At 43.8% G+C, this 144,179-nt stretch overlaps 1 protein-coding gene across 2 annotated transcripts; it reads right to left on the bottom strand.

Annotated features, from left to right (window-relative positions):
- Positions 1-39,436: 39,436 nt before the first annotated feature.
- ELOVL5 (ELOVL fatty acid elongase 5) lies at positions 39,437-120,575 on the bottom strand. 2 transcript variants are annotated; one of them, XM_079780854.1, is made up of 8 exons: positions 120,327-120,575; positions 65,570-65,635; positions 62,144-62,331; positions 47,504-47,581; positions 46,473-46,644; positions 44,601-44,725; positions 42,153-42,287; positions 39,437-41,305 (listed from the first exon to the last, which is right to left on the bottom strand). In XM_079780854.1, exons 2-8 carry the CDS (start codon positions 65,625-65,627, stop codon positions 41,162-41,164), a joined length of 900 nt encoding a protein of 299 aa, XP_079636980.1. In that variant the 5' UTR covers positions 65,628-65,635; positions 120,327-120,575; the 3' UTR covers positions 39,437-41,161. The 2 variants fall into 2 exon arrangements, with proteins under 2 accessions (XP_079636980.1, XP_079636981.1); XM_079780855.1 differs by lacking the exon at positions 120,327-120,575 and adding an exon at positions 119,448-119,503.
- Between the last annotated feature and the right edge of the window lie 23,604 nt (positions 120,576-144,179).

Raw genomic sequence — 144,179 nt, 5'->3', positions numbered from 1 at the left:
GGAGGGGAGGGGAAGGGAAGAAAAGGAAAAGGAAAAGGAAAGGAAAGGAAAAGGAAGGGAAGGCAGATGGGAGAATGTCAGGGGCACCATTTCCTAAGTGTGTTAAACAAGTTGACTCCCGTAGGAATTATTTGAAGGAAAATCAATTGCCTAATGGCCAGATATGACCTTCCATTTCCAAGGACCAGCGACACCTTCTGGAAAAGATGAGGACTAATTAAAATACACATGAGAACTGAAGTGGACAATAGAAAGCCGATGTCTTTCACTTAGAACACAAAATGTATTCATAGGGTGCAAGTACTTATAGGGTGCGGCCTGAGAGTCCTACACTGTGGTCAAAACGCCTTGGAAGTCACATAATAGGTAGAATGATCATTTTTTGATCCACTGAAATAATCCACCCTTTGCAGGGACCAGAAGTTTTCATACAATAGCAAGTGTTAAATTAATTAAACAAGGCCATTAGAGTGAGGTGGCTTCAATGCCTTAGTAGGCTTTGTAAACAAACCAGAACCTAAGTCTTAAGGTTAAGAAATTGAAACCCGAGGACAACCAATCAGAAACAGCCAACTCGTAGGTTTTCCAAATTTTTTATTTCAAATTATTTCCTTTCTCTTTCCCCAGCGTGGATAGCTCCTAACTACTTCCAGTTTGGGGCTATTAGTACCCATTTTTGCTCAAACAAACTCTTAACATTTTTATTGTGCACCAGCTTATCTGTTATAACTGAAGTCTCTCCCAAAGAAATGTGATTAGAGTGGAATCTGAAAGTTACTTGTAAGTGTAAATATCAGAACATGGAGTTAGAACAAGTACTTATTAAAAACCTACTAGGTGTCAGGCACTGTGGACACTGGTATGTAATGGCAAAAGAAGAACAAGGTCAAGAGCTTGCAATCTAATGGGAGACCCAATAAAAAACCCCACACAGAATGTGGTATTGTGTGTGTGTGTGTGTCTGGGGGGGGGGGGGGTCGTCTGTTGCTTCTTTTCATTGTGTGATCAGGGAAGGCCTCTTTAAGGAGGTGACATTTAAGACCTTGAATGATGAAGAGGACCCAGGGGAAGGTCTATGGGAGAGCAATCAAGGTACTGGGCAATGTTAATGCAAAACAGACTAAAGTGGGCCTTTTAGAGGAATGAGGTGAAGTCCTGTGGGGTTGGGAGTAAGAATGAAAAAGAGCCGAAACCGGTTTGGCTCAGTGGATAGAACGTAGGCCTGCGGACTGAAAGGTCCCAGGTTTGATTCCGGTCAAGGGCATGTACCTGCAACTTTATTAAATTTGTTTATTAGTTCTAGCTCATTTCTTTTTAGTGGTCATTATATTCCATTGTCTAAATGTATCACAGTTTATTCATCATTCACATACTGAATGACATCTTGGTTACTTCCAAGTTTTGGCAACTATGAATAAAGCTGCTATAAACATCTGTGAGCAGATTTTTTTTGTGTGGATGTGTTTTCAATTTATATAGGTAAATATCAAGGAATACAATTGCTAGAACATATGGTAAGATTGTATATTTAATTTTATAAGAAACTGCCAAACTCTTCAAAAATGGCTGTACCATTTTGCATTCCCACCAACACTGAGAGTTCCTGTTGCTTCATATCCTCACTGTTGTCAGTGTTCTGTATTTTAATAGGTGTGTAGTAATATGTCATTGTTGTTTTAATATGTATTTCCCTGATGACATATGATGTAGAACATCTTTTTTAAAAAATATATATGTTTTGATTTATTTCAGAGAGACAAAGGAAGAGGGAGAGATAGAAACATCAATGATGAAAGAGAAGCATTGATCAACTGCCTCCTGCATGCTCCCTACTGGGGATCAAGCCTAAATCCTGGGCATGTTCCCTGAGTGGGAATCAAACTGGGGACCTCCTGGTGCATGGAATGATGCCCAACCAATTGAGCCACACTGGCTGGGCTAGAGCATCTGTTTATATTCTTTTATATAGGGACTGGGTCAGGGTTGCACCAGCCAGCTGGCGTAGCTGCCTGAACAACAGGATGTCCTCAGAAGATAGAAGGATATCTGGTGGGTGCACAGGCGGAGCGGAGCACCTGGGTCAGTTGGGGAGTGTATCTTATCTTCTTCAGGGGCAGGCCATTTGCTTCAAGCTTTGGGAAAAAAACTTCTAACAATATATTCAGAAAACATGTCCGAACAGGAGAGGCCAAGGGTAGTGCATCCTAACAGTTAGAGCGTTGTCCTGTGCACTGAAGGTCACAGGTTCAGTCCCCAGTTGGGGCACCTCTAGGAGGCAATGGATTGATGTTTCTCTCTCGTATCAATGACTCATTCTCTTGTCTCTGTCTCTCTCCCTTTCCCCTTCCTCTCTCTCGAAAATCAATACATATATCTTTAGACAAGGATTAAAAAAAAAAAAAAAAGAATAGAGTGAACCAACCATAAACCTTTCCAGGGAAGTTTTATGAACATGAAGATGGAAAGGTCACTTGCACCTGCATTAACAAACATTATCACAACCTTTCTTATCTCCTGTTCTTCTAGAAACATATTTGAATGATCCGTCTGATCAAATGACGGCTTACTTCTCGAGGCTCTTTGAAACAGTCATCTCCAATTCTCTCCTTGCTGTGTCCACCACTTCTAAAATATATCATGATCTTCATGCAACTCTAATCAAGCCTCTGCAATGCAAGACCCACCTTCCACCCAACTCCCAGACCTCATCCATACCCCAGCGTCGTCACCCTCGGAGCTCCAGGACTCGGTCATCATAGTACACACTCCTCTTCCCTTATTGTGGTAAAAATACACTCAGCTTTGTCTTATTACTAGGGTGTTTCTCTCATATTCTCTGAAAGCCACTGTTTGATAGGGGAAAAAAAATGTGCTTTTAAAGGTAACTGTCAGGTAGGCCTCCTTAGAAACATGGTATTTAACAAAGACTCAAAGAAAGGAGTTTCACTCCTGGGATTTGTTGGGGGGAGGGTGTTCCAGGCAGAGAGAACAGGGCCAGAGCAAAGGCCCCAATGGGTGGCAGCCCTGCCCTGTCTCCAGCAGAGTGAGCAAGGGGAGGGGTGAGAGACAGGGTCAGAGATACGGTGTGCTTGAGTAAGGGGTGTATGCGCGTGCGTGCATGTGTGCATGCGAGTGTGTGTGTGTGTGTGTGTGTGTGTGTGAGAGAGAGAGAGAGAGAGAGAGAGAGAGAGAGAGAGAGGTTATGGAGTGAGGCCAGTCCCGTGAGTCTTGTGGTCAAGTATATGTTTATTTGTGTTATCCTAAAATTATGCCTGAAAATAGTTTTCCCTTTTCCGGAGATTATTTAGACTCAGGGCTCTTTGTGTTTGCATTTCTCCCAGTATTTTGTCCGATTTCCCCCAGGCTGCAGCTCCCTCAGAATCCCCACTCCTCCCTCCCCCACCCCCTCACCAATCCCTTATTCTCTTTCTACATTTTCTCAGTCCTGTCCCCAAGGTCATAGCAGTTCTGTCACTTGGAAAGTACTTAGTAGTTTGGTTAAGAACTGGGAGGGGATGAACTCACAGAAGATGAGAAGTAACTTTAATATGAAGAAAATGGTCAGAGTGAGGTCCACGATGCAGGGCTGTGGAAGGGATGCGACCTAGTGTCCTTGGTTATAGATGACAGGAACTAACTAACAAGCTACACTTCTCTGAACCAGGACAATTTCATTAACTTCAGAGGAATGAAGGCCGATGGAGCAACAGATGGAAAGTAGAGAGCTAGCTCATATGGAATTAAATGTTTTTGAAAAACCTCACAGAGAAAATAAATCTGAAATGAAAGGAGGATGGGCAGCAGTTGAAAAGGACAGCAAGGCGAAACATTTTTTTGAGAAGGTGATTTAATCATGTCTAAGGCAGAATAAAAAGAGGCAGATGATCAACAGCTTGGAAAATTAGAATGAAAGGATCTAGTCTTAGGTGATGATTAAAAGCTCATTTTTGACTGATAGATTCATTATGGTTCAGTGAAATCCTAAGAGGGTCACTGTCATTTCTAAATATGCTGACCTGGAGCATCTCCAATTTGGGTAACACAAGGCTCAGCCCAGAAAGTCCAAAGGGGAGAAGCCTAAAAAAATGATACAAATTAACTAACTGTCAACAAGATCCACAAAGGTCTCCAGGTAGAAAATCTAATCCTATATCATCAAAGGCTAATATGCAAATTGTCCCCTCGTCTAGGAGTTCCACTGGGAGTTTGACCAGGGGGTGGGACCAACCCACCCACTGTCCATGCCCCCCCCCCCCATCCAGCCCCGCCCATGATCGGCCCCCCACCCCGATCAGGGGTGGGGCCGGCTGGCCAACCTCCTACATCCCCTCCTCCCAGCCAGCCTGGCCTGATCTGCCCTGATTGGGGCGGGCTGGCCAGACCCCACGAGTGCACAAATTTGTGCACCAGGCCTCTAGTTATATAGATAAAAAGGCAACACTGTCCAGAAGAAAAGATTCTTAACATTATCATCTACATATATCATATCACATGTATCAACATATTTGGAAATACAGCTAAAGCCTTTGGCACATTAAAACCCAGTAGATTCCTCTTGCTTTATTTAAAAAAAATATATATATATATATATATATATATATATATATATATATATATATATTCATTTCAGAGAGGAAAGGAGAGGGAGAGAGAGAGAGAGAGAAACATCAGTGATAAAAGAGAATCATTGATTGGCTGCCTCCTGCATGCCCCACACTGGGGAATCGAACCCACAACCTGAGCATTTGCCCTGACCACGAATTGAACCATGACCTCCTGGTTCATAGGTCAATGCTCAATCACTGAGCCACACCAGCTGGGACCTCTTGCTTTAAAAGAACAGAAAAAAGATCGGTAGTTCATAAATACTATAAAACACAAGAACAGTGTGAAGAATGGAATGCATCTAAGAGGGACCATACACAATATGGTCTCCTGTGGAAGCATCCCTGTGTGCCTTGCTAGACAAATGGCCTTTTCTGTGTTCCTCTGTCAGGAACACAGACATGCCTCTCCCACAGCATGATCCACATTATACTGACTGGCCTATTCACATGCTTGTTTCCCTAATCAGAGTGTAAAGTCAAGGTCAATAGCTGTCTTATGTTGTATTTACCAGTGCCTGATACACAGTAGTCACCCATATAACAGGATGAACTGAAGTGAGCAATATTGAAAGAGGTAGGAGAATGCTTCTCCTCTTGAGTCTTGTCTTGAACCAACATGATTATTGCCCTACAGATTAGAAGCATTTATGTAAAAATAAACTTCCATCCATTATGTTTATCTTTTAGCTCTCCTTGGAGTTAATTGATTCTAATGCAGGAAACCTAAAAATCTGGAGGCATTCTAATGTCTGTTAAGCATAAAAATACAATCCAGACATAATGAGCTGAATGAGCCACTGAACTTTGGATAGCAAAATAATTAACAATCAGCAAGGCATTCTACAAATATTTATTGAGGTTCTACTATGTGCTGTTCTCAGTACTAGGGACACTGTGACAAGATAAATCAACTTCATGAACTAACGTCCTAGTAAACAAGAGAATTGCAGATTATATAAGCTACGAAGAGAAAAACAGGATAAAATGTGACTTGAAGTTAGAGGCTACTTTACTCGTGTGTCATAGGTTTCTTGACAAACTGACATTTGGCTGAGACCCAAGTAAAGAGTTAGCAGCGGCATGAGGATTGTGAAAAGAGCATTCCAAGGAGAAGGCTCAACAATTAGAAAGCCCCTGGAGAGTCTGAGGGATCACAGGAGCCCAGTATGGCTGGAGAATAGTAGGTGAGCACAAAATAGGGTTCCTACTTCCTTGGTGATTTGGAAAAAGAAGGCCGAGTCAAACCATAGGTCATGCCAAGGATTTGTATATTATGAACACATACTCAGAAAACCATTGGAGGGGTAGTGGTTGATTTACCAAATATTTAGAAAACATCCCTCAGATTGCCATTGGAGGGAGGGGCTGTCAGGAGGGCAAGAATAGAAGCAGGAAGAGAGGACACCGGAGAGGAAGTTCACTGAAGCCTAGAGAAGAAAGAGTTTGCAGAGGAGGGGGTGTCCAGTCTTGCCAAGTGTTGTTGACTGGCCCAGTAAGATAAGGACAAAGAATAGACCACTGGCTTTGGCAAGAATTAGGTCACTGGTGACCTCAATAAGAGCCATTTAGCAGAGGAGTGGGTAAGGAAAGCTGACTGGAGTGGATTGAACGAAAAAGGGAACAAGGATGTGAATAAAGCAACTACCGTCAACTCTTTTGAGTTGAGTGGAGTCCAGTGAAGTGCCTAGATTAAATTTAAGATTCATAACGAAGAACTTACTTTTATCACGCTTTGATGGGAGTCCATTACCTCAAACCATATTGAAAAAGATAGCTACTTTACAATGTTATCTAATTCTGAGATTGCCAATAACTGGCTCTGTTATACTGGCAGTCAGCACTTGGACAAGGAGATCAAGCTACCGAGAGAGTCATCCTCAGTTTCTCTGTCTCCTTCAAGGAGGCATCAGGACCAGAGAAGAAAAGACCAAGTTCTGAGAGTAGGTTTGGGGAAGACACTCCCCTGCCCGCAGACCTCTTACCAAAGCGTCAGGGCAGGCTTGGAGAGTGACAGAAATGGCTTGGCCCTGAAGCGGTGGCAAGGGGGTGATCTTAATGATACTGGGTGAAACCCTCCTATGTAGAGAGTAAAGAAGGCAACACCATGTCTTTTTGACCAGAAATGCCCAAGAGAGCTAGAAAGGGACATTGAAAAATGAAAATATTTTTTTTGTTAGGATTATGGGCTTATGTGTACGTTGAGAAATTTCAATTAATAACCAGTATAGTGGTTCACAAAAATCAGGGTTTCAGACATAGGCTGAAATTATAAGGTGGTATTTTTTTTTTTTTGGAAAAGCACTTTTAGTTATAGGCAGGGCCAGCTTCATGGGTCTGCAGGATTTGCTGTTGCATAGGGCTAACCCCTTGTTTTGATGCTTTGCTTTTGATTTCTTTAAATTCTTAACTTTTTAACAAGGTGCTCTGCATTTTCATTTTGCAGTGAGCTCCATAAATTATTGCTTAGAGCAGTAGTCAGCAAACTGCGGCTCGCAAGCCACATGAGGCTCTTTGGCCCCTTGAGTGTGGCTCTTCCACAAAATACCACGTACCCTAATTGAGTTAGTAACAATGTACCTACCTATATAGTTTAAGTTTAAAAATTTGGCTCTCAAAAGAAATTTCAATCGTTGTACTATTGATATTTGGCTCTGTTGACTAATGAGTTTGCTGACCACTGGCCTAGAGGATAGGTTGGCAGTCATCTTTAAGGCAAGCATTTTGCTTCCAACTACAAATCTATTCTGACACATTTTAGTGTCTTTGAATGAGTTAAAGAAGGCAATAGCAATGGTTTGGTGGTTAGTTACCTACAAGGGAGTGCCCATATGACTGTCAGCTGATTTCTCAATAGAAACTTTGCAGGAGTGGTGAGAAATATTCAAAGTGATAAATAGTAGGGACCTACAACCAAGATTACTCTACCCAGCAAAGCTCTCATTTAGAATTGAGGGTCAGATAAGAAGCTCCAAAAAACAAGAAAAAGCTAAAGGAGTTCATCATCACCAAAGCAGTATTACATGAAATATTAAAGGGTATTTTAGAAGAAGAAGGAGAAGAAGGAGAAGGAGAAGGAGAAGGAGGAGGAGGAGGAGGAGGAGGAGGAGGAGGAGGAGGAGGAGAACAAGAACAAGAACAAGAAGAACAAGAACAAGAACAAGAAGAAAAAAATTATGAATAAAATGGTAACAACCTCTTGGAAGACCTATTCTTGGAAGACCTCTTGCCCCACCCCTTGGTCTGTTGCTTGAGGCTAATCAAGACTTAGTGTCTACTAGACTGCAGGCAGAGGTGGATCTCTGGAGGCTTTGAGTCTTTGCCTGATCTCCTTCTGGGCCCGGGGCTAGGAAAAGCAAACCCTGGTGCACATCTTGCTCCTTTTCAAAGGCACCTAGCCCCAGCAGAAGGAGTCACAAGCTGTGGATTGCTGATAGCTTCAAACAGGGTACTCAGGGCCAGTAAAAAACAAGATCTGACATTGTCCTGCACTAAAGATTGGGAGTCATAGCAGATCTACCTAATACGTAGATACAAACCCAAACAGAGAGCCAAAAGGGGGAGACAAAAAAAAAAACAACCAACCCCCCAAATGGAAGAACAAGAGAATTTCCAAAAGAAGAGCTAAACAAAATGGAGATAAGAAATTTATCAGACATAGAGTTCATAATAATGATGGCAAGGATGCTCATCAGCATATGAAAAAATATATAGTAACTATGAAAAAAGAACAGTCAGAAATATAGAATGACATAGCACTAATAAAGAACACATTGGGCTGAAACCGGTTTGGCTCAGTGGATAGAGCGTCGGCCTGCGGACTCAAGGGTCCCGGGTTCGATTGTGGCAAGGGCATGTGCCTTGGTTGTGGGCACATCCCCGGTGGGGGGGGGGTGCAGGAGGCGGCTGATCGATGTTTCTCTCTCATCGATGTTTCTCTCTCATCGATGTTTCTAGCTCTCTATCCCTCTCCCTTCCTCTCTGTAAAAAATCAATAAAATATATTAAAAAAAAAAAAAGAACACATTGGAAGAAATACACAGCAGATTAGAGGAAGCTGAAGATCAGATTAGTAAATCAGACAATTAGAAAAAAAGCACTCAATCAGAGAACCAAAAAACTACTAGATTTAATAAATAAATTTGGCAATGTAGCAGGATACAAAATTAACACCCAGAAATCGATGGCTTTTTTATATACCAATAATGAATCCTCATTTGAAAGACAAACTAAACAAACAATCCCATTTACCATTGCAACAAAAAAACTAAGATACTTAGAAATAAACTTAACCAACGAGGAAAAAGACTCGTACTTGGAAAACTATAGAACGTTGAAAAAAGAAATAGAGGAATATATAAAAAGTGGAAGAATATACCATGTTCATGGATTGGTAGAATTAACATAATTAAACCAAGGCAATCTACAGATTCAATGCAATCCCTATTCAAATATTTCACAGATCTAGAACAAATACTTTATAGATCTAGAAAAAATACTCCAAAAATTTATATGGAACCAGAGTAAGACCCCAAATATCTGCAGCAATCTTTTTTTAAAGTTTAAATTATTTATTGTTTAAAGTATTACATGTCTTCTTCCTCCCGCCCCCATTAACCTCTCCCTGGCCGCTCCCTCCACCCATCTGCAGCAATCTTGAAAAAGAAGAACAAAGTTGGAGGAATCACAATACCAGATATCAAGTTATACTACAAAGCCAACATAATAAAAACAGCCTCATACTGGCACAAGAACAGGCATATAGATCAATGGAACAGAACAGAGATCCCAAAAATAGACCCAATTATGCTCAATTAATATTTGACAAAGGAGGCAAGAGCATACAATGGAGTCAAGACAGTCTCTTCAATAAATGGTGTTGGGAAAATTGGACAGATACACGCAAAAAAAAAAAAAAAAAGAAAGAAACTAAATCACCAACTTAAACCATACACAAGAATTAACTCAAAATGGATAAAAGACTTGCATGTAAGTTGGGAAACCATAAAAATCCTAGAAGAAACCATAGGCAGAAAAATCTCAGACACATCTCATAGCAATATGTTTATGGATACATCTCCTAAGGCAAAGGAAACGAAGGAGAAAATAAACAAATGGGACTACATCAAAATAAAAAATTTCTGCACAGCAAAAGAAACCATCAACAAAATGGAAAGGGAGCCCACTGTATGGGAGAACCTATTAGGTAATGTACATATGATAAAGGGTTAATATCCAAAATACATAAGGAACTCATAAGGAACTTAACAAAAGAAAGGCAAACAATCCAATTTAAAAATGGACAAAGGACCTAAATAGATACTTCTCCAAAGTGGAACTAAATAGACACTTCACCAAGAGACAGGAAAAAATGCTCAAAGTCACTGTTCAGCAGAGAGATGCAAATTAAAACAACAATGAGGTATCACCTCACACCTGTCAGAATGGCTACCATTAACAAATCAATAAATGACAAGTGCTGGTGAGGATGTGGAGAAAGGAGGACCCTAGTACACTGCTGGTGGGAATGCAGACTGGTGCAGCCATTATGGAAAACATTATGGACTTTCCTCAAAAATTTAAATATGGAACTGCCATTTGAGTCAGTGATCCCACTTCTAGGAATATATCCTAATAAACCCCAAAACCAATCAGGAAGAATGTATGCATCCCTATGTTCATAGCAATGCAATTTACAATAGCTAAGATCTGGAAACACCCCAAGTGCCCATCAGCAGATGAGTGAATAAAAAAACCGTGGTGCATTTACAACATGGAATGTTATGCAGCAGTAAAAAAAAGAAGGATCTCTTACGTCTTGAGACAGCATGGAGGGACCTGGAGAGTATTATGCTAGGGAAGATAAGCCAGTCAGAGAAAGACAAGTACCACATGATCTCACTCATATGTGGAATCTAAAGAATAAAATAAGCTGATGAACAAAATAGATCCAGAGACATAGAAGCATGGAACAGACTGTGGAATCTCAGAGGGAATGAGGGGGGTGGTGGGTGGGTGGGAAGAGATCAACCGAAGAACTTGTATGCATATATGCATAACCCATGGACACAGACAATAGGGTGGTGAAGACCTGGGGTGGGGGGTGGGGATGAGCTAGAAGAGATTAATGTGGGAGGAAAGGGGACCTATGTAATACTTTCAACAATAAAGATTAAAAAAATAAAATAAAATATGGATAGATAGATAGATAGATAAATACTCCTGAAAATGCATATACAGAAGTGCTTAGGTGGAACCTAGCATATGTTTTCTTACATGTTGGAAGAGATCGGGAAGTATGAGATTTCTAGGTGGTTAATGAGAGGTTTAGTGTCACAAAAGACAGATTTCAAAGGCTCAGCACACTAGTTCATCTTTTTGCCTCCAAAGAACTACATTATATGAACTACATTATGTTGTTCTGAATTTACGTAAGTGTATTTTTTTGTTATCTTGATAACATTTTATCCTGTTCTCTAAATAAACATTCTTCAAGAGCCTGCGGTGCACGAGGCTCTGCCCTAGGCAGTGGGCACACAGATTCACCTCATATCTGCCCTCACTGGCCCTAAGGCTCCTGTGAGGGAGACAGCTCATCACATAACTAACTTGTGATAAATGTCATGAAGCCGAAATTCAAGAGGCAGGAAGAAACTACAGGGATTTGAGACTTAAACTGGAGGTCTGGGAAGGCCTCCAGTGTGTAGATTAAAGATGGCTTCAAATTCTTTGCCCTTCCCTTCATGGAGAGGTGGGGGTCTATCCTCCCTCTGAATCTTGCCTGGTCCCGTGTCTTGTTCTGACCAATCGAATGCAGTGGAAGTGAGGCCATGTAACTGCTGAGGCTGGGCCCTAAGAGATCTGCAGCTTCTACTTTTGTTGCTTGGAATGTTTTCCCCTGGAAGCCAGCTGTCATATAAGAAGTCTTACTGCCTGAAGACCACCATGTTGTGAGGAAGCTCAAGTTAACATGTGGCCAGAGCAAGGCCACATGGAGGAGCACCCAGACACCAGCTATGTGAGCAAAGCCTTCTTGGACCTTCCAGTCCAGCCATCAGGGGAATGAGGCTGAATTGTTGACCCAAGCTAACCCCAAGCTGAGCTGCACCTGATTTCCTGTCTCATAGAATCACAAGCAAACAAAATCAATGCTGTTTTGAGCCACTATAATTTGGGAGTTTGTTATATTGCTATAGCTAACCAAAACATTGAGGAAGTGATCTTTGAAACAGAAGTGATGTTTGAGCTTTAGCATATGAACAAGAATCCCAACACTGCACCATGTTAGTGGTTTTCCAACTGTGCTTTAGAGAACCATTTTTGGACACCCCTAGGAAAAGTGGGGAGAGGGGAAGGGGCCTGACAGTTTGAAGTAGGAGGGGGTTGAGAGGCAGTGAATGAAGTAAAATTTACTCACACAATGGAGACTTGCTTTCTCTGAGATTCATGAGTGTAGTCATGATAGGATGAATCTGAAATCAAAAGGATTTGAGAGTTGCTCAGAAGGGAATAAATAAATACTCCAAAGCTTTCTCTGGTTTTGTGTCACCAGCTTATCTATAAACTTGAAAGCTACTCATACCTTTTATGATGTCTCCTGATCTCTGGCATTCATCTCTTCAACTCATATTCCCCGGTGCTGCTACCTGGCCACCCCAGAAGCCCGACTGCAGGGGACACGCTGTTATACACACAGGGAAGAATTTCCTGGAAGGCCCGAACCTCTGCTTCTATTGCATCACCAGCCACAACACCTGCAGGGCTCGAATCCCTCCAGAAAGAAGGGCCTCGCAGGTGTTGTGGCTTGCGAAACCACTTACTAGCCAGACCTTCTCTCTCCATCTTTCTCAGGAAGGGGACTTATGATGAGAGGAGAGGAAGGACAGTCTCTGTACGAGTAGTAACCACTTCCACATCTTGCACTTGCTGTGTCCCAGTATCCCATTTTAAATATCACAACCACCCCATGAAAAAAGGAGGTATTATCCCTGTATCGTAGATATGAAACCTGAGGCTCAGAAAATGTAAGAGCCTTGTCCACATTGCCACTGCTAGTATGTGTGTGAAGGGAGGGGGAGGGGGCCCTTTGAAGAGGGAGGGGACCTCCCACTTGTGCTCCAAGTCACTGGGCAAGAGAGGCCTGAGTTCTTGGGCAGCCTCTCTAGTGGTGGACACACATATTCTTTCGAATAAGGTCTTTGTTTAGGGAGTGGGAGGAAGATAAGCTAGTACTTGAAATTCTGCTGTCTTGGCACAAATAGCCTTTTCTGAAATGATAAATCTATTTATTGATGGAAGTTGTCCATTTATAAATAGCACATGTTTTGCATGCGGCGATGAGCACAGAAGTCTTCATTATGAGTCAGGAGGCATAGTTCTACTTCCTATATGAGCTGGAACTCTGACAAATTGCTGTACTAGTCACAATTTTCAGACCTCAATTTCTGTCTCCTTCACTGGACTGAGAATAATAATTCAAGGGCAGGGAATGTTCTGGTCTTTCTCATATATTTAGCATCTAGGTCAGGGCCCCAAAATGCTTGAGGGCGGAAAGAAACAGGAAGGAGAAGAAGTAAAGGAAGAGATATATCCCGTAACACCAGTCATGGGGTCAGCGATATGAATGAAAACAATTGACAGGATTTGTTAAGAAGGGGGATCAGTCTGGGTGGCCAGCTTTTGAGGAGGAAGTGGGAGCTGTATCAAGGGCCTCTTTTGCCTAAAGGGCACAGAAAGTGAAATTGACGGGTATGGACAATCCACTGTCTTGGCAACTTTCCCCTGCCCTTGTTCCTCCCAAAGCAACTGATACAGAAAGAGGACAATGAGCTGGAATGACAGGGTGGTTACCAGTGACAACACGACCTGGCAGCTCCCTTCTCAGTACCTTGGTGCAGAGCAGCAAGAGTGGAGAGAGATCAGGGAGCCCCTCACACCAATGTGAAATTGCAACTTGTTTTGTGCCACCAGATATAAGTTCTTTGGTGTCCTCCATGCTTTTGACCTTGGCAGAACGAACTGCCATTTTAGGACTGAAACTGGCATGGTCAACGGCAGAGGGCGCAGGAGTCAGCTAATAAGCTCTCCAATTCCGCTTCTTGCAGACTGCTTCAGTTTTGAAGGAGAAGGCATTATTTTTAGAATTCCTCCTTCCTTTCACCCTGTACCCGGAATGATGAACTCCTAGTGTCTCCCTTCACGTTAACCCGTGTTTCCTCTCCAGCTGCTCCTGAGAAGCAAGTGCTTTCAACCCAGAGAGGGCTCAGAAGTCTGCCTCCTCCTCCCTTCCCTCTCCATCTTCTCCTCCCATCCAACCCTGCCACTGCAATCATCTTTATTATGTTTTAAAATATAATTTTTATTGATTTCAGAGAGGGAGAGAGATAGAAACATCAATGATCAGAGAGAATCATTGATTGGCTGCCTCCTGTACACCACCCACTCGGGACCAAGCCAGCAACCCAGGCATGTGCCCTGAGCGGGAATTGAACCTCTCCTGGTTCATAGGTCAACGGTCAACCACTGTGCCACACCAGCCGGGCTAAAATCATCTTTATTTGATCTCCAGGACCATGGCTTGTTTGGGAGACAGTAACCTTGTGAAATAAACCTTTAATACTGTTTCAAGCTTAGTTTAACTCTTCTGGTGTCTCAAAAGGCAACTTCTTTGGATCTTCAAAGAGATGATAGCATTTCTCAACTTATGTCATTAAAATATGGCATCTGAGAAAGGGTTAAGGAAAGCACACAGCTTGGCATTTAGGGAGTCTATTTAGAGCTTCCACAGCCTTCCATAGAGTAGGCCAATGAAGTCACTGTTTATTTACAAACTAGACGCCCGGTGCACAAAATTCATGCACCGAGGAGAGGGGTTTCCCCTCAGCCAGCCTGCACCCTCTGGCAACCCAGGGCCCCTCAGAGGATGTCCAACTGCCATCCAGGACTGCTGGCTCCTAACCACTCACCTGCCTGCCTGCCTGATCACCCCTAACCACTACTCTGCCTGCCCCTAACCACTCTGCCTGCCTGCCTAATCGCCCCTAACTGCTCGCCTGCCTGCCTGCCTGATCATCCCTAACAACTCTGCCTGCCTGCCTCATCACCCTTAACCACTTGCCTGCTTGCCTGATCACCCCTAACTGCTCGCCTGCCTGCCTGATCGCCCCTACCACTCTGCCTGATTGTCCCTAACTGCTTGCCTGCCTGCCTGATTGCCCCTAACCACCTCTGCCTCAGCCCCCACCATGGTGGCTTTGTCTGGAAGTACATCCGGAAGGTGGTTCAGCTGTCTGGTCTAATTAGCATATTATGCTTTTATTATTGTAGATCTACAAAATACTTTTAAAATGTAGCTACATTCTATGTTGTTTTTGCTAAATTATCCTTTACTAACCTTCAAACAAATTCAGACAAAAAATTATAATTTTTTCCATTAAGTTAAAATCTATGAGCCTCTTTCAGATAAATTTCTTTAAGAAATTTGTAAATATTCACAGCTACTTGCATTTGGGGCTATTTGTGCCTAAAACAAAAGGATATGCTCTGTGTGGGTAGTACATAGTTCCTAATATTGACTTATCTGATTAAATGTATTATTTGTGTGTTTTTAAAAAAATATGTTGCTATGGTGACTAGTAAAGGAGCCAAAATAAAGTGTTTGAGATGACATGCACAATCTTAAGTGAATGTGAACTTGCAGGGAAGAACTCATGCACTGGGTGACCTGCCAAAATTGGGGGAAGTGCTTTTCAAGTTGTGCTGAGCCTGGCTATGGTGGCTCTTGAGATGTAATGATTAAATTTTTAAATAAACATAACTTGTCCTTTAATTCTCTAGAGCAGGTTTTAAACAAAGCCTGAATGTGACAGGTAATCTTACTACTCCTTCTTTACAAAGTTCCAAGTGGTCAAATCACAAAAAGAATTTCTCGGTTTCTTAGGTATGGCTCAAGCAAATGACAATTGGTATCAGAGATCTAAAGAACATGGTGTCCGACTCTGAAATAGAAATGGTTCAGGCAGAGGCACATCTGGGTGGGGGGAGGGGAGGCAAGGGAGAGATTTCTCTCCTCGGAGCACAGTGTCCCCCCAAAGTACCTTTTGTACAGTTTTTAAGGTCACATGTTGATACTACGGCTGTTAAGACTTTGATGAAAAAAAGGTTGAGGAAGCCAGTCTGAAATACAGCGAGAAACTCTCGCAGTGAAGTCTTGGGACATATAAAGGAGGTCATCGAAGCTCGGTGTCTCTTTTCTTTGCTCCCTCTCACGAAAAAAAAATGTCTGTGCTCTTGTGTTAAAGATGAAGGAAATACTTGTTGAGAATACATTCATCCCAGTGTACTGTGTGAATGAAGAGGATGTTGCAACAGTGTGTGACAGAATGTACTAGTTCCTTTGATCTCAAATGCCTCATATTGTCCTTTACTAAGTAAGCTTAAAACTTGTCTAACCTGCCCTCGCTGGTTTGGCTCAGTGGATAGAGCATCGGCCTGTGGACTGAAGGGTCCTGGGTTCGATTCCAGTCAAGGGCACATGCCTGGGTTGCGGGCTCGATCCCCAGGAGGAGGCGTGCAGGAGGCAGCCAATCAATGATTCTCATCATTGATGTTTCTCTCTTTCTCTCTCTCTCCCTCTTCCTTCCTCTCTGAAGTCAATAAAAAAAATTAAAAACAAACAAACAAAAAACTTGTCTAACCAAGATATCTCTCTCTCTCTCTCTCTCTCTCTCTCTCTCTCTCTCTCTCTCTCTCTCTCACACACACACACACACACACACACACACACACACACACCAACCTATCCAAGCCTCCAGTAAACACCCAATAAACCTGATCTGCTTAAAATGGTTCTTTCAGTTGCTCCCACTGCGCTCAGCGTTTAGTCTGACAGCCCCGCATGAGCTGGCCCCTGGCCCCTCTGCACCCATCCACCTCCTCCCTCCCTGCCTCCCTCCTGACACCTCCATCATACCGGCTTGGAGGTCCTTGAACCTGCCTTGTCCCTCTTTGCCAAGCCATTGCTTTTCCTGCTCTCTTTACCTCCATCTCTGCCTAACCCTGACCCATCCTTCCACATTCAGCTCAGATGTCTCCTCCTCCTCAGAACTTTCCAGACAATCTCTTTGCTCAAATCAGGATTGGTCCCTCCCCGGTGCATTTCCACCCTGCTGTCCAGGTCACCATCATGGCATTACACCGAATTAAAACCCTTTGTCTTTTTCTATTTACTATTTCTTTTATCATAGCTCATAACATGGTCCATAAAAGTGTCCACTGTACATTTGATTAATAAATCATTTAATCAGAGTTTGTTTCTAATCTTGTTTCAGCCCACATTCACTTGCTCACTTGTGTGCCTACTGGGTCAGGACAAATAAATCTTAGTTTGCTTAACTACTAAGAATGTTTTCCTGAGAGTGGTTTGGCAGCCTGAAAATTAGTGAAGGATGGAACAATAGTTACTGAACAGACTGCCTTAGATTATATTCTGTGAATCATTTATTTAACCTATGAATGCTTTCAATTATTTTGGGGGAGATAATAATGGCTAAAAATGATGAAGACCACATTTATTATGGATATCTGTTAAAACACTTCTTTTTTTGTTCCAACTGCTATAATTGTAACTCCAAAATTTATCTTCATCCACCCTGTTCCCCCAACTCTCTCTCTCTCCCTCTCCCCCCCCCCCCCCCCGCTCCTAGAGCCACCTTAGCAGGTTTTATCTATACTCCATTCCCTTAAGACCAATGTCACCCCATTTCCAAAGTCACAATAGGTCTTGTAAAGGAAAGCTATGGCCAATGATGGTAAGGAGACGCACTCAGTTGCTATATGAGGTCCCCCTTTGACCTCTTCATTCAAACTAAGAAGCCAAGTGCAAAAGTCATCTAAGAAGCAACATTTGGAATGTTCTTCCAACACCATTAAGCCCATCGCACCCAGTGACAGGGATCTGTGTCAAGCACAACGTCAGCTCTGCGAGTCAGCTGGCAGAGAGAAGAGTTATATTAGAAAGATCATCGAGGGAAGCTCGTTTATACTCTCTCTGAAATAATGAGCCCAGTGAACTCCTGAACTGGAGACTTCAAGTGCCTGATTTTTGCTGTCACTTGGAAAAGAATTACTCTTGATAATTTTCCATGTAATTTATTGAACAGCAACAAAATTATTTGCTGTACTTTTGACCTGTTTTGGTAAACACCAGATAAAATGTCTTAAGGGTGGAGCTTGAAAGTCTAATTAGTCACATTAAAAATGCATATCTTGCCTAGCCGGTTTGGCTCAGTGGATAGAGCGTCGACCTGCAGACTCAAGGGTCCCAGGTTCGATTCCGGTCAAGGGCACATGCCCAGGTTGCAGGCTCAGTCCCCAGTGGGGAGCGTGCGGAGGCAGCCGATCAATGGTTCTCTCTCATCATTGATGTTTCTGTCTCTCTTTGCCTCTTCCTTCCTCCCTGAAATTAATAAAACTATATTTTAAAAAAATGCATGTCTCAATATCAGGTGTAGTTTGTACTTCCAAATGGACATGAAACCCAGCAATTTTTTTTTAGGACATTTTCCCAGCAATTTTGTGTTTCAAAAATAAGGTTATAGATCTGGCATGAAATCTTCTTCCACAGGTGTCAGGAAAAAGAGCACTGAAGCAAGAGACAAGATTCAGTTTCAGTTTAAATTTTGCCTCTATTTCAAATTTCGTCACTTCAACATGAACTTGGCGTTCCACAGCTACCAAATAAAGGAGTTGAACTTTTTGTTGTTGTTATTAATCCTCACCCGAGGATAATTTTCCATTGACTTTGAGAGAGAGTGGAAGGGAGAGGGAGAGACAGAGAGAGAAACATCAATGTGAGAGAGACACATCGATTGGTTGCCTCCAACACGTGCCCTGACCAGGACCAGGGACCTATTCTGCAACTGAGGTATGTGCCCTTAACTGGAATGAAACCCAGGACCCTTCAGTCTACAGACTGACGCTCTATCCACTGAGCAAAACTGGCCAGGACAGGAGTTAAACTTTTGGTCCCCTTACATTTTTGATTATCTGGGTTGGATGATTCCATACCCAGATAAAGGTGGCCAAATGTTTTTGGTGACACCAACTGCCATTTAAGCAAATAGCCCTTTCTTGCCTTACTGGGGGAGGGGGTTATATACACGTCCTGCTTCCTTCCATTCCAGAGAATACAGATGAATTCCAGTCAGCAGCCACCAGCCAGCCCGTGTCCAGTCTGCTCTAGGGCCACAGGCGAGAGGCTTTTGGAGGCAGTTGGGTTACCAGTGGTCGGCAAACCGCAGCTCGCGAGCCACATGAGGCTCTTTGGCCCCTTGAGTGTGGCTCTTCCACAAAATATCACGTGCAGGTGCGCACGTACAGTGCGATTGAAACTTCGTGGCCCATGCACAGAAGTCAGTTTTCGGCCTGGGCGAGTCTATTTTGAAGAAGTGGCGTTAGAACACTCAAGGGGCCAAAGAGCCGCCCGTGGCTCCCGAGCCGCGGTTTGCCGACCACTGGGTTATGCCACCTCGACCCAAACTGGCAAAGTGGGAGAGCGGTCAGGTGTGCCAATACTTACGTAACCCATCCTGGGCCAGGAGAATGGGACAAGGGCACACGGTTCTAGGGAAAGCCTCAGTCAGGTGGGCCGTGACCCACCTGCCCCTGCCTCTTTCTTCTGCTTTTCCCCACTCCCCTGGGGGTCTTTCTCCCTTCTCACTAGTGCAGCTGCCTTCTTGCCGGCTCCTGTAGAAGTTAATGCACCTACGTTATTCAGCACCACCCCAACCCTTCTCCTGCACAGACCTTGTTGCAGGACCTTGATTTTGTCGAAGAGTGCCCCCAGCCTCGAGGAGAAACCTGCCTGGTGCGAGCCAGTCACTGGCTCTCATGCTCCCTCCGCCCTCTCCGGTGACTGGTTTAGAAATGGGCATGTGCCGCAGTGGCGGCCAATGGCAGGAAGCCAACGGAAAGCTTTCCGGGGAAACACACGTTGTGTGCGTGCAGTGCCTCAGCTGCCTTTGAAAAGGAGAAGGAGAAGCAGGAGGCTGCGTGAGCCTGGCTGGGAGGGGACATGGAGAGACGCCCCTGGGTCCTTGGTGGGACAGCCGCGGCGCCTGATAAACCCTGGAACCCGATTCTCTAGCTCTTGAAAATTTGTGACGCGCGATAACAAATTTTTTCCTACCGTTTGAGTCACAAGTCCACAGCATCTGAATACGGCGCCTGCTGGCACACGGGAGAGGCGATGAGGAAACCCCTGGGCCTTAGCATCACAGGGACCTGGTTGCAAATCCCAGGCCTCCACCTGTGAGTTGTTGCTGAGGAACAGCTTCCTCTGGAAGTTAGTGACTGAAACCCAGCCAACACGACCATGTACCACCTCTCAGTTTCCATGGGCTGCACGCTTGGGATGGCTCAGACGGGCGGCGCGGGCTTGGATTCTCTCCCCCCCGCCTCCCCCCCCCCCCCCGCCTCCCCCCCCCCCCCCCCCCCCCCCGCGAGCTGGTGCCCGGGTGTGGGCTGGGCTGCAGTCGCGGGAAGGCTTGGCGCGGCTGGCGGGTCTGCCTCGCAGGTGCTCCTTCCCACGGCTGGTGGGAGGCCCCGCTCCCCTCCACCTGGGCTTCTCCACAGGCTGCTGAGCGTCCTCTGTTCTAAACAAAGGTTTTATTATGATTTAGGTAAGACAAGGCCCACGGATCAGGAGAGGACCACCAATGAAAAGACAGTTTGTTCTACTCACAGATCCCAAGGGCACGCTCCGCCGTGGGGGCCACACGGGGAAGCATCGGGGTGGTCAGGGGGCAGAGGGAGTGGGGGACAAGGTGGGTAAGAGCCTCTGCTGTTTCTTCCTCAAGGAGGGGCAGGGGGCAGGGGGCAGGGTGAGCAGGCGTAGGGTTGGGTAGTTGAATAATGTCCATGGGCTCTGCAGCCCAGGGCCTGGCCCTGGTTGTCTGGTTCCTGGCCATGGGCTGCTCCCGGCAAGGTGGCTGGTGGGTTCTGAAAGGGAGAGTGGATGGTAAGGAGCTCTGTCTCAGCATTCACGTGCTCGACTCCGAGGGTCCCATGCGGTGCGTTCAGGTGCTAAACCCACCACACCACAGGTGCAGGGCCCAGAGGGACATGGAAGGGCCCTCCGCAATAGCATTTCTGCTGCCTGCTAATGGGTGTCACACGCCAAGGGCAAGCTCTGGGCTAGGACCCGTGTCCTTCTGCAGGGCTTCTGAGGAGCTTATCCTGCGTAGGTGCGCCATGACGTTCCCGGGCAGGGGCAGCCGTGCTGCCTGCCAAGCTTACTTCACTGCGGAGCTTTCGAAACCTTTCCTGGAGTATCTCCCCAGACTCAGTTCCATGGGACTTCTTTCCCCCCACAAATGAATAAAGACGTTCTATTTTGAATCATCAATGTTATCTTATTTATTTCAATTTTTAAAATTTTCAATTACAGTTTACATTCAATATTATTCTGTAGGAGTAGCTCCATGAGACTTTTGCCAGGAAACCATGGTCTGTACGGTATCAACGATCAGTATGGTTTCTGAGCCCCATATGTGGAAAATGCAAGCACGCTCTTTGCGAGTCAATGGGCTGGTCTTGTTATTTTTTGAGGAAGGAAGTGAGCATAGGAGCAGCTGGTGAGTCAGGACATGGGGCGTGGTGCCCACCTGCTGTTGGGTAACAGCGTGAACTTGACAAGCCCTCGCCCTCTCTGGAGTTTCCCATTCTTGTTTGCAAAATGAGGCCTGTAGGCCACCAGGCTGCATCCCGACAGAATAAATGCCTGCAACTTCTCAGCTCCTAGAAGCAACAAGAAGGGATGTCTGGGTAAATCTTTGCTAATGGAAAGCAAAACAAAGGAAATAAAGAAGGATGTTTACGATTTTTTTAAAAAGCTTTTACAAGTCAAGAATAGTCTTAAGGGGAAAAATATCTTAATGAGTATGGAGGATGGGAAATATGGGATTGTATTAATTTCCTCTGGCTGCCTTAACAAAATACCACAAACATGGTGGCTTTAAAAAAAACGTAGTATCTTAAGTTGTGGAGGTCAGAGGTCCAACATGGGTCTCATCGGGCTCAACCAAGGCATCGGCAAGCCAAATTCATTCTGGAGGCTCCAGGGGAGAATCCACTTTCTTGCCTTTGCCAATTTCTTTTCTTCAAAAAAAATTGTTATTGATTGATTTTAGCAAGAAAGAAAGGGAGAGAGTGAGTGTTTGAGAGAGGAAATTCAGTTTGTTGTTCTGCTTATTCATGCGTTCACTGGCTGCTTCTTGTATGTGCCCTGACCAGGGATTGAACCCAGAACCTTAGTGTATCAGGGAGAGGATCTAACCAACTGAGCGACCCAGCCAAGAATGCCTTTCCCAATTTCTAATGGCTACACACATTCCCTGGCGCACAGCCCCCTTCCTCCGCTTTAGAAACCAGTAACATTGCATCTCACTGACTTTCCTTCCCTGTCATGTCTACCTCTCTGACCACAGCTGGGAAAGGTCCTCCCCCACTTAAAAAAAAAAATTCTCACCAAGGATATTTTTTCCTTTGATTTTTTTTTTAGAGACAGTGGAAAGGAGAGAAGAACAAAGAGAGAGAGAAAAAAGTATCGATGTGAGAGAGACACATCAATTGGTTGCCTCCTGCAAGGGGCTTAAGTCTGCAATCCAGGTACGTGCCCTTGACCCAGGAATCGAACCCATGACCCTTCAGTGCACAGGTTGATGCTCTAACCATTGAGCACACTGCCACGGTAGTCCTCCCTTTTCAAAAAAACTTTATTGTTGGAAGTATTACATATGTCCCATTTTTTTTTTCACCCATTGACCCCTTCTAACCCGCCCCAGGCCTTCAGCATCCTATTGTCTGTCCATTTGTGTGCATATATGCATACAAATTCTTTGGTTGATCTCTTCCCACCCACCTACTTCCCCTGCCTTCCCCCTGAGGTTCCACAGTCTGTTCCATGCTTCTGTCTCTGGATCTATTTTGTTTATCAGTTTATTTTGTTCATTAGATTCTACATATGAGTGAGGTCATGTGATACTTGTCTTTCTCTGACTGGCTTATTTCGCTTAGCATAATACTCTCCAGGTCCATCCATGCTGTTGCGAATGGTAAGAGTTTTCTTTCCTTTTTTACAGCTGCATAGTATTCCATTGTGGAAAGGTACCACAGCTTTTTTATCCACTCAACCTGCTGATGGGCACTTGGTCTGTTTCCAAATCTTAGCTATTGTAAATTGCACTGCTAGGTCCTCCCTTTTTAAGGAAGCATGTGATGAGGTTGGGGCCACCCAAATAATCCAGGATTACTCCCCCTCTCAAGGGCCTTAATTTCACCACATCTGCAGGGTCCCCTTTGCCATGTGAAGCAGCATATTTAAAAATATGGGGATAACAGTGGGAGTGGGGGCATCATCCTGCTACCATATGATGAACGCTGTTGTTAAAAGAAGTGCAGGTGTGGAGAAACGAAAGGATGTGATGAAAAATTGAAATTAGCCTTAACAACTCATGAGGAACAAGGAGGTAGAGAGGGTGGATATGAAAAAAAAAAATCTAAGAAGGGAGATAAGTTACAACAAAAATAGCACAACACTAGTTAACAGTGCTAGAAGCACATTGATCCTTTGCAAAGAGCAGAGGCTTACTAGGGTGTTTGTTGTTGGTTTGTTTTTCAGACCTTCTCAAAACCAAACTAAAAACTTAACACACACCATTTAAAAAGCAAGATTGTATTAGCATTGACTAAGTTGGTCCTGTAGGGCCTCGCTCGACGTTTGGGGGTGGAAGGTGGTGGTGGGAGCCTGATTCCTTGCAGAACCCCAGAAGATGTTGCAGGAATCGGCAGGAACCTGGTGAGGGGAGGGCAGCCTTCCCTTTGTTTGGTGGCTCCTGGTTGAAGAGCAAAAAGGAACGGGGGCAGCCCTAACCGGTTTGGCTCAGTGGATAGAGCATCTGCCTGTGGACTGAAGGGTCCCAGGTTCAATTCCGGTCAAGGGCATGTACCTTGGTTGCGGGCACATCCCCTGTAGGGAGTGTACAAGAGGCAGCTGATCGATGTTCCTCTCTCATCGATGTTTCTGACTCTCTGTCCCTCTCCCTCTCTCTTCCTCTCTGTGAATAAATCAATAAAATATATTAAATAAATAAAGAAAAGGAACGGGGCATTTGCATCCTTGCCGAGAGTGGGCTTGGGTCCAGAGGAGGCCGGAGCATCTGTCCCAGGGCCAGTAACGCAGAAGAAGCTGACCCAGGTACAGGGGTCCCAGCGAAGGTGCACACTGAGCTGTCGCAGCCTCAGCACTCTCTCGGCATTCTGGACCAGATCATGCTTTGCTGTGGGGAACTGTCCCATGCATTGTAGACAGGTTAGCAGCATCCCTGCCCTCTACCCACCTGATGCCAGTAGCATCCCTTCCCCATGTTGTGACAGGCAAAATGTCCCGAGGCATTGGCAAATGTCCCTTGAGGTGAGGGGCAAAATCGTCCCGGTTGAAAACCGCTGGTATAGACTGAGAACAGGTGAGGGGGAAGCCCTGAGCCAGCAGGTGGAGCCCAGGAGCCTGCAGCGAGTCTCAGCTGCCAGGTCATGGCAGGAGGGACCCTTTTATGGGGCCTTTCGCTGGAGCTCTGGGCTGGCAGGGAGCCAGCAGGATGGGCGGGCCCGTTTGCATATTGGCCTCTAGCTTGGCTGTGGCGGCCTCCAGGTCAGCAGAACTCAGGCACAGTTTGTTCAGGGCTTGCACCCTGTCTATTGTCCATTTGTTATGCAAGGCTTTGGAAGGCAGCTCACCTGGGTAGGTGATATGCTTGTTTGCAGGATAAACAGCTTGGGTCCTATATCTTGTTCCACTTCATCTAGGTTAACTGCGAGTGCTGAACACTGATTTGTAGAGGAGGGAGGAAAGACATGCCTCCACAAGCCTGTACAGGCCGGTGTATGCAAATTAGACAAAGGGCACTCCTGGTGGATGAATTAGAAAAGGTGTCCCTGCGGGTGGGGTTCAGGGGGGTGTGGTCAGGTGCGGGGCTAGGAGAGCAGAGGGCACTCACCTGCAGCCCTGGCCCCGCTCAGCTGGGTGCTGTGAGCACCTGTCGAGCTCCTGGGGGCGGTCACACTGCATCTTGCACGTCACAGGAGACAGAGGTTTCCACCTGCAAACCTTGGGGGTCAGAGGTGCCACTGGAGAGCCCCTAGCTGGGAGAGGTCCTCAAGTTTCCATTTCAATACAACACGTGGTCAGAAACAAAGGCAACAGGTTCTGTAGGAATGAGCAGAAGGTGGTTTAGCGTATTCCAAGGGAGGAAGAGGCAAAATGCACAGCTAGGAGAGGCCGTGCCGAGTTGCCTCTGTGTGACTGGCTGGAGGAGCCTGTATATGCATTTATGACTTGAGGATCTAGGTGGTGAGGGGGATGCAGAGATAAACAAGAGAGCTGTACTCCGGGGAGGGAGGGTGGACCTCATAGCGCTCCCGTTTCCAGCACCGATGGCCCCAGCCGGGCCTCCAATTTAGGGCATGCTGCTCCCCAAGGCAAATCCTGATTTGCTGCGTGCATTCCCGCGGACTTCCTCCGGTGACCCGGGAACACCAGCAATGCTGACCCTCTTCCCAGGTGGCCTGGATGTCATCCTGCCAAGGGACAGAGAATGAGATTCCAAATCAAGAAAACTCCCCTTAGGCTCTGGCCCCAGCTCAGTTGGTTAGTGTTGGCCTGATGCGCCAAGGTTACGGTTCGATCTCCCGTCAGGGCACATACAAGAATCAACCAATGAATGCACAAATAAGTGGAACAACAAGTCAATCTCCCTCAAATCAATAAAACAAACAAACAAACAAAAACTCTCATCAAGTGCAGGTGTTCCCTGTTACAGAGGGAGACCCTGAAGCGCGGCCCGCCCCTGACATTTGCAGGCCTGGGCAAGAGAATGAATGGAGGCCACATGTCTGATGTCCAATAGCCAAATACAATTCCTTCATCCTTGTACTCGGGTAAATATATCTTCATAGCAACAAAGCTGGGGGAAGCTATGGCTTTATATAACTGAAAGCTGGCAAAAAATTTTAAATAACTATTATTGTATGTTTGTGGGTATTCTGTTAACTGGCTGACATGTTTAAATAAGCCTGAAATAAGTATATACACAATTCATGTATAATTATATACTTATCCATAAAATTAATGTTCCTTGCTTTAATTTCAGCAAAATCACCACTTAAGTTGTTATATTTTCACATACATTGGGTCCTACTGATGTTAAGGCCAAACAAGATTACCTTTCTTAAATCTTAGTTTTATTTTTTAAATTTTAGTTTGGAGAAATATTGTCCTGTAGAGGCAGCAGTAGTTGAAATTATCAATAAAATTTTTAAAAAATATATTTTTATTGATTTCAGAGAGGAAGGAAGAGGAAGAGAGAGATTGAAACATCAGTGATGAGAGAGAACCATGGATTGGCTGCTTCCTGCACGTTGAACAGAGCCTGCAAGCCAGGCATGTGCCCTTGACCGGAACCCTTTGGTCCACAGGCCGGCCCTCCCTCCACTGAGCCAAACCGGCTAGGGCTCAATAAAATTCTTAAAGTAAAACTTTATTTGGGGAAATGGACCATGAATTTTATATATCAAACATTGTAATTGGATCTCATAGGATATATTGTCATCACAGACACTGTTACAAATATTTTAATTTCATCCTAAATCACTATCATGTATATCATGATCTTCAAAATCTCTTCAAACTATATTTAAAAAAAAAATCTAGATCCACATAGTATTGTAATGAGGTGATGTCATGTTTCATGCATATTATGTGTGTACCTCCACATACAGACATTTAAGAGACCATGAGCCCTGGCCAGTGTAGCTCAGTTGGTTGGACATCATCTTGTGCACTGAAAGGTTGCTGGTTCGATTCCTAGTCAGGGCACATCTCTGGGTTTTGAGCTTGATCCCTGGTGGGGTGGGGTAGGGGAGCATGCAGGAGGCAGCCAATCCATGTTTTGCTCTTACATAGGATTTTCTCTCTCTCTCTCTCTCTCTCTCTCTCTCTCTCTCTCTCTCTCTCTCTCTCTCCCCCTCTCCCTCCCTCTCTCTCAAAAATTCAATTAAAAAAATTAAAAAATCTGACAAAAAAGAGAGAGAGAGAGAGAGAGAGAGAGAGAGAGAGAGAGAGAGAAACATGAACTGTTGTGAATACTGTGCTAATTCATGAGTAATTCCAGAAAAACACATTGGAACTTGAAGAGAAACCAGAATCTATTGCCTGCAGGCCGAGGAGAGGGGGTTTTGGAGCATTAATTCTCTTTCCTCCCTCCCAGAAGCTTCAGCTGCCACAGCCTCCTCCCTCTCCAAGGAGGTGTCTGTACCTCACGTCAGCTCTAGCACACCTTTGTTGGCACCTTTGTTACCTTTTGTTTAGAGAACACAGGGCAAAAGGCAGAGGAGGCCTTGGGACCCGAAAGATGTTAGTCACTGCAGATGGACAGATACTGGGGGCTGCAAGCTGCATGTGCCCGAGGGCCTTCTAAAGTGGGCCCAGGACCCCTGTCCCGTCTGCAGCTAGTTCTGCACTGTTGGTCAAATAAACATGTAAATAGTGAGTAGTTTGTGGGTGAATGGTGCCCCCCCCCCGCCCCCCCCCCCCCCCCCCCCCGCCCAACAGATATGCCCAGCTCCTAATCCCCAGAACCTGTGAATGTGACCTTGTTTGGAAAAGGGATCTTTGCAATTGTGTTAAATTAGGAATCTTGAGTAAAGGTCATTCTGGATTATTCGGGTGGGCCCTGAATACAATGACAAGTGTCCTTATAAGAGATAGAGGAGAGACAAAGCGACAAGTGGAGAAGGCCGTGGGAAGGTGGAGGCAGAGAGTGGAGTTCTACAGCCACAAGCAAAGGAATGCCAGCAGCCTCGGAAGCTGGAAGAGGCAAGAAAGGAGCCTTCAGAGGGAGCATTGCCCGCCAACACCTTGATTTCAGACTTCTGGTCCCCAGAACTGTGACAGAATCCATTTCTGTTGCTTTAAGCCACCAAATTTGGGGTAATTTGTTATGGCAGCCTTGGGAAACCAGGGCTAATTACAATAATTACTAATAATGTTAAGCCCTTATTGAACGCGACTATGTGCCAGGCACTCTGCTAAGCCCTTTTGATAAGTAGTATCTCATTTAAACCTCACAACAGCCTCATGAGATAGGTGCTGTTCTTATCCCCATTTTACAGATGAGCAAAGTGTGGTTCAAAACAAGCCAAGTCGCTTACCCAAGGCCATGGCTAGGGAGCTGGGATTTGAACCCAGGTCTGCCTGACTCGAAGATCTCCTTTAAGCACCAGAAGCCTCCTGCCCAGTCATACACCCAGCTCCACAGAGACCAGCCCCATGTGGGTGGTTTCTAGCTGACTGCTACATGTTCTTTGTCCCCTTACTTAAAAAGAGGCCCAATTCTTTCAGCAGCTCTCTCCTGGTCCTCAGCAGTTTCCCACCATCTCTGAAGTGAGATATGTTACAATCAGCCATTCCTGTGACTGACTCAGTAGGTCCGGGGAACACGTTTCTGTCAGAAGGAACATTTTAGACACACGCAATCACACATACTGCTTCGTGTCTGCTCGGCCTCTGGGTCATTGGGTTTTATTTGCAGATGTTGTCAAGATGAGTCAGAAATCTGGAGAAACTGTGTCCTTGGGGAAGGCCAGCGGTCAGGATGGGGTTTCGTTTCTGCGGATTTTGAATTTGTTGTGAAGACTAGCTTACTGTCCTGGGAGAAAGAGTTAGAAGGAAAAGTTTGTTCTCTCAAGACTTAAAACCCGTTCTCTGAGCTCACTATGTTATCAGAACATTAACTGGATGCTGGAGATGGCCCTATCTCTTGGAGATTAGAAGGGTTTGATCTATCTATCTATCTATCTATTTATTTATTTATTTATTTATTTATTTATTTATAGTTACTTTATTTATATATTTTTAAAATTGATTTCAGAGAAGAAGGGAGAGGGAGAGAGAACTAGAAACATCAATGACGAGAGAGAATCATTGATCAGCTGCCTCTTGCATGCTCCACACTGGGGATCAAGCAAGGAACCCGGGCATGTGCCCTGACTGGAACCTCCAGGTTCATACATAGGTCAACACTCAACCACTGAGCCATGCCAGCTGGACTATTTATTTATAATTTTACCCCCAATTACAGTTGACATTCAATATTATAATAGTTTCAGGTGTATAGTATAGTGGTTAGACATTATATAACTTAGAAGTGATCTCCCCATAAGTCTAGTGCCCACCTGGCACCGTACATAGTTATTACAATATTATTGACAGTATTCCCCATGTTGTACTTTACATGCTGTGACTATTCTGTAACTTCTTCATCTGGAAGGGCTTGTTCTTATCTGCTGATAAGCCCAAAAACTGTGTGTGGGCTGGATGTATTGGTTACTTTCATTTTTCTAGCCTTTGTTTCTTTTCTTTCAAACAAAATCTACTCCATTTTACAGGTGGAAACATTGAGCCTTGGTGAATCGGAAGGATTTTCTTCAGGAGAACTCACCGGACAGACTTATTATTATTACGAATGCCGTGCCTGCCACTCAAAGCACCAGTCCATTGAGTGGAAACCAGGGCTGTTACACAATGAGTTTGGAGGCTAATTTTAAAGCAAGTCACGTGTCCCTCCTGTTGCTCTGACCCAAATATGACACAGGAATTCAAAGTTGCTCGCAAAGAAGTCCAGAATCAGTCAGGACAATTCGGTTGATTACGGGACTGCAAGCCTCGTTTTGTCAGCCACGGCGAGGCCGCTTCACTCGGGACTCCTTTGCTGTTCCAGTTGGGGCACTGCCCACGAGACCTGAGGCCAGCGCCAGGCCTGGGACTGACCTGGGGGCAGTGTTCTCTCTGTCCCCAGGTCTCCAGAGCAGCAGAGAGATGCGGATCTAACCTCGCGCACAAAGAGGGCTGTGTACTGTGCTGACCAATGACAGCTAGCAAGGTTGGAAACCAGGACCAAAAGCATCCTCTTTTCTCTTCAGGGGCTGATGGTGAAGGTGCAGGACAGTGGGGCTGCTGCCAATCCCCAAGGCGGCCCCGGGCTGAGCAGGGTTAGTGCAGGCAGAAGGCGCTGGCCTCGTAAAGTGGAAGTTTGCCCCGATTTCGCTGCTTCCTGTCCAAGGCTCCTGCCCACAGTCCAGGGGCCCTGGGAGCTCCCCCTCATTTCTCTAGACCAAAACCTGCTCCTGGGATCTTTCACTCACATCAAGGAGAACGGGCAAACTTCTCTCCCTGGAAGCCTTTGCATCTTGAAGACTTAAAGGAGAAGTAATGGGTCTCTGTGCATGTTCAGATGCCAGCGAAGTTAGGTGAGAGGGGTGGGACCCGCTCTGGGGGGCAAGGATGACAGGGGGTGGGCAGGCAAGTCCGGGAGAAAGCAGGCTGGGCATTTCAGAAAGAGGCAGAGTCATAGAAAGAGGCCTAGTGGCGGATGAGGGAGGCACTGGGAGTTAAGGAGGCAGCAAGCAGAAAACCCCGAACTGAAAACTCATGTTGGAAGTTATCTGCCTTTCCTCAAGTAAAAGATTCAAGAAAAGGAAGTATGTATGTAAAACACATTTATACTTCCAGCCATCCAGCCATCATCCATCCATCCATCCACCCAAATGAAATTTTAATGATCATATTCCTGGTACCAGAGAGATAGCCAGGAACAGGATTCTAACGTTTCTCTGTGCATAGAACCATGGAACTTTCTATTTGACTAGTGAGTGAGGCTAACAAGAAATATATACCTTCATGTGCCTCTTAGTTTTCTGGAAAAAAAAAAGAAAGAAAAACAGGGTAAGGAGATAAGAGAGTAGAGTGATGAAAGCGAAAGGCCGTTGGGGTGGGGAGAGTGTCTGGATGAGGTGATTAGGAAAGACTTCCCAGGCAGGGCTAACAGATTTAGCAAATAAAAATACGGGACCCAGGTAAATTTGAGTTCCAGATAAACGACGAATGCGTTTTCAGTATACGTGTGTCCCAGGCAATATTTGGGACCTATATGTACTAAAAACTGTCACTTATCTGAAATTCAAATATAACTGGGTGTTCTGATCTGATCTTGTGACTCCTGTGGGGCTCCCCCGCCTCCAGGGAACGAGAGGCAGTGTTCCAGGAGAGGAAGCAGGACGTGCCAAGCTTCCCAGGCAGAAACGAGCTTGGCTCGTTCAGGAAGAGCCCCGTGCGGCTGGACGAGAGGGAGGGGGGATGGCAGAGATATGACCCCACAGAGGTGGGTAATGGCTAGATCACGTGAGGCCCAGGCCAGTGTTGAGAGTTTGCGTTTTATTCTGCCCCGTGGAAATTATGGCACACCTTCTGCACTACAATCACTCATTTCCATGAATATTCCAGTTTAGTATGGGTTCCCCCAAAGCAGGTACCATTAACGTTGCTTTCAGACCAGACTAGGATGGGCGAGTAGGTGCCCCTGCCCTGGGGGGATGTGGACAGTGTTTCCTCTAAATTCACCTGACCTTCCTCACCTCCTTCCATCCGATTCACTGTTATCTTCAGTTTTCCTAGCACTGGATAGAGCCATTTTCATTGTACCGAAAGAAATGAGCTTACAATGCTACTGGGAGAGGAGACTTCGGGATTCAAATTCTTACTAGTGTGTAAATGACTACCAGGCAGTATTTTCAAAGTGAGGAAGAAGAGAGCATGTGGGTCAAGGAAAGATGGGACAATAAAAAAGGGAAATTTGGGGTGCTGATGTCAAGTGCTGGCAACTTGAGCAGTTTGCCTAGCTGTGACCCTAAAGCTGAATGTTGGCTCAACAGAAAACCGGTTCTCCCCCATTTCTGTGTTGAGATGGCCAGGAATCTCTCGTGGAAGAGAGATTCAGAACCAGGCTGGCTGCAAACTGATACTGCCAGATGGCAGAGCAGTCAAAATATTTAGCTGCAAAGCCCACGCTGTGTTTGGGAAAAGGCTGAACTTGCATTCCCGCTGCAGACCTCAGTGGGCTCCTGTCTGATAATGTTTCCTGGCTCCTCTGCCATCGCCTCCGTGACTCAGAGTGACTCACCGCTCGTCTCCAGCAGTTTGCTCCTTGCAAGGATTCCTCTATCAGAACCAGCCTGCCCTCAGCTTTCTAGTAAAAGATTCCCTATGTCGAAAAGAGTCTTGACTGTATTTCTGAGAGAACGCCCTACCTTACTTTCCATGCAATGTGGGCTTCTTTGGACCCAATACTAATCCGGTGAGGTGAAGAGAAAAGCAGCTATGCCCTCTGTTATAGGTGGGGGAACTGACTGTGAGGGGGCTGTCTTGCCCAGGTTCCAAGGGGCAGAGCATGAACTTGGACCTTTGACTTGTTAATTCATTTCAAAATTATTTGCCCGGCCGGCGTGGCTCAGTGGTTGAATGTCGGCCTATGAACCAGGAGGTCATGGTTTGATTCCCAGTCAGGGCACATGCCTGGGTTTTGGGCTCGATCCCCAGTGTGGGGCATGCAAGTGGCAGCCGATCAACGATTCTCTCTCATCATTGATGTTTCTATCTCTCTCTCCCTCTCCCTTTGAGTGTGAAATCAATAAAAATAGATTTAAAAAATTATTTAATGACTTGTGCAAGATCACATGGCTACTTGCTTCCCTCTAAAATAAAAACATTTCCTAGAAAAGCATGGTTTAGAAACCAGGAGCAGCACTATCTACAAGGGGAAAAAGGTTCCTCCCATTTTTTGAAAAGCACTCATGTCAGAGAGATTGAATCACTGGGTAATTTTGATCCTTTCAAAAAAGTTAACAACCCCCTCTCCCCCATTATACAAATAATGTTTATTGCAGAAACTTTGGAAAAGTTAGAATAACACAAAAGGGAAAATAGAAATCACCTGTAATTCTCCCGCTCATATATAATTGCTGTTGACATTTTGATGTTTCCTTCCTGTCTTTTTTCAGACATATATGAACATGTTTTAACAGACTGGAAAAAAATGTGGTATGGATTGATAACTTGCTTTTCCATGTCACGGTGTTTTCATGACCATTTTCTCACATCAGTAAAAGTTTTCATGGCATGTTTGACCCACAGCGGACTGTTAACCTAAATGTAAGAGGCCAAAGGGGGAGGCCACACACATCTGAGGCGTTTCTGGAAGCACTGACTCAAGCAGAAGGCCAAGTCCTGTCCCAATGAGGAGACAAGGCCAGGGTGCTGATGGGAAAGGGAAGGTGAATAAGCACATTAGTAGAAGGAAGGCATGTCTATAGTTGCAGATAAGCCAACACAGTGACGCTAATTCTAAAGAATGTTTTACATTTTCCTGCCCAGTAGTCATCAGTCCAGTAGTCAAAATATCTGCTTTCATGTTATGCTTGCAAACCCCTTCCAAAGGTTATTTTGCCGTTTTTAACATTCCAACATTTTCAGGCCTAAGACGTGCAAGGCGGTTCCTCGGTCTGGCAGCTCGGGCTCCGTTATCAAGTGGCTCCGTGTATATTATTGTTCACATATCCTATGAATGATGTGCCCAATGTACTTCACCCACTGGGACTTTCCAGTGGTTACCAATGTTTAAATGGTAAACAGCACCACACCGGGCGTGCTTTGTGATGCTTCTACTAAGTGAGTTGTCTGGGCCTTGGTTTGAGGAAAATTAAAAGTAGGGGAAGGAACAGAGAAAGCGCGTGGGCATTGGTTTGACTATTGTCTGTGGAAGGGAGAGAGGTGAGGCTGCGATTTCAAGTGTCTCCTCTGCAAAGGTCACTTCCTCCCACTGTGCTCTCATTCTGTTCCTCTCCCTGGGCTTCATTGCGAAGCCATTCTTAGAATCCTGCAACAAGTCAGACATTTTCTTCTAAATCTGAATGGCACAGAGCGGCAGCATTTATACATTGCTCATCAGAGAACAGACAGCTCGTTAATCCGTAACATCGGCGGGATGTCACTGCTCACCATCATACCCTCCGTTCCGAAATATAGCTGGGTCCGCTTTGCTGAGACGACTAAGATGCCTTATTGATACAGTCGGGGCTATTGAAAAACAGTGCCCTTCTTGTGTGTGACCACGTTACAGCCTCCCGCTCCATGGGGAACACCATCCGGGAGGAGCAGCAGGACAGAGGCCCCTAGACGGGAAGGGCCCCAGGAGAGGTCCAGCAGAGGCGAGGGCGGCTGAATGCACTGAGCGAGTGAGGGACAGGGAGGCAGACCTAAGGGGGTCTGGGGCCAGCTGTGGGAGGGCGATAGGTCATGGAAAGATGTAGGACATTATTTGCGGTGAAGCAATTATCTAGAGGTGACCCCAAGGCAGAGGGAAGCTAGTGGCCCCAAGGGGTCCATGCCCTTTCCCAAGTACCCCTCATGACAAGCTGGAAGTATTTAGGGCTTCTGGGGTGAGTCTCTGGGTCCTGTAAAATGGTCACACAGCTGCAGGCCCCCCCTCTTGGAGGTTTTACAATTCGGATGAGCCGTTCTGGCTTCCTAGGTCTACTAGGATGAGACTTTTAATGGCAGCTGACTTTATCCCTGCCATACACCACCTCACATCACCATCAACTGTGACGTGGGGATGACAATCCCTTCTGCGTTCCCCCTGTGGACCATGAGATCTATATGTATTTTCTCCGATCCCAGAGAACCATGCTGAGTTTTAGGTGGAAACCTGACAAGGTCATATTGTGCTGTAGTCAGATGGGCCGCAGTAACAAAGTACCATAGACTACTGGCTTATAAAGCATGGACATTTCTTTCTCACAATTCTGGCTGAATCTGAGATCAGGTGCCAGCATGCCCGTGGCCTGGTGGGGCTCTCTTCCGGGTTGCAGGCGGCTGACTCTCATTGAATCCTCACAGCAGCGATCGCGAGCTCCTGTGACTCTCATAAGGACTCGACTCCCATTCATCCAGGGCTCCACCCTCATGGCCTCCTCTAACCCTAATTACCTCCCCAAGCCCATCTTTTAATATCATCACATTGGGGGGCAGGGCTTCAACATATATATTTGAAGGGGACATGAACATTCAGTACAGGACACATGGTTATTAAGTGATGGTGGGGTTTAAACTCAGATCTAACTGGCCGGAAAGCCTGTTTTCCTTACTCTTGCAACACATTGTATAATCCTTCCTGAGGACTTCCATTCATTCATCAAAACATTTATGGATCAGCTGCTGTGTGTTTCACACTGTGCCGGGCACACATTAGGGATGTAGATACAAATAAGAGACAGTTCCTGCCCTCAAGTGTCTTAGAATCGAGTGGGCTGCCTGGAGTCCTACTACATCTCCCAGAATGGAGTGAGGTTATAATGCAGACACACCCTCCCAACACACACACCGTTTTAGACTTTCTGAAATGGAGATTTGCCTTATTCTCATGAAAGAACCTTGCCAGCTGCCAGGCAGGGTGTGCCATCGCCATGCATGAAAAGCATCCATTGACCTACTTGTCCTCGGTTGACATTGGTGCTACCGTTCACAGTTGAATGTCACCTACATTTGGATCCTTAATTGTCACTTTAAAAAAATCATCAAAGAGATAACCCTATGATGATACGTTAACATGACAGGTTATGAATGCACAAGCCTGCCCGTCATGCGTGGGCAATGCAACCGAGGGCAGCAGCAATCGCCAAGTCCCTGAGTGCCCAGTCACCAGAGCCAAGTGCAGGACCCACTCAGCATGGCGAGGGGCTGTCCCTTGCGTGGAAAACAGTCTATACACAGCTTCCTGATGACTTTCTAGAGAAGACATGACACTTCCAATATCTTACTCAGTTCAAAAAGGTGAACTAGCAACTTAAACACATACATAAAAATTCCAATGTCCTTCCTTATGCCTCAAAATAATCACTAAGATTATTCTGTGTCAGTATCTTGGTTGCTTCCTTCAGAATAGTTCCTAGAATTTATAATTATGTTGTTTGTCTTTCAGAATGAGGTTATCTTTTCATTGTTGTTTCCCCAGCAACAGTTACCAGGACTCCTAGGGCAGAGGGCCGGAGCTCTATGTGAACGGTACAGTGAGCAGCCAGGTGGGTCAACCCTTGGTCACGTGGCCTTCCACATGACTGGCAACCTTAGCATTTCATGGGGGAGGTTGGCGGAACCAGGGCTTGATGGTTTGCTACAAATAGGCACTTGTTGGATTGGAAACATTGTCAAGGGGAAGGCATACAATTTGCCTTGATTAAAAAACACTGTCAAATTCATCGATCAGGGAAATCCACCTCTATGCCCATTTTTTAGGGTGTTTTATGTTTTCCCTTCTTTATTAAATTTATTGGGGTGACATTGGTTAATATGGCCATACAAGATTCAGGAGTGGGTTTCTATGTTATAAGATTTGTGAATTGCATTGTGTGCCCACCACCCAAAGTCAAATCTTCTCCTGCCACCTTATATTAGGACCCCTTCACCCCTACCGTCTTCCCTCTGGCAACCACCACGCTGCTGTTTGTGTTCACGAGTTTCAGTTTTATATCCCACACATGAGTGAAATCATACGGTTCTTAGCTTTTTCTGTCTGACTTATTTCACTTAGCGTAATGTTCTCAAGGTCCATCCATGTTGTTGCAAATTGTATTTCGTCCTTACGGCTGAGTAGTATTCCACTGTATATATGCCCATTATGTGAACCAAGAGTGCCAGTGGTGATATGTGATAACATAGTGCTCCAAGTTTTCAGACTTCAGATGGCATGTCTGGTGAGGAGGGATTTTCAGAATGGCTGAGGCCCCCTTTGCATCCGCCCGTCGGAGAGAGGATTCCCATCGATTCATAACTCAGACGTGAGCCCCACGTCTTGGCAAGTTACCTTTCTGCTCCTCCTTAGCAGGAGGGCATTTGGGCAGGAGGCGTTGCTAAGGATGAGTCTGTAAGGCATAATTACTACTTCCCCCGGGGACTCTGAGCAACATTCTCCTCGTTTCATCAATGAGAACACCCGAATTTCACCCTCTTCCTCTTTACCTCATTTTAAAAACAAGCAGTTTCCCCATACACTCAATAGTTCAGTGACATGTGCTCGCACTGACTCAGCCTTCAGCTCATTCACTCATGCCTGCAATGCTGTTTCCCAAGCAACCTTCTGTCACCAACTACGGAAACCCAGACTGGCTTTGCAGGCTCAGATTAAGCCCACTCCTTCACAGAGCTCTTCTTCGTACCTTGCTAGCAGAGTCCTCTCTCCTGGACCCTTATAGTTGGCTTCTGTCTATTGCATGGCACTCGCCACAAACCATCCGGTGCTGAAGGCGCCTGAGGGCATGTTTCATCCCAATGCAGCAAAGGCTCCTGAGGGGACTGCAGTCATTTCTCACTGACCCCGGTTTGCTCCATCCATCTGGCTCAGTCCTCTGTACCAAGCGCTCTCCCCAGGGGAGCAGGCACATTCTTCAAAGGTCTGGTCAACTAAAGAACATATATGGGCAACAGAGGGGACAGTAAGCCCCGTTCAGGAGAGTCTGGATGATCTGGGAAAGGGGGTAACCGTATGATTAGACCTCTGCCACCTCTGCATCTTCAGTTACTGGGTTCCTCTCTGCTTGTTCCTGCAGCTTCCTGTTGGGAGCCCAACACATCTCCCATGACCTTGGACCACAAGCCCGGTATAGGCATCCCACACAAACTATGGCAAAAATCAGCCCAGAAACCTTCTCCCCTTGGGTGAGTGCCTTAAGTAGATTGGAAGAGAGAGAAGAAGAGCTCCTAAGAATGTCAAGGATGACAAAAATGCATTTTAAATGTTCGGAATGAGAACTAGTGGCTGGTGAGAACAAAGGCAAACACGATCTTCCCCATCAGACACTCTTCTCCAAATAAAGAGTGTAGAGAACAGGCAGGTTAGCATCTGAAGTCTCAGGCTGAGGAGGGGATAGGAGACATGTGTTTGAAAATGAGTTCAGAGGAAACACATCCAGACACGGAAACAACCTGTGGGTGGCGGCTGTCTCGCTGTCAGAACTTGGGGAGCAATAATGAAGAGAAGACCAGGGACTGAAGCCACCACCCTGTTTTCCAAAGGGGAAATGAAGTAGATTCCGGACACTCCAGAATGGTGAGTTAATGGTAAACTCCGGCCAAATCTAGAATATAGAGGGTGAGCATTTTGACTCCTAACGATTGCTGGTTTCTTTCCAGATCCTGATTCAACAAAGAAAGTGTCATACCAAGCTAACTTCCTTCCCTCTCTGATAGGATCGCTAGAGCAACCAGCCAAGGAAATACCAGTAAAACACTAGCTGAGAGTGTAGAGACCAGTGAGGTGGATCGAGCAGAACACAATCTTGAAGGTAACAGATAACACTTTCAATAGTTTACTCTGTGCTAGAGGAGATGATTCCAAGGGCTTTTTGTATCCTTTATCTATTTAATCCTCTATGATGTAGGTACTAACATTATTCTCATTTGGCTGACGAGAACACAGCGGCAAAGTAAAAGCAATGGGTCTCAAGGTCATACAGGTAGGATTCCAAAATCAGGCAATGTGACCCCCAAATCCTGCTTCTCACATCAGGCAATCCTGCCTTTCCAGATGAATGGCAAGGCTGATAAAGAGGGGAAATGGGAACATCCCTTTTCCGTACAGGTGAGCGAACGTGCCCTCTCTCTTCCACACAGGAGAGGGAAAAGTGTGGGCACACATCTTGCCCACTCACTTCTCTGAGGGGAGGAGGGCGGTGTTCTGATTGCCAAGACCGGGAGAGGCCACTGAGCACGCTCTCTCGGCATGGCAAGGTTATCGGCGCAGAATTTGACTACCAGGGGAGCTTGCAGTTTAAGTGCGTCAATCCCAGGGCTGATAGTCAAAGTATTTTCATTACCAGTTCATCACCAGACCAGCAATCAGAAGAGAGGCAGGCCATGAACCGATGTGGCTGGTCCAGTCCTGGTAAGCTTATGTAAACAGGGCTGTGAGTCAGGGTATTGAGCCCTATTGTGATCTCAGCTTCATCAATCCAGTTGTCTCAGTAAGAGATGAGCTATTTTGATTTCCATTAGTTTGACTTCTATGTCCTGTTTTTTTAATTTGTTCTGGACGTAAAGAGGGGAAAACAGGATATGATTAATCATCACCAGCAAACCTCCAATTGTCCTTTGTACTTTTCGGATAATATCCCAAATACCAAGTGCAGTTTCTGATGACATTTTAACCAGTTAACTGCGTCCAAAACAGAAACCATCCCGCTTGGGTCTACAGACGTTTACGGCGTACAAAGGGTTAAAGGTGATATTGACAAACTAAAGGCACTCAGAAGCCTGGGTCAAGCCTACACAGGAGGCTGTGTGGTATGAAGTGGATGGAAGGAAGAGGGGCCCCTCATGTCATCACTCCCACGGTGGACATGGATGGACCTGGAAGTCCACAGTGGGGTGGGCTGGGCGGGGCCAGGATCTGGGACAAGAAATGGTCTTTGGCAAAGAAAGTGATACAACTTTGGGACCAAGGCGGGACCTCAGTACTTTAGAGTAGGGGGTCAGCAAACCAGGTATACTATCTGGTTCTCTACACTAAAAACATATGAAGCTCTGGTCTTAGGAAAGTAACTTTAACAGCTTGGAGTGTGAGGAGAGGAAGTGGGAAGAGAAGGAAGAAAGGAAAAAGGAGTATTCTTAGAGCCAGGAGCTTTGTGGGAAAAGGCAGAGAGGAAGGAATTAGGGAGGGACCACCACCATGCCTTTCTGTGTGGCGATCCCTCCTCATCATGTGAGCTGGGCAACGTAACCGTTCACACCAAATTACTGACATCTATCTGTGTGAGTTCTGAGAAGGTGAAGAAAGTGGCTTTTTCTCCAGTCTTTCATAATTGGCAGCACAGAAACAATGTAGAACGCAAGCACAGGTAATCAAAAATGTTTTAATGATTAATGTTCGGACCTTTTGCAACAGTGTGGGAATATCCAGATGAGCTAAGCACACTTTGACAGCACACTACCGAATGTTATAGTTTCTGTTTGAAATAGGTAAAGACTTTCGCAAACTAGTACCTAGGAGGACATACATTTACAAATATACACATTCTAGGTTTGATCAGGTAAATGTAAACAGATGCTGTGACTCCTTCCAAACAGAAAACCCACAAGACTAATAAGAGAACCACCTGGCTCCCTAAAATATGAATGTGCAAAATTAAAGCATGATATTTACATAAATACCAAACCAACAATTCATTTATACATTGTCAATGACTTTCTAAGATGGTCACGAGTGGTTCAAGGAATATTTTTTCCTCCAATGGAGAAGGTATTCAAAGACTGAATCCCAACACTTTAAAATGACACACACAATAGTCTGTATCTGTTTGACCACTGCCTCCTCACAAGTGTGAGACATGACTTTACAAGTACTCAATTCTTATTAAACAAGCGGTTCTGAACAAACCTTTAGATTCTAAGCAGAAAAAACGACAGGTGCTGTTAGATTTACATTAAACAAATGATCTCTAGCCAATTTCCCAGTTCTCTTATGCTATAGCTATCTGTTTAATTTTACCTTACATTTTTCTTTTTTTTATGGAAGTCCTCCCTCCCGCCCTCCTTTATTAATTTTGGTAAGCGAGGCACATTTTAAAAGGAAGTTTGTGTCAAAACAGATAGCAGTACAGAAATCAATCTGCGTCTGGACCCTGGCAACCATTGCTCATCTGTGGGAGTCTGTCAAATGTCACACAATCAGTCCTCCCGCTTGAAAAGCTGATCTCCTCTCTCTCACGAGTGGAAAGCAAAATGGGCTGTTTCCCATATGAAAACACGTAGCACTTCCGAAATGACACATAGCCTCCTCATCCTACACACTCCCTAAAATCCTGAAGATAAAGAATATATATTTAAGTTTCATCAAGACTGCTTTAGAGCTCCCCCCCTTTTTACATTATTAATAGTGGCACTCAAAATAAAAAAATAAGATCTGTTAAAAAGTTAAACTGACTGTTCCACTAGATTTGAGTCTGCCTGATTTAAAGCCAGTATTACAAAACCGAAGGTGCCGTTTCTGATTTCACACATACAAGTCACCTGAAAATGTGTCACACGCTAATTTCATAAATCACGGTCTTTGATTTTTCTAATCAGAGCTATTGAAAATGAATCAAAACTTGAAACGTATCCTAATTTAAACTAGTAAGCTTTGGGCCCTGCTTTTTAAATTTTAAGGCATGTGTGTTTCTCTACTGTAACATTGTACAAATTTACAATCACATGCATGATCTACAGTAAAAATAAAAACACAACAGTTTGGATTACAGTGTTTTCAAATTGTGAATCACAATTCAGCACCTATCATGTTATAACTAATAAGGCAACAGCAGTGTCGTATACTACAATAACACTCCCTCCGCGGCGTGGCGCAGGGGTCGGCGAGAGCCCAGAAATGTTAAAAATCTTATGCCTACTTGTCTAAATCTGTATACATTTCCTAGGGGTTTTGAAGTGATGAAAGAGGTCCTACGTGAATCACACTATTGTAGGCCGGACTAGTTACAGCAGCTGTTAACGAGCATCGCGCACAACTCATACTGTGCTTACAATCAGACGACGTGGTTGGGAGGTTTGCAACTCTTCGACCTCAATCCTTCCGTTGCTTCCTCGGCTTCACATTGTTTTCCAGGGATGAAAAGCTGTTGGTGTGTCCGTTGGCGGCGGTCAGGGACCCGTTCTGGTGGTCCTTCAGGTGCTCTTTCCGCCGGGAGGCTCCCTGCTTGTTGTAAGTCTGAAAGACACAGGGCAGATAGCAGCACGTGGCCGCGCTAGGCGAGGCTGGCACCCTAACGCTAACCTGGTTTCCCTCCAGGTATGTGCGAACCAAGGTACCGGGGAGCACAGGGAAGCGGAATCGTGGCTGAGCTGCCAGGTGGCTGCTAGACACGACCAGGCGCTACTGCCCGGGCCTCTGTGGCCTCTGCCCTTGCTCCTGACCTCCTGTGCCTGCCCTGGAACCAGATACTGCCCCCGGGAGCGGGAACACACGTCATCCAGGGGTGATGGGAGGCTGGGGAACCAGCAGTGGCTGCAAAGTGGTCAGACTCCACCGGAGATAATCGGCCCTAAGTGGACCCCTCTGTGAGCAAGAACCTGCATTACCTCATGCCCTTGGAAATGAGCTGAGCTGCAAACGAGAAGTGGATGTGCAAGAAAACTGGGACAAAGGGCAGATTTCTATCTATAGCTGACGGACTGTGATGGAGATTTCTTTGGACATTTAATTTAGCCGTGAGGTTCAGAGCAGCGGGGCTGTGAGACTTCTGGCTGAAAATCACCTACCACGTGTCTGCCGCAGGTCTTAAGGGAAGCGACACAGGAACCTGCTGAACAGTTTTGCTTTCCCACATAAATCCCAAACCTCCCTTGCCAAAATCTAGAACGCGGGAGGTCCGGGACAGACTTAGCATCTTCTACATTAGCAGGGACCCTCCGCTCTCAAAGGCAGGGGCTGCCCTGCCACTGTGACTAAGTTAGTGCCCACTGCCCGGAGTCTACCCGCCCCCCTTAGACAAACAGGCGATGGCCTCTGCTGATAAAGCCCCACAGCCCGACTGCCACCGAGGAGGGAGACTTACCTGAATGTAGAAGTTTGTGAAGAGAGTAATCAGGGAAATCATGTATCCGATTTGGAAATATAACCAACCAAGAGGGAACGAACATGGCCAGATGACCCCGCAGGTGGTCTGCACGATTGTCAGCACAAACTGAAGCTGGGGGAGAGAGAGGACACAGCTGAGCCTGGGGCACAGCCGTGGACATGGGGCCATGCCACACTGGCTCCCTTCCCTGCACCCCCCACTTGTGAATTACACTTATCTACCTTTCTGTAGGGACCACAAACACGAAGCAGACATTAAACTCACCCCAAACTACCCAAACTATTTATATTTCTGTCTTATGTACATTCTTCCTCCCCTCCAAGCTACTTAAACCACCTTTCCTGCAATTCAGGGAATAGTTAACAATACTGTCTTGTGTATTTGAAAGTTGCTCAGAGTACTTCTTAAAGTTCTCATCATAAGAAAAAAACCTTGTAACTACACGAGGTGAAGGATGTTAACTGAACATACTATGGTGATCATTTCATAAAACACATGTATTATCAAATCATTATATGTCAAACTCGCGGCACGTGGGCTGCACGTCTCGGTTATTTGGCCTGTGTTAGCCTTTGAGTTTGACATGCTTGTTGTACACCTTTAACGTATACAATATTTTATGACTCAATGAAGCTGGAGACAAAAAGAAAATGTTAAAACAACAACAACAACCAAGACACACATGGAAACTTGTGGGACATACTAGAGAGAGATGCAAGTTGTTTCTTTAAGGGAGGAAGGGAGTGGGGCGAATGCTTAAAGGGAACCAGTGATGTCACTGCAGAATGTCCGATCCCACTGGACACGTTCCCTATTCCTTGTCTCTGTTCCCTGTAGGTCTGGTGAAGGTTGACAAGTAGATTTAAACACTTATCAGGACATAATGCGAAGTCCATAGAATGTTTTTGATGAGTAAATCTTGAAAAGCATGTGGAAGTGCTTGGGAAACCAAGGCAAGAGTGTTAAAATAAAGTGTGGCTGCTGGAGGAGGCATCTTCAGGAGGAATAACAGAGGGTGGGGCTCTGCCCGCTGGATTTCGGGCCCAGCTACCGGTGTTCCTAAATAAAAAACTGGTTTCTTCTTTTTCTTCTTCTCCTTTTTAAGGTAAGAACTCTACGCTGAGTCATAACTAGGAGAGGTGCTCAAAATAAATCTCAGCAAACTGGGTGCGACCTTCTGCCCCAAAGGGCAGAGCCTCCTAGGAGGCCACTTCCCAGGTCCCCGGTTGGTTCTTTTAAATTCTGCTTCTGCGGACCTGCGGCTGTGTGGTACACACCAATCTCCTCACTGCTCTTCCAGTTTAACGAGAAGATGAAGGAACAATTATCCCTCCTGGGGGTGCGGGGAGAGGAAAAGCTCACAAGGACTGCAGAGCCGCAGGCAGGAGGTGATAATGAAATGCCACACACATCAAGGGCTCAGCTCTCTGATTTGTTTTCCCAGATTGTTATTTTTAAATATTGAAAAACCTCAATCAACTTGGAGGGATCTGAATCCGCTTGGTTTCTTTAGAAAACGGTGTTAACAGGCAGGGCCAGGGCAGCGGGTGTAATGTCTAAGTCCGTCCCCCTCACTTCCCTCCCCCCAGCTAGTTATTGCTTCAGGGCCCTTTTCTGCAAAATGGGGATATTAACATGAGGTCAGGCTACTGGAACAATTCATGTCAAACTGCTTACTTATACTTAGCACAAGTGCCCGACATAGTCGATTCCACAAATGTCAGCGTGTATCATTAGTAGCGATAGCATTAATGAGCTTGTGGAAGAATTCATGAGGGGAGAGGAATAGGGGTCTATAAGATACTGACAACTAGGGAAAGCTTAAGGAAAGGATGGTGAGAAATAAGCAGCAGGTGTGACAGTCCCGGGCACTGCGAACCCTGGGAGGGGCTTCAGAGCACAGCGGGTGTCATTCTCACCCCCAGGCGCTCCATCACCCCGGAGCTGAGAGGTCGCCGCACCTGCCTTAGCAAATATCCTCGCTGCCTACTAAGCTACAAGCACCCCGCATTCATGCCACTCCACGGCTCCTTCTCAAACTCCTGGGAACACAGACAGACAGCTTTCACTTTGGATTCTGGATTATATTTAGAAAACACCTAGACACACACACACACATACACACACATGCTTTGTGCACAAACTAAGAACAAAGGACTGAACTTGAAGTCAGAAAATTAGCTTCTAGTCCTCATTCTGCAGCTCAACTAGCTGTACACCCAAGGGCACCATTGCTCCATCGATTAAAATGAAGAAAATTCCCCGCTCTGCCCACGTTTAATTGGAACAAATGAGAAAGGGTGGGAAAGGCATAGTGTGGGTGCTATTAAACATCAATCACGCCAGGAAGGCAGCAAGATCACCCCCGGGAAGAGCTCTGTGACCCCGGCAGCGAGTGCTGGGGACAGAGGCTGAGTCACTCACCAGCTGCCCCTGAGTGATGTACTTCTTCCACCAGAGGTACGGACGCATGGAAGGGACAGAAGACAGACCGTAGTATGAGTACATGAGGACGTGGATGAAGCTGTTAAGTGTGGCACCAAAATAAGCTGCAGGGACAGAGAGGGTTTGGAGAGGAGGATGCATCAGTGTTTTATACATAACAAGTAATAAAATAAAACCCAAGATTCTTTTTAAATCGGAAAATCAGAGGATTCTGAACAGGGGCCAGCCAACACTGAGCAGCACTATTCTGACGTGTAATCGGAATTCACTTTCCACGTGGCCGGGCAGCATCAGGGGCTCCAAGCCCAGGCTCAGCTGTCGCTTCCCGGTGGGCATCTAACACAGCCGCCATGAAAGCACCTGCCCTGCTCTGACACCAAAAGGCTTTGCCGCCGGAGCCTCACCCACTGCCTGAGGGAGCTGCTTCTCTCTGCGAGCCCAGGGCCCCAGGTTGCTGCGTTGAAGGCTTGGGAAGACAGCGATGGGCGCTGTGCTCAAAGCTGGCTGTCCCTGCACATGGCTCAGCGTTGGAGAGGCCTTTGAAGTCACTTCCTAATTACTCCCCAGGACTGCAGTACTGAGGCCATATATTTTTATTGCTAATGCAGATAAGAGTCCAGTTCCTTAGAGATGAAAGGCCTGCCTTTATCACATGATTTTTAATTTCCAGTAGGATTCACTTTTTTTTGTTTGTTTTGTTTTGTTTTTAGACTCTCTGTCCTCCTCCTCCTCCACAGCAGGCAACCAAACAAAGCCGCCTGGCTTTTCCCCGTGCAGTCGGAGGTGAACAAAGCTGGGGTCAGGGAATGAGTATGTATCCCTGGCTACGACAGCACCTGGCTGTGTGACCCTGGACAAGTCACATTCATTCTCTGGTTGTTTCTCATGGGCCAGCTTAAACTCTGTCATCCTATAAGTTCTTGGAAAATGTAAAACACTCTTCAAAGGTAATGAGGTGCTGTTTCTGTGAGAAAGTTAGGTCAGTTAACCCTCAGCCATAGAGTATCGATGGTGAGAAAAGAAACAAGACTAGCGAGGGTCCTGCACCAACCCTCCTACTGTCTCAGTTTTCTCTTCAGCTGAAAGGAGCTGTATGTGGAAAGTCCTGTCTAGTTCTAAAATTCTATGACTGTGTGAATCTTGGTGGGCCGACTTAATTAAGGGCAGCACTATCCCAGGAGAAAAAAAAAAAAAGAGAATCAAGGTTCTCAGTCAAATCTGTCAGTGACGGGTGACAGGAATTTTGATTGGGACACTTGTGAGAACTCCCATGCTGAACCTGAAGGTGACAACTTACTCTCTGACAGTAACAAGAGAGTTCCGATCATAAGCTTCCCAAAGCCACCCACATCCTGCTCAACGTGTTTCATGAAACGTGAGGGTCGTGACAATTAGAAAATGTTCGGATTCCCTGATGCAACACGTAGCAAAAGCTCTATTTCATAATTAGCCTTGTTCTCTGGCGCTCACTCCAAGGTGTGACTGCATCTTCCTGGCCTGCCCGCCAGTCAAACATCTTCCACGTGGCAGAGAAACATCAGAAATAACCTGGAACTGCCGCCCTGCATGGCAGAGAACACTGTCCCTGTTTCTTAACATGCCCCAGGCTGGGGATTTTTTATTTCGCTCCTCCTACCCAGATCAGCACAGACCATTCACTAAACTAGGAAAAGGCCGTGGCCTCATACTGAGCGCACAGGCCACACAGACTCTGGTTAGAAGCATCCCGGACACAACACTCAAGTGCTTGACCTAGAAATCTACAGAAACGGCTCCTTGTCTACGAGCCTTGATTTCAACTGGGAGTTTTTGCTCACACCTGTCCCCAAGCCCCCTCTACGTGAGACTTACAGTGGCCGCAGGGGACCCAGTTCATCACGAACCACCAGATGTTCAGCATGGAGGCATGGTGGTAGACGTGCAGGACCGTGATCTGGTGGTTGTTCTTGCGCAGGATGAAGAAGAAGGTGTCCATGAACTCAATGAGTTTGGAGAAGTAGTACCACCAGAGGACACGGATAATCTAGGAGGAAGGCCATCAGTGTTTCTCTGGGACATCTCCTCTGACACCTTTCCCGACACCCCAGTACCCCATGTTGGCTCGAAGAAGCCTGAGCGCCCTGCTGGCCCCTACAGACCTTGGTTAAAGCCACTTGCTGGTCGCTCAAAAGTGGCTTTAACCAAAGAGCACGGTGTGGGGAGGTTTGAAATAACAGCAGGGGAGGTTTTAAAAGGGCCACTGACACCCTTCAAGACTAAAAACCAGGAGGCTTCATAGTTCAAAACACTGGAGTTGGCCTGTTTTCTTTGGAGCCTGCAGAGCCATCGGGACAGAAAAGCCACCCAAGGGGGACTCCTGATTTCAGGGGCTGGCGTGGGGCAGGGGACAGGGCATGAGGCCAAGAAAAAAGAAACTGGAACTTCCAGTGTCAGGTCCCCGCCCACCTGGGTGTCACAGGGTGCTCTAAGGAGATGGCTGCCCCTGCGGAGCTCGCTCCACCTTTTATGTCAGAACAAACACGCAGGGAGGGAGTCAGAATCTGCCGGCCACCACGCAGAGGACGCTCAGAGGAATAGCCGTTATTCTACGATCCCATTTACAGAAACAATGCATAACTATGGATAAATGCATGCATTTCCCCCCTGGAAACTGTTAATAGGACTTACTTTTGCAGAGAAGGAAACTTTAGTTTTCATTTTGTACCTTTACATGTTGTTCAAATTTCATTATTTTGTGTACATACTGCTTTTTTAAGGGTCTCTTAAAAATGTCAACAGGGATGACCTGGACAGTGAGGTTATAAGCCGTTTTGTTTTGTCTTTTGTGCAAATTGTTTTTTAAATTAAAAAAACGATTTAAAATAAATAAAGAGGGACAGTACCTTCATATCTGCTTCACCCGCGCTGCGTGTACCCTGACAGAAGAAGTTGTATTTGCCTTCCCATACTCCTGTCACTAACTAAAAAAAAAAGAAGAAGAAAAACCAATTACCAACACTATCAGAACATTAAAGCCCTAATCAATGAAAGTTCATGAGTTTCAGAATCACTGAAAATTGACCTTGGGCTGGCTGAGGCAAGTTTGCTCTGAGCAAAACACATAATGACAGGGGAGCGTGAATAAAGCTTAAGTTGAAATGACTTGAGCCTCGATTTCACAAGGGGTGGACCGGGTGAGAGGAGGAGGAGTGCACCCGGGAGCTCTCCTGGCTGCAGTTCTCCAAGCAGCTTCTCTCCAAGCTGACTTCCTCCAGATTCCTCGATTCCTGAGGCCATCACAAGCACCCTGCCAATTCCAAGGCCTCCATAAACCCAACCGCAGGCTCCCAGCCCTGCCCCCAGGGCCTCAGGGCACACCACCACACGGGCTTTCCCTCAGCCACTGCTTCTTAAACTTGTGTCCAACCAGAGCCACCCCAAGGGCGTATTACCACACAGATGGCTGGCAGGGTTTCTGATCCAGCAGCAGGCCACCTGGGCGGGCTCTAAGAACTCTTATTTCCAACAAGTGCTCACACTTTGGGAACCACTGCTAGAAGTCTAGGGGTCATTTAGTCCAGCCTCATCATTGTTTCCTGTGGCCGTGGCATCTGCTGGATCCATGCATTAGACCTCTACAGACTGAGGAAGCTGTGCCCATTCCTCAGAATTCACCTCAGCACAGTGGGAAAGCACCCCAGAATTGGGGTGCAAGCTCCAGGTGGCAGCTCACTGTGGGGGCCTCAGTGTCCTCTTGTGCACACAATGAGGACACACCTGGCCTAGAGGAGACCCACAGACCCACTCCAACGTTCCAGGTCTGATTTGACCACCCTGTGCATGTCCACTGTCTACTACGTTCTAGACAAACACTCTTGAGATGCTATTCTTTGTCCAGGTAAACTGCAGGTCCCTGCTTCCTCCTAAAGCCTAGGCCAGTGGTCGGCAAACTGCAGCTCTTGAGCCGCGGTTTGCCACTCTGTTGACTAATGAGTTTGCCGACCACTGGGATAGGGGCTTAATCACAAGGAACAACAACAGCCTGTAATTATTGGAACCGAGTGTCTAGGTCAGTGGTCGGCAAACTCATTAGTCAACAGAGCAGCAAACCGTGGCTCACGAGCCGCAGTTTGCCGACCACTGGCCTAGGGCAACCTTGAATGTTCCTGGCGATGGTGCTTCTGGTGGCCAATTGGCACCAGATGGGGAGAGATTTGAGGTGGCCTGCCTTGTGCCTGATCTCATCCCAGTGTCCAACCCAAGGACAGGCCCTGGTGTTCAAAGTGTGTTCCTCAGTCCGGCTGCATAAGCATCACATGGGAACTTAAAAGACACGCAAATTCCTGAGCCCACCCCAGACCTTCAGAACGAAAACTCTGAGGATGGACCATCAAGTCCTGGATCACAGAACCTTTGAGAATCTAATGCTGTGGTTTACAAAGTGCAGTCCCAAGCCAGCAGCAGCAGCATCACCCAGGAATTTGTTAGAAATCGCAAGCCCCACACCACACTTCTTACTGAGTCAGAAATTTCTGGGTGTGAAGCCCAGCGGTGCAATAATAGGTTGGTTGCTTCCCATGTGATCGGATGCAGTTAGGGGTAAGAACCACTAGTTGGAAGCTGTAGTTCCCATTCTAGCTGCATAACTGGATCACCTGGGAGCTTGTAACAGTTGCTAACTTCTAGCCTCCTCCAGACCATTAATCCAGAGTTTTGAGGAGCCTTTTACAAAGCTCTCAAAGTAATTCTGAGGTGTAACTAGGACCACTGGTTTCGAGCTCCTTAACTTCAAATAGAAAGGATTCGCATCCCAGTGCCTTGAGAAAGGTGTAACTGAGAACACAGGACTCCAGAGCCTCCCCACGCCCCTGCCTTTGAGCAGAGTTGAACTGGGGGAGCAGCTCCCTCAGGGAACAAAGGATTGCAAGGGTCTAAAGACACATTGCTAAACCTTCCCCAGTCTGACCTCAGAAGTAAATCCTGGCAGTGGGTGTACCCACTGAAACCCCTGTTTAGAACCTGACTGTTCTATTCACTTCTTTTTTGTTGCTTCCTTCTACTTTGTCATCTTTTATACATAAGAAAGCATTAAGAGTTAACACACTTTTCCATGGACAAAGGTCAACACAGACTTAGAGTACAGGAGGGGAGGCATCATTCTATGATGGAAGCACCGGGATCAGGAGGCAGAAGAAGAGTGCCAGGGCCAGGTAGGCAACCTCCATTCAGGCGCCCAGGACCAGCTAGTCCTTGGTTGTTTTTTACTGTGAAAAGACAAGGTTGGACTAAATATCTCTAAAGGTTCCGTTCTAATTTTCTACAATCTCTATGTTAAGATTTCTTCATCTGATCTTTGAAAGACCAGCACCCACAAGGTAATTTATTAGAAGGTATATTATCTTATTGATCTTATACAACTCTCTAAAGTTATGGCCAGATAAGCATACTACATGCAGACCTATCAGAAGTCCCAGGAATCAAGATAAAAAGCCTGAGTCCAAAGTGCAGTTGGGAGAGGTTTTACAACTAAGGATAGAAAGAAGAAGCCTCATCAAGACTGACAGGAGGGGCAGAGGCATCGAATGGGTTGGTCTCACACCCATGTGTGGTGGATAAAAATAAGGAGGGATAGCTTGGTTGCAGAGGTCCCCCCAGAGGAGCAAGGGGTCCCAGCCCCACAACAGTCCCCCCTTCCATCCCAAGGTTCCAGAGCTGGGAAGAGAAGTCCCCATAACTGTGGGATGTAAAAACCAGCAGGGATTGAGGCTGAGTGAGATGGAAGGCTTCTGGAGTCCCAGGCAGTTCCTCTTAAAGGGCCTGCCCACGGACTTACTCAGACTCACTCCTTCTGAGCTCCAGCTCTAGGGAGCAGCTTGAAAGGAACTGGAGACAGACAGGGAGGAAGTGAATTGTCTGGCTTCAGGGTGAGAAGCAGAAGGGCAGCTTTCTCCCAGACAGAAGTGCAGATAGAGGCCATTGCTCCTTTGCTGAGCTCTTTCCCCACAGAGCGGGCAGGCAGGCACCATTTCTGAGTCTCCAACCTGGTTCACACGGTTTGCCACCCTGGTGATTCCCTAAGACCCCACCCACCCAAGCAGTTTCCAGTGGCTTTTCCATACAAATGGCCTGTGTTGGCTCATGCTTCAGACTTTCCTAAAATCTCTCAAACAAGCATCTGGCCTTGGCGTGTCCAGGACCTCTCGCTGAGTGGCCACAGGCCCAGCACTAGCAGCAGCCAGCCTTGATTTGCAGCTAGGCCTCTCCTGGATACCACCTCCAAGTCCAGCACAAGTGGCAGCCATCTGCAGGACCCATGGCATGCTCTTGCTAGAGCACACCCATGCCTTGTATCTCTGTTCTTTTTCTCCTAGACTCGAAGGTACCCCATGAGACTTGCAATCAGGAGAGCAGTGGGCAGCAGCACCTCATCCAGGCTTACTCCCTGAACCTATCTCCAAGGCCCCTTTTTTCTCTGTCTCTCTCCTATTGCTTCTTCTACCTTAACTTCTTCCCCATAATCCCACTGACATCCCAATCTCAAATGTGGGCAGGGGTTGAGGGGTCTGTTAACTGGAGAAGGCACTCTCTGTCACATGCCTCCTTTCTCTTAAAATGTCTTTCACAAGGAATCCAGGCGGGATGGCCTCGACTCTAAGCTAATTAACCTAAAATCCTTTTTGCTCCCCTCATAAATGACAACAAAACAAATCTGCCTAAAACACCTATTGGAGGCTAAAGAACTCAAACTTAGGTCTTGGGTGGTGAACTGAGCATAATGCAAGTACACAAACCAGAAGCTTCTCACTGGGCCACCTCACTGCCGAGCGCACCACGCATCTACCTCAGAGGCCCCTGCAGGCACTCCACCAGGCTTCACTGCAACACTCCCTGGACCGATCACTGCAACACTCAAACCAGAGAATTCTGTGTTCAAAACCCTCTAGTGACTCGTCACGGACTTCAGAATGAAACCCATCCTAGGCACAGTGTTCAGAAATACACGTTCTTTTACAGTGATCCTCCACGCTAATCCTTCTCCCTGGCCAACAGCAGGCCGGACCCACCTCCGTCCTCCAAGCCTGCCTCTCCTGAGCCACTGCACGCAACCAAGGGGAAGAGCGCAGGTGTGGGCACTAGCCAGAACAAGGCTAACTCCTCGCTGATCAACTACGTTTAGCTGGGTGGCCTTGGGAAGGTGTTTTAATCTCTTTGGGCCTCAATTTCCTCACTGTTCAAAGAGGATAAAAATAATAGTCCCGCCTCTTAAGGCTGAGAAGTTAAGGAGATGGAGTGAGCAATGCTTCTCTTATCCCACCTGGAATGCAGGGTAAGCACAACCAATGTAAGCAACGACCTTTCCTTTCTTCCTTTCAGCTGGGATGCTCTGCAACCACGTACCCCATCTCCAGCTCTCAAAATCCCGTCTACCCGTCAAAGTTCGGTTAAAACTATTTGCTTCATGACTGCTCCCTTCAGCGCTCCAGCCTGCCGTCCATTCTTCCTCCAAGCTCACTCTGCGTGACTCGTACCTACTCGCTCACATGCTCCCTTTTAAGCCCTAGTTCAGTGGTCGGCAAACTCATTCGTCAACAGAGCCAAATATCAAGAGTACATACAACGATTGAAATTTCTTTTGAGAGCCAAATTTTTTAAACTTAAACTTCTTCTGACGCCACTTCTTCAAAATAGACTCGCCCAGGCCGTGGTATTTTGTGGAAGAGCCACATTCAAGGGGCCAAAGAGCTGCATGTGGCTCACGAGCCGCAGTTTGCCGACCACTGCCCTAGTTCATGGGTCTGTTTGAAGTAGCTGTGCAAGAGCTCAGCAGTGCCTGTGGCTCCCGCCTCCACGGAATCCAGCGCGGGCACTTGTACACAGAGGTGCCCAACAAGTATTAGCGGAACTACTGACAGCAGCTCAGGGTGCTGCTCTTGTTCCCCAGATCCAGATCTCATGTTTTATTTATAGGGAAAAAAAAAGGCTTTGTTTTTGCTTTGCAAATGGAGGAACTGGAATACAAGAAAGTGTCTCAATGAGGTCTGAACGTGACATTTATCTGAATTCTGTTCACAAGATGAAAACCAGTGGAAAGTTCAATTCTTAAGTATCCGTGGCTTCAGAAGGGTTAGAATAGCAACACCCGAGTTAAATTTTACTCATCTAAGAGTCTCAGAGCATCCTCCATAAAGCGGCCAGGACAGCGTCCTCTCCCCCGATTCCCGTCAGAAGGAAACCACACAGTTCTGGGCTTTAAGACCCTGTGGTGACTCATGACTGTGAGTAACAGACCCCAGAGGCTTTCCAAGCAAAGTCCTGGCCTTCCCTCCAGCCCTGCGAGGAGACAATGCTCCAGTCAACATCTCATCTCTCGGCCACTCTCCCTCCAGGGCTCAGGCTGGGCTTCTTTCCAAAGAGCTGCCTCTGTCGGTCCCTGGAAATTCACCGCAGGGGGAGAGGGCCGGGAGCTGCACAAAGGTGAGGCTTCTGGGAATCAGCTCAGAAGAGGGCAGGACTGTACTCCCATGGAAGAGGCCACAAGGAGCAGCTTCCTCTACCTGCCCAGGTCCCTGGACACCGCTGACCACTGCAGGGGAGCACCACACTCTACCTGGCTTCTCCCAGGTAACGGAGATACAGCAGCATCATGCAAACCCCATGTGCTCTCTCCTTCCTCAGAGTAAATAAAGCAAGCTTGAATCAGGCCATAAGCATGCGAAGAGCTATGATTAACGCCCAGTGAGAAGCTTTCTTCTCTCTTTGTGAGACAAACTCGATAACCAAAGGTGGTTTTTTTCATGCACCTTCTCAATTAAAGAAAAGTTAGGCGGGTACCACAGCTGGGTCTGGGATGAAGCAGTTTATGGAGTGAGTCATTTCTACTGCTGTGAGTTGACTTTTCTCAACGGACACCACATTTAACCACAAAGGAGGTATAAACTTTAGCATAACATCCATTTCTATGGTACCTTCCGGAATGCTACCAAAGCAGCTCCAGGAACAAGGACATTTGAGACACTTAAAAAATAAGCAGAAAAATGTCATCCTGGGTGGCCCTTATCAGTCATTCACCACAACACCCCAAGATGTCAGAGCAGCAAGATAACTCCTTTGGTGATAATGGCTTGATGAGCTGAGTGGGGATTATCCCCATACACAGAAATGCAATGAGAGGCAATGAGACAACCCACACTGGCATTCAAATGTATCGAGGGACATTCCTAAGCAATACCACCAAGTGTGTGGGGTTGACAATTTCACAACTTGGTTTCTAGGTGAACTTCCAAGTGTACATTTTTAGACCTAGTAGAAGCTCAAGTTTTTCATAAGGAAACGGAGGCAAGAAAGGGGTGGCCTGAAGTCATACAGCTTCATGGAAGCACTGCTGGGACCAGCACCCAGGAATCCTGATTCTCAGCACAGATGCAACGTCACACAGCGGTTCCTAGCCCCCTTGCCCTTCTCTGTCTGAGTGTGAACCTTCGTGCGCACAGTGTGGCTACTCCACCCATGAACAATTCTGTGGAAAAGTAGACCTTTAGCTGCATCTTTATCTTCAGCAGATGCTTGGTTTAAAATTAACCATCAGCTCCTCCAAAATTAAATGTACCTATTCCCTCTAGGGTTTAGCTGGCCAATCTCGGCAGTGCTGTTACGGAAGAGGGTCAGGTCAAAGCATGTGGTTTTGAATTTCAAACCGTTCATGTCCGGAGCACAGGATGCTCATTAAGATGATTTTATACCTGTGACCTCCAAAAGTGTCTCACTCCCCTTAAGACGGGGAACACCACTGGGTTAAAGCTGAATGGAATACTCTTGGTTAAGTCATAAGGAGAGGCTCTGTATACTAGAGAATTCTTTAGAACAAAGCACAAAGAAACTGCTTGTCCTCAAGCCCAACCTGGAACAGGTATGTCTGGCATCTCTCCCTGAACTCCAGGCCTGGCCCTCTTTGCTGCCAGTCCTTTTCTCCCTGCTCGGGCCTCCTGAGAGGTGGTTTCAGGCAGGTTGCTTCCACATACCCGGCAAGAAGTATTTATTTTATATTTCATGGGGGGTGGTAGTGGCTGGGGAGAGGAAAACCTCAAGCGAAGACTAAGCTTTTTGAGGCAGTGCTGCCCAGTGGTTTGGGTCCCAGGTCCACCCAGGCACTGTCTCTGTGTAGAAAGGGGGTAATAATAGTGCGATGAACATTAAATGAGTCAGCCCAGCACCTGGTATGAGGCAGGCTCTATAGAAGTCTTTGCTATGAGTCTAACCAAATGATAGCCAAACAGCTTCCAACACTCAACAGCCCATGACTAGGTCTGAAGTGGGGCTGCTCCTTCCGTGTCCAGAAGCCCCAGCCAGAGCATCCTCTGCATAATTTAAAGAGAGACCTCCAGCCCAATGACTGGCTTTGCAGCCTCGGTTTGCTGCAGCTGAGGGTTTGCAGAGTGATGTGCTCCTGTTACACCAGCCGCACAGCTGTGTTACCACAGGTTTGCAGGGTCAGCTTAGAGGACTCTGGATGGGCTTTGGACCAACCCCAAGCTGCCTCTCTACTGGAAGGCATTCCTGACTCTTCCCCTGGGTGTGAGGGGTGAGGAGAAGGCTGTGTGGGCCACATCCTTCTCTCCATTCTCCCCGCGGGTATGGCATTCCCTCAGGGCAGGCCCAGGTACACGAAGGGGCAAGCAACAGTGGAGTCTGCCACTCCCTGAGAGGGTTCTTTCTGAGCAAGGAATTTCAGCTGTTAAGGGGACTGAGAGTGGGAAGTATTTCAGGCAATGCTCAGGCCTCAGAAGTATTCATCTCACCAGATGTTTCAACTTTTCTGTACCTCTCTTACTGGGGAAAAAAAGCAGAATAATAAACATCTTTTTCAAAGGATTTTGGCAAACAAAATGAAATTTTTTATAAAACTCAATAATCAATTGCAAGGTTTCTTCAGTGTTTTTCCAAATGTCATTTTCCCACAATAACGTATCTATTTTAGGAAAGCCTGAAGGGAAAGAAAAACAAGACCCTTTAGAATATAATGTTTCCAAAGTAACTGCTCTGTGGTTCTAAGCGGGTGCTCAAAGCCAGAGCCCTGGGAGGAACGCCTGTCAGGTGCCCGGGGAGCTACTCCAACAGCAGCCACCCCCCAGTTAGAGAGGCTAGAAAGCAAAACACTCATCCCCTCAAATGCTCAGCTTCTTTCATCTTTCCAACAATGCAGCATCAGAAATCTTCAAAAGAATCTCAGAAAGCACTGATGTCTGGTCCCAGCAAGGCAGCAAAAGGAACAAAAGCAAAACCAACTCCCCCACTACTGACACAAACACAGAAATGCTACATGAATCACCAAAAACGCCAACGGCACTGATGCCTAATTACAAGGTGATGCTTTTCCCCCCAAAAAATTATTCTGTAAAGAGGAAGTTAGTCCTTTCAAAATCTTTTATTTGGGAAGACCCCATTTACCTGAGATGACCCCAGCAACTGCTAGTTTGAGATGCTTAACAGAATGCCCAACAAACCATTCTACTTTTTTTTTAAATGGTAAAGAAATTTAATGTAGATTTAATATTTATTACCAGAGGCATGGCATCACAGACATAGCTGAAAGAAACCGTTTCAAAGAATATTTTTAAAAGCAATATAGCAATGGTTCAGTTTGGAGATCACTGTCTTACATCTCTATCATGGAGAAAAACAACAATAATGTTTCATTTTATAGAATGAAAAAAGAATGAGAAATGAACTTTTAGAAAGAAAATATAGTCATTGAAACTAAAAATGAATGAGATAACAGATTAGACAATTGAAAGTATGCGTGAATTAGAAGAATGCAGAAGAGAGATAGAAAGCTACAAAAAAATACAAAAGAGAGGGCATGTGGAGTCTGAGTCCCACATGTGTCTAACGGAGCTCGAGGAGGCACTGGAGATGGAGGGAGAAAGGCGGTTAAGGAGAAGAAGCTGAGTACTTTCCCAAATTAATGAAACAAATTCTCAGATATCAGGCACATAGCCCCGATTGAGGTAAATAAAAATGGATGACTAAGCACACTATTTTATTTTTAAATGCAATTTTAAAATACCTGGAAAGAAAAAGATGACCTACAAATGTACAAAAATGAGACTGCAGCATAATTCTCTGGAATAAATCTTCAGAGTCCTCAGGAAAAATAATTTAGAATTCTACACCCTGCTAAATACATAAATACAAAGCATAAATACAAATAAAATGATGTCAAATAGAAACTCATAGAATGTATCCTTTACAGAAAAGAACTACTTCAAAAGGAAACTGAACCTCAAAGTAAAGAATGGATTTCACAGATCAATAGTGAGAGAAAAAAATCAGTAAGCATTGATTGTGATAATGATGGTTGGTTAGGACCTTAGGAAAAGGTCGAACTAAACATTTGCTAACAATAACATGGAGGATGGGGAATCAGAGATGAACTTTTCTAAGCTTCTTGTATTATTTAGGAAAATAGAATCACTTTAGACTTTATTAACTTAAGAAAGCATGTTAAGGCTTGGCCAGTGTTACTCAATGGTTAGAGCACTGGCCCACACACCAAAGGGTCGCAGGTTCCATTCCTGGTCAAGGGCACGTATCTGGGTTGTAGGTTTGATCCCAGCCCCAGTTGGAGTGCATGCAGGAGGCAACTGATCAATGTCTCTCTATTTCTCTCTCTCCCCCCTCTCTCTCTCTCTCTCTTAAAAAAAAAAATCAATGGAAGAAACATTCTTGGTGAGAGTTAACAAAATATAAAAAATATGGGTAACTAATAGAATTAGATGAATAACTTTTAAATCAGTAAAATGAAAAAAATATATAAAATTCAAAAGAAAGCAAACCAAAAAAAGGACAAAGAAAATATGTACACTCACAAAAAAGACAGAAATTATTCCAAATAATTAATATGCTACATGAAAATGGACTAAATTTCCCCACTAAAAGACAAGAGACTGTCAGAATGGGCCATTAAACTCCCATATGAGTATCTGGTAAAAACAGAACAAAACAATCACATTTGCACAAGGAGACATATCCAAGGATATTCAACATAACTATTAATTGGAAACCTTATGTCCATAAAAAAAAAAATCACACAGATAAAATGGTATAAGAAATTCTAACACTGAAATAACAGAGAAGTTAAACCAAATATATTAACCTTAAAATTCAACATGAATTCATCTCAAAATATGTCAACTGAAAAAAGTTATTTGAAAAAGAGTATAAACAGTATACCATTTATGTAAATTAAAAAAAAACTGTCTCAGAATATACTATATATTGTCATGTATACATACATATATAGTAAAAGCATAAAAATATATCCAGAGAAGAAACATATGACCTTTAGAAGAAAGTTAAATGCATTTTGTAATGTTTTCTTTTACAGACAAAAAATTCAAACCAATAAGAAAACGTTAATACTTGTTAGGTGCATAGATATCATTTATGTGATTTTATTTTCCATATTTTAAAGTAGTTCCAAAATTACAAGTTAATGTGAAAATTGCAAAGAGAAAGAAAGAATAAGTTTTGGATCTGTGCCAATCTAAATGCATAGCTGTCAATCACTGTTTTAAAATTACACTTTAAATGTCTGAATGTGTGTGTGTCAGAGAATTCTCTCCCACTACTCACAACATATACTTCTAACTGCAAGGGAATAAACACATATAAATACTAAAAAAATAATCTTTTTGTAATCTGTGATTTGTCTTTGTTAGATAAAGTAAACTGTGGTTCTGGCATTCGCTTTCCTCTATCCTAATGCTTAGGACACATTGGGTGGACCATACCAACAAGGGAAGAAAAAGATGCGGAATAAACATTGTCAGGACAGTCATCCTGCAAGCCTGTGATCTGTGTGAGAGGATGCTAGAGGGCACATCCACCAGAGCCCTTTAATGGAAAAATATGTGTCATGTTCCTGGGGAATGGGAAAGCAAACTACGCTGAAAAATCATGCCTGTAGCCAAGTCCCCTCACAGCTTCACAGAGGAAATGATCCTTGAATCGAGTCCTCAAAAATGAGATAGAGGCTGTCAAACCGAAATGGGCCTAGGTCAGAAAGGAGGGAATTTTTAAGGGGTTGGGACCAAAGAATTAAAGAGCCTGGTGCTGGAGGGGGCAGGGGCAGTCGAGTAGAGCTGGGCATAATGGACAGGTTACGAAAGCTCAGTGGTTCCTCCTAAGAAGAGGTTAGCAGGCAGTTCTCTCGGTTCAAAGTCATGTGGGCTGTGCAATACTAACCCCAGCAGCTACTGAAGAGTCCCAGGATCAGTGCAGGGAGCGGGCTGAACAGGGACGGTCCCTCTTGGACTATAACAAATCAAGCACTTAGATCCCCTCTGCTTAGTGGTGAGGCCGAGGCAAAGAGAAGACAGCAGACACACCAAAATGGTTCCACATCAGGACAGAGCAGCTGCCTAAGTGGGAACCTCATGTTTAACCTCATGTTTGATATGTGCACACAAAGGAGTCAGAAGTAGCTCAGACAGCTTGCTGGGTGGGCCAAGGGAAATGCAAGTGCAGCCTCGTCATTTGGAAAAGCCACAGTTTCGCATTGGGTAGGTGGGGATTCCCAATCAGAGTTTGGGACCAGGGGAAAGACAAGTAGATAGTTAAACAAACAAACAAACACAGTGCGGCATTTATTCAGATGAAATATGCCCTCTCTGAGGATAGAAAGGAACACAAGGTTTTTATGTTTGCTACGGGGGAACTTTTACAAAGCTGAGTTAATGCAAACTAAGTTGTTTTTCTTTTATAACTTCAAATTTTATTTCTGAATAAGAAATAAGATCATTATTGATTGTATCTTAGACAACCCCTAATTTAACAAGTAAAAGCTAAAAGGCTTGCCATGAAGTCCTATACTTTCAATCTAAAACATCTCACTGTTCAAATATACTTCTAATCAGGGATCTATGACCTTTTTCCTGGAAATAAACACCAAATTCATGAGATAAGTAAAAGTAATGCCATGATTCTTTTTAATTTTCTTCCTAACAAATGCATAAACTACAAACAAGTCTCCTTTCTTTTTACATTTTAAACTCAGTTACTTGATTTTAAAACTGTCATGTATTTACCTTCTAGAACTTTTACAGTTTCTGTGATTACCCCCCATTTCCTTTTTATCTATTTTCTTTCAAGATTTCTCCTGGTCTGCTTTAGTGACAATTCTTTTTGTCTTAACCTAGAACTTGCAAAGGCAGCTGTGAATTCACGCCACAGGATTAAATAAACAAAAATATCAATGACTAAACATTTATTTTTTAAATTCTTTACAGACCCAAATATGTAGATAAGCAAGAGGGTAAAGATTAACAATCATGACCATGTCAGTTGTGTGGCCACAGGCAAATGACTCTAACTCTTGGGATATTTCTCTGAAGCCAGGGCCTGCTGGGCTCCACGACCGCCTCAGCTTGTTCTGTTGCAGCTCCCCGGCTGCCCTCCTGCTTTAGTAGTCCCTAGAATATAAGTGCTAAGTACAAAAAGAAAAACCGGGAGCGAAAATGAAATGAAAAAACTTGACAAACGATATGTTATCATGGTACTTCTGATGAGGTTATGTTAGTACAGAGGGGAAAAAAGCCAACTGTAACTATCGTTTAAGTTGGAGTACCAGGGCTTATTTCAAACTCAGGCATATCTGATCTGGGTACAGTTTATAATCTTAATTTGATTTAAGGAATATTGCCCCCCCCCACCCCCTTATCTATGACTTCCCTGTGTATTTTAAATTGTGAGTTAAACTGTTATTTTCCGTCTCTGTATATTTCTTAAACCTCCATAGTCAATGCACAGGCACTGCTCAATGCCTTCTATTGTGCTCATGAAGCTGTCAGAAGAAAATCTATACTTATTATAATGCTTTCACTCATTTATACAAAGCAGCAATGTATGCAGCACTTGCCCCCTCTCTTCACCAAGAAGTGATCTGTTTAAGAGAGGTTACATGATGAAGCTACTGCTCTATTGTAGGGTCAGAGAAACATTCAAGGCATCAGGTGCTTAAGTCCTATAAGACTTAATCATCTTACATATTTTTTTTCTCTAGACGATTGCTGTATAGTAAGAAACCCTGTGAGAGCTTTCTTAATGAAATAGCTCTCGCATCTATCAATTATGAGGAAGTAAACGGTTCAGCCTAAAAAGCCTGCCAGCTGGCTGCGGTTGTGTCCCTTGGACACACAGCGATGTGCAGTGCTGGGGCCTGGAGTCCCTCCTGCGCACTGGCCCTGCCTCCAGTCCTGCCATCTCCATCTTGCAGGCTAATTAAACTGCCCCTGTTCTAGAATAGGACAGAAACAAAGCAAACGAGGAGTTGCAAGCATTTGACAGAGAGTCAAGCATAAAAGTAATAATGATAGTAGCATCTAGCGTTCTAGTCACAAAATCGTTGCCATGGCTTATGAAATACGTGTGGGAGAACAAGACACAGACCTCCCACAGCTACAACACCTCTGATGATCAAATGCAATGTTTCCCAATAGCTTATACACCCACATCCATTCTCAGACACAGCCAGCCACACGCAGACAGGGAGACATCACGGCCTGAGGCTGACCCAAATTTATTCTTTCTTTAAACACTAATTTTAAGATTGGTCTTCAGCACTCCCTTCCTTCTCCCCTTTATCTTATTCACTACTCCTTGGAGAATTAAAGTCACAATAAAAGGTCAAAAATCTGAACAGGACTGTTTAAAAGTGTCTGTTTTATGTATGGCTTAAATCTCCACCCCACAAATGCAGCAATAGTTCTGTGTTGTAGGACACTTGTGTTGTAAGCCTGAAAGGTGTAGTCCTTCCCCTAAAATTGTGCTTACCACTGGAGGGCAGCGCCCACCCCCTCCCCGCCCTCCCTCAGCTTTTGAAGGCTGTATTACTGTACTTTGCAAAATAGGAAGGACATAGTATCGATTCTGGTTTGTCTTTCATTTTTATTTAAGCTACATTTGACTTTGAGATCATCAATGTGGTCTCCAACATTCCAGTTATATAGAAGAAATAATTGGGTCTGAATATATGCAGACCATTCAAACCTTAACCTATCCAGTCTTCTTAGCTTTTAAAAAATAACTTGTCAAATCTCAAACCTATTTACAGTTATCAGATCTGGATGGAGGCTGACTTACCACAAACACAACCAAACACTGGTAACACCCACTTCCTTCCTCCCCATCCCCAAACAAGAACCATCTATTAAATACTTAAAATAAAATGCTCACAGATCTGTTTTTCACGTTTTGTTCATTTTCCACTCTGTATTCTGCTCGCATAAGAGTATTTCTGAAATATTTATTTTACTTCTAAACATAATACAAAGCATGAGAATCAATAGCAAAGGCTTCTATTTTACATATTCCAGAGGGCAAACAACGCTGGCATTTTGAAATATCAATTTTCAAACATACTCAAAGTGTATTAATGTACTTGCCCTCCCAGTTCCCCTACCACCTTCTTCATTTAGGAACACAATTCAGGATAGCAATATGAGCAGAGTTAAGTGAGAGGAAGCCCGTGGTAACCTCAGACCTACCTCACAGAACATATAGAGAGACAGCAAGGTGAGCCCAAGGTTATACACCACTAAAATTCTTCGGCAAGCGAGCGGCTGCCTGTTCTTCATGTATTTGGGCCCCAGCCATACAATTAGTAAGTATATGGTGGAGCAGATAAAAGTAGGTATATAATTGTCCAGAAGAAACCATCCTTTTACTCTGGTATCTGGAAAATAATAAAGGAACAATAGTTAGTGATCACCACAACATTTTTCAAATATCAAAAAAAATTTTCTCTAACCACAACTTTATAATAGTTCCCTGATACTAATGTTCCTATTACCAATGGAGCAACAAGAGGAAGCGTTGGGTTTTCGGTCTGTGCTATCCAAGATGAAGCTCCCTGGTACATGTTCTGAACAACAATGTGTATATTACTCATGATTTTTGCTAAGTAAAATAATAATTTAAAAAATCCTTCCCCAAAAACCTTAAAAAAAAAACCAAAAAAAAAAAAAAAAAGAGAGAGAGAGAGAGAGAAAGCTAAATTGTCCATTAACTGGATTTATCAACCAGGTTTGTTAAATTATGCACGGGGTAATGAAACCCTAGACACGGCAGTCTTTGAACTCCGAAGTCCTCCTTCTCAGCCAAGAGTCAGCAAGCCCTCCCAGCATGCAGACTCAGAGGCAACGTGCCACTTAGCCAGCTTAATGACAGTCACTGATTCGACAGGCAGCATCTGCTGGGAGCGCAACGGTCACCAGCACAGGGCACGGTGTTTTTTTTAAGTGAGGGTGAAGCAGCAATGACCAGTAAGTGACTATTTAAGGTATTACGGAACCACGTGAGGAGTAGAGGCTTGAGAAGACCTACATGGTTTCCAGGGAGCTACTTGGTCTAGGAGAGAACTCCCTTGCTCCCACTCCGTTTCCTAGGCAGGAATGAGGAGGAAAAGAAAATTAGTTCTAAGTAGCTGCCGGCAGCAATGACAACCTTCTCCTGGGATGGGAGTCAACTCCCTGGAAGCCACATCCCCTAGGTGTTATCTGTCTACTGCAAGATTCAACTTCCTCTTCTGGCCGACTCCCAGGAAGCCACCTCTGCAGCCTGTTCCCCGCGGTATCCTGCCCTGGCCAGCCCCCAAATCCGGTGGCTTCTCCAAGGCCCCCTCCTCTGGAGCTCAGAAGCACACGCAGGTCTCACATCCTGGATCTTCTGAGTCACAGCAGCTGAAAGGGACAGCCTGGGCTCCTCTGACCTCCTGGCGGGACCACCTTGCTCTTCTCTCCAGTGCTTTTCCCTTGACCTCATAGGACAAGCCTAAGTGTACTGGGAGGACCTACTGTCAGCCTGCTTTCCTGCAGATACCTTAAGTTCTCCCCCAGGTTTCCTGGATTTCCTCCTTGGCGTCAGAGGGAGATGGCCTCTCCCCTCTCCCACTAGAGTCGGGCTAGTGCGGCAGAAGGTGTTACCACCAGTTCTGTAGAATTGGTGGTTCTCAGAAGTCCTTCAGGGAAGTGGCCGGCCCCAGTGAGCTCAGCAAGGGGATTCTAACTTAACCTTTGTTTTCAGCTGTCAATTCTGAGAAAACAAGTTCCCATTTAGCAACTAACATCAGATGTTTGCGTGTGCGTTATGTATCACAAACACAATAAGCGCGCACACACAGAAATCTCCCATTTCCTTTTACTTAAAGCTGTGTCTGCACCTTGCTTTTTAAGTTTTATAACAGATCTTCATCTTTCTATATTAGCAAGTATCCAACCTCCTTCCACAGAACCTAGTACTTCCCGGGCGGCTGGGACCTAGCTAATCACGGTCATCCTCACCCACTCTCTGGTGACTGGTGCAGACATGGACATGTGAAGCGAAGATGGCCACTGAACTTTGAGAAGATGACAGCTGGTGAGGGACTCTGGGAAGGGTTTCCTTGTTTGTAAACCCATGCAGATGAGATTCCTTCCTCCTCTGCAGCCATCCCACCATGACGGGTGGGGAACCTGTGCTGAGGACAGAGCTGCTGCTGTACTGAGGATGCAAAGTAGAAAATGACACAAGAACAGGGATTGCTTAACAGCATTCAGCCTCTGAAATAACTCAGGAGTTGATGATCTTGCAATGCAAACTAGTCAGTTTTATTATCGTTTCAGCTAGTAAAAATGGAATTTTGGGGTCCCGTAAAGCTAAAGTGGGGCATCGTCCCAACACAAGCATACAGGTGGATCTAACTTGTTCTTTTTCATGGGCTGTACACAAATGTATTTAACCCGGCCCCTATGAATGGGCATCTAGGTTACTTCAGTTTTTTTTTTTTAATATATTTTTATTGATTTTTTACAGAGAGGAAGGGAGAGGGATAGAGAGTTAGAAACATCGATGAGACAGAAACATCGATCAGCTGCCTCCCGCACACTCCCCACCAGGTATGTGCCCGCAACCAAGGTACATGCCCTTGACCGGAATCGAACCTGGGACCCTTGAGTCCGCAAGCTGACGCTCTATCCACTGAGCCAAACCAGTTAGGGCGGGGTTACTTCAGTTTTGACAAGCAATGCCATAAGGAGCATCCTGATGTTCATCTTTGCAAAACTGATCAAGATTAGTTGTAAGATAAATTCTTAGGAGTCAAACAGCTGAGTCAAAGGGCATGTGCATTTTAGTTTCAACAGAAGACACAACTACTCTCCAGAGAGGTTACACCAACTTAGACTCTCTCTCCACATCCTCACTACTGTCATAAATGGCAAACATGATTTCATCTCTGCCATACGAATAAACTGCTTTCTTCTGTGTTTTAAAAATCATGAGTGAAACCGAGAATCTTTTAAAAGATCTGTTTTAAAACTGTAGTTTCCCTGTAAATTATTTCTGTGAACCTAAAAAGTTCCTTTTTTATAGATCAGACACTGAGAAACATTTTTGATGACATTAAAGGAAGGCAATCAAGGAGCTGATTTACTTCCTAAGAGATAATAAATGAAGAGATGTGTAAAATGTGAGTGCATGTGTATATATTTACTTGTTGATGTGACACAACGTGGAAGGACATTAAAATGCCCTGACAATGGTCAAAGGGAAAGAGTTTTAAACTCCTAGTTGCAATAGTGCATTTTGGAAGCCAGTTTCAGCTGGAGACTCATAAGAATTGAGGAAAACATACAGGTGATAATGGTGAAATCTTGGCATTTTCAGGCTACAAGCCTGATAGCATAATTTGATTTCCTGCTAAAACAAGCAGAAGGTCACAGGAGCTGTGTCTCTGCTCCAGCAGCTGGAACACGGCACCATTTCAGTAACCGTCAGAGGACTTCTCCAAGCCCCTAGTTACCCAGGACAAGGCGTTAGTCTTATCATAGAAAATGCTAATGTTTTCATCATCACACAATATTTGCAAGTGGCTATATCCAGGAAGGGGGGAAGGATAGGGAGAGGAAAGGAAGCAAAACCAAAAACCACCTTACCTCGGGGGCCTAGCAATGCCTTGAAATAGGTACTAAGTGATGCATCAAAATGTTCCATTTTAAAACCTATTAAGAAAAAAAAGACATTGATTAAGCTCTACTCAAAATGTTTTACATAGTATATTTCCTAAAAGAACAAAATTTCCAAGAATATGCTATAGACAAGGTTAAATTCCTTATGCGAAAAAGTTTTTTTAAACTTACAGAAGTAACTTATGTGCTAGTTCTAATTTGAAAATGAAAACGAAAGACACAACCCCGTGAATTCACTTTAGAAGTGCCAGTCTAAACTTCTCTCAGTTCCATAAAAACACCCCGTGAAGCTGAAATCTCAGTGGGGAGAAGAGTGAAACTGGAGGGAAAGGTGGCAGACAGGAGGGGATCCCATCCCGGCAAGAACAAGGCGGAGTCAACAGGACAAAGACAGGAAGTGCTGTATCAAAGGAGGGAATGCCACAGTGAAAAGACGGTTTTCTCTGCTTGTTACTTTTATTATTTTTCTTAATACTTCATTCAGGCCCACAGTAAAAAATTCAAATATTAAAAATGAAAAGAGGCCCTAGCTCGTTTGGCTCAGTGGATAGAGCCTCGGCCTGAGGACTGAAGGGTCCCAGATTCGATTCTGGTCAAGGGCACATGCCTGGGTTGCAGGCGTGATCCCCAGTGAGGGGCATGCAGGAGACAGCTGATCAGTGATTCTCTCTCATCATTGATGTTTCTGACTCTCTCTCCCTCTCCCTCCCTCTCTGAAATCAATAAAAATATATTTTTAAAAAGAGTACAAACAAGAATGAATAAATGGAACAAAAAAAGAATGTATGTGGACAGACTATCTTTAAAAAAAAGAAAGAAAAATTAAAAGAGGTGGTAAAAAAAATCTTATCACTTCCCTCCAACCACAATCCATGAAGCCCCACTGTCAGGAGGAACCTAATGGTGAGATTTTGGGGCATACTTCCCAAGATTTTTCTCTTTTGCACACAAAAGAGGTCATAGTGAATGGGTGTTTTTACAATTGTGGATTGTAGATGTAGATCATATATTAGTAGATGATCAAGTTAACTTAGTATTAAAAATAATAATCTGACCTAAGTATGATGTACTCAGCTGTGATGTAAAATACATTCTTAATGGGAGAGGGCGGTGTCACAGAAAAAAAGAAACTTAGAAAAATACTGTTATATCGAGAAGTGTATACAGTAAATCCTCACTTAACATCCTCAATATGAACTATGGCAAAATGAAACCAATTTTACCATAGGCTAATTGATAAAAATAAGAGTTAAGTTCTCATTGGCATCTCATCAACATTATAACGAAATTATGTTATTTGAGGACCTGCTGTATATATTACTTGTTTTCACTTAATAAAACATCTTGAGAATAGTATCAAATCAATAGTTACATCTCTAACTCCATCTTCCAAGATTTCATAAATCCCTTCATTCCCCCCTTATTCAAGATTGACATTTATAGGGCAGCTAAGCAACTTTTTATACACAAGTTGTCTAGATTTTCTATATTAACTACAGGAGACATACATTTTCAACTTTCCTGGCCATTACTCTTACAGATATAACCACAAACATTTTACCTTCCAAGAGCAAAGGCAAGCATCGGTTTTATTAACCCAGCTGTTAATCATTTAATGCTACCCCTCTTCCTCAGCTCAGCACACTGGAGCGTATGTGTTCTTTGGCTAATGTGAGGTTACCTAATGGGCTCTCTCCAGCCCGGCTGTGAGATAAGAGACAGGCGAAGCCACAATGACACTACAAGCAGCAGCTACCAGGGTGCTGGTCAGGGAGGTGACTCCCTGCTCTGACCATGGCTAGAAACCAAGACGCCACCACAGAGCCAGCAGGTAGGTATACCACCTTTGTCCCTCAACAGTTATACACCAGGCCACTAGGTCACTTCTGACATTTAAAAAATAAACAGCTCTTTAACATACTGTATTCCTAAGACCATTCCTATCCTGAGTCACATTCCTCCCTCAGACTGAACCTCTTCAGGGGACAAAAATTCTAGAGCATCTTAAGAAGAATCTGTTAAACTTCACATTTCCTCAGCAGAATTTTTCTTAAAAAAGTTTCCATGCTTAAATAAGAAATGTTTTATCTATTAAAGGCTGCTAGATACCTTGCCATTAAAATAAAAAAAAAAAAGATAACTGTATCTATGTTGTCATAATCTATTGAAAATCATCTAGAAAATGCAAATTTGGAAGACAACCATCATGTTTTTTGCAATTGAACTCACTCTGACACAATTTAGCTTCGTCTGAGATGGAGTAGGCCCTGCATATGCAAGGCACAGGGTCCCCTGCACCTCAATCGAAAGCAAGTAGAGACTGCTCAAGGAGGAACAAGGTCATAAACACCACGACTATTGGGAGAACTAACTGCTGATGGACAAGCTGTCTAGCAGGGACAGACTTACCACCTTCCAAGACATTTCAAATCTAGACCCTGCTAGGACTGGATGGGTGTACCGCTTACTGGTGGGCCTAATACCCAGGTACTCAGCGTGCAGGAGCTGAGAGCAGGCATACCAGGCTGCAGGTGATGAAGTAGTTCAGTGCTGCCCTCTCATCAGACAACTAGAAGCCCGGTGCACGAAATTCGTGCACGGCGGGGGGTTGTCTCTCAACCCAGCCTGTACCCTCTCCAATCTGGGACTCCTGGAGGGATGTCCGACTGCCCGTTTAGGCCCGATCCTGGTGGGATCGGGCCTAAACGGGCAGTCGGACATCCCTCTCACAATCCAGGACTGCTGGCTCCCAACTGCTTGCCTGCCTGCCTTCCTGATTGCCCCTAACCGCTTCTGCCTGCCAGCCTGATCACCCCCTAACCACTCCGCTGCCAGCCTGGTTGATGCTTAACTGCTCCCCTGCCAGCCTATTTGCCCCCAACTTCCCTCCTCTGCCAGCCTGGTCACCCCTAACTGCCCTCTCCTGCAGGGTTGATCACCTCCAATTGCCCTCCCTTGCAAGCCTGGTCCCTCTCAACTGCCCTCCCTTGCAGGCCGGGTGCCTCCCAACTGCCCTCTCCTGTTGGCCATCTTGTGGTGGCCATCTTGTGTCCACATGGGGGCAGGATCTTTGACCACATGGGGGCAGCTATATTGTGTGTTGCAGTGATGATCAATCTGTATATTACTCTTTTATTAGATAAGATAGAGGCCTGGTGCATGGGTGGGGACCAGCTGGTTTGCCCTGAAGGGTGTCCCGGATCAGGGTGGGGTTCTCTTAGGGCGTGGGGTGGCCTGAGCGAGGGGCCTGTGGTGGTTTGCAGGCCAGCCACGCCCCCTGGCAACCCAAGCGGAGGCCCTGATATCTGGGATTTATTTTCCTTCTACAATTGAAACTTTGTAGCCTGGAGCAGAGCCAAGCCTGCTGTTCCCTCCGGGGCGGCAGCCATCTCTGTGGCAGTTAATTCACCTTCTACAGTTGAAACTTTGTTGCCTTAAGTGGGTGAGCCCGGCCAGGGTGTGCTTTAAAGCTTTGCTTCCCCTGTTGCCGCCGGCAACCCTGGCCTGCTCTCTCAAGCTCCATTCTGTTGCCATTTGTTTGAATTTGTTTACCTTCTATAATTGAAACTTTGTAGCTTGAGTGGAGGCTTAGGCCTGCAACGGCTATGGAAAGCTTGGCTTGCTCTGTTACCTGGGAAACCTTGCTCTCTGTGGCTGTAGCCATCTTGGTTTGGGTTAATTTGCATACTCGCCCTGATTGGCTGGTGGGCGTGGCTTGGCTGGTGGGCGTGGCTTATGTAGTGGAGTGATGGTTAATTTGCATATTACCATTTTATTAGAGAAGATCTGGGTTTGAAACTTATTTTTCCACTTACTAGCAATGTGACTTTGGACACGTTACTTAACCTCCTATCTATAAAACGGGAGAAACAGGTAATGCCTCTTAAGGGTATGACGGTCAAATAGTGCCCTCAGGGCAGTGCCTGGCGTGCAGGAAGCCCACCATAAAGGCTTCTTACTGTGTTTGCCACAGGCTCAACTCCACAATGAATACTGCCAACTACCCGTGGGCACCGCTGGCACTCTGTCCCTGGCCCGTCCATGAAATGCCACCAGAAAGCCCCAGTTCTTGTGATAACCCACAATGTCCACTTCAAGTCCTATCACCCCCAGGGGCACAGCAACAGAGGCGGAGGCCTGCTAACACCTCGGGAGACGTTCTCTAAACAGGAAAGACGGGGCTAAAATGAGCATGCAAATTAGATGCACACATACCAAACACCTCCGGTGTACAAGATTGCCAAACCGGAAAAAACACAAAGGAGCATTCCTGGAGACCTCAAACACACCAGACGTTCAGGACGCTGTGAGCCAAACACAAAATCCAGTTTGCTCAAGAGTAGCTGTTAGAATGATGCGTACTAAAACAAGCTGCACATACACGTTTGATACCACGCTGTAAAAATAAGATTCACGGAACAGTATCCTGGGATCTAGCACCCGGAAGATCCCTGACAAAGGCAGTCAGGGGATCAGGACGATTTTTAACTAAGAGGCCTTTCAGAGAGCTGTGGCCAGTTTTGGTTTCCATGCAAGGAGGAAACAGAAAAGCTGGAAACAGGAGCACAGAAATATTTTAAAATGATAAAAAACAGACCTGTAGCGTGGAGTTAGGGAGGAGGGAAAAACATGAGTAGACTTAAGGGGGGTGGGGGGGAAAGGTCCCTAAGAAAGTGGTACAAATGTCCTGTCATTACCAGGACAATGCCCAGGACAAAGTTGAACTTGAGAAACTAGGCTAACATCACGGCAACAGAAAAACAGCTTGATGAAACATACGGCGAAATTTCAGTCCAAGTGTACTGAACCCAGCAGCAGGCTGCCAAAGAGTGTGGAACTTAGTATTTGGAGGCACTGAAGAGTTCTGTTACAACCATCTGTCCTGAATAATCCAGATCTAAACCCATCTCAAGCTGTGGAAGCTGGTAGGCACAGGAGACTCCTGTCTCTCTCAGAAGGAACATCTCCACACAAAAGCACACTTGAGGGGTGGTCGTCAGCAACAGAACATCTGTCTCACACTGCATTTCTCTCCGCTGGAGAAGCTTCTCTCAGGCTTGCAGAACTTTTCACAGTCAAACTTGGGAGCACTTAAAATAGCTAGTGAGCCCGGCCAGCGTGGCTCAGTGGTTGAGTGTTGACTCATGAACCAAGAGGTTTGATTCCTGGTCAGGGCACAGGCCAGGGGTTTTGGGCTGGATCCCCAGTAGGGGGCGTGCAGGAGGCAGCTGATGAATGTTTCTCTCTCATCCTTGATGTTTTTATCTCTCCCTCCCTCATCCTTCTCTCTAAAAATCAATAAAAACGTATTTTTTTTTAAAAAAATCTAGTAAAACAGTCTCTGAAAAGACATGAGTGGGAAATAAAGATAGTTTTCAGAGAGAGAGAATCGCTGAAACGTCTGTGTTGAAAGGAAGGAGGATGCCCAGAGCTGGGCGTATTGACCAGCAGAGTCCTGATCCCATGGCTGACAGGCCTGCTTCTGTGCTGGGCTCCGCCGTGTTAAAGGTTCTCCCCAAACTGTGCTCCTACCACGCCCACAGCCAACATGCACGGTAACCTTCTTAGACAGGATTGTTTTTACACAAGTCACCAAGAGACATCAGCACCAAAGGTTTTCTCCCATCCTTCACTCCACACAATGTCATTTCTGTCTAGTCAGCTACATATTTCCCACCCCTCGCTCCCGTGTGCACATTTCTTCATTCACATCACACACTTCCTGGGTGCCAGGTGCCTTACTAAGGTCCCGAGAGAACAAGCCAGGTGCCTTACTAAGGCCCCGAGGGAACAAAAAATCCAGGCTGGGGTGGAAACACACACATACAAAAGGTTATGTAATGTAACTGACGGCAAGAAAAAATAAAGCAGGCTGAGGGGTTGGGCTCACAGAGTGCGAATTTACTTTGGAACTCGCAGTTAGAGAAGGTGACAACAGAGCAGGGACCTGATGCAGAGCGCGAGCACCTATCAAGAGAGGGACCGGTGGGTGGCATAGTCCCAAGGTCAGGGCTGCTTGGCATGTTCAAGGACCCCAGGCCAGGCCAGGGGTCGAGGGCAGGCTGCAACTCGGGCGGCCTGTCCTTCACTCCCTGCCAGGTGTCCCGACCTCGCTCAGAGGTGGTTCACAGATAGCAATCACGCAGCGTGACTTGCAGAGAGCATGTGGCCACAGGCTGGGAGCAGAAGACTGCCAACCCTTAACTGCTCACTGCCACCATCCCCTCTTGCTCAGGCTGCAGACTGCCTGACAGCACTGCGCCCTTTTCCTTCTCGTCTCCTTTGCTGAGCCTATCTGCTGTGCCACAGGAGCAGCACAAAAGGTGTCAGCAGATGAATTCTTCACTGCCAGCCTGGCCCGGCCCACCCCGCTGGGTGAATGGGGCACTTGCTGAGCTGCCTGTGGGCCGAGCGGCCTGTGGGCTGAGCCACACTGTTTTGTACTTTTCTAAAGGAATGGGGGAGGCACAGGGCCCTGCAAAACCCTTGATACTTTGCCTATTGATCTGGAATCATGGGAACAGCATGACCCACTTTGCACAAAATGTCAACCACACGCCCAGGGCTGCAGCCTGCCTGCCTGCTACAGTGCCCATCTCCCCAGCTGCACGGGGACCAGTGACATCACTTCTCAATAACCTGTGTCGCTCTCCAGGCAGCTTGGCGACCTGGGCCAAGTGGGAACACAGCTGCTCTGAGCAACTGTACTAGCAAGGACCAAGCCCAGGCGCCGGGACCATGGAAGAGGAGCTGTGGTCTGAAATGCAGCAAAAGAATAAGCCATTCTTTGATCTGGCTGGTTCCCCACATGCAGACAGGAACAGAGGTGGTCAGCCCCTCCCAGGAACCAGATCGTGCTGACACCAAGCCAAGCATGGCGTCCCCTCCTCATGCTGACACCAAGTCAAGCATGGTGTCCCCACCTCTTTAGCCAGGAGTGGTGACAGGGAGTAATAGGATCCATTAAAAAAAGTTCTAATCACATCAGTATCCAAAAGCTATTAACTCACTAGTTCAAGGGCGACACACAGAAAATGATGACTATGAAAACAGGATAAGGGTAGAAAACAGAGACAGGTAAGTAAATTAGAATTAATTTTAAAGGATTCCTCTTTTATACACATTTTTCAAAAGCCACTTCACACTATCAAATTCAGGAGTGTTTTGGTAACCATGCAACTGTGCTATAATTGTGCCTCATTGTAACTCTCTCACTAAGAAAAGCCATTCATTGGGGCTGGTCATTCCCTATATTAAAAGAGGATATGAGCAAGAGCTCAACATACTGTCACCTAACGTACGTATTAGTACATGTGCTAGGAACTTGCCCCGGACACAGAACTTAGTGTTTTAGGGCTGAGGTGAGCATCGGGCCTCAATTCAAAAGAAACATTGGAACTACCATAGCAAAGATACAGAGACCTGGAAATACTGACTCAAGCAGGACACAAAAGGGCAAAAACCAAATCCCCGAAGGGAGCAGTGCTCATGCGGAAAATCCATCTGTCTATTAGTTAGCTCTCTGCGGGAGTGGCATGCCCAGGTGAATCATCCGCATGAGGTTAAGCAAGCATTAGTGTTCACTCTGATCCAATATCAAACGGAGTCTGCTGGAGGCTTGTGGGGAAAAAGACACTATAATAAGCTTTATAGCATTCCCTTCCCCCTTTCTTTCCATTTGGCTCCCAAAAGGGACAACAAAATGTGAGAGGAATGGGGGCAGGCACCAAAGGAAGAAGGTGGCTGGGGTTAAGGAGAGATGGCGTAGTCAGTTGCTTCCATCACAATTCTCAAGATGAAGTTGAGAGAATTATTATTATTTAAAATATTTACTGCTGAAAGTATTACAATTACATATGTCCCCTTTCACGCGCCCCCCCTCCCCCCCCCCGCCCCATTGATCCCTTCTAGCCCGCCTCCGCCCTCTTTCCCAGGCCTTCACCACCCTATTGTCTGTGTTCATAGGTTATGCATATATGCATTCAAGTTCTTTGGTTGATCTCTTCCCACCTACCCACCCACCCCTGCCTTCCCTCTGAGATTCCACTGTCTGTTCCATGCCTCTATGTCTCTGGATCTATTTCACTCATCAGTTTATTTTGTTCATTAGATTCCACATATGAGTGAGAGCATGTGATACTTATCTTTTTCTGGCTGGTTTATTTTGCTTAGCATAATACTCTCCAGGTCCCTCCGTGCAGCAAAGGGTAAAAGATTCTTTTTTTTTTTTTACTGCTGCATAGTATTCCATGGTGAAATGTACCACAGCTTTTTTATCCACTCATCTACTGATGGGCACTTGAAGTTGAGAATTATGATGGGAGCAACATATGAAGTTATCTGCCTTGATAAAAAGGCAACAGACTTACAAATCCAGGAAGCATAAAGAGTGCCAAACAAGAGGAACCCAAGGAGGCCCAAACCAGACACATCATAATTAAAATGCCAGGAGTTAAAGACAAAGAGAGAATCTTAAAAGCAAGAGGAAAGTAGTTACCTACAAGGGAGCGCCCATACATGTCAGCTGACTTCTCAACAGAAACTTTGCAGGCCAGAAGGGAGTGGCAAAAAAAATTCAAAGTGATGAATAGCAAGGACCTACAACCAAGATTACTCTACCCAGCAAAGCTATCATTTAGAATTGAAGGACAGATAAAGAGCTTCATAAACAAGAAAAAGCTAAAGGAGTTCACCATCACCAAACCAGCATTACATGAAATTTTGAAGGGAGAATAAGAAAGAAGAAGAAAGAAGAAAGGAGGAGGAGGAGGAGGAGGAGGAGGAGGAGGAGGAAGAAGAAGAAGAAGAAGAAGAAGAAGAAGAAGAAGAAGAAGAAGAAGAAGAAGAAGAAGAAGAAGAAAAAAGATAAAAAACATGAACAACAAAATGGCAATAAATACCTATCAACAATTGAATCTATAAATCAAAATAAATGAACAAGAAATCTAATGTACAAAATAAACTGATGAATAAAATAGAATCAGAGGCATGGAAATATGGAACAAACTGATGAATCTCAGAGGAAAGGGAGTTGCGGGTGGCAGGAAGCGAGTAACTAAAAATCTTATATGCATAACCTATGGACACAGACAATAGGGTGATGAAGGCCTGAGGAAGGATGGGAACTAGCTGGAGGAGGTCAATGGGGCGGGGAAATGGGGGACATCTGTAATACTCTTAACAATAAAGATTTGAAATAAAAAAATAAATAAAAAATACAAAAAATGCTAATGCTAATCATTCTGACCATTTATATCTGAAGCAGGAGAAAGCTACTTGGCAAATGAAAAGTACTGGGATCTTAAGGCAAATCTGCTTTAAAGAATATCAAGATTAAAAAAAAACTATTATAGTATAGAAAGTTAATTTCCTAAACCCACAACTAGGCTATTTGCTGACTCCAAAGCTGAGCAGTAGAGACCTTTTGGTTCTTCTTGCTGCTAAGGCGGTGGTAGTGGGGAGCAGTCAGTTTGCTTTGAGAGCCTCCTTCCTGTGAAATCAGTCAAGTCACGTTGCTTTTGGTTTAAAAATGTGTTTATTGCAGACGTGTACCTACTGTTTAGCATAACTTCCTCATCACATCCTGTTTTATGAGTTTATGTTTTGAATTGTCACAGTTGATCTAAAGATAAGTCAGCTGAGCTGGCCTTGCAAGTGACAAGAGGTCAGGATAAAATTTCCCTCCCTTTTCTGTTTTCTCCGACCATCCATCCTTTTCAACAGTCAGCTTGTGTTAAGCAGGCATGGGAACATTCTCCAGACTGGCTGCCAATAACACAAAAAATTAAATGGCACTTTAACTTGGCAGTCACAACAAGGCTTGAATTTAAAAAAGGTTTTACTAGGTTGGAGAAAATCAGCTCCAGGAATGAAGGAAATGTTAAAATATAAAACACTGTCCTAAAGACCATAAGGGAAACATCTAAGGGCTGGCACACTTTTAGCTATGGAAGTACCTTGACCACAGAATCCCTTTAGAATGTCAGCATTTAACCCAATGGCTCCAGATTAAATCTTGGGTGGAGAGAAGTACCTGCCACATCAACAGTGGTGTATGGCCATTCTGACACTCCGGAAATCTAGGCTTATTTTTCCCCCCTCATAGAATTCTTGCTCCATTCTAAGGCCATAACAAACTCTTGTTAATGATGATTCCCTAATAAGAGTCATTTTTTCCTGCATAGATCATATATGTAGAGAAAGAACGCAGCCCTATTTGGGGCCTTAGATAAGTAACTGCAAAATGTGGGCACTGATATGCACCATAACGTTCTGCTACAGGATAGCTCCAAGGTCAAAGGAGGCCGACCAACCTCATTCTGGTATAATGAACATGTGGGGGAAATTTTTTAAATGTTGCAGCAAGAATAAGATTGGACGAGGTTAGAAGATAAGCCCCCACCTCCCACTCCTTGGTTGCACCAGTTAATTAAGAAGTCCTGCCGAAACCGGTTTGGCTCAGTGGATAGAGCATCGGCCTGCGGACTGAAGGGTCCCGGGTTCGATTCCGGTCAAGGGCATGTACCTTGGTTGCGGGCACATCCCCAGTGGGGATGTGCAGGAGGCAGCTGATTGATGTTTCTCTCTCATCAATGTTTCTAACTCTCTATCCCTCTCCCTTCCTCTCTGTAAAAAATCAATAAAATATATTAAAAAAAAAAAAAAGAAGTCCTCCACGCTAGCGATCTGGAACTCTAACAATGACATTCTACTCTTGTCTATGACATAATCAGTAAAGGCATTTTACAAGGGTGAAAGAAACAAACACCAAAAGAATAACACACACACACCCTTTAAACATTCCAAAGAATGCTTTATGCTTTCCCTACTCAGAGAGAGGGAGATATATTTTTCTACTTTGGAAGGTAATACATAAATATATGTGGTCTAAGAAACTCACATGTAGATAATTTTTCAGCAGCGGGAAGAGGCAGAGTAATATGATCTTAGGACTGTATTCTTGGGGAATTCTCACAGCTAAAGAACAGAATGTACCATCGAATTCAAAATTCTTCCTCCAATTCTCAGCAGGGGGAGATAAGAACCCCACACCCCCATTCACTTAACCAACAAGCATTTGGAGAGGGGCTCACTGTAGAAAACTACTCTTGTAGAATTTCATTGCCTTAAAGATGACGGCCTAATTTCCATCTGAAACAAGAACAAGAGAAGCAGTAATGACTTTGCTCGGGTTGAAGCACACTGTCATTTGGGAAAAAAAACAACAATGTTAATCCACACACAGAATGCTCCTTGCTGGTGGATGAAGGCCAGCTTGCCACAGATGGACTTAGATCTCAGCTCTCACAAACAGCCTGCTGACAGTAACTAATTAATCCCGCAAGGCTGCGGTGAGACAAGGCAAAAGGTCCACCGAGTGCTGGGATCGTGTCATCCCCTTGACTTGTTTTATTTCTATGTTCCCCAGACATCCTCAGAGTCACTGCCCTTCACTCTTCCAGTCAGGTGAAAGGCAAAGACTCACTAAATTACCAAAGACCTTATGAATGCCTACTATGTGCCAGGCTGTGTACTGCTCCTTAGAAAAACGACGATGACAGGGACAGACATGACCTCTGCCCTACGTAAAGCAGTAAAACCTGTGGGTCATTCTCTTTTGGGTAGCAGTGGTTAGGAGCACACGCTCTAGAGCAGTGGTTCTCAACCTTTCTAATGCCGCGACCCTTTAATACAGTTCCTCATGCTGTGGTGACCCCCAACCATAACATTATTTTCGTTGCTACTTCATAACTGTAATTTTGCTACTGTTATGAATCATAATGTAAATATCTGTGTTTTCCGATGGTCTTAGGCGACCCAGGCTGCTGTAGAGCCTGACAGGTTCAAATCCCTGGTCCACAACTTACTGCATGTGTAACAACCTCAGGAAGTTACTTTGCCTTTTCCTGCCCTAATTTACTCATCTGCAAAATAAGTAATGAAGTACCTTCCTTGTGTGATTAAATGAGTTGATGTATGTAAAATACGTAGAATAGAGCATGGCACACAATAATTGCTGCAAACATATTTATTCCTATAACTATCATCATTACAAAGGTCTTTGACATTGACCAGCTTCACATCCAGTGATTATGTAAGAGTTTTTTGCTAAGCATTAATCTGAGTTCACTGCAAAATCCATGGGCAATGAAACTTGCCCACACCCAAACCTCACAGTTGTTATTCTCCACTTTGGATGGAATCACATAGTAATACTTGTGAATCAGGGATTTTTAAGAGTCACTAGATACATTCCTCTAAAATAGCGATTTTCAACCCTCTTCATCTCATAGCACACAGAAATCAATTACTAAAATTCTGTGGCACACCAAAAAGTATATTTCCTATCTATCAAGCAACATGTTACCATGTATAACCAGCCATTTTGTGTTGGCTGTGGTCATTTTTAATTTGACAATCTAGGGAAAAGAGGTCAGTGCCCCTGACTAGTCAGGTACTGCATGTTTCAAAATTCTTGCGGCACATCAGTTGAAAATCAGTACTCTAGAACTTGAAGGGGATGCTGGTCATTGACTTCTTTGTGAGTAGAAGAGAAGATCAGTGTTCATACCAGGACAGTTATCTGATATGGCTTTTTTATACTCCCAGCACCTAACACATAGTAGATGCCCAATGAGTTTATTCACTTACTGCAGTTGGAGAGGTGGCCGGGTTGACAAAGGTCACAGGGCGTGGGTAGAAACAAAGTTTGAGCCCGGGTCTTCTACCTTATGACCTACCATTCTTAAAATACCCCATTTGTGGCTTTCCAAGAAAGCATCTTCACACAGTTATTATTAGGAGGATGGTGACAATATGTATTAGTAGTGTTTGAGTTCATACAGCTCTTTTTTGGGGGGTGCCCTTGACCAGAATCGAACCTGGGACCCTTTGGTCCACAAGCCACCGCTCTGTCCATTGAGCCAAACTGGCTTAGGCGAGTTCATACAGCTTTAACCACGAGAATAAGATACAGAAGTAACTTAATTTTAAATGACACTATCAAGGTAAAAAAGATTGCATTCACCTATGATGCTTGGTAACAGAGGCCTTAGAAATTAAGACCTATATGGGAAGACGGCGGAAAAGGGTGGCAATCCTCCTTGGCCTCGTTTTCTCATGCCCATCAACACTTCCATTATCTCAATCAGTGATAAAATTATAGGCTTATTTTTTAAGTGTCATAATTATCAGTTATGCTGTAATTATCTGCTCATTTGTTCACAATCCCCATTAAGCTCTAAGCAATTCTTCTAGGGCAAAACCTCTGATGTTCCCATTTGTATCTCCACAGAGCCTGGATCCAGGCCTGGCAGGGTGCCAATTACTGGTTGGAACCACGAATGAATGAGTGTAAGAATGCATGCCTTCGTGCCTTTCAGTTCCATATCTGTCAGCAACTCAAATCACCGAGGCGCTTCAAACAACAGATTTCTAGAAATTCTGATTCAACAGTCTGGAGCCTGAGACGTTTGTCTTTTTGCAAAGTTCCTTGGGTAAAGCAGATGAGCGGCCTTCTTTGGGAACCACTGCTGTAGATGTAAATTTCACTTTGGGACTCGAATAAAATCCCCTCAGCTCTTGAAGTTACGTCACTTGGACAGTAATCATATACTGATAGCACTACACTCCCAGAGTCTGGACTGGGTTGGTGGTCAAGGATAAAATATTTCATTCCTACAAATTCGGTTATAATTCCATTTGTGTTAACTCCACTATCATTTCCTTTCAAACCATCTCTCAAGCTGAAATAAAGCCCCATTAAGCTAGAGACCAGTTCTCCTATCTATCAAGCACCATGTTGCACCATGCATACCAAGTATAACCAGTATGCATTAAGCAGTGCAAGCTTTCTCCATTCTGGAATGTTGTTGGAAAGAATACCACATCGCAGCAGGAGAGATCCTTAACCGGCCACTTCCAAAACCAGGTGTCAGTGGCCACGTTTGCAACAGCTGAGTGAGGGCGGGGAACATATCTATCTTGTTCCGTGTGATCCCCAGCAGCTGTTCTTAGTACACAGAAGGAATTTAATTAAATCCATATGAACTATGTGGTGTGAGGTGTCACTTCCAGAAATCAAGGCACACACTTGGCCACAGCCAACTGTACATACTGGTACTCCTTGGAAGGAGATAAGGTGAGCAATGGGCAGAAATCTGGACACTGGCTGAGAGGTGGACTCTGGCTCAGGCCCCGTTATCATCAGTTCCAAACTGAGCCACTTTCTACTAGCTTCACTACCTGGATTAGAGGATCAAGGTTTCAACTGAATTTGGTATCTGTGGGAGCCAGCCTCTAAGCTGGTCCCCAGTGATCCTCTCCTAAACTGAACCAGGGTTTCGTGAGCAACCAACAGAATATAGCAAAGGATGGTATCTCCCTTCTGGGATCAGGTTACAAAAGACACTGTGGCCCTAACCGGTTTGGCTCAGTGGATAGAGCGTCGGCCTGTGGACTGAAAGGTCCCAGGTTCGATTCTGGTCAAGGGCATGTACCTTGGTTGCGGGCACATCCCCAGTAGGAGGTGTGCAGGAGGCAGCTGATTGATTTTTCTCTCTCATCAATGTTTCTAACTCTCTATCTTTCTCCCTTCCTCTCTGTAAAAAATCAATAAAATATATATATTTTTAAAAAGACACTGTGACTTGCATCTTGGTCAGCAGTATGTTTCTCTGTTTCTCAGATCATGGGCTCTGGGGGAAGCTGGCTGCCCTGTTGTGATCGGCCCTCTGGGAAGGCCCTGTGCCAGTGACCCCCTGAGTGAACCTAGAAGCAGATCCTTAGCAGATCCTTTGGCCGAAGTCGGCTTCAGGTGACCTCAGCCACAACTGCAACCTCAGTAAGGACCCTGAGCCAGAACCACCCCCGCAAAACCTCTCTGGACTTCCTGAGCCCCAGAGCCTGTGTGAGATAATAAATGTTTACTGTTTTAAGCTGCTAAAATTTTGCGGTAATCTGTTACTCAGCCATGGATTACAGATTTAGAAACTAATGAGGTCAGTGGGGGTGAGGAAAGGGGTTCTTAAAACTCAAGTTTCCTTTCCCTTGCTAGCTTTCCTTTTGGTTACTGCACATAATCAAGGCACCAATTAGAAGCATGGCCCTAAAAAAATAAATGTTCCCCTTTTGATTTAATTGAAACTGAGAAGAAAAAAAAAAAGGCCTGTTATCTAAAGTATAGAATTTGGTTATGAAAACACCACAACACATTACTAGCCTGAAGCTTAACAGACAAGGGAGCTAACATTTATCATCTATTGTATACCTAGCTTTTCAAAGGCTCAATAAGGAATTATCCTCATTTTATAGATGAGGAAACTGAAGTTGAGATTTTAAGTAACTTGGTCAAACAACAAACAAATGGAGCCATTGAGTTACCTGCAGGTTTATATGACATATAAACCAACCGTCCTGGTTTATTGGAATCTGGGAGTTTCCCAGGATGTAAAAAATCAAGGAAAATAAAAAATCAGGAAAGTCCCGGGGACACTGGTTACCCTACAATGTCCAAATATTGTGCTCTTTAAAAATCACCACATAGTTGATTTTTTCTTTTTTTACCACACAGTTGATTTTTTTTTTTAAAGCACATTTTAAAGCTATAATTTTGGCAGTTTATCATCTGCAATCAATTTTGAAATGTCACCTATGAAAATGAAAACCACAAGCTTTTCTAGTCTTTATCTCACAAATATCCAAGAAAAACTTTTTTTTTGGTTTTTCTGTGAAAGAGCAAAACGATTGCTGTTGTTATGACACAAACTAGCACGGACATTTTTCTGTGTAAGAATTTCTGCAAACTTGTGTTTCAAAACAGTAATCCAGTGACAAAGCACAGACAGGTACTCCCCCTGGGCCTCCACTGCTGGCCTGCCCAGCACAGCTGGCTCCAAGGGCTGCGGCCCATCGGGTGGGCTCCCCGCAGAACTGCACACCAAGTCAGGGGTTCCGGCAGGAGAGGCAGACAGGTGCACAATCTTTTCTTCTACACAAGCCTAGAGACAGCCAGCTAAAGCCACCGGGATCTCCAACATTAGCGTGCACAAGTGGCCTTCATACCTGCTAGGTCAGGAGGGCCAACTATCAGCAAGTTGGCGCAGCCCAGATAGCTCTGGCCCTTTCTCTTTTAAAAAGACCCACACAATACCCACCAGGATGGTGATAATCATGAGGACAGACAATAACAACTGTTGGTAAGGATATGAAGGGACTGGAATGCTCAAACATTGCTGGTGGGATTGCCAAATGGCACACATGCCATGGAAAACAGTTTGGTGGGTCCTCAAAAAGTGAAACAAAGCTAGAGAGTGGAGGTGGAAAAGGGTATAGGAGGGATCAATGGTGATGGGGAAAAATACACTTTGCCAAAAAGTGAAAACGAACCAACTATCCATCAACTGATGGATGAATAAACAAAATGTAGTACATCCATACAATGGAATGTTATTCAGCCACAAAAAGGAATGAAGTATGGGTATATGCTACGACATGCACGAACCTTGAAAAGATTATGCTAAGTAAAAGAAGCCAGTCACACAAAACACATATTGTATGATTCCATTTATATGAAATGTCCATAACAGGCTGATCCACACAGATAGCAAGTACATTAGTGGTTGCCAAAGGTTGGGGGAGGGGCGATGGGAAGTAACTACTGACGTGTATGGAATTTTGAGGTAATGAAAGTGTTCTGAAATTAGATCCACTTAAAAAATTTAAAAATAAACTTTAAAAATGAAAAAGTACTTTTTAAAAGGCTTTAAAATATTGCATGCTCAAGCCCACTTCTAGAAATCCTTATACTAAGAAGATAAAAAGCAGATGTGCGTTAAAAATTGACCTATAAGATTGTCATCGGGGGTACAATAGCTGAAAATGGTGAGGGGGGAAAGGCACCTTTAAATAGCTACTAAAAGTCATCTGTTAAAATACATTATGGTACAGGCATATACTTAAATATTATACTATCATTAAAGTTGTTGGGCATTTATTCCAGAGAAATGTTCACACAAACACTTGTACATGAATGCTCATAGCAGCTTTATTTGTAATAGCCCCAAACTGGAAACAACAAAGATGTTCACCAACAGTGATGACTAAACTGTGGTACATCCATACCACGGAACATGGCTCAGCAATAAAGAACACACTACTATACACTTAACAACATGGATGAATCTCCTGAGAATTATGATGAGTGAAAGAAGCCAATCCATTTATATAACACTGGAGGCCTGATGCACAAAGATTCATGCAAGAATGGGCCTTCCTTCCCCTGGCTGCTGGCACCGCCTTCACTCTGGCTGGAGCCACCTTTCCGCCTTTGCTCTGGCCCGGAGCTGCCTTTCTGCCTTCACTCTGGCCCAGAGCCGCTTTTCTGCCTTCCCACACTGCCCAGAGGCCTGGAGCGGCTGGGGTAGTGCAGAACGCCTGCGTCCCAGCCCTGGCCGCTCGGTGCCTGTGCATGCAAATTAACCCATCTTTGTTGGGTTAATTTACATACTCATGCCTGATTGGCTGGTGGGTGTTGTGGAGGTGTGGTCAATTTGCATATTTCTCTTTTATTAGTGTAGACTAGAGGCCCGGTGCACGGATTCATGCACATTGAAAGGAAATTAATTAGAAGAAATATTTTAGAGGCTGAGGAGGGACTGTGGGAGATTGGCTCCAGGGCGTGTTTGGCCCGTCTCGCCCAGTCCCGATCAGCCGGACCCTAGCAGCAAGCCAAGCTACCGGTCGATGCATCTGCCCCCTCATAGTCAGTGCGCGTTATAGTGACTGGTTGAACAGTCAAACGAACGGTCAGGCACTTAGCATATCAGGCTTTTATTATATAGGATAACATTTTTAAAAAGGTAAAATTATAGAGATGGAGAAGAGATTAGTGTTTGCCAGGGTTAACAATGGCATGAAGGCAGGAGGAAAGTGGATGTGGCTATATAAGGGCACATGGGATGATAGAACACTCTGTATCTTGTATCTCGCTGTAACCATGTCCACATTCTAGTGACAATATCAAACTGCGGTCTGCAGAATGTTACCATCAGGAGAAACTAGGCCAGGGTGCTAGGGATCTCTGTATTATTTCTCACTACTGCTTATGAATCTAGAATTATCTCAAAATGAGAAGTTACATTAAAAAAAAAAACAACTACAAAGTTGAGGAAATCAAATCAATGAACACGAATAAGCCTTTGATTTTTAAAAAATTCAACTACCAGTCCCCCCTCCCCTGACCCAATGATACATGGTTATGATTTTGGGGCATCTGTAAATACTTATAAAGGAAGCAGGTTGGGGCTGGAAAGGAACACTCTGAACTATGAGTCCATTCATGAAACATTAACCCTTCCTTCACCTACATGTTGTTTTCACTGCTTACATTTTCATAGCCATCTAGCTTCCCAGTAAACAGTTATCCAGACTAGTCAAGCGATGGGGAATACTGTTTTGATCCGTTTAATGTTCTGATTCACTTCAAGGGATCATATATCTTATGCAGGCCAGTCTTTGTAGAGCAAAAAAATCACTAAATATATCAAATAACATCTTCCTGAATAAAATTTGATCTTTGATGATTTGGAGACATTTTGGGATCTTGAAGGGTTTCAGCGTCAGAATTATGAACGCCAAGTCCTGTTTTACAGAACTGTGGATGACTAGGCGTAGATAATTGAGATAAATCTGTAAATCTGTGATCTATGCTTTAAATCATAAGTTCCTGCAATCAGTTGTTCCCTTGCCACTTTCCATTCTCATAAATGACACTTAGAAAACTTTAGGTAAATAGTATTGGGTTGTGAGATTTGAGATTTTTTTAATTGAATTTATTGGGGGTGACATTGGTTAATAAAGTTATATAGGTTTCATGTGTACAATTCTATAATGCATTTTGTTCACCACATGAGATGTTTTTGATAATAAAAATATTAATAAAAGCTGTTTACACCATGAAATAGAAAAACTGTGCTTTCTTCTATCCTTTGGATCATTTTCTTGTCAATCCGCTAGGACAACCACACACAGTGGTTGAAGCAGCACTTTTGTGATCTGGAGGGGTCCTGTCGTTATGTGACCCACAGTTTACTGGGGCGAGCAGTGTGTCTGCAGTGGCCTTTGCTGCCTGTCAGCACGAAGGAGCCCCTCAGCTCCCACGGCTCTGCAGATGACAGTGGACATTTTCCAGAAAAGGCTGAGATGATGGCTTCTGTAACCCTCGCTGGAAATGGCCCAGCAAGATTAGATCTCCTCTTAGCAATGCTTTTCTTCTTTTCATCAAGTGCCACTTTCAACAAATGTGCCACTGTGTTTAACCCCCTGACAACTACGAAAAGTGAAATACGGTGAATTAGGCCCTAAGGTGATTACATTTTAGTGGAACTGCAAGTATTTTAGCAAGTCATATTAATGTAACTGAATATTCTGACTGGCAAATAACAAGATTTTCCCTTCGTTTCGATTCTCCCCAAGTGCCAATATTCAACTCCAAGCTGTCAGGAAAGCCACCTTGCTGTAACAAAGTAAAGAAAGGGAAGCCAGTGATCAAATTAACATGAAGCCAATTAGCTGCCTACCTACAGCCAGAACACCAACGGAGAGACAGGTCCCAAAATGAAAATGAAGGACATAGTTAAGGAGACAAAAAGAAAATTAACTATTTGTGTACAGGCCTTGTAAAAATGCTTTCTTGGAGAAGTCAATCAGGTGACAATCTTAGGGAAAAGAGTTAGATTGTAAATGGCATATATCATTGTTTAACAACATGCTTTTACTGAGCAAAAAGTGTGTTTAAGGCATTATGGGAGGTCGTCATCCAGATGGAATCCATACTTTTTAAAATAATTTTTTAAATGTCATTTATTGATTTGGGAGAGAGGAAGAGAAAGAAATATCAATTTTTGTTGTCTCACTTATTCCTTGGTTGATTCTTATTTGTGCCCTGACCGGGGATCAGGCCCACAACCCTGGCATATCAGGACGACACTCTAACCCATTGAGCCATCCAGCCAGGGTCGGAATCCATATTTTTAGCTCATTTCAAAACATAGAAATGCAGCACAAATCCTTAACAGCTCAACACACATCCCCCCTCTGAAAGGTAAGAATATTTTATTGGTGGGGAGAGAGACAGATACAAAATGACACAACCTATCCTACTTTGATTTGGAAAAGCTTCCTATACAGAAGCAAAATGAAAACAACTACTTGAAGAAAATTAATGTGACTACATGTTTAAAGTATATTATGGGTTTTCCAGTGATTCTTTTTCATCTACATGGACCATTAATATATATGCCACTAGGTGAGAGAAGGGAGGGGAGAGTGTCTTAAGTCAGCTCAGACTGCTATACCAAAATACCATGGACTGGGTAGTTTCAACAGAAATTTATTTCTCACAGTTCTGGAGGCTGGGAAATCCAAGATAAAGTGCCAGCAGATTCAGTTCCTTGTGAGGGCTCTCTTCCTGACTTGCAGACAGCCACCTTCTTGCTGTATCCTCAACCTCATGAGGTGAAAAGAGAGGGCTCTGGTCTCTTCCTCCTCCTAGAAGGACACTAATCCCATCATGGGAGCCCCATTTTCATGACCTTATCTAAACCTAATTGCCTCCCAAAGGCCTCGCCTCCAAATACCATCACACTGGGGTCAGGGTTTCAACCAACATATGAATTTGGGGAGGTACAAACATTTGGTCCATAACAGAGAGGTAGTTCTCCATTTAAGAGATAAAGGGAATGACTCCCTGTTTATAGTCTAGAGAAAATTGCTACTTTTTAAAAACCTTGTCTGTAAAGTGAATCATTTTCATTCATTCATTCAAATTATCAAAACACATAATCTCTACTTTACAAAAGGGTTGTGTTTCCAGATGTTACTGTGTAAACTAGTCATCTGGCCTTTGGAAAATTCTATTTTCTGACTCTGTTTTCTATAGAAATTGTTATATTAGTTCTTAACCTCTTGGGGATTCTACACTAATTGTAAAAATTGATTAAAACAAAAGAGACCTCTCTATCCCCAAATGACAAAGAGGCCGGATTAAAACTGACATTTAGAGTCCCTGAAATTCTAGAGCCCCTCAGTCCTCAAATTAAGAACTATACCTACATGTGGTTGATAGATCTCCAGGTGAGCCCTAAACTACTTAATTTATAATGAAGTGGTACCTATAGGATTACAGATTCTCATTCTTTATACGAGAAAACAGAATCTACTGTATGTATAATTTGGGCTACACTCCCCTGGGCTCTGACAGAACTCTGTAACATGATCTTTGGTATGCTGCTAAACCTGTATAGACCTCAGTTTCCTGATCTGTAATCATGTGCATAATAATACCTACACCACATGGGGTTGTGGTGAAGATTAAATGTGTGTCTATGACACACCTAGCACAATGCATAAGCACCTCAATTCGTGGCTGCTCTTTTTCAAATTATCATCAGCACATATCGGCAACTGTTTGTAGTTTAATCCACTGTGGTAGGCAGTGGGGCACTGAAATCCACAAGACAGAGTCTAGCAAGAGAGAGAGAAGTGATAAATGACTACAACAAAGTGAGGTGCCTTGGTAAAGTATGTACAGGGAAAATGGGGGGATAAAAAAAAACAGTCTATTTTACATAAGGACAACTCAAGTAGGGCTTCAGAGTAATGTTTGAGTTAAGGCTGGCCAGTGGGGGCGGGCTGGACAGGAGAGAAAAATGATGTTGGAGAAGTGGGTAAGGGCTCTAGTGTTCGATTTTAAACAGGGGAGGGGCCTGAGAGTGGGGTGTGGGGGAGGCCGGAGAGAAAGTGTGAACCAGATCAAGTCAGAGAACTATTGCAACAGCCCACATGCAAGATGGAGAACATCTTTAAGGCCATGGCAGGGGAGGGGTGGGCCAGGTGAGGGACAGAAGTCCAAGCTCCTGGCTTCTCACTCTGCACCCTGGATGGGGTGCTATTTGATGAATCAGGGAGCACAGGGGCAAGCGGGCTGGAATAAGGGAACAAGGAAAGTCCCGAGTGTCTAGAAACGAACTGTTCTGCTATTAATCTTATCAATAATAGATCAGTTACACAGTTTCATATATGCCTGTTGAGTTAGGAGGTAGGCCATATATTTTGAACTAGAGGCCCAGTGCACGAATTTGTGCAACACTGGGGTCCCTTGACCTGGCCTGCAGGATCAGGTCAAAACCGGCTTTCCGACATTCCCTGAGGGGTCCCAGATTGTGAGAGGGTGCAGGCCATGCCAAGGGACCCCACCGGTGCACGATTAGGGCCAGGGAAGGATGTGGAGGTTGGCCAGCTGGGGAGGGACCACGGGAGGGCTCCAGGGTGTGTCCGGCCCATCTTGCTCAGTTCCAATCGGCTGGACCCCAGCAGCAAGCTAACCTACCAGTCACAGCATCTGCCCCCTGGTGGTCAGTGCATGTCATAGCGAGCAGTTGAGTAGTCTTAGCATATCATTAGCATATTATGCTTTGCTTGGTTGAATGGACGACCAGATGACCGGACACTTAGCATATTAGGCTTTTATTATATAGGATTATTGGAGTGCAAATTAGTGAAAATTCACTGTATTGACATGCTCACTTAAAGGAGAAAATTGTTAAATATAAGAAGTTCAAGCCTAAGCTGGGACGTAAGCCACATATTTATTTAGGATTTATATACTTTTGTTGTCCTAAGAAAACATGAAGCCAGCTATGCTCTACCATGAATTACATACTTGGAGAGGTTGAATTATTAACAAATTCCTATTTCCCTTCACTAAATGGGCTGCTAATGACTGAGTGCTACAGGGAAGCTCTCCAAAGTCATTCTATCAGATTAATATCTCTCCAAGAGAATATAATAACCGTTTAGAACCTCATCTAACCCATTTTAAATAATGATTTAAAAATTTCAAAACCTTTTCTTTGAAGATCATAATGGTTATAATGATAACTAACACTCAGTCCTTAATATATGCCAGTAGTCTTTCTGCTATAAATTTACAAGGATAATCTTGCTTAATCCTCATGCCAGTCCTGCTACACATCCCGTTTTCACACAGAAGTACACCGAGGCAGAGAGCAGCTAAGTCACTTATCCAAGGTCACACCAATGGCATGCAGAGTGACCCAGAGCCTGCTCTTTAAACCACTACACCTACTTGCTTCCCCATGTTACCCTAAAAATTTTAAAAAGATGTCTATTACAAAAAAAATCTAGAATGTAGAGAAAAGCTTTTTTTGTTAGTTTCATTTTATTTTTTTATTTCAGAGAGAAAGGGAGAGGGAGAGAGAGAGAGAAAACATCAATGATGACAGAGAATCATTGGTAGGCTGTCTCCTGCATGCCCCCTACTGGGGATCAAGCCTGCAACCTAGGCATGTGCCCTAACCAGGAATTAAACTATGACTTCCTGGTTCATAGGTTGATACTCAACCACTAAACCATATAGGCTGGGTTGTGAGTTTCATTTTAAAGTAAAAACAAAAAGCAACTGAGAATGTGGCAGAACCCACATTCCCCCTTCTACCATGTACAAGCAGTGTGATCTTGGGCAAGTTAAGCTGTGAAAGCCTCAGTCTCCCCCTCACCTGCAATATTCCTCACCTTGAAATGGGAATGACAATAATTTGAGTTCTGGAGCAATAGTTATAGAAATGCTTTAATTATTCCCCCATTACTAGTCATTTAATCTGTTTCCAAGATTTTACTATCCTATATAATAAAAGGGTAATATGCAAACTGACCCTAACGGCGGAACGACCAGAACCACCGCTCGACCAGTCACTATGAGGAGCGCTGACCACCTCTTGGTCCCTTTCCCCAGCCAGCAGGCTCCCATTGTCCAATGGCTATCAGGGAGCCAGGGGTGGGTGGCGGGGGATGCGGGTGGCACCAGACCAAGGGCCCCACCCCGCCAGTTGCCCCATACATAGAGGGTAACCCGCGGCAGGGGCGGGGCCGGTGAGCGGGCAGGAACTGCCGACCTCTTGGTTCCTCCCCGCAGCCGGCAGGCTCTGATCACCTGATGGTGAACGGGGAACTGGGTGGTGGTGGTGGTGGGGGGAAGCAGCTGGGGAAGATGGCTCTGATCTCAGGCCAGGCCTAGGGACTGTACCCATGCACGAATTTTGTGCGCCGGGCCTCTAGATCTTAAATAATACTGCACTGAATATCTTTGCATACAAAAATGTTCATTAAGTTACTTCTGTGTATTAAATTATTTCTTTGGATGAGATTCCCAGAAACTGGGCAATTAGGTCAAAGGGTCTTAATATATACTGCAAAATTTCCTTCCACAACATTTTTACCTACTAATGTTCCCACCAGCAGGGTCTACACAAGCAACAAATAAAACTGCACCCTGGCCAGGATTATGTAATCTCATGAAGGAAAAAAACGTTTTCCACTAATTTAGTTTAATATAAAATGCTCTATAAGTATGTATATTAAAAATATAAATCATACAGGAATCCCAATGGCTGAATAAATAAACATTGAATATATACACTGAAAATCTGTATAAATACGGGGTTAATACCCAAAATTTATAAAGAACTCATACAACTCAACACCAAAAAAAAAATCAAACAATCCAATTAAAAAATGGGCAGAGGACCTGAATAGACATTTCTTCAAACAGGACATACAAATATGGCCAATGGAAAAGATGCTCAACATCACTAATTATCAGAGAGATGCAAATTAAAACCACAATGAGGTATTACCTCACTCTTGTCAGAATGGTTATCATCAATAAATCAAAAAGAGTTGGCAAGGATATAAACAAAAGGGAACCCTCGTGCACTGTTCGTGGGGATGCAGACTGGTGAGCCACTATGGAAAACAGTATGGAGAGGTCACAAAAAATTAAAAATGGAACTGCCTTATGACCCAGCAATTCTACTTCTGGGTACATATCCCAAGAAACCCAAAACACTAATTTGAAAAGATGTATGTTTCCCTATGTTCATTATAGCATTATTTACAACAGCCAATATATGGACACAACCCAAATACCCATCAACAGGCAATTGGATAAGGAAGTTGTAGTACATATATACAATGGAATATTACTCGGCCATAAAAAAGGAATGAAATTTTACCATTTGCCACAACAGCGATGAACCTAGAGGGTATTATGCTAAGTGAAATAAGTCAGAGAAAGACAAATACCATATGGTTTCAATTATATGTAGAAGTTGGGGGGTTAGGGGAGTAGGTGAAAAAGGTGAAGTGATTGAGAAGTACAGACTGGTAGTTACAAAACAGTCACAGGGATGTAAAGTTCAGCATTGGGAGTATAGTCAATAATACGATAATAACTATGTATGGTGTCAGATGAGTACTTGAATTTTGGGGGAGGGATCACTTTGTAAATGATATAATTGTCTAACCACTATGCTACACACCTGAAACTAATATAAAACAATATTCAATGTCAACTGTAATTGAAAAATAAAATTACGAAAAAAAGAAAATTTATATAAATAAAAAACCATTTGTGGCTAATGCATGGAACAGAAAAATGAGTAATAAATTCTGTGTATCTTCCACTTTCTAAAGGATTAATTTATGAATATAAGCTGGTATTTGTTAACTGATCACTTATATTAAGAGTATTTCTTTCACTCGGGTTATTAGTACAGGTGTTCCCCACTTTTAAAAAGTTTGCGTTCTGCCACTTGGCTTTAAAGTACAACTATTTCACTAATGGGGAGAAATATGAAGAGGAGTTACATTTTTATGAAGAACAGTAAAGTGAAAATAGTGTTCAGGTTTGTTTTGCAGCAAAAGGAACCACACTCAGCATCTCAGCATCAAGGCGCAGAAGCTTTGCTCTGTGTCTGTGAGCATCTGTGCTGTGTCTCAATTCACTTTGTGCATCTGTTAGCAAGATGTGTCCTTAGAGAAGCCTAAGAGAGCTCGTAAGGGTGTTATGTTTAGCGTGAAACTGGACATAATTAAGTGTTTCCGTGATGGTGAATGAAATAAAGACATGTGTGTGCTTTGAATGTTGGGTCTGGGAACCAATTTTTTTTTTTTTCATATAAATCAGTGATTGCTTCTTTGCTCCACACCATCTCAGCCTACCAAAGGTTTCATAGGAATGCTCCTCTTCCGTATATCGAGGGAAACCTGTAAATGGAATGGCCTGCATTCCACAAAAATCCCCCCTCCAACCAAGGAACTAAGTTTAGTTACCAATTTTTAAATACTTAACAGAAGCATTACGTTCTACATAAATAATAATGGTCCCTGAGAGCAATGATTTTCAAATGCACAGTTCAAGCATTTGCTAAGTACCTATTTTGTCTAGGGCCGTGGTCGGCAAACTGCGGCTCGCGAGCCACATGAGGCTCTTTGGCCCCTTGAGTGTGGCTCTTCCACAAAATACCACGGCCTGGGCGAGTCTATTTTGAAGAAGTGGCGTTAGAAGAAGTTTAAGTTTAAAAAATTTGGCTCTCAAAAGAAATTTCAATCGTTGTACTGTTGATATTTGGCTCTGTTGACTAATGAGTTTGCCGACCACTGGTCTAGGGTCATGGGCTGTTTTTTAAAACACTGAATCTACAAACCCAACCACAAACAAGCCCTATAAAAGTAAATTCAATTCTATTAAAAGAGGCTCCGAAAACCGACTTAAAAAACACACAAATGTTTTATGACTTTTAGAACTTGAAGTAAGAAGACTCTTTCAGTTGGTTTTTTTAACTGTGTACATAATATTTTGCAGAAGATAGGTCAGTTTTGCTAGTCAGTAGCCCGAGTCAGCCAAATTTGGTTTATGTCGTTAGTATAATTGTCAATAAAGCATCATAAAACAGCTTGATTTTTCCAATCCCATGTGGATGCACTGAGTGAGCCATTAGAAAAATATTTGACTTGTTTACAGAGAAATTTTATATGTATTTCACAGGACACACAAATGAGAAATCCCAGAGTCCCCTTGCCTGCACTTTCCAGCTCAGTGACATAGGACCCAGCAGCTCCACTTTAGAATCAACCAACTCCCACTTGGGTCATAAAAATCTTCATGATGACAAGTGGCCCACTGTCTGTGAATTAAGTCACACAGGAAGGAACCAGTAGCACAATGTTAGGCAGCACTGGGATAAGCTACCCAAGGTCTAATAGGATAAAATGGCATTAACTCTGGCCTAACTGTTCCAGCATCAAACAAATCTCGCATCATTATATAGCAGAATGCCTCACTAATGAGTTAAGAGGATTTCATTATGAAACCATGGTATTCTTCCTTTACAGAGTCCCCAGCTTCAAAATAACCTCATTCAAAATAGAAAACACAACAATGATAATAATCATAACAACAACTAACATTGAACACTTAGTATGTGCTAAGCATCATATTATGTACTTCACATACACTATTTATTCTTCTTGGGAACCCTGTAAAGAGTTATTTTTTCCACTTCATGGAGGAAATAAAGGCTCACATACTAGAAGTTACTGCAGACAATCACTCGGCCTGTGCTCGGGGATTCAAACCCTGGCTGCCTAGCCCCAAAGCCTGGGCTCTAATTGCCTCTTGTAGTGAAATTACACTAAGTTTAACTTTGCTAGGAAAATAAAAAAGTGAATCAAACTAGCAACCTACAAATACCTGTAATACACTTCTGGGTCCTAAGTAATCATCTCAGGTTTCCTGAGGAACAAGTTATGCCCCAGGCAACCTAACACCAAGACAACGCGTGTACAACATAGAGTGTCAGTGAGTCAATGGTTGCCAGTGGTTACAGGGCCTATGTGACACACACGTGATTCGGTTTTTCTTCCCCACTCACATGAACCATTACATAGACTTTGGTGTCCTGTGAACAGCATAAATGAGGCCATATTAATTCTCAGGTAGCAGGCCTGCTAAGAAATTGACATAAAAGCAAATAATAGTGATAAAGTGATTTCAGTGAGGCTATGACTGAAAAACACCTCAGTGGGAAACTTCTGGTTTGCATGTACTGGAGGATAACATGATATGGGATGAGAACTATGTCTACTGTGTCCAGTACCGGTCAGTTTCCAGAGCCAGGATAGAGTAATGAGTTTTCCCAGACCCCCTGAAACCATGGATATGCAGCATACATTAAAATCAGTTATAGGTCTGTCTCTCTCTCTCAATATTAACTATATAATTTTATATAATTAAAATACACAATTTAAAAAATGGATAGGTAAAATTAAAAAATATATATTTTTAAATGGGCCTCTGGTAATGAGTTGGGATAACTATCTAGTCTAGATCAAAACAAAAAGATGAGGAATGAGCTATCATAAAAAATAAGAATTTCCCCATCTCCAAAGAGAATCACAAAGGAGAAGTATTCGCTTGAGGTGTGACTTAAGGCAGAACTTTCAGAAATGGGCAAAGGCTAGAAAAGGCCTGTGGCTCACTGCCTAAATAAGTCCCACTCCTGTTCAATGACTGGAAGATCAGATTAACCTGAGGCCAAGGACCTTTTTGGACACTGATAACCCTATGCCACGTAGACTGAAAAAGGTAGAAAAGCACTGTGTTAAAGGTCAGCCAGTCTCCTGACTTTGCCCCACTCTCCAGGCCTACTTTCTAATGCGAAAATCCTACCCTACGGTTAGGTTCTTTCAGGTAGTCAACTCACAACTTATCCTCCAAAATGCCATTTGTTCCACCTTCTCATGTTTAGATGTCCTATCCAAGGGCAACTTAAGGATAGATACGGCATTGTGAACCATTTGGATATTATTCTTCAATCTAAAACACAAATTGTAGGTTATGATACCCATTCCTATATCACAAGTCAAATTATGACACATATCCAAATGCTGTTTAAGTTGCCCATATCTTATCTGTCATTTATGGGAAATTATGAAGATGATGAGCCATCTGTAGATATTTATGCATGCCAACCACTTACAAGCACTCTTCAGATGGAGTGGACTGGACCTGAGAGCGTCTGTAATTGTGTAATATAATTGGAATCACATATACTAGTACATAGTGTGGACAAAAAAGGAGTCCTATGGAAGGTAACCTCACAAGGTGACCTAATCATACATTTCTAACTGGGCAGGCCATGGTGGGTAGTCATGCCCCAGGCATGACTTCTTCAGTAACAGGTTTCTTTGCCTTAAGCAAACCCCGTCCGTTGTTCCTGTGCATCTGGGTGGTTGACACAACTTTGAAATAACCACCATCAAGAGCATATAATCTTGTTAACTGTTTGGGCTCAAATAAAACTCTTACAAAAATTCTTTACAGGTTTGGACGTTATTTCTGTTGACAACAGAAAGTTACCAATACCATAATAGCACCCAGTAAAAGTGAGGGGGAGCCAAAGGGGCGAGGGCTGTGGAGGGAGGGAGAGATGTGGAGCTGGGGCATCCAGAGACTTCCCCAGAGGAGTAGGGCTTGAACTGACACTAAAAGACTAGTGGAAAAGGGGAGGCCAAGGAGTGCAGGAAGGGTATCCCAATTTCTCGGAGTGGAGGTGGGAGTGGGCTGCCGTGCTCTGTGAAGAACTGAGATCCTGGGTGGATGGGCCTGCAGAATGTTTCAAATTCTCGTTTAACTTTATCAAGAAACCATATAATCGATTGGCACATGATTACCACTCCACTTTCACTAGAAAACCAAGTCAGCAATGATCTGAAGCACAATAAAACACGCGAAAGCTCTGCAAATATTTGTTAAATGAATTGATTCTGAGCAGTGACCAGGGAAGACTTTGCACAAGTGACATTTGGCCAGGTTATTAAAGATTTTACAAGGCGGAATGTTGATGAATATTTCAAGCTGAAGGTACAGCATGAAAAAAGTCTTGAAGGCATGAAAGGATACAGCAGGGAACCAGAGCAATGCAGTCATCTCTTAGTCTGTTGATGCTATCTCCCGAGCACCTTATAAATATCCACTTCTTGGGGAGAAACCAAGATGGCAGCATAGGTAAACACCTAAATGGCTGCCTCGCTCAATAATTTAAAAACTACAACTAAAAGACAAAACAGACATATTCCAGAACCACAGGAAAGCTGGCTGAGTGGAAATTCTACAACTAGAAGGAAAGAGAAAAGCACACTGAGACTCAGAGGAGCTGCAGGAGGCAGAGGTACTGAGACATGCTCGTGGAGAGGACTGGCAAGTGAGTGCGTGGCTGACTTTCTCAAGCGGGAGGGAGACAAAAGCTCCTGACTGTGCTGAACTCCAGTTCCGGGAGAGACTCTGGGGACCCAGACTCATACGGGGTGAAACTGGACTGTCAGGAAAGAGAAAAGCACATTGAGACGCAGAGGAACTGCGGATGGCAGAGGTACTGAGGCGCGGGCGCAGAGAGGGCAGGCAACTGAGTACGCAGCTGGCTTTCTCAAGCAGGAGGGAGACAAAAGCTCCCGACTGCACTGAACTCCAGTTCCAGGCAAGACTCTGGGGATCTGGACTCATTTGGGGAGAAACTGGACTGTCTGGCAGTGGGCAGAACTCGAGGGCGGCTTTCTCTCAGAGGTGCTTGCAGCAATTACCATGGGACACTGAGACCCAGGGGCCTTAGGGCAGGGCTGACGGGAAACCAATGCTGTCTGCTCTGCCCTGAGACTCCGCCCCACCCAAGCTGAGCACAGAGGCTTTTGTAAGTCTTGTCTCATAAGGGTGTCTCCAGCACAGAAGTTCTCCCAGCGTAGACACAGCTGATCCTCACAGCCAATTGGCCTGGAGGTCAATTCCTCCCAGTGATACCAACAACAATCAAGGCTTAACTACAACAAGACTGTGCACACAGCCCACAAAGGGGTGCACCAAGAGTGTCCACCTCAGGTAACTGGGGACGCTGAGCCACTGGGCCCTGTAGGACACCTAGCACACAAAGCCACTCTATCAACTCAGGGAAGCAGCCAAAATGTGGAGACAAAGAAACAGATCACAAATGAAAGAAATGGAGGAAAGCAAACGACTGGATAAAGAGTTCAAAACCATGGTTATAAGATTTTTCAATAATTTTCTATAAATTTAGTGAGACCCTCAAGAATATGAAAAAGGACCAACTAGAAATTAAGCATACACTGACTGAAATAAAAAAAATATTATACAGAGATCTAACAGCAGACTAGAGGAACGCAAGAATCAAGTCAAAGATTTGAAATACAAAGAAGCAAAAAACACCCAAATGGAAAAGCAAAAAGAAAAAAGAATCCAAAAAGTTGAAGATAGTGTAAGGAGCCTCTGGGACAACTTCAAGCGTAACAACATCAGAATTATGGGGATCCCAGAATAAGAGAGAGAGCAAGATACTGAAAACCTATTTGAAGAAATAATGACAGAAAACTTCCCCCACCTGGTGAAAGAAATAGACTTACAAGTCCAGGAAGCGCACAGAAACCCAAACAAAAGGAATCCAAAGAGGACCACACCAAGACACATCATAATTAAAATGCCAAGAGCAAAAGACAAAGAGAGAATATTAAAAGCAGCAAGAGAAAAACAGTTAATTACCTACAAGGGAGCACCCATACGACTGTCAGCTGATTTCTCAACAGAAACTATGCAGGCCAGACGGGAGTGGCAAGAAATATTCAAAGTGATGAATAGTAAGAACCTACAACCAAGATTACTCTACCCAGCAAAGCTATCATTCAGAATTGAAGGTCAGATAAAGAGCTTCACAAATAAGAAAAAGCTAAAGGAGTTCATCACCACCAAACCAGTATTATATGAAATGCTGAAAGGTATTCTTTAAGAAGAGGAAGAAGAAGAAGAAAAAGGTAAAGATAAAAATTACGAACAACAAATACATATCTATCAACAAGTAAATCTAAAAATCAAGTGAATTAAAAATCTGATGAACAGAATAAACTGGTGAATATAATTGAATCAGGGGCATAGAAAGGGAGAGGACTGACAATTCTCGGGGGGGGGGGGAAAGGGGTGTGGAGGGTGCGGGAAGAGACTGGACAAAAATCGTACACCTATGGATGAGGACAGTGGGGGTGGGGGGGTAAGGGCAGAGGGTGAGGTGGGAACCAGATGGAGGGGAGCTATGGGGAAAAAAGAGGAACAATTGTAATAATCTCAACAATAAGGATTTATTAAATTTTAAAAAAAATCCACTTCTTCCTACCACCAATCCCAGACCACCATTTTCTTTCACATGGACTCCCAGCTGGCTTTCTAGCAGCCACTCTTGTCCCCTCCTATTTATCTCTATACTGCACCAGAGTAATCTTTCTAAACCCATCAGAGTGATCGGGCCACTCCTACCTGAAGTCCCCTTACTCTTTGGATACAACCTAAAATCCCTTACTTTGCCTAGAGCCCCCTTTGTACAGACTCGCACTTGCTTCCAGCCCAACTTCTGCACTCGCTCCTGCTCACTGTCCCCCAACCACACCTGCTTCCTCCCACCTTCTCCATTGCACCCAGTACTGGGGAAGATCCAAGCAGGAAAAGCTCCCTTCCTCACCTGCCCACTTCCCACTTCCCTCATATTTATGTTGTAAACCTCTGCTGAAAGGTTACTTATTCCAGAGAAATTTTCCCTGACTTTTCCCCCAAAGCCCCAGGTTAGGTTAGGTCTCTCTGTTTACGCTCTAATCACACCCCAAATACACAATGCCATTTGGTGGTGTCTAAGCTCTTGAGGACGAGTTTGTCATGTAGCACCTACTCAGCCCTTGGCACACAACAGGTACCCATTACATATCTGAGGAATGAATGGAGAATGGATCAGGCACAAAATGGGAAAACCTTGAAAGCCAGTCAAGTCCTTTGACCTTTACTCTGTAGGCAGTCGGGAGAAGGCAGCTCCGGCATTGGCCTTCTGTGGACACTGCTGGCCTCCATCACTGCTCTTGGCATCAACCAGAATGGCTGACTCAGCTTTCATCAAAGGAAGCCAAAGGAAACTCAAGGTCTGCTTTCCAACTGAGTAAGGAGCCCTCAGAGGAGCAGCACAGCATCACCCACCCAGCAGTGTGAGACTACAGTCTCCCGCCTCACTTGCCTCCTTGGAAGCCTGGTCTGTCCACCTGCAGTGGGCAGCTATGGGTGATCCTGATCTACAAACAGAACCGATGGGCTCATGTGGGCTTCAGGTGGGCTCATGTTTTCACATGCAAACTCTAACGTGAGAACCCCAATTTACCCCATGTTGAAATAGGACATTCCTCCACCTCTCAATACAAATTCCTCCCCTCCCACTCACTCCTCCTCTCCAAGCCCCTACTGGCAGTCAATTTGCTCTTGGATATACCAGCATCAGCTCAAGACCTTTACTGCCCTCCTCTCCCAGCTCTGGCTCCTGGGGATGCTCCCATGCTCAGACTAGACCTCTTGGTCGACCATGTCACAAATACTCCACCTCTGTGGAGTCTTAGTCGAAGGTAAATCCAGCTGGATAAAGTTTTGCTGAGATTCAGGCTGCCAATATGAATGCCTTAAAACTCCCTCTCCTTAAAATGTCACGTCACTTTTTATATGCTACTTTTATATGCTACAACTCAGTGAACCTTGAAAACATTACACTAATTGGAAGAAACCAAATACAAAAGTTACATACTGTATACTTCTATTGACATGAAACATGCAGAACAGGCAAATCCATAGACAGAAAGATTAGTGGCTGCCTGGAGGCTGCAGGGGAGAGGAGAACAGAGAGTAACTGGGAATGGGCACAGTGTGATGAAAACGTTTTGGAATTAGACAGAAGCAATAGAAGCACAATACTGTGGATGAACTAAGAGTCACTGAAGGGACCACTTTAAAGTACATTTTATATCATGTGACTGTCACTTCAAAACAATTCAAACACTTTTTAAAAAATCAGCCTTTCCCTCCCAGTTCAGAGAGTAGCTTTCCATCCTCCCACTCTGGACCGTTTCCCCATTTATCTTCAATTCCCTCTCTCTGCAGGGGTGGGAAACGTCCAGCCCTCCAGCTGTGTAAGGCCAACGAAATCATTTGGTCTGGCCCAGCCAAGGCATTAGAGGTGAGTTAATTAAATGTTTGACCAAATACAGCAGGCTAATGTTTAAGTTGATAATTCTGTATGGCCTGTGAATGATGTTATAAATATCCAAATGGCCCTTGGCAGAAAAAAGGTCCCCCCCCCCCCCCCCGCTAGGCTGCTTTTTTTCTGCTAACAAATCCATTCAAGTCTCCCCAACCTAAAATATCTTCCCTTAATCCTGTTTTTCCCTCGAATCTCATCTAGAACTGTCTCAAGAGCTATGTCATAAAAAAACAGCCAATATCAACAGCCTCCACATTTCCAGCTCCAATATTCCTTTCTAGTTCCATTTCTGGTGATAAGCTAAAATCTAGAGATAGTGAAACCTACCTGCTACACTTCTAAAATTGATAGACTCTTGTAAAAATGAATGGATGAACCTGCATGAAATTCAGGCCAAGAATGAGACAGGCATGAGTCTTTTAGACACTGCCAGAAACCCTTCGGGCTGCAGTATCCAATAACTGGGACAGGAACCACATGAGGCTAATTGAAATGTAAATTAATTAAAATTAAACTAAAGCTCAGTTGCACGAACCACATTTCAAGTGCTCAGTAACTACCTACGGCCAGTGACTATTATATTTGACAGCGCAAAATATGTCCCGTAGAAAAATCTCAGTATCTAGAAACACAGCAGCTCAGTGCGTATTAGTACCTGACTCAGATAACAGAACCTGAGATCCTAAACATCTTGACAGAATTCCCTAAAGTGAACCAAAGGGGAGTATTTATACAGCTCTATATGATCAGACATTATACAAAAAAGGCCAGAGGAACCTTTTTGTAACATATCTATTTATATAAAAGCCTAAGCAACCAACCAACTGAACAACCGGTCGACTGGTCGCTATGACATGCACTGACCACCAGAGGGCAGACGCTCAATGCCGGAGCTGCCCCCTGCTAGTTAGTGCACTACCACAACCAACCTCCCACAGCTGGCCAACCTCCATGGCTCCTCACCCCAGCCGGCTGGCCCCGATGGCCCTGATTGGGGTAGCCAGCCAACCTCCCGCAGCCCCGATCAGCCCCGATCAGCTTCGATAGCCAGCTAAGCCAAGGGACTCCACCTGTGCACAAATTCGTGCACTGGGCCTCTAGTGAAATGATAAAGGTTAAATAGTTAAATAGAACAAGGCAGAGAGTGGGACTGGATGCAGCAAATTTTTATTAAAGCAAAGCACTGCCCAAAATCAACAATAAAAAAAAGGTCAAGGAGTATTTACCAAATAGGCATGAACAAAAAAGGAAGCAGCTATTTTTAAAACTATTCTTAAAAACAGCCAATCTGAAGGCCCAAAGAGAATGGATAGCCAGCAAAGAGAATGGGATTAAAAAAAAAAAAAATGAACATCTAAAATGCTGTTTATGCTATGCTGAGACCTGAGTCTGGTACTCATTCACTCCTTTCTGGTTTGCATTTTTATTTTATAAACAGACCACTAGAATCCTCCAATAGAACATCCAGGCAAGCAACCAGTGTTGTTAGAAGACATGAGTTTATTCTTAAATATCATCCTACCTATGTAGGGTACCCTGCAGATACACTTACTTGATACAATGGCAAAACCAGCCACTTGATGAATTTCCAGTACGAAGGTGGCATTTAGAGATCCTGTGGCATAAATCAAAAATTTACTCAGGCAGAAGGAAATAAAAGACAATAGAGGAAAGAAGAAGAAGAAAGATCGTTTCATAGCTAAGCAGAATGGTGGTCCTTATTTAAAAATACAATAAATAGAATCTGGTTAGAACAGAGGTTCTCAAAGTGTAGCCTTGACAACCGGGGGTTCCTTGGACTGTTTTCAGAGGTTCCATAAGATCAACACTATTTTCGTAATACTACTAAGAGATTCCGTTTTCAGTATCATCTCTCTCATCATTGTAAAGTGTCCCAGAGGCTACATGGTATGTGATCTCAAAAGATTGCATGCAGAAGCGGATAGAAGAATCCAACGGTCTTTCATTAAGCCAGATACGTAATAGATTGGTCAAAATGTCAATGTCTGTTTTCACAATTTTTTTTTTAGAAAATATATTTTTCATAAACATATAGGTTGTATAATCATATAATGGGCTAGTTATTATTTTTAGATGTATTATTATTTAAGATTTTTATTTTAAAATAATGTAAACATAATTTTTAATAGAGTAAAAATACCAATCCACATAAACAAAAGCTGAGGTTCTCAATTTTTTTCCTAAAACTAAAAAGTTTGAGAGCTGCTGCATTAAAAAAAGACTAGTACAGAATTCTTCCCCTCTATAGGGTTTTACTTCTAAAAATACATTATAAATTTAGCTTCCCAACGTAAAGGCATATATCCAAACATACTAGTACTTCAAAAAGAGAGTGTCTTGATACTTAACTTTAGGAGTTAAATTTAACTTGGAGTATAGAGTTTGAAAAACGAACACTTAAATCCTTGAAATGTGTTGATATATAGTCATTTTGAAAGCAAGATAACAATAACAAACAAAACTTACAAGAAATATTTTACTCTATGAAATAATTAAGTTCTTCCAGGTTCCCCACAAATTCAACTTATATGTAGTATGTTATTACGAGAAACTCAACAACGATGAAATAGTTTGAGCTGTGTTCGCATGACTATAATAAAAAAAAGGGTAATATGCTAATTAGACCGGACATCATTCCGGATGTCCTTCCTGACCAAGCCAGGGCCAGAGGGAAGCCAGCCCAGGTCCCAGGTGCCTGCGGGAGAGGCGGGAAGCAGCCCGGATCCGGGTGCCGGCAGCCAAAGGACAGAAGCAGCCCTGTTCCTAAGTGCCAGAGGGAAGCTGTTGCTGGCAGCTGGGGAAAGGAAGGCCTACTCTTGCATGAATTTTCATGCATCGGGCCTCTAGTATGAACATAAAAACTCTGAAAGCTCCTTTAGTCAAAACATGATACTTCCCTCTTCCTAAATGAGGCTACTCCTTGTGGAAACATTTAATCACCAAAAACTAAAATTTTAAGTCATAAATAATGAGAGACACAAGTTTCCTGTGGCTAACTCACATTAGGTAGAACTTCAGAGAAAATGTATTCACTCTCATCAAACCTACACAAAAGCTGAAGTGCTTACTTATACACAGAGAGAGAGAACACGCTAGCTCAGACTCAAAGTCAAAAATTCATATTCCTGATTTCAACTTGCCACAACAAAGCACCTCTTAGAAACCACACTTTCCATTTGCCATCGATCGCCTCAGTTGTCCAATTTTCATCAAGTCTCAGTTTCTTTGACTCATTTTGCTAATTAACAATGTGTAGAAAGTTTCTTAAAAATTCCTAAGGTAGCCTCCTCTGACGAAAAGCCAGCTTCCCCTGCAGGCTGCAGCCCCAGCCACTATCTACACCCAGCATCAGTGCCTGGGGCCTGTGGGTTCACCTCCTCCCTTCCTCTAAATGGGGTGCCTGCTGTTGGTGTGGCCCTGACAGTGGAAAACAGAGGAAGAAAATCAAGTCAGCAAAAGTGACAGCGAAAGAGACAGACAGAATGAATATGAATACAAGTGAAAGAAAATTACATGGCACTCCCGCCTCCTCCCAAATAACTAAGAGACATTTCACCTCTCCGAGCATGACTGCCATCGTTTTGAAGCTAATTCCTTTGAAAGAGAGCTGTGTCAGTGAGAACAAATCCTGTGTGAAGCTTAACATGTACTCACTATAAAGGTACGTTACACAGGCCTGTCTGTCAGGGAGACACTCAATGCTTTCAAACCAGAGCTCAGAGCACTCACCTTGCGGTCACTCACCTAGAGGAGGCATCTGCAGGGTTCTCTCTACAAACAGTCGAGTTGAAATATAATAATGGGCACTGACGTACAGGGCTAACACCTCCTCCCTCTCCTTCTAACATGGCTTAATCATGTGGCACTCAGTTTCTGCTTTCTGGATGTTTAGGGGGCTTTGTCTTACAGGGATACTGATTGATGTAAATGACAACCCAGAATTCTGCACACATGAATCTTATTTTAATCAAATCAAAGGGAAGGGAGAACAGAAAGCTTAGCTGGTCAAGTTAGAATGAATGGGATCTCCTGTTTCAGTCTTATTTCCTTTCCTGGAGAAGGAAATATAAGCAACTCATTGAAACTGAAAGTGAATTTCAGGTGTAGTTTATGGAAGTCATGACTTTATTAGTCCTACCGCATATCTCTATTGGCTTTAAAATTATTTAAAGTATATTCCGTATAGTCTTCATTAAAAAATCTTTTCAAGCCCAGCCGAAGTGGCTCAGTTGATTGAGCATCGTCCTGAGCACCAAAAGGTTGCTGGTTCGATTCTGGGTCGGGAGATAGGGGTTCAATCTCCAGTTGGGGCATGAACAGAAGGCACAATGTTTCTCTCTCGAAGCTCACTAGCTCTCTTTTTCTCTCTCCCCACCTTTCCCTCTCTCTCTCCCTCCCTCCTTCTAAGCATGTGAGAATTAAAATAGAAAAAAATAATCTTTTCACTTGTAAGTTTCAATAATGCCACCCAGTAGAAGGGCAGTGACTAAAGAGAGATAAAACAACATCACAGACTGGCAATGTGGTGCCACAGGAAAAAAAAAAATCTCTGAAGTCAATACATTCCACACAGTTGCTCTGAAATGGTTTCTCTCCCATTTCTCAAGAAATAGGCTAGAATTTCAATCATTACAACCAAGTTTATTATGAAGAACAAAGGAATTCAGAAACCAAGAACTTCCAGGATGTAACCATGTCTAAAACAAGTCTATATATAGTTTGATGGCAAATTGGTATTTTAAAAACAGATGTGGAAGTGTTATAGCAAACAGCATCCATTTCCCTTTTCCCAGCACAAGCCAAGTTTTGTTTAGGGCTCCATCCTCTCTGACTCACTGGGTGAGACCTGACAGTGTCAGGACTGAGAGGGAGGGGCATAGGACCCTGAGTGGCCAGCTGGGTGACAGAGACCAATCAGAGGCAGACAGGCTTCTGGGAACAGGACCTGCAACACAAGATAAAATATGCAAAGGAGGGATGGGGTTATAGAATTATGTTATTTAGTTTATTTAAATATGCTATTTATTTAGTATTATTCATTAAAATAATTTTTGAGGGTATACAGAATTTGCCCTGGTCAGATAGTGCATTTGGTTAGAGTGTTGTCTCTATACACCAAGGTTTTGGGTTTGATCTCTGGTCAAGGCACATACAAGAAAAAAAAAAAAATCAATGAATGCATAAATAAGTGGAACAACAAAATCAATGTTTCTCTCTCAAAAATCAATCAATCGATAAATTTCTTTTTTTTTTTAAAGAGTATACAGAATTCAAATGGCAGCAGAGGTAATTTAGGTGAAACACTAGGAAAAACTTCTTAATATTAAGGACTGTGACATCTTGTATTCCTGATAAGGGTTGCTGAGTCGTTTTGCGGGAGAAATTTGAAGAGTATAGCCACATCATGAGCAATGACACCTGATCCCGTGTCTCCAATCCCAGTCTCAAAGGCCCGTTTCCATCCGATCTCTCTCCACCTACATACATGTGGTCCTTCTGAACTCAAGCTCAACAAGTCAAAAACTGAATTCAGCACACTCCCTTCACAACCTTCTCTGCCTTCTGACTCCCTTATTTCTGTGACTAGCCCCACAGCCTTCCCAGGAATCCAGTCTTGAAAGCACGCATGCTCCATCTCTCGCTCTGTACTGGACACGGGGCTACTGAGGCTTCCGGTCCTGTTGATGGTGCTGCAGTGCCAGTGGCCCCCATTTCTACCTCCACCCAACCCTCTCCAGTCTCATCCTCATCACCTCTTTGCAGGACTGTCTTCTAGGGACTGCTTGGCCTCCAGAACTTCCTCCTACCCAATCCAACTCATAAATGAATCTGTCATATTGATGTCTCCAAGCACAGCTCTTATTCACTCTCTTCAAACAAATACTGACCACTGCATTAGTTCTCTGAGGCTGCTCTAACAAATTACCACAAACCAGTGGCTGAAAACAACACCTTTACCTTCCTTTCAGATCAGAATTCCCAAACAAGTCTCACTGGACTAAAATCAAGATGCCAGGGGGCTGCGCTCCTATTTGCAGGCTCTACAGGAAAATCCTCTTCCTTGCCTTTTCTGGAGGCTGCCTGCTTTCCTTGGTTTATGGCCCCTCTGTCCATCTTCAAAGTCAGCAACACTGGGCCAAGTCTCTTCATGCTGCCTTCTTTCTAGTCTCTTCTGCCTCCCTCTTCCACATTTCAGGACCCTGGTGATCACAGTGAGCCCACCTGGATAATCCAGGATGCTCTCCCTTCAGTAGCATTATCTTCCTTGATGCGCCCTAATGCTTACTGTACTCCAACTGCAGAACTCAGAGCCCACCTGGGCTTCTCCTCCACCTCCATTCTCACATAACCTGCTCTATCTAGCAGGCCCCTCCACTCTCCTGTCCAAATTATACATACTTATCTTTTAAGGCCCAGCTCCAACGCCACCCACCCTCAGTATCTCTCTGCATTCTCTGAGTGCTCACATGCCCTGTTCCCCCAAACTGGCACATTTAGCAGTAACAAGGAAAGAGTTTAGGCAGAAAAACGGTTTCTGGTGCTGCTCTACAGCCAGCTGTGTGAGCCTGGGCAAGCCACTTCACATCTCAGCCTTGGTCTCATCATCTGTTGAGTGAAAAGGCTGACCAATTGCTAAATTCTTCCCCAGGTCTTAAGCTCTCTGAAACTGAGAGGACTTTTAATCACTTCTTTTGATCCCGAAAGTCACTACCTAGCCAAGGCCACTTTCACGTCAACTAATAAATATTCTCCCTTCCTAACGGATCTTCCCTGCCTCCAGTCTTGTCTTGCTCCCCACCCCCTAAAAAGCATCTTTCTAGGTTACTCCCCTCCTCAAAGCCAGTTAAAGGCTCTTAGGAAAATGTCCAAAGTCCTCAATGTGACCCCTAGAACCCACATGATCAGGGTCTGTTTCCTCCTTTGGTTTTTTTCCTCATTGACTTTCTTTTGGTTCCTCACATACTCCTTCCACCCCCCCAGCTCCCTGCCCCCTTCACCTCAGAGCCTTTCCTTGAACTTTCCTCTTTCCACCAGATTCCTGCTTATTCTCCAGGCAACCTTTCCTGACCTCTCACTCTGATTTAGGTGTGCTCCCTGTGCTTCCTTGGCAACTGGGCTTTTGCAGCTGTCTCCAACTTCCACATGGGTGGTGGGTGGGACTATTAGCAACAACTGGTGGCTGATGCCCAAACTCTGTAGCAGCGCTTTTCAGTTGCCCACAACCACCCAGAATCAAGATGAGATTTCCCAGCCTTATTTTGCGGCTCCATGTTTAAGTCTTGGCCAAGGAGACATACAGGATTGTTTGGGGAAGTTTCTGGGAACTTCCCCTAAAAGAAAACACGAATGAATCCTCTGCCCTTTGTACTTTGTCTCTTCCTCTCACCTGCCGCCTGGAGGATGGCACTACACTCTAAACCTGTCATACACTGAGCTAGAAGGAGCCTATGATTGGTCATACCAGCTCTGGACCTTCCACCATCCCCACCCTAGCCTTTTATAGGAGATAGAAACTTCAACCTTGTTTTAAGATCCCATTATTGGAGCCACTATTACTTTGAGGTCTCCATCACTTGCAGCCAAACCTAAGTACAATGCACATGATCATATCCACAGTACCAATAATTATCTGTTGACTCAAGTACATATCATCTCACCTCTTCAACTGGATTATAATCTCTTTGCCAATAGTTGTATTGTCACTGCAAGGTCTGTGCTCCTTAGCAGAAACCCTTAACAGTGAGTGAGTGTGAATGATCAATGAATTAGTGACCACGTGTCTAATGAAGCAGGTAGACTCTGTCCAACCTATACGGTCTGTTTCCAACTGGGCTTAATGTTGTGGCCAACCAAAATATCATGGAAAAGTTCATGCTTTTCCTTGCTTGGGCAAGTGCTATCAGTGTGGTGTACTACTGGCATATTCTACCTGAATGCTCTACAAGGAAATATGCAAATAAGAGCCTTTAAAATAAAAGCATGAGTCACCTCTGCTCCTGGGCATGTGGGATGTCTAGCAATGCGTATGGCCTGAAGGCTGTTGCTGCTCTACTCTGGAGGGAAGAATTGCAACACTGGGCAGGAAAGCTGGCCCTCCAGAGTCCCAGGCTCAAGTGGACTCCCCATTCATGAAATATTATATATTCTCAGGCTATCAAAGTACACTCACCTTCACAGAGCCATTAGCACAGATTACTGAATGGATTACACTTCAAAGGTACATATTTTGAGAGATATACATGCAAATAATTGCTAGATATCTACTATATGCCAGATGGTATATAGGTACCAAGAATACAAAGATTAATGTGCCAGACACTGAGCAAAGAGAAAAGTACTAGTTATTCTCACTTTAAGAAGGATGAAACTGAGGCACAAGAAGGTTAGGTATTGAACCAGGCTACATAAGTAGGAAGGGGGAGAACATCTAAGTTGGTCAGAAGGATCAAAGGTCCTAGGGTATGAGTGTTCGACCTATGAAGAACAGGACTTTTCCCATTAAGTTTGCTTTGCTTTTGTGTTTTTGTTTTTGGTGGGAGCAACTGATGAGGAAGCATCCAAACACGTGTGGAATAGAGATGGGAGAAGACAAGGTACATTCGGCGAAATAAAGTCTGTGGTGTGCTCAGAGTTAAAAGTGCAGGCGGGAAAGTGGCAAGAAATGAACTGGATCAAGGATGGCCCCAAAGAGAGAGTAAATGAAGTTTACAGGGTGGAGTGAAATGATCCCATTAACCTGTCAGAAGACCACTGTGACAACAGGTTAGGGACCAGAGCACAGGGAAACAGAAGGGTGCCAGGGAGAAACTGCTATCATCAAGGAAGGGACTGATGTGCCTCTAGGAGCAGACAGTGGAAGGGGAAGGGGGTGACAGAGAGGGTCAGAGAAGCCTGAATGGACAATATGTGGTGAGTACAGGTGGAGGGAGTGGGAGAAGGATGTGGTTGATGGGAGAGAGAAGGACCCGAGTACTGCTGCTGGCTTGATGGCTTGGGAAAACTGGTGGATGGTGGTGCTCCTGACCATGTTGGCCAACAGGAGAGAGAGATTTGCAGGGCATCCAGGTGAACCTCACTGATGAGAGTTATGAGACTGGGGTTTAGAGGAAAGAAGTGTTAGAAATAAATATTTGAGAGGGGTAATGGGTGGGTTGATACTTAAATCCAACTAGGTCACCCATTGAAATTGGTCTTCCACATAAACAAATGGAAGAATATACCATGTTCATGGATTGGAAGAATCAACATCATTAAAATGTCCATACTACCCAAAGCAATCTATAGGTTCAATGCAATCCCCATTAAAATACCAACGGTATATTTCACAGATCTAGAACAAACTCTACAAAAAATTTATCTGGAATAAAAAAAGACCCCGAATAGCTGCAGCAATCCTGAGAAAGAAGAAGAAAGTTGGAGGAATCACAATACTAGATATCAAGCTATACTACAAAGCCACTGTTCTCAAAACTGCCTGGTACTGGCACAAGAACAGATATATAGACCAATGGAACAGAACAGAGAACCCAGAGTTCAACCCAAGCCACTATGCTCAATTACTAGTAATATTTGACAAAGGAGGCAAGAGCATACAATGGAGTCAAGACAGTCTCTTCAATAAATGGTGTTGGGAAAATTGGACGGATACATGCCAAAAAAAAATAAAACTAGACCACCAACTTACACCATACACAAAAATAAACTCAAAATGGATAAAGGACTTAAATGTAAGACAGGAAACCATAAAAATCCTAGAAGAAGCCATAGGCAGCAAAATATCAGACAAATGTTACAGCAATATCTTTACTGATACATCTCCTAGGGCAGTGGTCAGCAAACTCATTAGTCAACAGAGCCAAATATCAACAGTACAACGACTGACATTTCTTTTGAGAGCCAATTTTTTTTAAGCTTAAACTTCTTCTAACGCCACTCCTTCAAAATAGACTTGCCCAGGCCGTGGTATTTTCTGGAAGAGCCACACTTAAGGGGCCAAAGAGCCGCATTTGGCTCTCGAGCCGCAGTTTGCCGACCATGGTCCTAGTGCAATGGAAACTAAGGAGAAAATAAACAAATGGAACTATATCAAAATAAAAAGTTTCTGCACAGTGAAAGAAACCATCAAGAAATCCTACTGCATGGGAGAACATATTTGCCAATGCTATCTCCGATAAGGGTTTAATATCCAACATTAATAGGGAACTCATACAACTTAACAAAACAAAGATAAACAATCCAATAAAAAAAATGGGCAAAGGACCTAAGTAGACACTTTTCGAAAGAAGACATACACAAGGCCATGAGACATATGAAAACATGCTCAAAGTCTCTAATTGTCCAAGAGATGCAAATCAAAACAACAATGAGGTGCCATCTCACACCTGTTGGAATAGCTATCATCAACAAATCAACAAATGACAAGCGCTGGTGAAGATGCAGAGAAAAAGGAACCCTCTTACTCTGCTGATGGGAATGCAGACTGGTGCAGCCACTGTGGAAAACAGTACGGTGTTTCCTCAAAAAAATTAAAAATAGAACTTCCATTTGACCCAGTAATCCCACTTCTAGGAATATATCCCAAAAAACTAGAAACACCAATCAGGAAAGACATATGCACCCCTATGTTCATAGCAGCACAATTACAGTAGGTAAGATTTGGAAACAGCCTAAATGCCCATCAGCAGATGAGTGGATTAGAAAACTATGGTACATCTACACAATGGAATACTATGCTGCTGTAAAAAAGAAAGAATTCTTACCATTTGCAACAGCATGGATGGTCCTGGAGAGCATTATGCTAAGTGAAATAAGCCAGTCAGAGAAAGATAAATATCACACGATCTCACTCATTTGTGGAATATAAGGAACAACATAAACTGATGGACAAAAATAGAACCAGAGTCTTAGAAGCACTGAACAGACTGTCCAACTTATGAGGGAAGGCGGGGGGGGGGGGGGGGGGGGGGGTGAGGGGGTTAGAGATCAACCAAAGGACTTGTATGCATGCATATGAGCATAACCAATGGATACAGACGGGAGGGGGGGGGGGATGAGGGCATGTGCTGGGGGGTGGGGGCAGCCGGGGATTGGTCAATGGGGGAAAGAGGAGACTTATGTAATACGTTAAACAATAAAGAATTTAAATTTTAAAAAAAGGGAAAGAAATAGGTCTTCCAACAGTACCTTGATACTATTCAACTAAATCTTAAATTCTGGAAAGCCCTTTAAAATATGCCAGTCCCGTTCCCGCCCCCACCTCCCACCCGCCGACCTGGAAAAAGAGGAAAAATTAAAAAAAAAAAAAAGAAAAGAAAATAAATTAAAAGAAAAAACTAAAATAAAATATGCCAGTCCTATTTCTTAAAAAGATGAGAAACTCAAGCATGAAGCGCTGTGCCAGGGCTCAGTGAAAAGCACCTCCCCCACTGTGCAATGCACTCATCTTCCTTTGGGGTCACTGAGCCTATTCCAAACCCACCATTCCTTGCCAAGTAAACAAAAAAGAGCTGTCTGAAAATGAAGCACAGTATTTATAGCATTCTCTTGGGGACAGGGAAGTCCTGAGATACTATCTTGCAGGGGGTTCTTTGGAGAAACTCTGACCTGTTTCACAGGGCAACCACCTTCTTGGTTGAAGCATACGTACAAAGAAGACAGTCAATGCCAAAGCACTGGTCATGGGCTTCAAGATCCCAAGCATGCCTCTACCGGGTCCCTTGAAGACCTGAAAGAGGCTGAGCTCCACTTCAATCATATTCCTAGCATTAAATTAGACTGTAATTACAAATAGCTGGGAGAGTAACATTTAAGAGGCTTTTAAGCAACATTTTCTGCTATACGCAGTTAGTAATTCTTATCTGATTGCCATCTCTTAGCTGATGTGATTACTTGAATATTCAAAATAAATTATCATATTCTCCAGGCTCATTTGTACAAAATATACAAAGGCAGTGTTGTTGCCTTGGTAGAAATTAAAAGAGGGTGGAGAAACATAAATTCAAACCTGTGGAATATAAATAAAGGTATGTGACATAAAAACACATTTTTTTAAAAAAAACTTAATCTAAACACCTACATTTTATAAATGTTGTTTGAGTGTGGGGTGAATGAGGAGAGGGAGAGGCAGAGTTAAATGTGTTTTTTAAGAAAAAGCCTGCCACAACGTGCATTTTTAAAAAATATTTTTTTTTTATTTATTTCAGAAAGTAAGGGAGAGGGAGAGAGATACAGAAACATCAACGATGAGAATCACTGATCGGATGCCTCCTGCACGTCCCACTTTGGGGATCAAGCTGGCAAACTGGGCATGTGCCTGACCGGGAATCGAACCACAATCTCCAGGTTCATAGGTCAACGCTCAACCACTGAGCCATGCTGGCCAGGCTACACTGTGGCATTTTTAAAAGCAAGCACAATCTAATAATCATTTATTCATCTCTTTCCTAGATGTGTCTATAGAAGTTGTTTTATCACCTGTCATATTCCATGTTAATATATTAGCCATTCTGTGCATTTTGTGATTCTCTTATTTCAGGAATTATGGTACTCATAGCCAACATAATGCTGTCAGACCTGTGACCACACCCAGAAATAAAATAAAGATGTTCTAACAGAGTCTAATAACCCAAGAGAACTGAAGGTGGTGGAAAACATGTCTATCTTCAGTCTGAACAAGTGGCCCTTCGTGGCACCTGTGTCAGATGACCTAGTACAGTGGTCGGCAAACTCATTAGTCAACAGAGCCAAATATCAACAGTACAACGATTGAAATTTCTTTGGAGAGCCAAATTTTTTAAACTTAAACTTCTTCTAACGCCACTTCTTCAAAATAGACTCGTCCAGGCCGTGGTATTCTGTGGAAGAGCCACAATCAAGGGGCCAAAGAGCCGCATGTGGCTCTCGAGCCACAGTTTGCCGACCACGGCCCTAGTAGATGTTTTCAAAATATACATGACTTACACCTCCACCCAAGGGAAATCAGACGGTCTGGAGACAGAGGCTCCCTAGAGCATTTGGGTGCCCGTCCCTCCCAGGCCATACCTTTCAGGTTTTACCACTCTGTAAATCAAACCCAGGTGAGGCCAGGGAAAGAAACCGATGCCAGATGTCCTTGGCCAGTCATGCTAGTCCAGCCACTTGGCAACTGAGCTTTGAACACTGATTTCTTACACCAATAATTATAGAGCTCTTCTGTGTTTGCACTTCTGATTATACCAAAAGGGCTTAAGTGCAAAATCTCTATAAAAGGAGTCAGGAAAAAAACAAAAAGGTCACCTTTTCAAGGACTGATCATAAAGGTTATTCCCCTATTAGCTTACTTTTCCCTAACGGTTAGTTACTATCAAAAGTTCCATATTGAATATATTGCCAACCTCCAGAATGTAATGATGACTAAGAAGCTCAGCTTTGTTTCCTCTAGTTCTGTATCAAGAGCTGCAAATGCAAAGATTACTGTTTAGGTCTAACTGCGTGCAGCATGCCAAGGTGGTAAAGAGCAGACTGCAGCCAGCCTGCCTGAGTTTGAATCCTGACTCTGCTATCTGCTGGCTGTGGAGCCTTGAACAATTCACTTAACCTTTCTGTGCCTTCGTTCCCTCATCAGCAAAACTGGGGCATCCACCTTAGGGGGTTTGTGAGGCCAAAATAAATATATATAGAGGACCTTAGAAAAGTGCCCAGTATGTGGTATTGAGCAGCTGTATTCAGTACCCACAGATCAGCCTCATTCTTCTCATAAATTGCCAAGTATTCCATTGCCCAGCTGTTGCGTAATTTACTCTTCTTTAGGACGTTTACTCTTGATCTTTTGCTGTTATGGACAATGCTTCAGTGAACATCCTATACAATAGAGGGATCTTTTTACCATGATCATCAAATTAAGTCAGTTCTCTAGATAACTTTCATGTATAATACTGATGGCTTGAATACCCTTCATAGTAGGCACAGGTAAAATCACTTCCAAGTTCTACAGAGAAGTCTCAAAGAGGCAGAATAACTCCTTGCCAGAGCCAACAGAGCCATAGGTGGCAGATTTGGAACCCTATCCAGATGTGTAGCTGCTAACCTGAAAGGTACTTTCTTCAATCTGCTTCCTACAGCTTAAATTAAAAAATAATAATAATAAAAATTAAAAATAGCACAGTAAATGCTCTTATCAATGAACCTCAGATCCACAGAAGAGATAAATATTCACAATTTTCATAAGAAGTAAACTCAAATTTTTTACAGAGGCATGTATCAGCTCACAAATTGGGAAGATGGAGATGTCAAATTTAAGTATTTAGCATGTATCAGCTCACAAATTGGGAAGATGGAGATGTCAAATTTAAGTATTTAGGTAATTTAAATATTAAAATAATTTCTTTCTTCTGCCAAAGATTGAAGCAGAGGTACCCTGAACACTACCCCTAGGGACAGACACCACACTGCCAACCTCCCAGGGAAGCAAATTAATAATTATTGAATTTGGTATCATGAGAACTATTCTTGGGGGAAAGAAAAATTCATAACAATTACTTTGTAGTACTGTTTGCTGGACCAAGAAAAAGGGGGAATAGGTAATCTGGGGGTCAGAATAACTCATAAAATAAAGGCCAATTCTCCAACATGACTTTATGAGGTCTGTTTAGTGTCGGCTTATAAAAGATTCTTTCTGACAGGGTGAAGTTGTTGACAGTGGGGAAAGGAAAGGGCAAAGGTAGAACTTAATAGAGATGGAACCTGTAACTAGCATGTGCTAACAACAGGGTGCTAACCCAGTATAAGGATTATCGTTAGAAATTACAGTTATGTTTCAAGAAGTGGTTATTCCCCTAAAGGAGAAGAGGTGACAGTACCAGCACTAAAAATCTGAAAAGAAAACTACTTCCTAAATCCCAGTCAGCAAGACGACGAAAGTCTAACTGAAGACGTAAGGACTGCTAAACACGTTACACACGGCTGTACTTCAAACAGTAATGGCGGGGGAGGCCGAGGAAGGGTGGGAATTGAGTTTTTCTGAACACTCACCATCCACGAATATTTTAACCCCAGGCACACAAGTCCAAAAGTGAATGCCTACAAGTCAAATAAAAATTTTCCCATGGACAAGACATGCCAGCGGGAGGCCAGTAGGAAACAAATAGTTTAGTAATAATAAAATTTGTGGGTTGATATTGGGGTTGGGGGCATGGATGGATGGATGGGAGTTCCTATTACAGTAACGCAAAATGAGGCCAGGTTATCTTTTTTTTTTTTTTTTTTTTTTAAATATATTTTATTGATTTTTTACAGAGAGGAAAGGAGAGGGACAGAGAGCTAGAAACATCGATGAGAGAGAAACATCGACCAGCTGAGGCCAGGTTATCTTCCTAAACAATTCACTTTGCTAGGCCAAAACATCTCCCGAGGTTGTGTTTAATCACTTAAAGAGAAAACTGTAGTGATTCTGACATCTACCTTTCTAAGACCTGAGTGATCTCAACTTTCATTCCCTATCCTTGGTCAAACAGAAACAAAGGATTTGCTCTTGGAAAAAGGAAAAAGAAAAAATTTACTTCTGAAAGGGCCTTGGAAATCACCTTAGTTTAAATCTTGTATTTTTAAAGAAAAAAAGGCCAATGCCCAGAGTTGATTTTCTTATGGTTGGTGGCAAGTTGGAACAAGAAACCATGGCAGCTAGGTTCTATACAAGGGTGAGGCATCCTACCTTAAACAACCATGCCTTCCAAAATTCTCACATTACTTCAGTTGCAATCAAAAAATAAATGTGCATGTGCTTTATTACAATCCTGTATCATGAGGCAACGTTTATTTTAACACCTATTATGTGAGTTGAGGTAACCTAGCTGATGGAAGGAGCCCAAAAGACTTGGTTCTTACTCTTGGATCCACCAGCAACTGGCTGCATGAGCGTTAGCAATACTGGGATCTGCCTTTTCTCACTAGTGATGCTTCATTAGAAGGTGGGAAGCATCCTAATTACAGTAATATTAAAATGTGGAAAATGCTTGTAGTGATTTGAAGATGCCACTGATTATAAGCTGCATCTCTACCCAGATATGCTAAAATGTGAAAAACTGTCTGAAAATGAATGAAATGTGGTGGAAACATGTACTTGCAAAAGGGAAACAACAAAAAAGGTAGCCAAGAGAGGCTGCAAAGAGGAGGAATTGAGACTCAAGAAGAAGAAATGATTTGTGTGGACATGTATCTGGACTGTTGGGATATTTCCACCTGATTACAAAGCTTCCTCTCCTCCCTTTATGATACCATGTTTCTTCTACCACCCAATCTGAAGAGTGCCCTTCTTGTTGGCCCTGAAATCCAATTGGTTTCCAAGTCACATAGATCTTATCCAAGCAACAAGCTAGTTCAGTTCGCTCTCTCCAGTCTGTGTTCATGGCCATGGCTCAAAGTGGGGCTTTATCAGACCCTCCCAGCAAGCTAGGAGATACAACAACCTGGCTGGAATGCTTTGTGACCTTGAGCAGGTGTCTACGCTTCTCTGAGCCTCCATTTCCTCACCTGTAAAGTGGAAATGCTCATAGTAACAATCATTAGTAATTGAGATAAATCCATGTAAAAGTGCTCAGTGCTGAGTTTGACACATAATAGCAGCTCAGTAAAAGTTAACCATTATTATTATCATCAACAACTTGCCTTTCTAATTTTTTCTTCCATTTCTGCCCTATCAGTTTCTGCCAACTGGACTACTTGCCTTTTGCTCAATAATTCTACACTTGTTTACTCTCCAAACTCCCTCTCTCAAAAAATGCCTATCCTCTATCTCTAGAATTAAGATTCCTCCTATGAAATGTAAGCCTAAATTCAAATGTTGGTTCAATTCTATTTAGTTTAATCCAATTGTTTCTTTACTACTGACATTCTTTGAGGCATTTACTGCCACCGCTGTGGCTCACTTCCCCCATGTCGACACAGGCCCTTCCTTAAGATGTAATAGCAGCCAGGTAGATGAGGTGATATATATATTATTGATTTAAAAGAGGAAGGGAGAGAGAGAAAGAGAGAGAAACATCAATGATGAGAATCACTGATTGGCTGCCTCCTGCACACTCCCCACTGGGGGGGGATCAAGCCTGCAACCCAGGCATGAGCCCTTGGCCGGAATCGAACTTGGGACCCTTTAGTCCGCAGGCCAACGCTCTATCCACTGAGCCAAATGCCTACAGCGAGGTGACATTTAAATCCATTTCCTCAGTTCTAGGATGGATCCCAGGTTATCATATTTATCTTGTTCTAGTTATTAATTTCTTCAGGTAAACATGGCCTAAGTCAATCACCTGTAGGCCAAGGACCTTCTTTGAAAGTGGAAGGTAGTTCCCACATGAGAATATGGTAACAGGGGGGCCTAAACTGTTGTTGACAGTCATCTTGCAAAATCAGACTATGAATATAACCACACTGGAGAACACTTCAGAGAAATAAGAAAAAGTTCTGCCATTAGGACTTTTCGGGTCAGGTGCTCATTTAAGCCCATCTGAGTTGAGTTTTCTGTCTCCCGCACAAAAACCACCCTAACCAATTCAAGAGTATGAGGCACTGATGTGTCTAATATGGATAGCTCTGTCATAACGCTTTATCAGGTATAGTTAGACAAGTCCTCCAGAAATCTGCTTCTGACCTCCTTTCAGCCCAAGGTGCAGATTAGGTATGGGTATAACAGGCTTAAAGTGTAAACTAATTCAGAAAGCCCTTTGAAGTCAACTTGTATACAACCTCTCCCACAATCTCTCTCTCACACATACACATACACGCCATATTCAGTAACTGACAAGTTAACGAATAAAAAGAATGAATAAAATATGGGCTAAAAGGAAGGGAATAGATTTTAGGCAGATTTGAATGATGACAAATGGTTAATCTTGGATGGCTTGAAGATGGTCCTTTAAACATGGGGTTAGATTTGTAAGTTACAGAGTAACGGAGTTATATAAATGGCTCATAGCCCACTGAACAAATCCTAGGGGTGCAAGGATAAACAAAGGGGCAGGTAGGTATAAGAGAGAGAGAGAGAAAGAAAGAGAGAGAGAGAGAGAGAGAGAGAGAGAGAGAGAAAGAGAAAGAGAGAGAGAGATGTGAATTTGGAAAAATCACTTGGCACTTCTAGGCGTTAGTTCTCATTCTTTAAAAGGAGGTAGGGGTAACACTTTTAACAGGATGGCATAAGAATTATGTATGAAAATCAACTATTTAAAGGAAGGTACTCACATCAAAATTACCTGAAAATGAATGCATGTGAAGACTTAGTTATGGGTAACTAATGGAAAGATTATCCCATCAGGAACAGAAGAGTTGGTAGGCAACGGAGGAGGAACTCAAATTCAAAATAATTACAAAATTTCTCAGGGGAGAGGAAGAATGTGGTGGAGTAAGAAAGAAGTAAAGTCATTACTCGAACTCTTTACTATCTACTTAGGCATCAGAGTTACCCTAAAGGAAGGTTACCAGGTTTACCCTGACTTGTATAATTCAAGTGGGAAATAAAACACCCAAGGATTGATATGCTCATCTATAGCAGTAAGAGGGCAACCAATAATTATGCTGAGAGCAAACCAGGTGGTGATGAAAAAAAAAAAATTCCTGAAAGGTCCTTGAAAACGTCAAACATCCAAAAATCAAGGTCTCTAATAAAAAACAAAAACTCTATTCATCCCAGGGAATGAGATAACTTACCTCATTTCCAAAAGTGACTTTATAGCGATAATGAAATTAGTGTTCATGAAAACCTAGTTTTGAATATTTTCCCAGTTATTTGAGATTCTCGGATGTCATTGTTGGCCACATCCCCTAAACCTCACTCCCCCTTCCCCAAGAAGAAAAAATAAGTGGAGAAGGAAAGAAACATTTGGCAGACCCTTGTTAGGCTCTTTCACTTGTATCATCTCTTGAAATCAACAATTCTGTAACATGACACCCCATTTAGAGACAGAGAAGGAAACTGAATTGGGGATGAGGATAGTCTGAAGTTATGAGGTGCTTTTTCTTAAAAATCTGACAATCAAATTTCTCGGCAAAGTTCTCTATATTCTGTAAAATTAGTCATCTGTAACCATTTTCCCTTTTGCCTTCAGTTAGAAATGGAAAAGAAGAGGAAATGCAAGAGAAAACACTACAGAAAAATTCCTGGCAAGGACAAGTTATAACCTGGGGGTAGGAATCTCAAAGGGACACGAGTGACATTTCTCATTCATGCGTGGAGCTTTCCTGGAGGATCCGAGGCAGTGCCAAGCTGACCAAAAGAGTTATCCACTCCCCACCCCCCACCCGCCGCCACCCCCACCACCACCACAGATGGAAAGTAAAAGTGCTCCTCCCCAGGCGTGGAGTGCAGAACCGGCCGCGTGCGTATCTGTAGATTCTGCACCAAATGCTGTTGGCTGAGACGTTCCAGAAAAACAAGGGCAAACCAACAGGTTATCTACCAAGCGATTAGGGGAACAGTTACAAAGCCTAACAAGCGACACCAGCTCTTCCGTACAACCCTATAAAGCACTTCCTGCCTCGGATCCCGCTATCAAAGAATTAAGGCTGCTGGCTCCGCACAATTCTCCCGCCGGCTCCCCAGCCCAGCTAATACGTCATGCACGGTATTCATCCATACGCACCCCCACCCCAAAGTTGGCCAAATGCATTCTTTAAATCTGCAATCGAGAAGCTGGAAGATAAGCTTAACAAACGACCGTGAGGAGGGGAAACCACCACCCTTAAAGTGCAATAGCCCAGAACGGATGCAGGATACAATTTGAAAGAACAACTCTTGCTCCAGGCAGGACTCCCTCCACCCCCAAGGAGGGCGGGTGGACTCGGGGAGTCCGGGGAGCAAGAGGGTGAGTCTTACTTACAATTCGCAACAGACGTTACCCAAGGGCTTCCCCCGGCCCAGAGCCACTCCCGGGCCGCGCGCCACCCTCTCCGCCGCCCGCTCCCGCCTCTCCAGCGCCCCAACTCCTTAAAGGGCCGCCCGGTCCCTCTCGAGTCCCCGCCCCCTCGCTTTCGCACCGGCCTCATCCCTCCCCGAACGATCTGGTTTTAATAAACACCGAAGTGGTCCGGGGCTAGCAGGCTTCCCTCCCTGGGGGGTGGGGGGCAGAGGCAAGACAGGAGAGTCCCCGGCACCGGCACTGCCCGCTCAGCGCGGGGCGAAGGCGGGCACGCCCTGGGTCTCGGTGCCGATCAGACTAGCGATCCCCGATCCTGGAAGACTCTCCGAACTCACCCAGGTTTTGTCCTTCCCAAAGAAAGCTCTCTTATTTCAGAAGGCGCCTCCCTGGACCTCCCTCCCGCGAGTTCATCCCGACCCGGCGGGCGGGCGGATCTGAGCGCACCGACCCATCCATCCCGCCTCCGGGCTGGGCGCCGTGTGTGTTCCCGCGGCGCCTCTAAGTGCACAAAACTACACGCCTGCTGCTTCCACACGCGGAGCAGGTGAGCCAGGATCACGATGGAACCCCCCGAGGCGCCCGCACAGCTCTCGCCGCGCCCGCCGTCCGTCCTGGGGGGCCGGGCTGGGGCCCCCCGGAGCCGGCCGGGCTGGGGGCCGCGGGCCACCCGGGCGCCTAAGCCTCTCCGGCGGAGCGCGGGCCGCGCCGGCAGCTGTCCCTCCGCACCAGGTTCGGGACCTAACGGCGGTTCGCAGCCCTCTCGTCCCGGCCACAAGCTCGCGCGAGTGTCATGGCCGAGAGGCGGCCCCAGGCGAAGTTTCCAGGGAGCTGCCGGCTTACCTCTTCGCTCCAGGCGCCACAGCAGCTCGGAGAAGCGGCGAGGAGGCGGCGGGAGCGTCCCTAGCCGAGGACGACGTGGGAGGGAGGCACCGCTCGCCCAGCACCGCGGCGATGGGAAGAGGAAGGCGCCGGGTATCTACACTCAGAACGTGGGCTGACCGTGACGTCACAATGGCGCGGCCAGCCAATCGGAGCCCCGAGGCTGAATCTAGCGCTATGATGTCATGCGGCCCCGGAGCCAATCGCGAGACAATAGAACTTTCGTGATTGTAAATTCCAGACTCGCAAGCCGTGGGGAGCCCAGGCCCGGGTCGGTCCCCTTGGGCTCACGTGTCTCTTAGGCAAATTTGTCCCTTTTCTTCCTAATAAGCCTGCGTGGGACGCAGAGCCTGCGCAATAGCGGCTGTGAGGTTCCCGATGCCCTGAACTCTGATTCACTCCATGCCAGGCGTGGCGTGGTTGTGTGGTCGCGTTGGGACGACGGAAACCCCCTCTCGTAGCCGTCCCTGGTACGGTTCTGAAAGGGATCTAGTTCTCCTTGGTTGTAGCTAAAAGGGTTAAATGCCTGCGGAGACCACCTCAAGTAAGGTCTGCAGTTGAACAAGATAAGGCAATAACAAAAAACACTCAGAACTGGTGTTTATAGCTTCACGCCCTCGTGGATAGATTTCCCCTGATTTTTCTCAGGGATTCTGATGCCATTTCTACGCCAGAAATTATTCCAAAGGTTTGTAAAAGGAAGAACCGTGATGGAGTAAGTGACATCTTTTCAGCTATAGAAATTTAAGCACTTAAGACAAAATGCTTTGTGCTCAGGGCACAAATAGCAGATCCTTGCTGGTTTTCACTGATATTTGGAAAAATTGAGGTTTTTTATTATCCTAATATCCCACACTTTTGCCATATTAAGTCCCAGAAATAAAAGTCTTTCTCCTTGTGCCCTCTTGCTATATTTCTACTACTCCATGTCCTTGGATCCAACTTAGTTAAGCATTTAATGTAGAAAAAAAATATTTTTTTTTACATTTATAATGTAATGTTTATTGTGTGCCAGCTGTGGTTCAGACAGTGGGCCTTTGCAGTAGGAAAGCAGGTGTACAGACTATATACAAATCAGATCATTTAAACATACACAAATGAGAATTTTAGCAGACAATTGCCATTTGACTGCACAAACACTGAGTGACTTTAGTTTGTTAGATACTATGCTAGGTGTTAGAAATAAAAAAAAAATCTCAAGGACCCCCCTCTGCCTGTAAAATGATATGGTCAGGAAACAATTACTGTGCAGAGTGGTAAATGCTACAGTGGAAGCCAAGGTACACACAGATTAAGAATTTTTTGCCAATAGCCCAAGGCCAGGGCTGGTTCAGCTCTGCGTTGCCCTTCCAAGTTCTATCTGTCCAGGTTTTTAAATTTTCAAATTTAACTTGATATTCCAAAAATCTCAAGTTTTATGTCACACTCAGTTGTTTTTATTGTGCTCATCCACCCAAAAGTTTAAGCCGCTACGACCAAAATATCTATATTTCAAATTATGGACTTACCTCAGTGATTTTCAGCCAATGTGTTGCAATATTTTTTTTTTTAACATGCAATACCTGACTATTTAGTTAGGGGCACTACCTCATTTCCCTTAGACCAGGCGTCCTCAAACTACAGCCCGCGGGCCACATGTGGGTGTTTTTGCCGTCTTGTTTTTTTACTTCAAAATAAGATATGTGCAGTGTGCATAGGAATTTGTTCATAGTTTTTTTTAAACTATAGTCCGGCCCTCCAACGGTCTGAGGGACAGTGAACTGGCCCCCTGTTTAAAAAGTTTGAGGACCCCTGCCTTAGACTGTCAAATAAAATAATGACAATAGGCAACACAACAACAGCCAGGGTGTGAATGCTGTGTCTTGAACCATAAATATATAGGTCATTTAATAGAGTTGCATCTTACTGGTCACATTGCATAATAAGGGTGTGTCTGATTAGTTAATTATTGGTACCAGAAATCTTTATATACAAGAATAGTCACCTGGTATTTTTAAAAGTTACTGTGGAGACAGGAAACCATAAAAATCTTAGAGGAATCCACAGGCAGCAAAATAGCAGATATATGCCGAAGCAATATCTTCACCAATACAGCTCCAAGGGCAATGGAAACTAAGGAGAAAACAAACAAATGGGACTACATCAAAATAAAAAGCTTCTGCTCAGCAAAAGAAACCATCAACAAAACAATAAGAAAACCCGCTGCATGGGAGAACATATTTGCTAACGATATCTCCAATAAGGGTTTAATCTCCAACATTTACAGGGAACTCATACAACTTAACAAAAGGAAGATAAACAATCCAATCAAAAAATGGGCAATGGACCTAAATAGATACTTTTTGAAAGAGGACATACAGAAGGCCAAGAGACATATGAAAACATGCTCAAAGTCACTAATCATCCGAGAGATGCAAATCAAAATGACAATGAGTTACCATCTCACACCTGTCAGAATGGCTATCATCAACAAATGACAAATGCTGAAGAGAATTTGGAGAAAAAGGAACCCTCGTGCACTGCTGGTGGGAATGCAGACTGGTGCAGCCACTGTGGAGAACAGTATGGAGTTTCCTCAAAAAAAACTAAAAATGGAACTCGCATTTGACCCAGTGATCCCACTTCTAGGGATATATCCCAAGAAACTAGAAACACCAATCAGAAAGGATATATGCACCCCTATGTTCATAGCAGCACAATTTACAATAGCTAAGATTTGGAAACAGCCTAAGTGCCCATCAGCAAATGAGTGGATTAGAAAACTGTGGTATACACAATGGAATACTACGCTGCGGTAAAAAGGAAGGAACTTCTACCATTTGCAACAGCATGGATGGTCCTGGAGAGCATTTTGCTAAGCAAAATAAGTAAGTCAGAGAAAGATAAATATCACATGATCTCACTCATTTGTGGAATACAACGAACAACATAAACTGATGAACAAAAACAGATCCAGAGTCAGAGAATCATCGATCAGATGCTCAAACCTCAGAGGGAAGGTAAGGGGAGGGTGGGAGTAAGGGGGGAGATAAACCAAAGGACTTGTATGCATGCATACAAGCATAACCAATGAACACAGACACTAGGGGGGGGTGAGGGCTTGAGCGGGGGAGGGGGGCTATGGGAGGATAAGGACACATATGTAATACCTTAATCAATAAAAAAATAAATAAAATTTAAAAAAATAAAAATCAATGGAAAAATATCCTGGCTGAGGATTAAGATAAATAAATAAATAAATAAATAAATAAATAAATAAATAAATGTGAAACAGTTGAACACTTTAAAAAAAGTTACTGTGAAGCAAAAAGGGTAGGTAATTACTATTAATTTTTTTGATAAATCAATCAAAATTATACCTATTTTTGTCAGATCTGCAAAAAAATATATATTTTTTGTGTGCCACAGAATTTTAGTAATTAGTTAATGTGTGCCATGAGATGAAAAAGGTTGAAAAATCACTGACTTATATAACTGTCAAGTCATACATCAAATTTTAAATATTTTTCTTATTTTAAAATAAAAGTAAATATAAAGTTCTAATATTTTATTCCTGTCCCCCAAGAGATGCATTTTCACATATCCTGTGATAGATAGCTCTTAGTTGATCTGTGTATTTTGGTTTCCATTATAGCATTTTCCACTCAGCACTGTAGTTGTTTCCTGACTGTACCTCTTGTTCAATCAATGGAGTGCTTGTACCCCGACTTCAAAGACCACTGCTTTAGATTGTAAAGCATTGGAGGGGGATATGTTATATTTTGCTCATTATTTATCTGTAGATCTTAGTACAGTCCCTGGTTTATAATAAGAGCTTAGTAAATAAGTTTTGAATAAGTGAACTCTTACTTCCCCTCCCTATTACCATCATCATTCTGGTGCTTCCATTTTCTGCTCCAGAATTCCAACCCTTTCATGATAATCATGTCCCAGGACTATTGACTCCTCTCAAATCTAAATTAGTAAGATCATGTTCTCATTCTCCCCCAACAAAAGACGTAGGGTTCCCAATACATATATGTTAGGAGGAAGCACCCCTCCCCAACTCATCTCATACCCAACAGTGTAAACTAATTATCGTGACCACTGGATGAATTGCTCCTTATCGTAGCACCATTACGTTCATGATAAAACTGCAAGAGAAGCAGTAGAACTGAAATGACTCCTCAATTTAACTCATAATAAATCAAAAGAATGCCTAGGACTCAATGCCAGTGTTCTAGGAAAGTGTCTTAGTTGGCATCAGAATCAGATTCTTGGCCTTTTTGGGTCTAGACCAGTGATGGCGAACCTATGACACGCGTGTCAGCACTGACACGCAGCCGCTGAGGCGGCCGCATGCCGAGAATGAAACATTTGCTGCTCCTGAGGATGAAACATTTGCGAAATAATGTTTTTTCCTCAAAGTGACACACTACCTGAGTTATGCTCAGTTTTTTGGCGAAGTTTGACACACCAAGCTCAAAAGGTTGCCCATCACTGGTCTAGACACTGTGCTGGAGTCATCTCAGTCCTTATAACCACCCTATCGAAAATGAACCCAGTTATGGTGCAGTAACAAAACCCTTAACTCTTGTCCATTTCTTTATAGCATCCATATGGTAGAGCCCCCCTAGAAGTGATTGTTGAATCATCTTCATTTTCTTCCTACTTCTGTTCCTCCTCCTGATGTCCTTTATTTAAACTCTGGTATCGTTTTTCCTTCTGCTCTTAGTTTTCATCAGAGGTCTCAAATCTCCTCCCACCACATACTTCCAAGTATATTAGAAGGTTGCTTCACTGTCATTCTTGAGAAAGAAAGTATTTAACATCCTGGGAAATTTATTCTATTGCTATTGCAGTTGTAGATGGATTAAGAAATACAATCGAAAGTTTCATTGGAATGTAATCTAATTAGTGACTATTGTTTCATTTAAGGATGAAATACTGTATGTGCTTAAGAAGTATTTGCCTGACATGACGAAACCTATCTCTTGTGATAAGATATATGCTTGTGTTGACTGACAGATCTCAGAGGGGAGAGTGGACAAGAAGAGATTAACTAAAGAACTTATATGCATATATGCATAGCCCATGGACACAGACAATAGTATTGTGAAGGCCTGGGGTGCAGCAGGGGCTAGGTGGAAGGGGACAAACCGGAAAGGTATGAGGGACATCTGTAATACTGTCAATAAAAAATAAATTTAGAAAAAGAAAATTTAAAAACTGAAAAAAGGAAGATATAGGCCTGTGTTTACCTCTGGACATTTGAAAGTTGACTAACATATAAAGCAGGGGTCCTCAAACTTTTAAACAGGGGGCCAGTTCACTGTCCCTCAGACCGTTGGAGGGCCGGACTATAGTTTAAAAAAAACTATGAACAAATTCCTATGCACACTGCACATATCTTATTTTGAAGTAAAATAACAAAATGGCAAAAACACCCACATGTGGCCCGCGGGCCGTAGTTTGAGGACGCCTGATATAAAGGATAAACTGTTGAATATTTTTGTTTGTTCGTTTAATCCTCACCTGAGGACATGCTTAGAGAGAGGAAGGGAGAGAGAGAAACATTGATCCTTCCTAGGATCAAACCCACAACCCAGGCATGTGCCCTGACCGGAACCAAACTATAACTCTTCAGTGTACCTCCATCTGAGCTACTGCAGCTGAGCAAGTACAATCTAGTTTATGCTAAGAATGCTACTATGCAGCCACCATTGGTTTCTTTTTCCCTTTCCTGTGATCTTGCTTTTTTTCTCATTTTCTAGTTTGTATTTTTTGTTATCTTGTTGCCAGGGGTTCCCATTGGCTGGCTTGTCTTTGCTGGAGACAGATAGAGAGTAAAGGTAGTCCTTTCCTCCTCAGACCTTGGAGTCAATGCCACACTCCCCTGGTAACTTTGCTGCTACTCCTCTCCATTGCTATTCAGTAATATGTACTGAGGTTTATCTCTACAGCTGTTCTTAGGTGTTCATGTCGGTGGATGTGAACTACTTGAGGCACTGCGCATGCCTGGTCTGCCATGTTGTTTTCCCTAGGGCCAGCAGAACCTCTGCCAAATAGCGGGGGCTCATCGATATCAGCTGAATGAATGAACAGTTTGAACTATTCCTGGATTCTCTAGTCTTTTCTTTTGCAGTCTTTAGTACTCTATCCAGGAACAACTGGGCTATAAGAGGAATCGTGTCCTCAGTGCTCTCTTTTAATTTACTTGCTAGGTGATATCATCAATCCCCTTTCATGGCTTTGGATTCCATCTATACTCTTCTGATTCCCAAATGTATTTCTCCAACTCAGACCTTTCTCCTGAATTGCAGACTTGTACTTTACTGCCTATTAATGACTTCTCTTCTTGGATGTCCAAAAGACATCTCAAGATGAGAATAATAAAACACAAACTCTTGAATTTTCCCCCACACCTGCTCCTTTCATGGTCTTCCCAGGTCTGTAAATGACAATTCCATTCATCCACTTTCCCAAAGCAAACACCTTAGACTCTAAAGCTTAGAGTTATGTTTAGCTCCCCTCTTTCTCTCATGTCCTACATCCATGCATCAGCCAAATCCTGCCTGCTCAATCTTCAAAAGATATCCAGAATCCGTTAACTTTTCACAGTTCTTTCCAAACCATGAGTTTGAGTCACTATCAGTTGTCCAGAATTTTGTAATAGCCCTCTTCCTCAACCTTTACTTCTGCTTTTGCCTCCAACCCAGCAGCCGGAGTGATCCTCTTAAAAGCAAAGCCAGACCATGTCACTTGTTGGCTTAAAGCCATCTATCAACCTCTCATCTCAGTAAGAGTACAAATCAAAACCCTTACAGTGGCCTACAAGGTCCTTCATGACTCAGCACCTTACCATTTCTCTGACCTTCTAAAGCTGTTCTGTCTTCCACCCACAATGGCCTCCTTTTTATTCCTTGAGTACACCAATCACTAGACTTGTTTCAGGGCCTTTGCACTTAATCTTCCCAATGCATAGATTAATCAATCCAGAAAGCTCCAAGGCTTATACCTGTGGTTCATTTTGATCTCCATAAATGTCATCCTCTTAGGGAGTTCTCCTTGATCATTCTCTAAATTTGCAGTATCTCCTTTCTTGCCTCCCACATTCTGGAAACTTTTTACTTTGCTTTATTTTACTCCTTAGCATTTATCACTGCCTGACATCCTATAGGTTTGTTTACTTTTGCTTATCACCCCCCCCCCCTAACTTAAGCTCATTGAGGGCACAGGCTTTGCAACACTGGCACCCCCTCCACCTCAGCACTTGCAACATTGCCTGGCACCTGGAAGAGCTCAATAAATATTTATCCAAAGGCTAAAAAAATGAACACATGAATGGAAAATTTGAAATGCAAATCAGTAAGATGTGCTTTTACTAGGAACCACTTAGCCACAAATTCAGTCTAAGAGAAAGAAAATACCAATTACAATAATTTAAAAATTATTATTTATGGGTATTATTTTTCTGTACCCCATTAAAGTCAAGATAATATGTTTTTTTCTGCCACTTTTCTGAAATGCAAACATTTAAAAAATTAATGTGGTCCAAAGAATAGTTAACAGTTTAAAAGTGCTATGCAGGAAGCAAGACTATAAGTACAGTTATCATGAAGGAGAAATAGTTGTCTTAAATTGGTATGAATGTGGGATATCTTACTCTTCTATAAATGTAGCAGTTATCTTGAATATTAAGCACTTTCTCTTGCAATAGAAACTGTCATGATATTTATTTCAAGATGAATCAAATTTAGTACTAATGTTTTCTTTTTTTATTGCTCAGAAATTTCTAAGGCCTTTCCCAATACATTCTAACTTTATGCTTTCAGCAACATAATGAGATGACAAGAGTTAAGTGGCATGCCCGAGGTTGCAGAGCCAGTTAGTGCAGAATTACGATTGAATTCAAGTCTCAGTTCTCAACTTCTCCAGAGCTTAGCTATGTTAAATGTAAGATATTAAACCAGGACAGATTCTCAATGTGTCTTACTTTGCTGATTATCAAAAGATAAATTTCATAATTGATTTACATCCTATAACATATTAAAGAGTTAAACCCCAGCCAGAGTGGCTCAGCGAATCAATGAAAGCTTGTTGATTTGATTCCTGGTCAGGGCACATGCCTGGGTTTTAGGTTTGATTCCCAGTTGGGGCATGTATGAAAGGCAACTGATCAATGTTTCTCTCTCACCTTGATGTTTCTTTCTCTTTCTCTCCCTACCTCCCCCTAAGCATGTGAGGAATAAAAAATAAAATAAAATAAAAGGCTAAAGATTTCTAGGAAGTAGAAACCAAACTTCTAACAAAAAGTATGTGCAAGGCAGAGTAGTATTGTGGTTTTTGTTGTTGAGAAGTATGTTCTATATGATTTTGGAGAAGATGATATAATACAGGATATACTTTGGCTAATTCTATTATTTATGAAACAAGCTTTCCAAATATTAGCTGTAGAGATTTAGTCATTCTCGGTCATGGGATGTTTTAGTTATATGCATACTGTGTCATAAAGTGCCTTGCTTCTACATAGTCTTAATCTACCTAATTTTTCATTTTTCTTTCCATCTCTCCCTACACTTTTTACTTCTCTAAATGTGACCTAGAACAGAACGTTTCTTTCCTATTCTCTCCATAACCAGAGCACTCTGTTTTTATCATTTATAATATTAATATTATAATTATTTGCTTATACTTTTCCCCAACTCAAGGCCAGAAAGTGTATCATTTATTTTTGCTCCTTTAACATTGTGCTATGCCAGATACATAGTAGGCAGTCAACAAATATTTATTGAACTAGACTCTCAAAAGACTATTTTCTTTATGATAAAGAAAGCAAATTAAGACATAGACTGTTTCAGGATATACAAGAAAGACTGTTGGAATCTCAAATTTATTTAATTAGTTAATGTTTTGATAATAGGGTAGGTAGCTTCTGAAAGTGATCTCTGGTGCCTGATGCTCATGCAGATGCGCTGGACCTAGTGACTTGCTCATAAAGGATAGAAAGAATCTGACAAAAATAATGGGATGATTTTTTTCCCCAAGATTCAGTAGAAAAGAAGTGATTTCTATCTTACTGGCACTCTCTGTATAGCTTCTTGGCTTCCATACTTTGATGAAGCAAGGTGCCGTATTGGAGATGCTCATATAACGATGGGTGGCCTCTGGCTAATAGACAACTAGTAATATGACAGCCATAAGGAACTAAATCTTGCAAATGACCACATAGGTGAACGTGGAAGTGAACTTCCCAATAAAGCCTTGAGATGACTACAAGCCCAGTCACTATTTTGATTGCAGTCTCTGAGAAACGGCGAAGCAATGTCAGGATTCCTCAAATACAGGAAATTTGAGATAAAGAATGTTGTTCCAAGCCACTAAGTTTTGGGATAATTTGTTACGAAGCAATACGTAACTAACACAAATGGCATCAATAGTTTTACTTTTAAATACAGAATCAGAGACAGAAGAATTGAAATAGTTTATTTACTTTACTTGTCAGAACAATCAAGATAGGCCTAGTATTTTGATAACTATGTCAATATTTCAGCTACAGAATTTGTTTTTCCCAGTATAGTTTTCTCATATCACAGAAAAACATTTACACATATGAGGTAAGTTGTCAAATTTCAAAAGGAGGCAGTAGGTAAGAAGGCAGGCCACTCTGTAAACAAATTAAGATTCTGTTTAATTGAATGAAGGTTTAGTGGGAAGGGACCCTTATTTCCAACCCATCAATAAACATTTTCTCAACTCAAAGAGCTAGTCAATTACCTCAAATTTTCATTTCATTTATTCCTTTAAATCAAGGCACTGCAGGTTACTATTAAATCACAAACAAAAATGAACACAAACATTACATGGGAAGAATAATGCATTGTACTTTCATTCACTGATGGGTAGGCACAATTAGTTTACTGGATAAGCCAGTTAAGAAGTAACTAAGCTCGGAGAGCATAAAAGCCTGGAAAGTTTGGCTGTGGTTATATAATAAAGAAAAATTCCCAAAGACTGGGGATAAAGGGTGACACAGTGGGTGTATAGGATAAGCATAAAAGGACAAAATTAATATTTGGGAAACATTCATGAACACTCTATTCACTTTTTAATTATTTTTTTAAAATACATTTTTATTGATTTCAGAGAAGGGAGAGGGAAACATCAATGATTGATTGTCTGCCTCCTGTACGCCCACTACTGGGGATTGAGCCTGCAACCTGGGCATGTGCCCTGACCAGGAATCGAACTGGTGACCTCTTGGTTCCTGGGTGGATGCTCAACAGCCGAGCCACACTAGGCCGGGCCATTCACTTTTTTTTATTATTATTATCCTGGGCACCTAGCAGGGTATCTAGAAGTCAGTGGATGCTAAGTATATATTTACTGAATATTCTTTGGAGACCTGTTATGTGCTAGGTATTGAGATAATAAAACTATAGTACTTGGCGTAAAAAGTGCTTTCCCCCCCCCCCCCCCCCAAAAAAAAAAAGTGCTATGGGAATTCAGATGTAAAGGATGAGAAAGGGGGATTGGAGTAGCAGGGCCTTTGCCAAGGATATAACTCTACAGAAAACTGCTCATCTCTCCCTTTTTGAGCCTCAACTTAAAAGTCACCTTTTCATTTTGGTCTTTCCGATATATCATGCTCGCTTAAAGCAGTTTCTCCTCTCTACTTCCCCTTCCTCAGCCACTAGTTTATACTTATTTTACAGCACTTCTCACAATCTGTAATTGCTTTACTTATTTTTATCCCTACTTCCCCAATCATCTAAACTTCAGGATTGCACAAACAAGTCTGCCTTGTTCACTGGGTGTGCAGGCATAAAGTCTACGTGCAATAGCTATTTCTTGAATGACCGAATATAAAATGTTAAGTCATAAAAGAGTACTTGGTGTAGGGATGAAAAAAAAAGCTGGGTGTCCAAACGTCAATGTCCAGACGCGGATTCCAATTCTAGCTCTTCCACTGAGCGGGGCCATCTTTGCACTCCGGGCACCCAGTAGGGATCCTCCGAGATGGGTGAGGCTGGCTTTCGCCTCCCGGCCGCTCCCACCCTGCGTCTGGACAGATGCCCCTCCAGCGCCCACAACACTTCTCGGCCTCCACACCCGCGCGGGGCCGCCCAGCGACCCCCTCCCGCACTAGCGGGGCTAGGGGACCATTTACCGCTGGCGCCGCAGGGCGGAGGCGCCTCCCCCGGCCCTCGGGCGTTCCCCCCAGGCCTGCGCCCTCGGCGTCCCCCCCGCTCCTCCCCCGCCGCGGTCACCCCATTCATCCCGCGGCCGCACCCGCCAATCACCACGCTCGAGCGACGCGGCATCTGGCGATGGGGCGGGGCCTCGCGGGCGCGCTCGCCCCTTCCCCGCCCCGAGCTCGCTGCGGGGCAGGGTTACTCCCGGGCATTGACCGGCCCTCGTCCTCGCGCTGACCCCGCCGGGGGACTAGAGATGGGGATGGGGGAGGCGCTCAGCGAGGGAGAGGAGAGCTGTGCGATCCCGATTGCGGAGTCCTGGGATCGGAGGGTGGCCGCGGCCTTGGGGAGAGATGGGAAGTGGCCTTGACTCGCCCTGGTCCCCCGCCCCTCGGGTCCAGAGGTCAGAGCATCCAGATCCGCGCGTAGGACTTTGTCAGTCCCGGGCCGCGCGCGTGGAGACGAGGCAGCAAGAAATTATGTCTCCGTGGGCAGCCCGGCCCACGTCTGCTGCTCGGGAAGGGCCTCTGGAGAGAAGCCTTAAATCCTTACTCAGCTTTCACAGTCTTCGTTTTATAATTCGTGAATTAGCCCTGCACTGTATATTTTGTTAATGCTCATCCAGGCTGCCGAGGGTGAGGGTAAAACAAAAGGCTGCTCTGGTTGATGTTAAAATTATGTTTACTTTTTGTATCATAAATTGTGTGGTATTGAAAATATTTATCTTAGTATGTTTCATAAATGGACTTTTCCCCTCCCCTTCCGAGATATTTTTCATAATGTCTTATTCACCAGGAAGAATAAGAGGAAACCTAGTAGCTTTTCTATTGGCTGCAAAAGTCACTCCCCACTTCCTCCCCCCCCCCCCCCCCCCCCGCCCCACAAAGCCCTAAAGGCACAGAAAGCAGTTTGACCACAACTCAGGCTAGATATTTTCACTTCTCCTATAATCCTCCCAACCCAGTCTGCAGATGTAGGCATTATCACCCGTTTTGGATGTCAAAACAGGCTCAGAGGTCACAATTTGTAAGTGACAAACTTTGGGCCCTTTCCACCCTTCTTCCCCCCCCCCCCCCCCCCCATCATGACATTTCAATCCACTGTAAATGGAAGGTGGAAAGGAATCCAATGCTTTTGCGGTCCTTAGCTAAGGATGGTGAGTAGCCAAGTGCAAGCACCTCTTGGAGATGGGTTTGAATTTCTTGAGAACTCTGTTAAGTGCATAGTTTTCGTGCCAGGACTTTGAAGGGTAGGAGGAGAGTTCCTTGAAGCTCTGAAAAGCTAGGTCACTTATGGGCTGATGCCTTTCATAGCCCTAGCCTGACCTGAAACAAAACCCCTTTTCGTAATTCAGTATTACCAGCCCACGTGCTGGAGGGCTGCCCAAGGCTTGTTCAAGGACTTCAGCCTTTGTGGCAAGCGGAGCAGAGAAAAGTTGGATCAAAGACAGAGTTAATTAGGTCACAGAATGCTTTTGGGGGAGAGAAAGTAGCAAACTGTAAGCAGACTTAACTCAATCCGATTGAACAGATTGGCCCAGAATATCTGTTCCAGGCTGTGGGCACGTAAGGATAGGTGAGAAATTTTTCCTGCCCACTGGGAAAAGATTGCAGTTGGGGTGAAGTGCATTAGTGAGTCAAGTATATGAAGAACAGTAAAGGAAGGCAGCACCTAAAATGACAATAAATACAAGGCAAGAGTGATGGTGGATGTGATGAACTTTGACTCAGCAGTGTGGGTCTAGATCAGTGGTTCCCAACGTGGGACACACACCCCACAAGGGGGCAATTTGATTTTTAAGGGGGGCAATTCGAAAATAAGTTATTAACAGTGATTTTTTTGCATTTCTTATGGTTCTAGGGGTCTCATATACAATATATATATATATGTATATATATATATATATATATAGTGTCATATTTATACATTTCAGTTCTCTATTATGTTTTGAAACTTTATTTGCTATTTTTTCATATCACTTCATATTATTATTATTTTTTAAACAATTTCTTAGTGATTCCTTCCTCAGTACTTCAACTGTCCTTTCATTCTTTTGTTTTTCTCTTTCGTGGATGCCATGTTCTTTGGAAGCTTGTTTAGACCAAGTTAATGGCCTTTTAGGCTTCCTCCACGCCAATAGTTCACTTTTTGAATAATAAGAATTATATGTCACAGGGGTGGGGTCGGGGGGAGGGGTATCAGGATTTTAGAGATGCTTAGGTGGGGCACGGCCAAAACAATGGCTGGGAACCACTGGTCCAGAGGCAGAGGCAGGAAAGGAGGTCCCTTTAGACTCCAAGCTGAGGAGTCAGGGCTTTTCTCTGCCGAGCAGCCAGAGTGGTCTTTAAAAAGAAATGCCAACCCAACACCTTAAACATCTTTTAATAGCTTTCCCATGGCACTTGCTACAATCCCAAATCCTTAATAAGATGTGAAGAGCTACAAGAGCCGGTCCTGCTGACCTGCTTACCTCCTCTGTGGCAGCACCGACTACACTGGCATTTACTGCTCACCTCTTTGCTTCTCAGAGGTAAACGTTTTCTCACCCGAGACTTTCTACACATGCTGTTCCTTCCACCTCCTTGTCATTTCACTACCATGTCTGCCCCCTTCTGTCCCCCTTTCCCCAGTTCATCTGTCCTTCCACCTCAGCTTCAGTTGCTCCCTCTGAGAAGCTTCCCTCCTAAACAAAGCCCACTCCCAGAACTCTCGTCGGACCCTTTCCTTCCCCCCACACACTTATCCTCGTATCTATGAGACACCGTTTGTGTGGTCATCTTTTTCATACCCATCTGTCCTGCTATTGCACCCTTTCCCGCCACCGGGCTTATAACAGTCTACAGTATATTTTACTTGTGCAGTTACTTGTTTTTAGTCTGCTGGCCCCACTGTTTTGGAGCTCCACACAAACATAATTTTGCCCGCCATTACATCCAGGGGTAGCACAATGCTTGGCACATTGCCAGCGCTCCATACAGATGTGGTGAATTGATGGTCGGGATCAGTTGATCTAGAATACATGTTGGGGAATAGTGGGAGGCAGGCTGAGTAAGGGAGGATGGAGCCTGACTGTGGAGGGCCAGAGAGAGACATTTCTACCCAGTCGGTTAGCCCTGCACTGGTCAATATGGAAGCCTCTAACCACATGTGGGCAATGAGCACTTGAAATGTAACTAAGGAGCTGAATTTTAAATGTGATTTAATTTTAATTAATTTACACATTTTAAAGTAGATTTGGAACATGATATGTAAATCTACTTTTCCAACTATAAATTTTATGAAATCTAAATACAGATCAAGAATTTTGGTGAATATCGTTTGAATTGAGAAGTACTGTATGTACAATGGATTGTAAAGTCTGTAACATATCTCTTTTTTTCTATTGATCACATGTTGTAATGATAATATTTTGGATATATTGGGTTAAGTAAAAAATATTTTTAGAAATAATTCGACTAATTCTAGGTTTATACCCAAAGAATTGAAAGCAGGGACTAAAACAGATGCTTGTACACCAATGTTCACAGCAGCATTATTCACAATAGCCAAAAGGTGGTAACACCCAAGTATCCATCAACAGATGAATCAATCAACAAAATGTGGTGTGTGTGTATAAAATGAAACATTATTTAGCCTTAAAAAGGAATGAAATTCTGACATGCAATGGCATAGATGAACCTTGAAAACCTTATGCTAAGTGAAATATAAGCCAGTCACAAAAGGACAAATAATTGATAATTTCACTTATATGAAATATCTAGTATAGGCAAATTCATAGAACTAGAAAATAGAATAGAGGTTACCAGGAGCCGGTGGGAGTGGAGAGGAATGGGGAGTTACTGTTTAATAGGCACAGAGTTTCTGTGTGGGATGATAAAAAGCTCTGGAAATGGATAATGGTGGTGCTTGCACAGAATGTACTAAATGCCACTGAACTGTACACTTAAAAATGGTTAAAATGTGAATTTTATGTAAATTTTACCACAATATGTTTGTTTTTCACTCAAGAATATATTTTTCATTGATTTTGAGAGAGGGGGGAGAGAGAGAGAGAGAGAGAGAGAGAGAGAGAGAGAGAGAGAGAGAGAGAGAAACTATTGATGTGAAAGAGACACGTCAATTGATTGCCCCCTGCATGCACCCTGATCAGGCCGGAGGATAGAACCTACAACCCAGGTACATGCCCTTGACTGGGAATCGAACCTGAGACCCTTCGGTATGTAAGTGGAGGATCCAACCATTGAGCCTCACTGGCCAGGGCCAGGATATGTCTTTTTAAGAAATTAATTCCACTTACTATCTTTGATTTTTTTTCATTGTGTCTACTGAAAACTTAAAATTATACATGTGGCTTTTTCATTCTATTTCTATTGGACAGCACTGGTTTGGGTAATTCGGAACCCTGAGAGAGGGTGAGGAATTGTCTGTGATGAAGGTTTCCATAATGTCTGTGGCACCGGGAGGGCAAGAGGGTAGCAGATGGTGGTAAACCCAAGAATTTAGGATCCGGTGGAATATGTTTTGGAGAAAGAGGCATGTGAGGAAAAGCCTGGGTGGGAGGGGCGAATGCACAGTAACATTCAATCTGGGAAGGGCTTTATTTTCATCTGAAGTGAGAATGTTCTAGAGATAGTGTGTTCCCTGCTGTAATGGGATACTTTGGCAGTAAGCCCAGCACGGTGTTCCTTAATTGTTGTGGGATCAAATGAGTACCATGTGTGAAAGAGCCTGCTAATCTGAGATGAGAGGCACAGGTTTGGTGAGAGGCACAGGTGAGGCACAGGTAACCTTGATCACAAGTACGGGATTTTCCAGTGTGTTCGTGGCGATACTTTCCATCAGAAGCTCTAGCTTTGGGAAGTTTTCTACCAGTGCCACACATTTTATCTTTTATATAGAACAGTGAGAAGGCTCATCCATTATGACTCCCAGATCTAACTATAGAAACCCACTTCTCCAAAATTGCACTGTTATCGCTTTAAGAAAGTGGCTCTTGGAGAACGATTGTCTTCACGTGTTCAGCATCGTCTCGCTATTTGTGAGGTTTTCCACCAGCCAGAAGCCAAGCTGGTACTGACTCAACCTCAGAAATGTGCGCTGGGCCCAAGGACAAAGGTATGTGAGAAGGTGCGGGGACAATGGCGAGAGACAAATTCAACTTAGTCTGTCGCTCAGGGAAGCCAGTGTGAGATATGTGATACAGGGCTGATCTTGTGGGTTCTCGGGGAATTGAGCCCCACTGGGCACCTGCCCCCAACCAGCACATACTTACTGCCCTCCACACAGTCTAGGTAACGGACATGTCTTTGGCCTTGTCCCAGATTAAGAATGGTCAAGGCTGGAACCAGAAAACCAGGTCCACCCTACTCAGAAAGATTATGCTTCTCCATAATTAAAACTTCACCAGAGGGGGGGGGGGAATACATATATATATATATATATATATATATATACTCAGAATATGTTTAATAGTCTACAAAAAATGCAGGGACATTCTCTGCCCAAATGAAATCAGAAGCACAGAACTGCTAAAAAGCTTGCACCAAATAAGTTTTTAGTCTATTTCTGTTTTTTGCTATTTTCGATTAGTTTAGTGTGGCTTGGTGTTTTTTAAAAAGATCCCCATAAAGCCTGAGCTCTAACCCTTCCAGTAGTTATCAAAAGTCAGTTTCTGGACCAGCTGTCTACAGCATTGTTGCTGGTGTGGGATGAAGGAGTCTGGGATTTTAAATACCATCTAAGTTCCTTCATCCTAGTCTTGGTGTAAACAGTATCTTCGGTGGGGCTTTCCCCTTAGCTCCTCCTGTGATGGCCACATCACGGCTAGGACTGCACAACGTTTCAGAAATCACAAGTAATTGAGTTAGTAAACTGTTCGTTTTTGTCAGTTCTGAGAAGAAAGCGATTTCTGGGTTCCATAGTACCTAAAGGCTTCCGTGGCTATGTTTGCCATTGACAAAGTAAGAATTAGAGATAGTTTTCTGAGAGTAAAAAAAGATCCACTTAGGCCTGAATCTCTTAAGTAACAATTGATCTAACTTGACTTGATAATGATCCTAGTATCCACAACTTCCCTCTTCACTGGGAAATGCGAGCATTGCACAGATTCCCAGGAAAGGAAGAGGTATGGGGAAGAAGAACTCATCTAAGAAATGCTTTAATTGCCCAAGATGAACTATTAAGACATGGAGACTAAAAGTCTCCAAAGAGGAGACTTTTAAAAAACTACTATTTTATAAATTAGTAAGCCCCTTGATTCATTTCTTTTTGCCTGTAATGCCACTGAATGCATTTCAGCTACAGGTGCTAAGGGATTAAGAGATACCTAAATATTGTAATCTAGCAACACCTATGTCACATAAATATCCAAGTACTTTAATCTTCCGGATGGCTCTGGGAGAACCACATGGGGTTATACGTAATGCGATTATGTCTGCCCGCTAAATTGTCGTGGTGTGAACATTTCTGGGTTCTAAATTTGTGGTAGCAATTACTGTAGGTTGTTTTGGTTTTTTTTTTATGAGAGAGTTTAATGGTTATGGTTCTGTATTATGTCTTGTCCCCTTGTCCTCTGACAAATCTAAGCTATTTTCCTAAAGCCACGCAGGTGTTTACTCACTAACATTAATTAGAAGTCTTTGTGGGAAGGACAGAAACCTCTCCCTTGGGCTTTTTCTGTTTTCTGAAGTGTTCAGCAACTCCCAAGTCCACATATTGCTTTGCCTGAATGAGTACAGATTTTAACCAGTTAACTACCACATGTCCAAAATGGAAACCATCCCCACACGCCATGATATTTTGAATTTAATTTAAAAAATCAATTTGCAATGAATATTATAAAAATAAATATATTACTCACAATTCGGGTGTTCTTGAATATTTCAGTTGAAAATTCTCATGAAAAATGATTTTAAAGTTGGTCAGGGCTGCCACTTAGGGAAAACATTTTTTTTTTAAATTTGTTTTATAGACGCACGTGGCGTGTGGGGAAGGTCCGCCGCTTGCATCTACAGACGCTTATGGTGGACAATGGGTTAAAATCATCTAAGCAACATTACAGCCCTCCAAATAAAAGGGAGACAATAATTCACTCTCCATATTCTGATGAGCAAATCAGACTACTCCTTCACACTTATTTTGCAGCTTTCTTGTCCACTTGAATATACATCTTTTACACAGTTGTGCAGTTTGGGTTCTGCTGTTTTTAATAGTTAATTATAATGTTTCTCCATGTTGTTACATTATGCTTTTTCTTCCTTTTTATTGAATTTATTGGGGTGACACTGGTTAACAAAATTATACAGGTTTCAGGTGCACAATTCCACAACACATCATCTGTGTACTGTATTGCGTGTTCACCACCCCAAGTCTCCTTCCATCACATTTATCCTCCCTATACCCCCCTTCAACCCCCAATCAGCTACAATATCTTTTTTTAAATATCTGTTAAATGATTGCACCATAGCCATTGCCTAAGGCATTGGTGCTCAACACAAATTTCAAGGCCTTGAATCTAACGCTCAGGAACTTCCATTGAATAAGTTCTGCTTCACCACGAGCAATCTCCCTGAGGTCCCAGGACATTGCATAACTTTGGAGCTCCTCCGCTTCTAGATAGGAATGTCATGATTTCCCACGGTAAAGAATGTTGCAATGGATATCTTCGTGAACACAAATGTATTTTTTCCCTCCTCTTTGAATAGTTTTTTATTATTATTACTAGAGGCCTGATGCACGAAATTTGTGCAAGAGTAGGCCTTCGCAGCCCTAGTGGCTGCCTTGATCCCACTGCTGCAGCAGTTATGTCATAATCCTAAGTGGAATGAACCAAATATGCCTAATTGTAATATACTTTCCTGACTTTCTTATATTTATATTCTTTTCCCGTATTAATCAACAAATAGTTCCAACCATTGTAGACCTGATTTTAGCTACATTTTAAATTCTAGATGTGAGACAGCTAATAGTTTAAATCTAGGGAAGTTAACAGATAAAATATAAACTTCTCCCGTACTCTACCTGGTTGACTAGGCCAGGGAAGAAGGCTGTGGGGGGTATGAGGTGGATCTGTAGCCACACTTGGGGAGCTGACCAGTGGAATAGTCTTGACCAGTGGCCGGCAAATCATTAGTCAACAGAGCCAAATATCAACAGTACAACGATTGAAATTTCTTTTGAGAGCCAAATTTTTTAAACTTAAACTTCTTCTAACGCTACTTCTTCAAAATAGACTCGCCCAGGCCGTGGTATTTTGTGGAAGAGCCACACTCAAGGGGCCAAAGAGCCGCATGTGGCTTGAGAGTCGCAGTTTGCTGACCACAGGTCTTGACTAATGTTAGTGAATGTTCTTTATACTTAGAGACAACTTCACATTCATTATCTGATTAGGGTCTCTCAACCCTGTGACTAGGTATGATTATTCTCCCTGTATTCATGAGGAAACCAAGACTCAAGGTGGCTAAGCAATTTGCCCAAAGCAGCTAGTCACTGAGGGTGGAAGGTTTGCTGCCTCTTCTGTTTTGTGCTGCCTCACGTCATACCCTGGGATCTATTTATCGGGGCACTTTTCTTAATATAACACTGAGAGGTTTTCTTCTCTATCTAATTTTGTTTCTGTTTTAAAAGTTAGACGATTGCAGCCCAACCAGGTCAATTTATAAAACAGCAATAAGCAACACTTAGTTGTAAGGTATTACTGCATCAGCTACTGTGGGGAATATAGCTATGTGAGGGCACAAGGCCTCTAGGAACTTTCAAGTTTAAGATAAGAAGAGGCCAGGGGTTGTAGAGGGTTTAGTCTACTTTCCTCCATGATGGTTGGGGAAACCGAGGCCTAGCACCGAGGATTCCCCACTCAAGTTATTTCAAATAATCCCTCTGTGCTGGACTATGAGCTCCTCAAGAGCAGGGCACAGCTTTCTATGTCTGTCGATGTCCCCAGGTTTTGTGTACATGGATAAAAGTGAGAAGAGGAAAGAGAAACTTCAGATACAGAGTGGGCACACATTAAGTGAATCTTAACTGATATTTATTTAGTTTCTACTATGTGGCAGGCACTGTTCTAGGCACTTGAGAAACCAGGGAACAAAATAGACAAAAAAAATCCCTGCCCTTCCAGAGTTAAAAGTGTATAATCACACTAGAGGCCCAGTGCATGATTTAATCATGCACCTGGTGCACCAGCTGGCTGGCTGTCCGCTGGTGCACCAGGCCTTCCGAAAGCCTCCGGCGCGGCGGAGGCTTTCGAAAGGCCTTGTGCCGGAGCAGACAGACAGCCAGCTCCCCCGCTTTGGCTTTTGATCGCGGGGGGAGCTGGCTGTCTATCCACTGGTGCACCAGGCCTTCCGAAAGCCTCCAGCGCAGCCATGGCACAGACACTGAGCTCACGGCGCCACTGGCCCCGCGAGCTCAGCGTCCTGCTGGCCCAATCAGCTACCCCGGCCACCCTGAGTCCCGCCCCCTGCGCCTTCTGCTGGCCCAATCGTGGGCGTAGCGGAGTGATGGTAATTTACATATTACCATTTTATTATGTAGGATTTTCACATTCGAGGAGTTTGATACCTATATGGTATAGGTATATATTAGGGTAATGTTGAGTGTGTCTGCTTCTGGCTTTCGTTCTTCTGTACTCTTACTGCTAAATAAATGCATGATTGCTGATAGGTAAAGAACTTTCAGGTGCCTTTCTTTTACCCTTTTCTGTTACACTAGACTCTGCATAAATCTGAGCTTCAAATAGAATTTTTGAAATTTTAGGGAACTGTCGAGGCAAAGACACAGAGTGATGAAAGTGTGTAAAATGCTGGGAGCTGGTGAATGGCCCATGCGGCCAGAATGTGGGGCTTGTGGACCTGGTTAGCTAGAAATTAGGCAGAGAGTTGGCTCGAATTAGGGTAGAGGGCCTTGGGAGAAGCCAGTTAGTTTTTGGGTAACTGAGAATGTTTTGAGGTTTTTGAGGAAGAAAACAATTAACATCTTACCTGTATTAGGAAGGTTCCCCTGGTAGTAGTGAGGATGCACCAGCTGGGGGAAAGACAAGTAAGGAGGGACTTACACAGAACCTGTTGCGAAATAATGAACCTATAGTAAGATAGAAAAAACAAGAAGAGGAAAGTGAAACTTCAGGAGTAGAAACAACAGATCTGCATTGGCCAATGAAGGAGAGAATTCGTGAAGATAATAGGTATCTGGGAGACTGTTGGTGATGTTAAAATGCGGGGCAATGAGCAGGCTGTTGAGTGTTGGAAATGCATGTTATAATTAATGCAATTTTTGATATGTTGCATCACTTACCTAGAACAGCATATTGTTTATGCCAAGTAATTATACTCAATTCAACTCAATACATATTTCCAGAGTTTCTACCACTTCCCAAGTGTTAGAGATCAAACAAAGATGGGTAAGATAAATCCCGCCTTAAATAGCTTTCAGCCTCATGAAGGAAATAAATACAAACACTAACAATAATAAAAGGCAAAATACAGTATTCTGTAAGAGGGGTACAAAAGCCATCAAGACCCAAAGAATGAAAAGAATATAGTCCGTTAGGGGATAGCTGGAATGGTTAGAATACAATAGGAAAACTATTTTTTAAATTACAAGTATTTGTGAATGCCAAAAATATCCATTAAAATAATTAAATTCTGAAACATCTAATAAATATAGACTCAATGTGCTCTCAAGTGTAGTGAATGTACTATGAAAATCATAGTGAATTTCTTCTAAGTAGATGGCACAAAATTCATGAGTGAAAATCCGATCTTGTAATCGGCTAAGACAGTGGTCGGCAAACTCATTAGTCAACAGAGCCAAATATCAACAGTACAACGATTGACATTTCTTTTGAGAGCCAAATTTTTTAAACTTCTTCTAACACCACTTCTTCAAAATAGACTCGCCCAGGCCATGGTAGTTTGTGGAAGAGCCACACTCAAGGGGCCAAAGAGCCGCATGTGGCTCGCGAGCCGCAGTTTGCCGACCATGGGGCTAAGAAAAAGAGATTGGTAAAGATGGTTTGGAATATTTCAACTTAATGTGGTATGTATCTATAGACTGGAGCTATGCACACGTTGACGAGTTTTTGCTGCTGCTCCCAGACACTTGGATTGAAGTATGAGTGTCTAGGCTTTCTTTCAGCCCGTCTGTTCCCAGGCGACTTGGCCAATGAGGACAGCTTCCTTAGGCCCAGTATGGACTTTGTAAACACTTGGGTGAACCTCTTTTGAAGCTCACAGGTTTTTCAGTACTACTTTCCTGAGTTTATTTGATAAAAACAAATATGCCTTTTCTTCCCAAACTGTCAGTAGTAAATCCTTCAGTAAGGGGTATGTGAAAACCAGGTTGTGCCACAAACTGGTTGGTAACTGTCTCTTTCCCCATGCGTGGGTGTCTCTGGAAGTTCATGCCTGGTTGAGTCTGGTACAGTTGCAAATAGTGTCTTTTTAAATTTTCCTTAAAATATTCAACCATGCCCTAGCCGGTTTGGCTCAGTGTATAGAGTGTCAGCCAGAGGACTGGGGGTCCTGGGTTCAATTCTGGTCAAGGCATGTACCTTAGTTGCAGGTTCGATCCAGGCCCTGGTCGGGTTGTGTGTGGGAGGCAACCAATCGATGTGTCTCTCTCACATAGATGTTTCTATCTCTCTGTCTCCCCCACTTCCCTTCCACTCTCTCTAAAAATCAATGCAAAAATATCCTCCGATGAGGATTAACAACAGCTACAATAAAAATTCAACCATTGCCTCAGAGGAGGCAAACACTTCAGTGCGTATCAAGTATTACATCAGCTCTTGCTCTTTCTGAGCAGGAATGTGTTTCAAAGTATGCGCTTTCTTCTCCTTGTCCTTTTGTAGACTTTCCCCTTTTCTTGGCATAGTAACAAGTTGCTTCTGGTCTTCCAGCTGGGCAATATTTTTCCACATCTCTAGTATCAGAAGAGTTAGGAGTATTGTGCATGATTTCATTGGCCCTTTTTCTTTGTTGTAGATAATGAACCTGTTTTATTTTCAGAGTCTTTGTTTTATTTAATCACTGTGAGGCTGGCTTCAGGTGATACTGATCCTTAAATGCAGACTGAGACAGATCCGGAGGTGTGATTCTGTGTTCTCTTACTAGAGAGAACAAGTCATTGTTTCCAGTTGGAGGGTTATCTGACCACCAAATAGGAACACCTGTATTTTCTTGCCTTTTGTCTCAGGACTGGGAGAGTTATTGGAACCACCCGCAGACTGCCAACATCTCTCAGCCAAAGGCTTTGCTGGTCTCAGGTAGGGTGCTAGAGGCGGCCTCAGCTGAGGATCACGCTCAGGTCTCTTCAGCAGGGAGTGCTGGTTATGTCAGCTTAAAAAAAAAAGTATCTTTATTGTTGAAAGGATTATAGATGTCCTCCCTTTTTTCCCCCATTGATCCCCTCCACCTGCACCTGCCTTCCCCCCAGGCCTTCACCACACTATTGCCTGTGTCCATAGGTTATGCATCTATGAATATACATTCTTAAGTGCCCTCCCCTTCCCTCTGAAATTCCTCAGTCTATTCCATGCTTCTATGTCTCTGGATCTATTTTATTCATCAGTTTATTTTGTTCATTAGAGTCCACATATCATGTGATACTTGTCTTTCTGGGACTGTCTTACATCGCTTAG

Source organism: Cnephaeus nilssonii (genome assembly GCF_951640355.1).
Source record: "Cnephaeus nilssonii genome assembly, chromosome: 9".
Classification (NCBI taxonomy): Eukaryota; Metazoa; Chordata; class Mammalia; order Chiroptera; family Vespertilionidae; genus Cnephaeus; species Cnephaeus nilssonii.
Note: the sequence above shows the minus strand (reverse complement) of the source record. Positions and strands in the feature narration are given on the sequence as shown.

Bases quoted from the DNA above. Each gene is read 5' to 3' on its own strand.
- ELOVL5 (XM_079780854.1), bottom strand. From the start codon at position 65,627: ATGGAACATTTTGATGCATCACTTAGTACCTATTTCAAGGCATTGCTA. The intron at 42,288-44,600 runs GTGAGTGACTCA...TCTCTCCCCCAG, and splicing joins ACATCACTCAGGGGCAGCTG to CTTCAGTTTGTGCTGACAAT. The intron at 41,306-42,152 runs GTAAGTCTCCCT...TGTGTCTTTCAG, and splicing joins TCACAAACTTCTACATTCAG to ACTTACAACAAGCAGGGAGC.